General features: G+C 26.6%; 4 protein-coding genes and 1 long non-coding RNA gene across 6 annotated transcripts in view; 1 reads left to right on the top strand and 4 right to left on the bottom strand.

Annotated features, from left to right (window-relative positions):
- Positions 1–12,020, bottom strand: part of LOC135924660 (uncharacterized) — an 18,444-nt gene extending 6,424 nt beyond the window's left edge. The window contains exon 1 of the long non-coding RNA XR_010571353.1: positions 11,860–12,020. This is a non-coding gene — a long non-coding RNA (uncharacterized LOC135924660). The remainder of the gene's footprint in view (positions 1–11,859) is intronic.
- Positions 12,021–29,579: 17,559 nt separating this feature from the next.
- On the bottom strand, positions 29,580–40,075 carry LOC135923459 (collagen alpha-5(IV) chain-like). Its single transcript, XM_065458210.1, has 14 exons — positions 39,700–40,075; positions 39,414–39,588; positions 39,076–39,224; positions 37,564–37,689; positions 37,310–37,435; positions 34,628–34,756; positions 33,346–33,471; positions 33,063–33,188; positions 32,741–32,866; positions 32,416–32,544; positions 32,049–32,256; positions 30,600–30,743; positions 30,439–30,528; positions 29,580–30,244 (listed from the first exon to the last, which is right to left on the bottom strand). Exons 1-14 carry the CDS (start codon positions 39,979–39,981, stop codon positions 29,754–29,756), a joined length of 2,427 nt encoding a protein of 808 aa, XP_065314282.1. The 5' UTR covers positions 39,982–40,075; the 3' UTR covers positions 29,580–29,753.
- Positions 40,076–47,808: 7,733 nt separating this feature from the next.
- Positions 47,809–77,854, bottom strand: LOC135923237 (E3 ubiquitin-protein ligase RNF170-like). Its single transcript, XM_065457882.1, has 7 exons — positions 77,724–77,854; positions 77,608–77,682; positions 68,329–68,564; positions 65,620–65,696; positions 62,869–62,994; positions 50,150–50,446; positions 47,809–48,443 (listed from the first exon to the last, which is right to left on the bottom strand). Exons 1-7 carry the CDS (start codon positions 77,810–77,812, stop codon positions 48,222–48,224), a joined length of 1,122 nt encoding a protein of 373 aa, XP_065313954.1. The 5' UTR covers positions 77,813–77,854; the 3' UTR covers positions 47,809–48,221.
- A 7,364-nt stretch (positions 77,855–85,218) lies between these two features.
- Positions 85,219–93,986, bottom strand: LOC135925158 (malonyl-CoA-acyl carrier protein transacylase, mitochondrial-like). Of its 2 annotated transcripts, XM_065460364.1 has the most exons (5): positions 93,788–93,986; positions 93,561–93,745; positions 93,401–93,521; positions 93,218–93,361; positions 85,219–85,573 (listed from the first exon to the last, which is right to left on the bottom strand). In XM_065460364.1, the coding sequence occupies exons 1-5, from the start codon at positions 93,941–93,943 to the stop codon at positions 85,328–85,330; spliced, it is 852 nt and encodes a 283-aa protein (XP_065316436.1). In that variant the 5' UTR covers positions 93,944–93,986; the 3' UTR covers positions 85,219–85,327. The 2 variants fall into 2 exon arrangements, with proteins under 2 accessions (XP_065316436.1, XP_065316437.1); XM_065460365.1 differs by lacking the exon at positions 93,218–93,361.
- A 40,312-nt stretch (positions 93,987–134,298) lies between these two features.
- The window catches only part of LOC135925157 (GATA zinc finger domain-containing protein 11-like), a 10,151-nt gene continuing 270 nt past the window's right edge, over positions 134,299–144,179 (top strand). The window contains exons 1-4 of the mRNA XM_065460363.1: positions 134,299–135,802; positions 135,885–136,039; positions 136,139–136,264; positions 143,491–144,179. The exon at positions 143,491–144,179 is cut by the window's right edge and continues 270 nt beyond it. Coding sequence (XP_065316435.1) covers positions 134,410–135,802; positions 135,885–136,039; positions 136,139–136,264; positions 143,491–144,123 — 2,307 coding nt within the window. The 5' untranslated portion in view covers positions 134,299–134,409 and the 3' untranslated portion in view covers positions 144,124–144,179. The remainder of the gene's footprint in view (positions 135,803–135,884; positions 136,040–136,138; positions 136,265–143,490) is intronic.

The raw sequence follows: 144,179 nt of genomic DNA on the forward strand, positions 1-144,179 counted from the left end.
ATTTTAATACTTCAATATTTTATACATTAAAAATTAAATTTAAGCTATCAATATATTACTAGGAAACATGTTTTCCTTCCAGTTCCTTTAAAAATTAAATATTCGTTTCTCGTTTTCATAGTTTTTGTCTTTCAAAAACTTGGAAATGTTATGCTCCGGATTAGGGCTGTACCGTATTAAACTTTTAGGAAAAATATCGGATCGGCCGATATTTTTTAAAAATGTAACCGATATCAATTTCATGCATATAATTATTTTTATATATATTATAACAGGTCCAAACCCGCCCGAGTCCATATTACACCGGGTTTGATGGATTGCCAATAAATCAGTCTCTGTTTAGTGTGAGGTCCTAAAATGCCCAACCAGGTTCACAATTTTGGCTAGCCATTTTTAAAAATAAAGCTGTTAAATAACACTTTAAAAAAGCTCAGGATTGCGAGCCTGAATTCGGGTTTAGGAATTTTAAATTCTATAGAGTGAAAATTTTGATAATAGGAATTTAATCGAAACCGATTTTTTATCTTATTTTTTAAATAAATTTACATTTTAGTAATAAATCTTCTAACTCCCATAAAAAGTGTCTTATAAAATAAAAATGTTTAATGTTTTTTACATATTATCGATATAAGAAGTAAACTATGAAAAAACTAATACGAAAATCTATTCCATTGTTTTTATTAGGCTGTGTCTTAAATATCAAAAATTGCATAAAAATTATATCGCGCAATTTGCGCGAATCTAGCGAAAAAAAATAATATAAGCCATTTTTAATGGAAAATTAAAATGTTGGCCTAAATGATTTTTTCGATTTTGTGAAAATTACGTGATTCTTAAAACTTTTACGATTCGTAAAACTTTAATCATTTTATCATTATGCAAATTGAAGGAATAAAAATGGCGAACGAATTTCAATTGATGAAAAATATAAGACCTTATAGACATTTGTGGTTTAATAGTGACCTTAAAAATAGAGATACAGCTGCAAATAAAGTCAAATGGGAAGAGATTAAAATTATTTTATATTTTAGGTTCAGGTGCTGCTATGATGAACAACAAGCATTTAAATTTGTTGAAGGTTTTTACTGGCTAAAAGAAAATGTGGAGGATATATGTAAGCACACTGAAGCAAGTTTCAGTTTGAAACATTCTAAGGATGCTATTAATGTAGAAATATCCCCACATGTATTATAACATGAAATTAGAACTATATAATAATCTATATTTTAGGATTATGAGCCAAACATTCAAGATATGTTTATGTACAAATATCATCACAAGTATTATAACATTAAATTAGAACTATATAATAATCTATATCTTAGGATTATGAGCCAAACATCCAAGATATGTTAAATGTACAAATATCATCACAAGTATTATAACATTAAATTAGAAACTATATAATAATCTATATCTTAGACTTTAGAGCCAAACACACAAGATATGTTAAATGATATAGTCAATCAGAAACAAATTTTTGAATTTAAATGAAATTTTCTCTTCATATTTATAATTTTCTATATTATTTTCATATTTATATATAATTTTGTATATTTTTATAATAAAAATTATTATGTTTAATGAATTTTTATAAAATGTGATTTAAGTCATTTTAGCAGTTTAAATACAAATCAAAACAACACTTTTTATTGCACTTTATATTGAATATTTATAAATATATGCTATAACTGACAAATTTAAACATTCATAATAGTGCGCACAAATTGAGCGTTTCAAACGCAACTAATGCATTCGTTTAAATTGCGCTTTTACTTTTTCCAATTGCACCAATTTTAAAAAACGCAATCTGGTTTGCTTTTTTCTATAAAACAAAAATTTTGATACGATAAAATATCGATATTCTTTCAAAAATGTAAGAAATATGGTATATTTTTAAATATTAATATGATATATTTATATTTTTAGGGCATGGGGACTAAAATATAATATATTGTTAAATATGAATTGATAGACAACATACAGGCGCCCCCCCCCCCCCAAAGCCAAAAAATGCAGATGCCGGATTATATTTTTCAAAAATATTATTGTTAATATTAATTTATATTTGTTAATATTTATTCTTATCTCATATATACATATATATATTTAATTACATTTATTTATCACATTCATCTACTAAGTTATTTTATCAATCAATTTCGATTTCAAGTTTTCCTTGGCGAAATTTACCTATTATTTTCAAATTTTAGTGGCGTAATATTTATCTAAATTTCTAATAAAATAATAATTATCTCTGAAACTCCTAGTCCAACAGGGAGAAAAAAATTGCAAGCTTGTAAAACGAGATCGAGTCTCCGCCACAGTAACAGCTATTTTGGAGTTAGAAGAGCTGATTATTAATGCTATTACTGAAATATCACAATGGCTTGAAAGAAATATTTCCTCAGAAGCAAGAAAATTATTGGATTCAATACTTATTCCAAATTTTTTTTCTCATTAGAATGTATTATTTAATTATACAACTATTTTATGTAATACTTTTCAAAAACATAACATTGACTTGATTAAGAAGATGAGAATAGCGGAGAGCATTTTATTAGAACTCAAGGAAATAGAGCTAGTGTTGTTAAAGAATTTCATATTTTATATGTTATTGTTGAGTCAAAAGCAGAGCTATACGTGTTAAATATTTGTCCCCCTCGACTTGCAGCAAGCAAGCTCATCATCAAAACATTAATATAGGATCAGTAGAAGAGTATTATAAAACAAATGTCCCCTCTCCCAACCTTTTTCATATGGTGATAGAAAAAAAATATAAATATTTGTTATATTTTTATCATGAAGATGTTAAAATATCTTATGATGCCTTATTAGCTGAATAACTATGATTAAAAGATTAACTATGGTTGATACAGTCCCAAAAAATGCTATGGATGCTTTTATTTCAAACACATTTTAGATTATACTCCCAATTATTAAAATGGTTATATATATATTAGCAGCTCTTTAGTAAACTAATGAGAGAACATTCACTTTTTTAAGAAGAATAACAGAGCCTTGCAGAGGTACCATTTGCAGGACCAGGCCCAGATTTTTTTTAAAAATTTTTTCCGGCCCGGGTTTTTTATTAAAAAAATTTTCAGGCCCGACCCGGCTGGCCCAGCCCGAATTTTTTAAAATAAATTATATTTATTTTTGATATTTATAGCTAATAATGGCGATTTCAAATATTTGCTTTTAAAATATACAACTCGGCTCGGATATTTTTTCTTAAAAAATTTTCAGGCCCAGCCCGGGTGTTTTAAAAAAAAAATTACGAGCCTGGCCCGGGTATATTTAAAAAAATTAAAATACGGTCCGGCTCGGGGGCCGGGCCTGCAAGTCTGTGAAAAACATACCTATGAAATACAACATCTGAAAGTAGATTGAATGATTTGGATCTTTTAAATATTCATAGACATTTAACGCCAAGCAAGGATTGATAATTGAAAAATTAGCTCAAAACATACAAAATACAATTATTCCTAAGAAACTTTTTGAGTATTAATTTATATTTACAACATTTAAATTTTTTATACTTTATATATTTTAAAAGCTCAAAAAATTCAAATTTCAATTTTGGGTCATTTAAGTGATTCATATCGTGGGTTATATTCACTTTATATTTTATGATTCACATTTAAATGCCGGTTTATATATATAATTTTTTTAATTCACATTAGTTTAAAATTGTGTATTAGAAAAGTTATTAATCCTAATAAATTTATGCTTAGTATTTTTAATTAAAAATATTATTTCTTTAAAAAATTTATTATCCCCCCCCCCAGACCAAATTCCTGCGTACGCGTCTGACAACATACAAATGGTTGGAGTATATAAATTTATGGAGTCTACAATTGCTGATAGGCTAACCACTAGTAATTTTGATACTAGTAAGAGTATTAAGAATTTTATTTCATCCCCAAGCCAAAAATTGGATGAAAAATTATTGAATCTTATAAATAGAAGCCATCTCCAAATAGGTAAAATTTATAATTGTCTTGAAAAACTTATATTTTATCAAGATTATTTCTACTTTCAATGGAAGAAGGGCTAAATGATTTTAGTATACCTAACCAATACCTTTTTAAATCTGAAGTAATGAAAATCTTCTATTCCATCACAATGAATAATTACATTCAACCAATAGAACAATCAATAGAAAATGGTCAAACTGCTCTTGAAATATTTAATAGCATTAATGAATAAATTATGTGTATATATATATTATTTGTAAATATATATGATTTTATTGTATTTATTTTTATTCCTAAATAAAATTTTATTCGTCCAAATTTGTTATTAGATATCTTTTACTATTTAAAATAAATATTTAGATTGAAAAATTAGATTTATTAAAATATAAATACTTAATTCTAATAAAAATAAAAGTGCTTTGAATAATATAGAAATTATAATATAATTAATAAATAACTCATTAACTTCAGTTTTTTATTAAATTTTTTGTCAAATAAATTCAGGGATTTTAAATTATAAGGTGATCACGATCAGAATAAAGATTTAAAAATTTAAACACAATTCTATTTTATTATATAAATTTATTTATTAAATAACATTCTAAATAATAACAATAATCAATTACCAGGCGCGTACGCAGGAATTTGGTCTGGGGGATGGGGGGATAATAAATTTTTTTAAGAAATATTATTGTTTTTTAAAAATATCAAGCTTAAATTTATTAGGACTAATAACTATTTCTAATACACAATTTTAAATTTATGTGAATTATAAAAAATTATATGTAAAGAATCGCTTAAATGACCCAAAATAGAGAGCCTTTACACAAAAAGTTTCTTAGGAATAATTGCATTTTATATGTTATATATTTACATTGTAAAATCCAATCTTCGTTGTGATTGAGCTAATTTTTCAATTATCTCATCCTTGCTTGTCGTCAAATGCCTATGAATATTCAAAAGATCAAAACCTTTCAATCTACTTTCAGATGTTGTACTTTTTGGTATGTTTTTCAGAGACCTGCAAGTCCGGCCCCAGGGCTGGACAGTATTTTAATTTTTTTAAATATACCAGGGCCGGGCCCGAAATTTTTTTTAAAAAACACCCAAGCCGGGCCTGAAATTTTTTCAAAAAAAGCCGAGTCGGGCCTGAAAATTTTTTTAAAAAAACCCAGGCCGGGCCGTAAAAAATCTTTAAAAAAACCCGGGCCGTGCCCTGCAAATGGTACTTCTGCAGGCCTCTGTTATTCTTCTTAAAAAAGATAATGTTCTCTCATTAGTTAAACCCTTTTAATACATTGGGAATTTAACCTTAAATGTGTTTGAAATAATGCAGAGCATCCATAGCATTTTTTGGGACTATCAACCATTGTTAATCTCATAAACATAGTTATTCAGCTAGTAAGGCATCATAAGATACTTTAACATCTTCATAATAAAAATCTAACAAATATTTTATTTTCTATCACCATCTGAAAAAGGTTGGGAAGGCTTTGTGGAAGTAATATTTGCAGATTAGTAAGTGCTGCATGATGAATTAAAAATTCATTTATTTGGGTCATAAATGTAACTGTATTTAAGATATACTCTTCTACTGATCCTATATTAATGTTTTAACGATGAGCTTGCCTTGCTACAAGTCGAGGGAGACAAATATTAAACACGTATAGCTCTGTTTTTGACTCAACAATAAAATATGAAATTCTTCATCAACATTAGCCCTAATTTCCTTGAATTCTGATTAAATGCTCTCCGCTATTCTCATATTCTTAATCAAGTCAATGTCATGTTTTTGAAAAGTAATACTTAAAATAGTTGTATAATTAAATAATACATTCTAATGAGAAATAAAATTTGGAATAAGCATTGAATCCAATAATTTTCTTGCTTCTGAGGAAATATTTCTTTCAGGCCATTGTGTTATTTCAGTAATAGCAAATAATTGGCTCTTCTAACTCCTTAAAAGCTGATACTGCTTGATGGCAGAGACTCTATCTCGTTGGACAAGGTTGCAATTTCTTTTTCCCTGTTGGACAAGAAGTTTCAGAAATAATAATTATTTTACTAGAAATTTGAAAATGGTAGATAAATATTACGCCACTAAAAATTTGAAAATAATAAGTAAATATTACGCCGGAAAACTTGAAATCGAAATTAATTGATAAAATAACTTAGTAGATAAATGTGATAATAAATGTAATTAAATATATATTTAATATGAGATACGAATAAATATTAACAAATATAAATTAATATAAACAATAATATTTTAGAAAAATATATCCGGCATCTGCATTTTTTGGCTTTTGAGGGGGGGGGATTTGTCCCCCCGCCCCCTACCCGCTGCGTACGCCAATGTCAATTACATATTTGATACAATTCATTATTTTAACAAAGATATATAAAAAAATAATTAAAAATTTTTAAATTTATCTCTTAAAATTCTTGATTCAATTGTTGATGAATTGTTTTCTCTGTCTATGCCAATAAAGAATGGTCTAGTGGTCAGATTTGACATTGTATCTTTTCATATAAAGAAAATATAAGGTACCAAAATGTTTGCGCATCTATTCCTTCATTGCTTATTATTATATTATGTAGCAAATTATCTATTTATGTCTGTTAAGGCCAACAAAACTATTGTGAATCTATGTTTGTAACAAAAAAATTGAGATCTACTATTGAGAGGATATTTTATATAAATATGTTTCCCATCCAAGGCAACAATACAATTGGGGGACCCTGAATAGATCAGGAACTCTTGGGAAATCTAAGTAATTATATATTAAATTATTAGAATATATAAATTTAATGTACTCTTCCCCAATCCTTTCTTGAAGGCTTTAGCATGTAAATATCTTTGACAGCATTCCAAATTGCTCTGCATACTGATTTAACTATGTATGCTACATAATTGTAAAAAGAACATACCAGCTATTAAATATCTTTTATGAAATATAGGATAATTAAGTGTAATAAACTTAGAGAATAATTGTCATATTTGAGATGTTTTTCCTACTTCTTTTATGCTTTGTCAATAAATATAATGCTAACATCTTTTCCTGATCCATACTAATAAACTCCATTTATTTACAAAATTATATATAATTTAAAAACGCCGCCTCAATTTTCAAAGCAAGCGTTACGTTTTTTTTATTAAAAAAAGTAACGTAAACGCTCAATTTGTGCGCACTATAAGATAAGGTAATTAAAAAATAAAAATTTTGGAATAAGGGTTTCATAATTAATTTGTATACAAAATAATATTTTGTAATAAGAAGTCAGCCTTAACAATTTGTATAGTATTAGTAATATTAGTTTCTGAGGATTTATATAAGTGTTTAAAATTGGAACTCATGAACATGATTATCTTTAAATAATATAAAATATAGAATTAGTAAAACATTCACATCAAACATTTTATATATTATAAATTGAAAATAAATGTATGATTCGGGACATGTTTCGTATCTCTCAAAAAGTTTTTCAAAAGTTTTGCAAACTTTTGAGAATTTTTTTTAAAAATTTAGGACACAGCCTTAAGAAAGAACTCATAGCAAATAAAAATCATGCGAACTTAAATTTGATTAATTAACAAAGATATCAATATTTTATCTCGGATCGATCTTCTTGATTATTGGAAGGTTAATTCTCAAATCCAACTTTTGCAAATCTTGCACAAAAGTCTTTCCTGCTACAGGTATTTTATCAAAATTAGTTTTCAGTATAGCTGGTGATATAATTAGTGTTGTCAAACGCCTAGATTTGAGTCGATTTTTAAAAAACGGCATAAATATTTTAGCCGGAAAAATATAGCCAAAGCCGATTTCGCTAATAGATGTCCAAACCTTTGTGCCACCTATAGTCAAATCTTCAGGCTTGCGTGATATTTTTATGGCTAAAATATTGAGTTAGCCGTTCCAATAGGCTCAAATTGAGCTACTTAACAACCTTAGACAGTCCTCATAAGAGATACTTATTATAAAATAAACTTGAGGCGCTTATCTTTATAATGATAAATATCCAATATAATTTAATTACTTTATATTAAATAATTTTATTATTTTATTAATTGTTTAATTTTATATTTTAATAAGATATATAATTTGTTTTACAGAAAATTTTATATGAATATATATACTGTGCTAGTGCTACCATATAAATGTATACTAATTTGTATTAAGGGTAAAATAGATAAGTTAAAATTCTGATCATGAAAAATAATAATATGCAACTATATATATAATTATTCTATAAATAAGACATTATTTACTATTATCTTATAAATAAAAACCTTTCTACAAATTTGAGACATATTTTTCAATTTTAAAGCTTTGAAGCCGTGTCCTAAGTTGGCTTAATACTAGGGATGTACCGATATTTTTTATCGGATCGGATTGGGCAGATATTTCATCCATTTAGAAATATCGGTTTCATAGGCCAATATTATAAAATTTTCCGATCCGATAAAAAATGTCGTTTTTAACAAAAATAAAATGTTATAATTTAAAAAAAAGTTATATCTAAAAAACCATTTTATTTTTATAAATTAAATCGAAATCCATTTTTATGTTTATTTTTTTAATAATAATAAATTAATAAACATTTTGCCATATTGTTATTTTTTTGCGCATTCTGTTTAGTTTATAAAAGTGTACGATAATCTCTTCAGAATCTGCTTTTAGTGAAGCGGGTGATATTGAGAGTCCCCATCGCAGCAGGCTGACCTCTGATAAATTGGAAATTTTGGTATTTCTAAAAAGAAATCTTCGATATATTAATTTTAATATATTTGTTTTTTACTTATTATGTAAATAGATTAATGTTATTACTTATTATATAAATAAGTTATTTATCAATAAAAATATTTTATACACTTTTAGAATTGCAATTGAATTGAATATAAACTATACTATAACTGATCATTATAATATATTTAAAAGACATTATGTTACGGTATAGTTAAATTATAAATGTTATACTAATAAAAAATATGTTAAAAATTAAAACCATTGGTATCTTTACAGTATACAAAATTAGATAATATCGGATCGGTAATCGGCCGATATCAATTTAATATCTGGAATATCGGATCGGCCTCCAAAAAGTGGTAACGGTACACCCAACGTAACACTGAATAGCCAAAAAAGCAAAAGAAATTTTTTTTAAAAAAAGACGAAAAAAACAACCAAAAAAAGGAAAATAAAATCCGAAAAATAATGCCACCACTAGTGCTGTAAAGTAACGTTAAAAAGTAACTTCGTCACCAATGGCGTTACCGTTTTTAAAGAAAATGAATGCCATTTTTTACTTCCTAATAGAGGTAACGAGTAACGGTAACGCGTTTTTTGAGTAACAGTAACGGGAAACTCGTTACTCAAATTTTTCTTAAAAATATTTAAAAAAAGCATATTGTATTATAAAATTACTTTTATTTATTTTTTAAATTTTATAAATAATTTAAGCCGAGTTTTTAATTCATATCAACCACCAAATTCCTTCTTTTTTATTTTAAATATTCAGTTAAAATTGTTAATTTAACTAAAATTGAAATCAATGTATGTAAATTAATATTATAATTTATTTTATAAAGAATATTTTGCTAATTTTACATTTTCTTCAGATGGAAATGAGTAGCCTGCCTTGGTTTTAATATGAAACATTTTTTTTACACCAATGAAAACTAAGGGTACAAAGTTTACATTATGTAAGTGTAAATTGTGTCCCAACTCAAATATTTTAAATCATTTGTGGAATAAACATGATTTAGCCATTTCCAAGGAAAAAATGGGATATTTGATTAAACTGATTATAACAAAATGGAACTCCTTTTATAACTCCGTGAAATTAATATAGTTTTATTAAGGTGAATGGTCACACATTTGACGAATCTTATAATAAATAAATTACGGATTTTATGGCTATATATAATTTTATAGGTTATGGAACCTGTTCCTACGGCTCTTTTGATTTTAGAGGGAGAAGAAATAATGCATTTGGGAAATCTCACTCTCATGATAACTATTTTAATAATAATAAAAATGACTTTAAATAATTTCATTTTGTAAGCCACTATTAATGCAATTCTGAAAGACAAAGATGTGTACAGTTGAAGTTATTGTTCAAAATTTATATTTTGATAATATTTTATTTCAATCGCATATATATTATCAGCAATATTCACTAGATATTTAATCAGATTAACCCTCGTAAAACTAGATGTCAGAGTATCCAGAATTATACAAGTTGGTGAAAATTGTTCTAGGTGTCCCAGCAACTCAAACACATTATATATATTATATTAAACTTAATTACTAGGTTAACGTTGACTGATCATTCTTATCATTAAAATTTATATTGTCGGACCTACATGGAAATTTTAATGATATTTTAAAAGATATTATGATAATTCGCCTAAATAAAATTTTTAAATAGAAATATAATGTTTGTTTATAAATTGTATTGTAGTATTATATTATATATAATATATTTAGTAATATATTATAATGATGAAAATTATTTTTATGTCAATACTAATTAAAATAATTTTAAATGTTTCTGTTATTTTAACTAATTTTAATAAGTCATTATTTTTCTGGTCTCCGAACCCTAACCCAACCGAACCGGGTTCAGAGATTTTTCACTGAACCCAAACCCATTTTTTTAGGAGAGTACACATCCCTGATATTATATACATAGGAAAAAAAATTTTTTTTTGTATATTTATTTTTTAAGTAACGAGTAACCCAACCCGTTAATGAATAGCCAGTAACGCGCGTTTTTTTTCATAAGGTAACAAGTAACGGTAACGCGCTTCTTTTTTGGAGTAGCGTTTACAGCACTACTAAACAAACAAGATAGGGTGTCCTGGTTCATAACTTATTAGCCTATACTAAAAAGCAATTAAGTATCCAAAATGAGCCGACCTAAGACACAGCCAAAAAAGCAAAAGAAAAAATTTTGTAAAAAAAAAAGAAAAAAAACAACCAAAATATAAGAAAAAACAACCAAAAAAACGAGAATAAAATATGAAAAATAGCAATGCCACCAAATACTTAAAATAAACCAAAATAAGGTGTCCTCAAATACTTTTTAGCCTATACTAAAAAGCAATAAAGTATCCAAATTAAGCTGACCTAGGACACGGCCTGAGACTTTTTTTATTGATTAAAACACTTTATAAAAAATTTGTATACAGATTTTTATTATTCCATTATCCTGTATTATATGAAATGCCAAAAGAATCAATGTAAATATCGGTAACGGTGCAGTTTGAAATAAATACCTTATAGGTGAAAAAATTGTGGATCGGTGCATCCCTAGTCCGGATAGTTCTTTAATTCGTGTCCATTATGTATTTTCTCATGTTTTGTCATATAATATTCTTAGTTTAGCCTTTTGTGTGGCATTGATACTATTGGTATATCCGTGAGTTTTTCATTCCTAAATATTCCAAGTTCATGGAATATTTTTATTACAAACAAAATGGTTCCTTGAGCTGAAATAAGTTTAGAAAAGTCGAGTTCAAAATCTGGTAGACAAAAATAATCTTTTTTCGGCTTTGTTCAAAACATTAAAATTTTATTCGAAACCTTTATAGACATTAAATAAAGACTCGTTATGTAAAAACGAAATATCGCGATATCACTCAAGCTACTCCTAATTTATCGCTAAACTATAGCATAGCTGCATAATTTAATATTGTGCACTTTATAATTAGGCATGACTTCAGGCGACATAGCGTTATTTCGTGGTTACTACAAAATAAAAATATGGGCAAAACTGAAAAATTTTGAAAACTTTATTGTTAAATTTCCATAGAAAATAATTATTAATATATAATTAAATTATAACAATTATTATATAAAAATGTAAATACTATTTGAAATAATTTGAGAATTCCTTGAACACTACGCAAATATCGAACGCTCATAATTTGGACAATACGAATTGGATTTTTTTTTATTTAAAACTATTATTTGCTGGACGATGTGATGAGAAAAGATATAAGAAAATCTTTAAATAAATATTTATAACATTTTGCTTTTTTTTTATTACAAAAAATAATTTGTTTTTTTAGTTTGTGCAGGCTTGCTGATATGATTGTGAAAAAGATATTGTTGTTTTGATATTTTTTTTATTGCAAATGAAAAAAAAAATACAAAAATAAAATTAAAAAATAACTATTAAAAACACATTAAAAGTTAAAAATATAATACATAATCATTTTTATAAATAAGGAGAAATATAAAAGTAAATAAAAAAAAATAAATGGAATATGCGTGTTGTTATTAAAATTTTAATATCTCTTTAAATTTAATAATGTTCTATAAAGCAAACAATCAAAATTAATTTATCGTGAAATGAAGTATTGTAGAAGAATTTGTAAATATATTATCATTATGTTGTATAAAAAAATAATGATAATTTAATCTTTTTTATAAAAAAATTCATTGGTAATGAACAAATGGTATGTGAAAAGTTCCGATGGAATCGTGAAACTATTGAATATAGTAAAAAAAAAACGATTATATTTTACTAAAATTTAATCATTTCTTTATTTTAAATAAACAACTGTCGCTATAACTTTCTTATTTAGTTCCTAGTCAAATATTTAATATGGAATAGATCCTAAGTACAATCTTGAGCTTAAATAATAATCATCGGGCTTGGATTTAAATGCTAAATAGAAAAAGATTTCGCATCTTAGCCATACTTTGCCTTTGCCAGCCAATTGTTCATCTGCTAAGAGATTGCTGAATACGACTAGGGAATGATTCCCTCCATTCATTTCCTTCAAGTCTATGATAGTATCCATAGAGGAATAGAATCTAAGGATGAATCGCCCTTAATAGACGTTTGGTTAAAAATTATAGGAGTGAAAAAGAAATTTTTTTGTTAGTTGCTAATCGATCGGTTGGGGATATGAACCCTGAGATCATGAGTTGCTAATTAATCTAGATGACAAAAAGGATGATAGATATGGCTATGAGATTAAGTAAGAAAAAGTTAAACCTACCTGATTTCTTGGTAACTGAATAAGCGAACAATTGAAAAGTGTCAATTTTATGCTTAATATTTTTGCCAGGAATATTTTGAACGTCAAATTTTGGATATGAAATCATTGTTTGTAAAAAAGGGTGATGGAAATATTTGTAAGATTACATATAACAAATAAACGCTGATGTGCCGTTAAGTGGTATAGAATTTTAATAATGAAAAACTTTTGAAAATATCCAAGCACTTTTCTATGCATAGTGGGTAAAAAGTGTAAAATATCTGAAGGAATTTTGCATTTATCCTAATGGAAGGTCAAAGTAAAGCGGTCTGACAAACCGTAATAAGTATGGCCAAGGGGTTTAGCCACCAAAACTTTCACTAAATTTATATAGATGCGCCTTAAAATTTTGGCCATGACTATAATAGTCTTTAATATAGATCTAATATAATCTTATTAAAGTTGGGAACCTGAACTGGTTTGGTAATATTTTTTTTAAAGTACTTCCAGTCCCAAAAAAATGTAAATAATATATAAGAACAATATACAGAGTATATATATAATAATTATGCTCACTTTCTTTTGTTAGAGGCTTGGGTTCCTATATATCTTACTTATTCATGTATCTATAAAAATTTAAAGAGGGATTTCGGCTTTGGTTTATGTTCTAAGATTTATCACTGTTCTGTTAGTTCTGGTTTCTTGTTCAAACTCTGATTCCTATGTATTTACTAATTACAATTTTATGTTTACTCATTAATTCTGTCTCTTCTTTTTTTAAGCTTAAAATAAAATACTGCGTCCAACGAAAATGTTTAAAATTTTATAATACTTAAAATAATATCCTATAAATTTTTTTTTAAAAAAACCATGAGAAAAATTTACATATTTAATTTTGTTTTATTAGCCATAATTACACTAAACAAATTAAACTTGTCCCATAACATTTTGTTTTGCCAAAATCAAGCAGAAAATTAGTCTAACACCACCTTAGCCCACATCCTGATTCCATATTTGTTTTAGTAATACAAATGATTTAAGTACTTAAATTGGAAAAATACAGGAAATTTTTTTTCAATTAAAAGTTTCAGACCAGGTAAAAGTAAATTTAAAAATTGGACTGTCCGGACTTACAGATTCAACAAAAAAGACCAAATTTTTTTTAGGGCTTAACTTAGGCCTCTAAAAATATTCGATATTTCAAATAAGTTGGCAGTTAATATTTAAATATTAAAATGTATTTATCATATTTACAGATTTTTGGCTTGCTCTGTATATTATGTTTGACGGTGACAAAAGCTGAAAGGGACTGGACAGAAGGCTTTCTTCTTATTATGGCGATAATATGTTTAATATTGACTATATTACTTTTATTCGTGTGGCTCTTTGGACTCTACAATACCTTCATTTTACCGTGGAATAAAATAGTTAGAACTTTAATCAAATTATTAGTCAATGGCTAACTAGCTTTAGTTATTTAGTGTAAAGTTTCAAAAAAAATTTTATTTAGGCATGCTCAAAAAACCTTTCTATCAAATATCAAATATATTAGGCTTACTCAAATTATTTATAATTAGTAGAACATGTTGAGTTTTACTATCACCCTCCCTAGCACTGCTACTGCCATTAAAGAATCGATTTAAATTAAATATTATATTAATCATCTTAGCCAAATATAATTAAGCTTTAATTAGTGTTGTTAAACGACTCGTTTTGAGCCGATCTTTAAATACAGCTAACTCAATATCTTAGACAAAAAATATTGCCTAAGCCTCGAGATTTCGTAAATTGATGTCTAGACCTTTGTGCCATTTATGAGCAAATTTTCAGGCTTGCGTAATATTTTCTGGATAAAATATTGGGCTAGCCGTTTTTAAAAATCGGCTCTAATCGAGCCGTTTAACAATTGAATATATAATATGAAAATATAATCTATAAAAGGATAAATTAATAAGACAATTGAAATCAATCTCAATTATAATATAATTAATATTTTATAAGTGAATATTTCTAAATATATTCGATAGAATAGATTATAATGTTTGAACAAACGTAAATAATTATATTCATAATAAACTTTGTTATTTTTTTAAATCATTAAACACAGGAATTAACATGCCATATTTGCGCCGCTATAGGTTATGCCATGGGCTCTACGTTTGTTTTGGTTAATGAATCTAATATAACTGGATACATTTTCGCCTCTGTAATATTTACCTTTAAATTTTGAGTCATTTTAATTTGTATAACCTCTACCAGCAATATTGCTAGTCGAGCTCTTCGAAAAGATTTTTTTTTATAAAGGCGTGCTCAAATTTTTTTTGGTCCATATACATTAAACGTGCTCACATTACATTAGAATAAGAGTTATATTGTAAAGTTAATTGTAAAATAACTTACTTTAACTACATGTTGAAGTTTCTTACAAGTACATTTTTGGGAATAAACATAAGCAAATGCACCTATATCACTACAAAGATATAATGTAGTGTTTATTTGGAGGAAACAATTGAAAGCCATTGTTACTTTTACCTAAACATAATGAGTTAGTTATTTTTATTTTAAACGGTAACTAGTTAGTTAAACAAAACTAATCTAGAACTGATGACCGATCCTCCCTAACAACATGTAAAATTATACAATAATTTATTTATTAAATATGTTTTTTGCATGTTTTCAATATATTAGAAATTTACGTTTTCTTTATCATAATTAGTGATCTACATTGGGCCCAATTTTTCAAGCCTGGCCCGGCCCAAAATTTTTTAGAAAATTTGTCCTGCCCGACCAGATCCCGAACAGAATTTTTTATTATTTGTCCTGAAAAGCCCAACCCGAAATAAAAATAATGTGTCCGCCTGGCCCGAATTTATTTAAATCTAGAAAATTTTAATATTTTTTTGATTGTAATAAAATATTCTACAAATAATATTAGCGCCTAAGAATTTTAAAAATATATCAATTTATTTGACAAAATGTAATGATATCATATATCATATATAAACATTTAAGCCCAACCAGATGGCCAGAAATTTTAAAGAAAAAATATTAGGCACGACCCAGCCCGAACCGAAATTATTTTTTAAAAATAGACGCCAGGCTCGGGCCAGGCTTTGATTTGCAAATCTCTAATCAGAATATTTTTAATGCCTTCAAAAAGTTTTATGATAAAAAGTTGTTTAATTATTAGGTATTTGGATTGATAAACACAAGCATATATGGAATAGGTGCCTATCTCAGTGCGAAATATTAATGAGGCATTTAAATGAAATGGAATGCTTTATACTTGAATTGTTACATTATATGTTTGTGAGATTATAATAAAAATTAATAAATTCTTTTTTTATGCCATATATAATTATTTTAAATTAAAATATAGTGGTAATGTTTTTTCTAATTATTTTTTTTAATATTATTTATTATCCAATACCATGAAGAAGAATATTTTTTTAAAAAAATCCTTGGTATAAATAAAATAATAGATTCCGTAATAAATGAATATTTGCAGTCCTTTTAGGAATTTCTATTTATATGAATTAAAATTAGTTTGAAACCGACTAATCTTATATAAATTTTAAAAGCGAACCTCAACCATGATATTAAAAAATAATTTGACTTTAATTTCGCTTTCTTCTTAAAATAAGTTACAATAACATTGCGAGAAATAGTGCTTATAAGAGATAGAATTTCTACGAGCCAACCTTGTTCGTGGAATTTTCAAACAACAAATTGGAGGAAGATTGTAATTTAAAATCATTCTATTATCTAATCTTCAACTAAAATAAAATCTACTCACTGGCATCTTTAGCTTTTTGAAAGTGAACTATTTAATCGCTTAGAATTAAAATTAAAATGCTCAGGAAAAAAAAATCCCTAAACGCTCAGAATAAATATTGAATGTTCATATTACTTCTTAATGCTCAAATAAAAAAAATCATTTGCCCAGAAAAATTAAAATATAAAACTGAAACGCTCAAGTTAAAAAAATGAATAGTTCAGAGACCTAATAACTTTTCTAAGCATGATTGATTTCAAAAATTTGTACATGATGATATTATTCAAAAATTACTGATTACAGAGACCTATATTCATTGGGTAGGTGAAATTGAGAAAAAATATTAGGAATGATGATAAATCCCATCAAACGAGATTTGTTTTTTATATTTTTTTCAGAAAATATTTAATTCTGTAAATTTATCATTATATATGAAAGAAAATTGCTGTTTTCGTTTATCGCCTGCGGCCTAGTCGGCTATGAGCTTGATCATCCTTCGTTTAAATCTGAATTAGAATCCAGCAAGAACCAGATTTTTTCTGAAGCCAACTAAGTAATGTCGGAGGTGATTTTGCCTTTAAATATTTTTAAATGGTTCATATTACATTTTGATAAAATTTTGTCGTTGTTTAGCAAATGGTTTGACAGAATTTATCACAGGTCAAAAACGAAACATTATATTCCGAAATTATAACTCGTCTTCTTTGAAATACAAGAATTTTTTTACTAAAATAATCTTCAATTCAGATTTATTTAAATTTATCAAAGTGCCAACATTTTTAAAAAAACCAAATCCATTAACCTAAGAAATAATATAAAAAACGATTTGAACAATTTGGAAACTTGCATTTCAAGACAACACAAAATCTTTTTCATATAAAGGCTATAATTACTAATGCTTTAAAATAACGCAAACGCCATAATTCTATAATATATAAAATTAAAACCTTATAAATTTGGTCAATTAAAATATAAAAATAATGGTCCATTTATCAAACTACTCATGGGTAGGTAGTATTATACTTAAATTAATTAAATAAATGCAACTAACTCAAAAATCTATAAATTGGTTATTTAGATATTTTGCATACTAAAATGGAGAAAATAGGAATTCTCTAATACTATATAAAGCAGTTAAAAGATTGTGGATCAGCTTAAATAAGAGTGAAAAAATTAATGCATGCTTCTTATGGATATTAAACAAATATTTTGATCATTTAATAATTATAAATAACGACGCAGGTATGGTAAAATATGTAATGCACCACAGGAAAAGAAAGTAAAAAAATTTTAAATTATTTATTTTATTTTGGTTCAAACTTGGTTTAACATTTATAAAGATTTTTTTTTACTCCTCTAAGAAATTATTATGTCGCGGTTCGGAAACGGTTACGGTTCAGATATTTATAAGGGTTTATCATGGTTTAAAGGTTTGTTACGGTTCACTCCAGGTCACTGATCGAAACATAACATTTACTTAAAAAAAATTCCTGTAGAGGTACCATTTGCACAGCCCAGCCTGGGTTTTATATTTTCAAGCCCAGATTTTATTTTTTCAAGTTCGGCCCAGTCCGGATTTTTTTTTTTAAAATTTTCAGGCCTCAGATTTATTTAAAATATATTTTATTTATTTTTAATTTTTATAGATAATAATGACGATTTAAAATATTTGTTTTTAAAATTTAAAATAAGGTATAACACACAATAGCGAAGTCTACACAAAGCAAATTAAATTTAAACAAGCGAACCACAAAAAATCAAAATAATAATTTAGTATATAATATAATATTTATGCGAGAGATGAATAATCCTAATTATTATTTATTTCTCAGTTTTTCTAGTATAGTTGAGTTCAGTATCCATCATTTAAAAGAAATGAAAGCGCATTTTCGTAATAATATAAAATTATTATGAAAACACAAATAAATTTCAATCATAACCCCCCCCCCCTCCCCTATACGTCATTGACACTATTTAATAATATTATAATAAAGATAAAGCTGAAGAAACTTAAAATATTTTTAGAAAGTTTTTAACAATAATTTATTTTGTACCCATCAGAAAAAATTTATTAAGCTCTAATGACCCTTACATGAAAGTTTATCATTAAAAAACATTAATCACGTCAATATAATAATAAATTTATATAAAATTATATTTTAATCACTCTGTATTTTTGATGGATAGGCGTATCCTGAATCTTCGTAAGGGAGGGAGTGGGGATTTTTGATTGGCTTTTTAAACAAACATTTTATTGAAATGTTTAACCTTCGCGTTTCGAAAGCTTTTAAATCTAATTACATTTTTTAAAAAATAATTTTTGGCCTACACTCAATGACATAATATGTCATTGCTTATACTTTAAAAAAATTCCCAGACAAAGGAAGATAATTTGTCGAATTAATTTTTTTCATAATAAAATAATTGTTTTTTTTAATTAACGATTAAATGGCCCCTGGAAGAGTTTAGGATCAACCTTTTTTAAAAATATTTTATTGTGCAGAAAAATTAATTCAGCAAATCATTATCCTTTTTTTAGGAAATAAATAATAAATTAGCTTAAGACATACGTAGAAAACCACTTTGAGAAAACCTTCTGCCTGGAAATGACCTTATACTTATTCTTATTTTTATAATTGATTTATGTACTCATTTTTTAGGGAAAAGAAGGAGCAGAGGGAATGTCGGGGAAATTTCTTATGAACTTAAATGAAATTTACGAGGAGATTCCCCCCAACCTCCCCCGGTTACACCAATATCCTGGTGCTTAATATTTTATCTTAGGCACATGGTATAATAGCGAAAATGCCACATTTCACATAATTTATCATAATTCCTAAAGTTTTGTTGGTAAAGAGCTACAAATTTTTTAATGGAAAGGAATTAGGTACACATTGTTATATTAGGAGAGACCGGGGTTATATTGTCAATAAAAAATTGAAGTACTATAAAAAATAGATGAAGCAAATTATCCAAAATGCTAAAATTTATTTTTATTCTTTATATATATCTCTTTAATGTGTAAATTAATAAAAAAAATTGTTTAGTATACTAAAAATTTTAAGAAAAAATTTAAGAATTATGAAAAACACCGGGTACCTATTATCTTTTCGAGTTGCGTGTTATAGTACTTTTTTATTTTTGGATATTTTAAATTTGTTTTATATAATGAAAAATAAATTATCAAAAATGAATTCATCAAGTTTATCTATATTATATATAAATCACTAGGAAGAGCTCTTTGCCACTTAAAATTGTCCTAATTTACAAAAAAATAACTTCATATTGTCATTCGGTGCCCTAAAAAACAACTTCTAATTTTCTTATAAATTTATTTAGTTTTGTTTTTTACTCAAAATATTCCCAGCTTTAAAAATGGTTAATACATGCCCCACCAAAATCTGCCCCAGGTCTTCAATATTAATTAAAAATGTTTGGAGATATTAAATTCTCATGAATATTTTAAATATATTTATTCATGCTAAAATTGAGTTTATTTTATCATTTAGAATTGTTATTAAGTCATAGTAACATTGATAAAAAATTTATTAATAAAAATGTAAAAAAATTAAAAAGTTACATTTAAAATGTTAAAATTTGAATTTACATTTAAAATTTCGCATGAGCAATTATGCAAGAAACATTTGTAGACCTACTTAAACACCTTATTAAAATACACATTGGACTTAAATTTCAAATCTCAAAATTTATTAGTTTTTAAATTATTTGAGAAGAAATTACTTGCCCCGGGATAACACTATCCCCGGTCTCCCCTACTTATTTTGTTTTACTTCTTTATTTAATTTTCTTGTAAATAATAATTTTTTTGCCCCGTTCTACTTTTTTGATGTTAGATAATTAAAGTATTATTATTAATATGTATGATCATCTTATTTATCTAAGCATAAAAACAATCTTATAATTCAGACTTATATCGCCTTGAAGGTTAATATAATTGAAAATATTAATAAATATTATTTTTTGATAGAATACATATAAAATGTTCAATTAAAATTATTAATAGGATAAAAATGAAAAAAACTTATGTTATATTTTTGGGAAACCTCATAAGTATATATGTAATAATCATAATAATGAGTACCAGGGCCCTTTAATATGAATTGGGGGGGGATCAATTGTGTAATTCAAATCTCAGGGACTATCTCAAGTGGCATATCCATGTTGTAATTAAATAATGTTATATTTAGTTACTAGGTAGGTATGCTAAGATGCCTAGGGGGTTCTGATGGGTACACTCCTGCAAGGCAAGAAGGGGAAGGAAAACATATGTTCCAACTTTTTCCCGGAAGTGAAATTTTTTTATTTGTACAGTTATAGTGTATTTTAACTTATATCCCAAATTAATGCTTTTCTTTTCGCTTTTTTTATAAATTTAATTATTTCATAAATATTTTTAAAAATTATTTCTTTCTAAATATACTATGCACTAATTTTGAGATAAAGAATCCCATGATAGGAAGTTATTTATTAAATTACCAAATAGTACATCTTTATGTAAAATGGTAAAGTTTAAACTATAATTTAAATAATAATTATTATTTTATAAAATTGTATCTTCGTTCATTAGGATTATAAAATACTCTCATATAATTTTAATAACGAAAATATTTTGATAGCATGGATCAATGTAACTCTTGAAGGCTAATCGAACATTGTTATCAAAAAACAAATTTATGTAGACCCCAATCAAAGCGTTCAAATGTTTTATGTAATGGACAATGAATTGTATATTAGATAGGCGGATATCAAGAGTTGTGCTGTAAAAATATCCAGTGTAATATACAAATACTATAAATGGAATGTTAAAACAAAATATTTGAATACTTTGAGCCAATATCAGTACTTTGACCTGATTTTTAATATGATGACCAATCCTAGTTCGGATGTTATCAGCAATGATTGGTTCGTTAGCCGTTTCTGACAAGTACCTCATGGGTAAACTATTCGTATCTCCTATATCTCCCACAAATATTGGGGAATCTATATGTGGTACAGTATTAACAATGACTTTTGAGGCTAATATAGAGGCAGGATTTAGAGGACTGCTACAATCGCTAATTCTAATTGAGCTGAATGTGGATTTTATTTTACTTTTCAGAATTTGAGTCAATTTTTGATTACGACACAAAAGTATGCAAATATTGCCAAGTATTGATATGCAGACTGGGATTAGGTAGTTTAGTGTTGCAATAATAGGATCGTAGATTTTATTTATCCTGTCCAATTTTTCTATAGCATAAACACTTTCCTGCATTTTCAGGGAGGTTATTGGGATAGAAGGAAGTGCTGGAGGCCATATAGCATATTTGTAGACATTCCCAGCTGAATTATTTGAATTATTGAGCGGAGTAATGGGATAAGAAATTTGATTTTGATGGACTTTCCCCTCATTATGCTCCATGTTCCATATTAGAGAAAAAGGAATGGCCAAACACATATTTGCAAATATTATAGCTACACATATTTTTGTTATCTTTCTGCGCGTGAACGTGAAAGAATAACTATAGGGACTTGAGATAGCATAGAATCGGTCAAAGGCTATAAGCGCCGTTATCCAATTGACTGAAGCGGCACAAAATTCTATACACCAAGGTTGGACTTTACCTATATAAAATAGAAACGATCGATAATGAACAACATTTTTCCCTATTTGATAAAAAGTGAGAGGCCAACATACGAAATGTAATATGGATAAGACATCGGCTGCCATGATGAAATATATGTAAATATAAAAATGAGGCTTTCTATGAAGTCTCAGAGTGCACATGAAATACATGGCATTTCCAAAGAGCCCAGAGAGTATTAATATTGGCATGAAGTATATTTCGAAAATCATTTATAATACTTTATATATTTCTTAAGGTTTTAATTTGATTAAATTAGGAAATATTAATTTTGTAAATTAAATATATGGTAATTAACGAAAATTTATTGGGCTATATGCTAGATTGGTTAATAAATACTTAATTTATTTAATTATGTTGAAATTCAAAATTTTTGATTGATAATTTTTATAAAAAAATATGGGTCTAAAAATCATACTATATATAAATCTAAATTTTTAGAAAATTAAATTTTTCTAAAATAATGATTTGTTAATTAAAATGAAAAAAATTATGTCAATTCAAATAATAATTTTGATATTCTTAAATTAAATTAAAATTGAAAGGAACATATAAAATAATTGTCTTTATGACGCAAATGAATTATATTACAATTTTATTATTTCTTTTATAGATTATTTGATTGAAATTGTATTTTATCTAAACTCCATCTTAAAATTCATTATGAGCCTTGTAATTGTACAATATTATATTATGGATTTGTTATTATGTATCATTAATTATTAATCACTTTGGTTAATTTACTATATAATTTCAATATCCAGCTTAGCTTATACAATTATATCTATACAAGCACTTAACCAGGAATTTTCTACAGGGGGCATTTTTATATTGTAATATATTTTTTCAACATTAAAAATTTATTAGAACCAATCATATTTTAAAAAATGTTAATTTTGAACACGAATAATAAAATAATGGAAAATACAAAAATATTTAAGCGCCAATAAATTGTTAAGAAATAATCAGATTAAAATTTAGAATAAAACATTATATGATGATTTAAAAAGTTAATCAAAATATTGTTCATAAATGAAAATTACATCTGTGCGATTGCGCCAATTTTTCTATAATTAGTTTTATATTAGGGAATTAAATATCAATGTATATTATGTAAAGCTGGTCCGTTCAATCGATTTTAAGATGTCGTACATCTAGGATAGGTTTTTATTCTCTGTAATAATAAAAAGATCCTCTTGTTTGTGCTTGTATACTAATTGGTATTGTGGACAAAATATACAATAAATTTAATATATTTGGAAAAACTCTAAAATATATTTTGAATTATACATTGCTTCCATTTTAAAGGGTCATCTACTAAATAGTTCATACTAAGATTTAAATTTTGAAATTAATATTCCTTCAGATACATTTATATCCTCGGAATTTTTTTTATCTAAAATGTAATTTTTTCAATATCAAGGTTTAATATATCCTCAGAGGGAGCTATAGTCATATTATTTGTAATTTTGATAAAACCATTTGATTAATCATAAATCGTTCATTGATTTGAGTAAAAAATGTATCCAAAATTGGAATAAAAATGGTTCAGTTATTTTAAAGTAGTCCTCAATTGAGTTTACGTTAATATTTGGTGATTTGTTTGTCTAGGTGAAAGTCGAGATTGCGAATCTCAAAATCTAATTTTCCTTTTACCTAATCACATATCGTGAAATTCTTGGTCGATATAATCTCTTAATTTTCTAAGCTGTAATATAACAATATTCACGATTCTCATAACTTCAGCCAAATCCATATAATTTTTTTTGAAAAATGCTGCATAAAATTGTTGTGTATAATTAAATAATTTATTAATATATTCCAATGCAAAAAAAATCGGCAGTTATATTGATTCTAATAATGTATCAACTGCAGATAAAATATCTGGTTCAGGTCATTCTGATATTTCTCCTTGGGCGCTCAAAATAGGCTTTTCTAGATCTAAAGATGCTGAACAGTTGATGTTGAAGGCTTCATTTTGTCGGGCATGCTTTTTGCAGTATCTTTCTTCGGTAACAAGAAGTCTCAAAAATAATTATATTCACCTAATGCTGTCAGTTTGGATATCTGAACTAGAGATCTACTGCAGGGCCTATTTTACAAAAATAATTTCGGGTTCGGACTGGGTCGGGTCTAATATTTTAAAAAAAATTAGAACGGGTGGAGCCTAATATTTAAAAAAAAATTAAGACCGTGCTTAAATTTTTAATATGATATCAATCAGTTTTGTAGAATAAATTAATGTATTTAAAATTCTTATAAGAAACAAGACGCCAATAATTTTTAATTTGTAAAATATATTTTTTCGGGTCGAGCATTCGGGACAAATAAAAAAAATTATTCGGGATAGGGCCGGATCGGATAATATTTTAAAAAAGATTCTGGGGTGGTCCAGGCTTTAAATATTGAAATATTAGGCCAGATGCAGATCATGATCTAAACATTTCATACACTCTAGAAATTTTACTTAATCATAGTTATTGATAGAGATAAATTCAATATAAATTTTTTTTTTGGGCTTATAAAATTTTCTTATATCCATCAACCATTAGTGTTAACGGTTTAAAAAAATGTAAAATGATAAACTTGAAATATTCGTGAGATAAAATACTAATACTAAGGACATATTTAAATTAATTTTATTTAAATAAATTTTAACTATTTTCTAATAGAAATAGAATACTTTGCAATTCACAATTTATAAAAACCTCATATATTTTTCCAAAATACGCCGGGGGTGGGCGTTTCTTACTTTGCCCCCTACCCCCCTCTAGCTACGCTCAGGAATCTATATAACTACAAGTTAGGTTAGATCTTTAATAGCAAAAAAACCATTTACATGATTTATCTTTATAAATACCAGATTTTGATTGAAAATTATTTATGGGCAGTCTCCTGAGCATTTTTTAAAAATTAAGCTGATTGCCCATTTGTCCAAAAATATTTTTAACCCGCCCAATGTTAAAAAATAATCTAATGGCTGGGTTGACTCTTTATTTATTTTAATTTATTTTTTAATTAAACTTATAAAATATGCAATATTATGAAATAAGAAAATCATTTTTAATAAATAGAAGTCTGTTCTGCTAATTTCGCCCGAAAAATATTTAAAATTCACCCATCTATGGTCCACCCATTTTTAATGATATCTTTTAACCCATCCGCCACCCGCCCAGTCTTTAAAACATTTCAGCATGCATGCCCACGCCCGCTTGGAGAATGGAAGGACTGGCTAAAAACCTACTCATTGCAGACCTCTAGTCAAGACTCACGATTTATGTATTTAGTACATTAAGAAACAAAAATTACCTAGGTTCTGTTTAAAGATACAAATTTAATTGTCAATATTTTTTTCTAATGCAAACCCGAGAGTTTTCAAGCCCAAACCGAACCCACCTTTTGTTTTTTATGCCTTGAACTACCGAACGTACTCGATCCTACCCACGAAAGCTCATAATATAAACCCTTTTTGATAAATTTTTTTTTTTAAATATAAAATTCGTCTACATCCGATATGTTTTAAAAAACATTTACATCAAAGATGAAGATGAGTTTAAGGGAAAATCTTATATAAGATTCAAAAAATATTTCCTATTTTTCTATTGAGAGGGGAGGGGTGGTAACAATGGAGAGTAAAATATTCAGTCCCTTTCCATTTTATAATATTTTCCTATTCCTATTTTTTAAATATTTTGATACCGTGTGTTAATAAATTTATACTTTCTAAGATATGTAAATTAGAAATCTGCAAAGCCCAGTTAATCCCGGCCGGAAAAATTTCTAAAAAAAATTAAAACGGGCCGGGCGAGGAAAATTAAAAAAAAATTATAACGGGGTGAACCGGGCAAAAATATATGGTTGGGCAACGATGAAAAATATTTGTAGGCTGAGCGTCACAATTTATACATAAAATATCAGACAAGGTCTCTTAGATCTCTGATTTTTAGTAAAATTGTCAATAGATTTTTGATATATTTATTGAATTTCAACTTAATTATGTATTCTGATTAATTCTATTTAAAAATAAATTACAATGCTTATTTCTTTATTTTGATGCTAAATCTATAGATAATATAGTAAATTAACAAAAAAATTAATGCACAGTATTGTACAGATATAAACACAATTGATTTTACATAGAAATAAAAGTTATAAGAGCCTTAATTGACAATAGGGAAAAAAATATATATATCAAAGAACCTGTAGACCTGGCCCTAAACTCGGTTCCTTTTTAACATACAGGGCCAGGCCTAATATTTTCAATAGCCATTATTATCTATAAAAATTGAAAATAAATAAAATATATTTAAAGATTGTGGATCATAGAGCAATATATCCATTTAGGGTTGTTAAAAAGACTGATTCGTGTCGATTTTTGAAAATACCCGATTAAGATTTTAGCCAAGATAATTTTATGAGAACCTCGGATGTCCAAACATTTCTACCATCTATGAGTAAAATCTACATCATATTTTTGACTAATCTTAATCTGGTAGTTTTTAAAAACTGACCCAAGAAAATATTTCAAGTAAAATATATTCAAATTAATTGCAATTTATTTTTGGTGATATTCAATTCAATTAAAAGCAACAAAGATACACTCAGTATTTAAATACCATTTTTAAGGGAAAAATTTATTTTAGATAAGTATCATTTTATCCCTCCTTTTCTCTATCTCTAATTCAGGCAATTACCTATGTTATCAGCCTAATTGTAAGTGTGGTGATTCAAACTCACTCCTTTTACGACAAATGTGGATATAAGATAATCTGATAAATATGGATTTCGAATTCGCTGAAAAACGATCAGTAAAATGCCGAATAGGCATATTTTAATTTTTTTTTGAAAGGCTTTATGTAGAAAACAAAACACCCTGTCTGGTTTTTTTTAAGAAGAAATCGCGGAAATTTTTCTAAAAAAAGATCCGGGCTGGGCCGGCACGTGAAAATAGTACTAGTGCAGGTTTCTAATATAAATTTAAATTGTAATGGAAATTTAACGGGCAGGAGAACTTTTCGTAAAACTTTAATGGGCTGGCCCGGGTACTTTTGTAAACTTTTTATGGGCCAACCGAGAAAATTTAAAAAAAAACAATAAAGGGACGCCCCCGGAAAAAATTTTCGGGCAGGGCTGGATAGATGTACAAAAATACTTAACGGGCCGAAGCGGACAGGCATAAGCAGATCTCTAATGTGAATTTCCCCCTCTCCCAAATATATTAATCTACTATTAATAAAAATACAATATTTTTCAATATATCAAGTATTGAGGTATAGATCAAATCAAATTTTTTGTAAAATTGACGTAATACTTTTCAAAATATTAGGTATTATTAGATTATTTTTGTTTAAATTTGATGGATACTTATTAAATTTAATTTACTTTAAAAGGCTTATAAATTAAATTGCAAAAATATTTCCAATATTTTCTGGGTCAAAAAAAAGGTATAAACATTATACAATAATAATTTAATATATAAAAGCATAGGCCTAGCCAGGACTTTACTAAGGGAAGGGAGGAAAGCATTATTAGTGGGGTTTTCTCCATAAATCTAAGGTCTTTAGTCAACTTATTTTAGGCCTTTGGTTGTATTATTTTTATTAAATCTAAATTTCATTAAAAAAATAAACACAAACTTTCTATCGAATAACAAAAATATTTTTTATAAAATCTTGAAAGTAATTTAATATACGATTTTGTTAAAATTTTTATATCTATGAACCTTTTAAAACTTTTTAAAAAAATTCTAAGTTTGGACTCAACCTTTTCTATAAAATATAAAATTTTCTAAAATATTATAATTTTTTTTAAGGGGGTAATATTTTATTTAAAAAAAAACAAATTTTTCATTTACAAATTATAATTAAAAATATATATTAATAAACAAATAATATATTAAAAATGAATTAAAAAATATATATGTATAAAAGAGAAATGAGATAAAAAAAATTTTTTTTTTAAAAAGGGTACAAATCACCCTAGAGAAGAGTGAATGCTTAAAAAATTGGACCGGCAGATTTCCAGGGAAATCTGCTGACAAAGGTAAAATCCTTCATTGGGGTCCCCTGAGATCTGCCTCATTTTTTTTCCTATAGTTTTGATGAAATTGAGAGCATCACTTATTAGTTTTTTTAAAATGATTAGGAGAGACTGGGACAGGATAATATGAATATGTTGACTTGTTTTTTGTAAATTATATGACAGTTTTGGCCATTTCAGGCGGATAACTAAGAGGAAGGGGGGGGGTGCAAATTTGTGTTCTCGAAAATATAAATTTAAGCTAATAAAAATTTTCCTCCTACACTAGGAACGTATGCAGCAAGGGGAAGGAGGGGGGGGCAGGGAGACAAATCCCCTCAATCTAAAATTCAGATGCTAACTAAAAAAAATTAAAAATATTATCGCATATATATAATTTGCATTTGTTTGTTACATTACAGCAGAAATAAATACGCTACTAATTTATTCTATGAATAAATATTGATTTCAAATTTTTTTTGAAATTATATTTATCTACCAATTTAAAATTTCCCTCCAAATTATTTGAAACATTTCACTGCAAAAAGAAAGCAATATATTTTAAAAAAATGATAGTGATTTGATTTAGATTATCAGAATAGCCGAAAGCATTACATAGGAACTTAAGGAAATTGCTAAATATAGATGACGAATTTCATAAATTCATGTCATTGTTGAGTCAAAAGCAAAGCTTTGTGCATTTAATATTTATCCACGTCGACTCGCAGTAAGGAAGCCCATTCATTCAATATTGATATAGAGTCATTATAACTTTCAAAAATACTTTATAAGTTTATATACATGCAATAATGTTTAAGAATATTTTTGTGCATTAATGCATGTTTCCAACATTTTAAAATATCATTTATATCTATATATTAAACTTTAAATTAGAAAATTTATATTTACACATTTAATATTTTATCATTAATTTTTATTTCAATATTTCAATTTGTATATTATTAATTGTCAATATTTGATTATCACTATTCCTAATAAATTTCTACTCCTAGAATAATTCTAAATTTTTTAATCCCCCCCCCTCTCCATAGCGAATTTCTACATACGCTCTTGGGATAAATCATAAATTATTATATATATAAATTATAAATGTAAATCATTCCTCAGTATAATGGTTTATTGTAATTTAAATCAATGAAATGAAAAATATAATTTGTAATACGAATTCAACGTATATTTGCGATAATATTAAAAAATATTTTTTTGTTAATATACTATTTGATAATTAATTTTTATATAAGAAAATAAAAAAGCACTTTATGAAAAATTATTAAATTTACTTTTATTGCAAAAAAAAGGATTTATAAATTGAATCTTTAACGACTGCATACGATACAGGGTATCTCCCTCCCATCGTAGTACGTACTACAGGGTAAAATTCCGCACTTTGATTCAACAGGCCATAGACCGCTAGCTCCATGGTAATGTTCCTTTCCATCAATTTCAAAACCTTCCGGTGTTTCGTCCACACAAACATACTCAGCCCGAGCCTTTTCATTATCAATGGACATCAAATAACCTTTATATTCTTCAAACCATCCTTGTGGACAATGTACGTGGGCTGGTAGTATAACGTGAAGACAATGATTCCTCCTCAAGCAAACGGAACAAGCAGCTAAGTGTAAGTTAGCTGCGTTTGAGAGGAAGGGACCGCCCTCAGGGTAAAAATGGAATTGAGCTCCGTATATCTTGGATATAGTGCGACCCACCACTGCATTTGTAAAGTCTTTGCCCTGAATACGATTTGGTAGACAGATGTAGTTAAATCCACCTCCTGTTTGTTTATTGCTACCTCCGGCTACTTTTCCTATACATTTTTATTTATTTATCAATAATGTGTATTTGTGTATACAATCTTTTTGATAGCAAAAAATAATTAAGATTTAATACATTCTAGATTTATAAAAATTATAAAATATTTAAATTTCAAATGTATAGGCAAAAAATTATATGAGATATAAAAATATGGATCAATTTTATAGGTTATATATAAATATTTACCACTGTAAACTATGATGGCTCCCTCTGGACATGCAGTTTGTCCCCATCTAGTAAATACAGTACCACTGCATTCATTAACAGCTTTAGACGCTAAATTTTAATATTTAAGATGATTTCAATACTTTTTTGATTAAATGATTATTAATATATATTTTTTAAACCTTGACATGCTATTTCGATACAAGTTCCAGCTTGTCCAGGTTTACCCGTTTCACCTGGATTCCCAGGTAAACCTCTAGCCCCAGGATCTCCTTCAGGTCCTTGAGGCCCCATCAAACCTTGAGAACCTTCCTGACCAATTGGTCCTAATATTAAAATGTTGTAATGATGATCACACCAATAAAAATTTAATTTTCATATATAATGTATGATACAAAATATGTAATAGAAGTACTATAGAAACGGCTAATATTAATTTAAAAAAAGAAAGGATAAACATAAATAAATAAGTCAATTGTGTTCCTAAGAAGAAATTATAATTTGCTTAATTTTATTTTTTTTTTGATAAAAAAAATTATTTGATTACATTGACAAAATGTCTTATAACCGAAATGTTTTAAAAATTTGATAATAATTGGTGAAAAATTGTCATTAGCTGATATTTTTATTTAAATAGAAATGAAATTATTCAGAATATTGAATTTGTTTTTTTGCTTTCAATCAAAGTTTGAAGGTACAAATTGATATTTGATGGTAATGAATACATACATGTATAATCCCAAATTAAAGATTTTCTTGACTCCAAAGAGATTTTACTGAAACAATACTAGACCGTTCTCAGGAAATAGTTTGTAAGTTTTATGTAATTAGAAATCGAAGCAGCTATTAAGGCTCGATTTATTAAGTGAGCACTGAACACTAGAGGCAGCTAATAACGTATCCTTCCTTTAAGTATATTTACTAGTTACATGTGATACAAGTATTTTGTTATTGAACAATTTCGCAGCCTAACTGTAAGCCAAGGGCAACTCTTTATTGTTCTTATCTGGTAAAAGATGTAGTAGCTATAGCCGTTTATGCTCTCTGATTTTGTCCTTGGTGGGTTAGCAAATATGACCGATTGAAAGTTATCGATCAATTGTCGTATATTTCCTTATGCTATGACTAAAAAATGAAGTTTAGGAAGTGTATAATCTTTTATTAGTAGCGTCATTCGATAATTGGTTAGAAGAGCATATGAATCCTGATACTAATGAATATTTCATTAATCTGGAGGATATGAACAAGGATAATGCAAGATATTGAAGGAGAAAAATTAGATTTCCAGATCCCCCCCCCCCCCAGACACATTTTCTAGGTTTAATATATGTTCTCTTTTTATCCCTATTTCGTCTTGAACATCCCCGAATTAGTTTAAATGTTGTGGGGTATGGCATATTAAAGAATATACTATTATAAATCGATAATTTGTCTTCGATCCATGTAATCCCAGGAAAATCTCGTTAAATATGAATGCATATTACTTTTTTTCAATAATGAATTTATAGGATTTTTTTAAATATAATTGTCCCTTTGTAATTCATACATGATAAATTAATTTAAAAATAGGGCTGTGCTGAAAAATAATTTAGCATCATTATTTATACTCTATATTAATATTTAAAAAAAACCATCAGATCCTGCGTTTCCTGGTCTTCCTTTAGTTCCAGGCGAGCCCCGATCCCCCGGCTCGCCATCCAATCCTAGAGATCCAGGTGAACCATCAATGCCGGGCGGGCCGGGCAATCCTTTTTCACCAGGATCGCCAGTTTCTCCTAAATCCCCAGGACGACCATCTAAACCTGGGTTGCCTGGAAAACCTTGCGGTCCTGGATTACCCTAATAAACATTTTTTTAAAAATAATATTGATTAAATCAATTAAATTAAAATTAGTTCGAATATCATTGCTTGATATTATAGAGTTCATCTTCACTTCTAGTCGAAATTGAAATTGGGCATATTTTTATAAATCAAATAATAGTTTTAAGAGCGCTTACAGGAGGACCTGGTGTAAAATTAGGTTGGCCGTCTTTGCCTGGTGTTCCAGGTATTCCTTCAGTACCATCTTTACCATGACTCCCAGGTGTGCCATCTGCTCCATCTATACCAGGCGGACCTGGAGGACCCTATGAATATTTATTTGTAACAGATATATAAATGAATCTCAAAACAATTATAAATCTAATTTTTTAAGTTCTTTTTATATATATATATATAATAATAATGATTTAAGATGCTTTCGAATTATTGATATGAATCTATTATCAAATAGTATGATTTATTGGCAATCTTAGAAAATTCGGCCTTAATAGTAAAAATTACCTTTGGTCCAGGGTTGCCAGGTCTACCGTCTCTTCCTGCTCTTCCGGGAATTCCGTCAAAACCATCTCTACCGGAGTCTCCTGGTTTCCCGTCTTTCCCATCTCTACCAGGATCACCTGTTCTTCCCTTTACACAAATAAAATTTTATTGTTGTAAAAATTTAATATCATAGGGTTATTCATATTTATATTAAGCTTTTATTCATAAATACTTTTAAATCTAAACAATACCAGTTAAGGAATGAAGAAGTTTATAAATATGAATTAATTCTCAATTCTTATATAGATATTAATTAGTTATGAAACAATTATTCAAATTATACTGGTAAGCCATCTCTTCCAGGGGTTCCGTCTAAACCCGGTTTCCCTGGTAGACCATCTTTTCCTTTTTCTCCGTGGATACCTAAACGTCCATGATCAGAATCATCTCCAGATTCGCCTGAATCTCCCTATAATAAAGAAGGGAACTAAAATCAATTTTAATTACTAGAAAAAATTCCAATTATCATGAAAAGATAGCAACTTCTAATGTAGTATTAATAAATTTTTAATTAAAAATAATAATCTTACGATCATAAAAATATATCTTATTAAAAATTAAATTACTGGATCTCCTAGTTCGCCTGGAAACCCATCTTGACCAGGAATTCCATCCGATCCTGGCCGACCGTCACTTCCAGGTGCCCCTGGTCTACCGTCTTTGCCTTCCAAACCTGTATCTCCAGGTGGCCCCTAAATGTTGTAAATTTATATCATATTTTAGATTAAAATATCTTGAAATTTAAGGTCATTATTAATTAGTTAAATGAATATTATTAATAAGATAATTGTAAATAATATCATTTTTTAAGTTATTAAAACTAAAGATCATTTTAACATTTTCTTAAATAAATGCTAGATTACGTGAAGGATATAATAAAAAAGGTTTATTTATTAGAAGTATTGCTTAAAGATCTGCAATAGACGGGCCTTTAGCCCGCCCTTTTTATGGGCTGGCGTGGGCAGAGTTAAAAGATATTAACACTGGATGGGTGAGCAGGCGGGTTAGAAATTTTTCTTAGAACAATGGACGGGTGAATTTAAAATATTATTGGGCGGAATGAGCAGGATAGACCTCTATTTATTAAAAATCTATTTTATAATATTGCTTAAATAAAAATATATTAAAATAAAATAAATGGGGTGAATTTTAAAAAAATCTATGACCATGCAAGGGAGGGGGGGGGGGAGCGAGCTGGTTAAATTTTTTAAAATAATAGGCGACCGGGCGTTCTGGTTATAACTCTTCAATTGTAGACCTATAGTATTATTACTATTACATATATAAAAACAAGGGTCTCTCAATAAAATATATTTCATATTTAATAGATCTGAATTAAACTGAAATACCAAGAAGAAGGATCAGTAAACGCTCAGAATAAATAATAAAATGCTAAGAAAAAATACAAATTAAAAAAACTTAATTGCTACAAAAAAAATATAATTACTAAAAATATATTATTAGATTGGTATATAAAATCTTGAGAACTAGTACATTAATTGCTAATAAATTAATAGTAAATAAAATGTCTCCATCCTCCACCATGATCCCGTGAGTGATGATTAATAAAGCAACCAAAAACTTAAATTTCACTAAGACTGACTCCTTAAAACTTAAATTCTTCTATTAAAAATGTTAAGTAAGTAATGTAAAGAAAATAAATTAATAAATAAACAGTTGAGTTAAACGCGCTTTAAAAGAAAATTAAACATCAAATGAATTCTTACTGGTTGAGCATTTATTCTGTTAACTTCAAAAAAATTTCGCCTTTCAACATATTTAAATTCTGAGCATTGAATTACAGTTTTTTATCCTTAGCGAAATAATATGTTTAAAAATTAAAATTACAGGTGTAATAGAGTCAAGTCCTGATTTACCATCTTGACCTGGCTCACCTGAAGAGCCATCAATACCCGGCAATCCATCTTCACCAGGAGGTCCCGGAGTTCCATCCCCACCTGGTTCACCTGGTTCTCCCTAAAATAATATAATAAATAGATATAAATTCCTTTGATTGTGATTTGGTATCTAAAAAAACTTTTTTTTTGTAGGGGAGATCATAGCTAGCTGGCGCAAGGGGCTTATCGGTTCAACGGATTTTATTTAAATACCAGACATGTTTCGAAATTCAAATTTAATTATGCAATAGCATTGTATAATATGAATATTTGATGAGATATTTTATACCTCTCAGCTATTAAATTATTTTATGATAAAATGTGTTTTTTAGGTAAAAATCAAAAAGTTTTTACATCACTAGGTCGCATTAAAATATGAAGAGTTTAAAAATAATATATTTGACATTATATGAAATTTAAAACACGCTTTTCGTATTTCAGAAAGTTTCTTAATCATATATCATGTTTAAATATATTTCTAAAATATATTGATTATTTTAGTAACTAGGTGCTAGTAGAATCAGGGCTAGTCGGATCAATCAAATTTTGCATACAATATAATATATTATATTGTATGATATAAAATAAGTTTATAGGCCAATATTATATATATATATATATTTAAATCAATTCTATATGATGACTACAATAGAATTTAGAAAAAAATCAAAAAAATTTATTAAAAATTTTACACATTTTTTATAATTCACATAATGTATTTTGTCATTTTATATGAATAATTTTTATGTACATGGTATATTATATAAATAAAACATTGTCCATGAAAATAATGGAATAATAATATTAATTATCCTATGGGAGACTTAATTAAATATTGAATCTACAAGCCCTAGGTCTGGGGCTTGTTGGTGTAAAAAATTACTTTTACTAGAATCAGGCGCGTACGCAGGAATTTGGTCTGGGGGGAGGGGGGGGGAATAATAAATTTTTTAAAGAAATATTATTGTTATTTAAAAATATCAAGCAAAAATTTATTAGGACTAATAACTATTTCTAATAAACAATTTTAAATTATATGAATTATAAAAAAATTATATAATTTATTTAAAAATATCCGGGCCGGGCCTGAAAAATTTAATTTAAAAAAAGCCGGGACAAGCCTAAAAATTTCTTTAAAAAAAACCCGGGCCGGGCTGAAAAAAAATTTTGAAAAAAAAATCCAGGCCCTGCCTTGCAAATTGTATCTCTGCGGGGCTCTGTTATTCTTCTTAAAAAAGAGAGTGTTCTCTCATTAGTTTACTAATGGGAAGAGTTGCTAATATATATATAATCATTTTAATACATTGGGAATAAAATCTAAAATGTGTTGGAAATTATACAAAGTATCCATAGCATTTTTTGGGACTATATCTTATTTAATCTTTTAAACATAGTTATTCAGCGAATAAGGCATCAAACAAATATTATTTTTTTCCTATCACCATCTGAAAAAGATTGGGAAGGCTTTTGTGGAAGTAATATCTGTAGATTGGCAAGTGCTGCATGATGAATTAAAAACCATTCATTTATTTGGATTATAGTTTTATAATACTTTTCTACTGATCTTATACTAATGTTTTGATGATGAGCTTGCCTTGCTGCAAATCGAGTGAGACAAATATTAAACACATATAGCTCTCCTTTTGACTCAACAATAACATATAAAATTGAAATTCTTCATCAACATTAGCCCTAATTTCCTTGAGTTCTAATGAAATGCTCTCCGCTATTCTCATCTTCTTAATCAAGTCAATGCCATGTTTTTGAAAAGTATTACATAAAATAGTTGTATAATTAAATAATACATTCTAATGAGAAAAAAATTGAAATAAGTATTGAATCCAATAATTTTCTTGCTTCTGAGGAAATATTTCTTTCAGGCCATTGTGATATTTCAGTAATTTAATAATCGGTTCTTCTAACTCCATAAAAGCTGTTACTGCTTTATGGCGGAGACTCCATCTCGTTGGACAAGCTTGCACTTTCTTTCTCTCTGTTGGACAAGGAGTTTCAGAAAAATTATTATTTGACTAGAAATATGAAAATTGTAGATAAATATTACGCCACTAGAAATTTGAAAATAATAGTTAAATATTACGCCAATGAAAACTTGAAATCAAAATTAATTGATAAAATAACTTAATAGATGAATGTGATAAATAAATGTAATATATATTTAATATGAGATAGGAATAAATATTAACAAATATAAATTAATATAAATTAATATAAACATTAATATTTCTGAAAAATATATCCGACATCTGCATTTTTTGGTTTTGGGAGGGGGGGGGGGATTTGTCCCTCTGCCCCCCCCCGCTGCGTACGCCAATGGTTTGGCTATCTTATTCTATTTTATAAATTTAAACATAACAATTATTTTAGGATCTATGATGATTTTGACAAATATTGCACCAACTAACTCTGGTAGTATATAATGTTAAATCGCTCCACTTGAGCCAAAAGGCTACAATATATAGCTGAAAAAATTACGCAAAAAAGGCTTTGCATATCCTTTTAGGGTTATGCCTAGAGGTTTTAATATAAAAAACATCGTTACAGTAATAAAAAACCATTCAGAATATTATTTCTTATAATTTAAAAAAATTCTTTTGTCTTGATAATAACTAACTGGAGTTCCAGGGCTTCCAGAACGTCCGTCTATACCAGGTAATCCATCATTTCCATCTCGCCCATTGGAACCAGCCTCACCTTTTTCTCCATCTTTTCCCGGTGACCCATCTAACCCAGGGGCGCCCTTTATAAATAGAATTTTACGTAAATAAATGAATGTTAACAAAATAGATCTATGCTTAAATATTTAATTAATTTTAGATAAATTTAATTTAATTTAATTTATTTTAAAATAAAAATATTTAATGCTACATCATTCCCGTCAATTCCAGGTTTCCCATCTGAGCCAGGGCTACTATCTCTACCTGGGAATCCAGGCTGCCCATCTCTTCCCGGTCGACCAGGTTGACCGTCAGACCCAGGATTTCCAGAATCTCCCTAGTTTTATTTTTTTCATATTCATAGAAATAAAAAAGTGATATGATAGAAATAAATTGGGTGTGTAATAATGTAATAATAAACTCTATAAAATTTATACCATAGAATTTAAAATAACTTAAAGAATCGTAATAGTTTAAGTCGGTCATTTTATATCAAACATTATTGTTTACCCTTTTTCGCAAAAATTACTTCAAAGATTAAAGATTATTTGACCGCAACCATTTTAACCCCGATCAACTAGATTATCAGTGATAAATAAAAATTTCTGACAATATCCATATCATTTTCCCCATCAATCCAGTTTTCCCATTGTTGCTATTATGCAACATGTACTATTTCAATTTCATGTTAAAAAAATATCTTTCACTACCTAATCTTTTTTAATAAGGTGCTCCCTCTGATTTTTTTTTGCAACTACATTAAGGGAAAAGGAAAAAAATAATTTCATTTCCTCAACAGCATATTAATTGCGGCTTTTAGATAAAGTTTGAATATATTCCAACATCTCTTAGGGTCTTTCTAAACAAGACCGTTATTTTGTTCCGTTTAGTTAGTAAGTTAAACCATAAATCATTTATCTTCCTTATATTATTTTTGTTTTCTTCCCCTAATATATCCCTAATTCAATTTAATAAATGTTAAGTAACCTTCATCTAGCCTTTTTATATTTCGTATGAATTGCTTCTATAATGGGAGAATCCTGTTATACCCTCTATTTCTATATTTTTGTCACTATCTCAAAAATGTTTGGATCTAATTGAAATACCTCATTTAATTGTATTCAACGTATACGTTTCTTGGCTACAAATTTTACCTATATTATTCAAATTGTGGCTATTAGCTTTCGCTTTGTATGATTATCCTACCCTAAAACTTCCTGATTCTGTTAACAGATAAATAATAAAGATATGCAATAAACCTTTGGCTTAACTATGATCTCAGCGAGTTATATATTTTTTAAAATCAACCAGATTCTAATGTAGAAGAGACATCACGCGCGTTAATTTGTAATTCTATTTAATCATAAATTCAATCTTCGTTTACCTCACCAATTCATTTTTATTTCTTATTTTTGTTATACCTTCGGTAGCCAGATTAAGGTACGGCAAATAAGTAGCAAACAGATTAAAATATTCTTATTTATTTTTTAATGGCTCTCTTTGGCTAATATTTGATTAATTTGGCTTAAATTATTCCCTTGATTAGTTTCCCTTTCTTTAAACATTGTGTTTTTTTCTTTCCTTTTTTAAATTATAACAATTTGTGTATATAAATATCTTACTATATATTTATATTTTAAAATAAATTATAACTTTATATTTATATTTTTAATAAAATAAACCAGCACTAATTGGAATGTTAATAACATATAAAATTACTTACTGGATCTCCATCTTTGCCAGGTATTGCATCTATGCCCTGTGGGCCGGGATTTCCATCTCTTCCAGGAGGGCCTTCTCTGCCAGGTGGCCCGGGGTAACCATCTCTTCCAGGTGTTCCCAAACTACCAGGACCTCCTTGTATACAACATTCTAATTTTCAAAAATTTAATATTTTTTTAATTACCAATCGAGAGATAATAATATTTAATGAATGAGATCTTAATTAATGTTTTAAAATAAGTTTCGATATTTTTATTGCTTCGAATATTTAGTATAATTATTTTATAAAGAATAAAGATAACAAATGAAGCTTTTCAAGAGATAAAATCTTATATTAACCTTTCTGTCCCTGAGGTGCATCTGTTTTATATACACCAGGATAAAAACGTTTAGATCTTTTAAGTGTAGAATCCTTATTTTTGGCGTTTATATTATTCAAGAATCCTTGAGTGAGATATCTTTTCTCAATTTCATCATCATGGTCATGGTTTTTTGCCATCAAATCCATGTCGTTCTATTGTATATTATTTTTTATGATATTATTATATTTCAAAATTAATTATCAAATTAAAAATATTTTATAGTTCTATCTATATTCATAATTAATATTATTTTTAATGATAACTTTTAAAAACAGTAATCCGGTATTGAGTTGGTACACTTGACTCTTTTTCGAACGAATTTCGTCTACCAAATTTGCCACCTTTTTCTCGTGATCAATCTCCATTTGATCCAATTTTAGATAAAATATAGGCAAGATGAGGCAAAATCCCAAAGTGCCAGCTAAGATATTTCCCATCAAGAGAGATTTGCAAAAGGATTTAATATCGCTTTTCAATTTTTTCCTCCTTATGTGGCTAGAATTGTCTGAACTATTTGATTCTTGGTAACTATGTGACTTGGACATATTAACATTTTTTGTCAAATTGCTTGAAGCTTTTAATAAAATGAAAGAATCGGGTATTTCTAATAATGAAGGAGATTTCTGTCTTCCATCATTTAAATTTTCTTCTCCCATTTGTAGGAATTGTTTAAAATAAAATTTTGAAAAATAAAATTATGATTATTTATAGAAATTTGATTTTTTAAAATTTATATATTGTTTTATAGAAAATTTTTATTTTTTTTTCTCTTTTCAATAATTAGAGCATATCTTATAAATCTACAAATCCTTTAAATGATAAATTTCACTATTTTATTTTATGTCATTTTTACCATATTAAGGTACTAATTAATATAAAATGATGAAATTAAAATTAATTGTGTCAATAGCAAATTCTTCTTTATAACGCCACAAAAGAATTATTCTCCCTTTTTATTTTTTTGTAATCATTTTCCTATTCACTTTTTTCGCTTGCATTTTCTATAATAATCATATTAATTGGGTTAATCAAAACATCATAAATAAATTTAATATCATACATCATAAAATGCACTAGTGCCGCTGGATGTTTAGTAATAAGTCTAACCAGGACACACACTTAATGCTGCATCCAAAACTTGTTTTAAAATTTTATAACTTCAAGAAAACCTGTTGTTAAAGTAATAAAAATTTCATAAAATTTAAAAAAATATATTTTGGCCATATTTTTTGATTTTCTGTGAAAAAAGCTTATTTCGTGTTAGCGATTAAGTTTTTGAATCAATTTTTTTTAAGCGCTTGTAGTGTTGTATACATAAATCACGATTTATACATTTTTAAAAAACCGTGAAATCAAGATTTTAGGGAAAAAAATTACCAGCCTCAAGATTTCACTTAGAGATGGCAAATCGCTTTCTTTTGACCAAATCTCAGAGTTTTGGTAATTTATTTGGCTAAAATCTTGACTTAGGCGTCGTTTTTATCGGAAGCCCCTCTTTATCGGCTAAATCAAAACTTTATAAAACGAGAAGCGCGGTTTGTAACAATAAGCGCAGACTTAACAAAATATAAAAACTTTTTTAAAATTAAACTGCAATACTCAAATACTTTTTCTATTTAAAAATATACTCGAAAAATGTATTTCAAAACAATGTTATTTTATTATGCAAGCAAGTTTATCATGTCTACAAGACACCAACATATTAATCAATAATATTCATAAAAATATTAATAAATAAAAAAATATATGTAGCCCGTCTTTTCTGGCCAATCGATAAAGTACATTTGTGTTTAAATGACCTTTAGCATCCACAGAAATTAAATGTTAAGGTCCATGCCATTTGTAAAAAATATAAGTACTAGAAAATATATCATGCGGTATAATTTTTATAAATTCTAACAATAAAAATACAGTATTTTAAATATTTAGTTCTCTATAATAATAAGTCCATAGCAATCGGACATAGGACAAAAATATATTAAATTAATGTTCTTCTTCTTTATCATGTTAAATCCCAAACCTAGTTGGGGTCTTTAAAATGTGTTCATCCTTCTATATGGCTCGGCTTTGGAAATGTTCTTGTGGATTTGAGAAATTCAAGTTAGTTGCGGCCTGCCTCCAGTTCATTAACCGATAATTTCAAGATCAAAAACTCGCTGATTCACATTAATTGATTCTGTCAGCATAATCTCCGTCTGTTCTCATTCCGACAATAGCTTGATAAAACCTAAACTCCTTCGGATCATTCGCATTTCAGTTATATACAGCATTTTCTTCTCGGCTGTTTGCAATGCCCATGTTTTATACCCATTTAACAAGACCGGTCTGACGATGGTCTTGTCAAAAAACAACCCTGATATGCTTTTCCATTTCATCCAACCCTTTTTCCTGGAGTTGACCTCGTCATGACAACCTCCATCTTAATGTATTGTAAATCCAAGATAGCTAAACTTTTCAATTTTCGGGTATTGAGCAACTTGCATAGTTCCTTGACACCGATCTGCAACTTTTTTGCCAGATATATTGTGTAAGAAGAGCTGAGGCGGAGGCCATATTTCTCCAACCTAACTGCACAAGTACTTGCCTGCTGTACTGTCATTTCGGTTCTCGTATATCACGATGTTATCTGCATACAACGTAGATCAAGGTGTTTGCTTCTGCACGTTCTCAATTATAGTATCGAGGAAGAGAAAGGGGCTTAACGCTGAGCCTTGATATAGCCCAATTTCTATACGAAAAGACCTTGAATCTACACATTCTTCTAACCCTTGAAACGGAACCCTTGTACATAGCCCTCCGCTTTTGCACATGCACCACCAATATCAGATTTCTGGGTATGACATCTTATACCTTTCCTAGGTCTATGAACCCACATGCAACTCCTTCCTTATCTCCCAATATTATTCCATCAATGTTCGTAGGGTAAAAATTTGATCAGGAACAGCCTTGTCCAATATTATATAAACTAGTAGAAAGCCCGTCAAAAATGACGGGGAATGAGATTTTTATTCATTTTTTACGATAGATGTCATGCCAGGTTCAAGCTCAGAATATTAGGAAGCATCCAAGATCTTATAATTTTAAAAAAGTTTATCAAGCCCAGCTCAACCCTTAATAATTTGTAAAAGATATTCCCAAGTCAGATGCAAGCTAATATTAATTTTGAGGTTCCAAGCCCAGTCCTACCCATTATAATTTTGAAAATTTTTTCCCGCCTCGGAGATAGTTAAATTTTTAATATCATCACATGAACGGGAAATATATGATTTACCTATTAGTCTAATATGGAAAAAAAATATGTAAATTCCGTATTAAGGGAAACTGGGAAGGCCTGGGCAACCACTTATTAGAGAATCATGACAAATAAAATAAAAGTAACCGACTCTTATACTTTTTTGTAATATGATCAATATCTAAAAAATATGTTGTTTATTATATAGGGTTATTGTTGTTTTTCAGATAAATTTAATGTATGTCATGCATTTCTGAAATTATTTGTCAAAGAATTTGATAAGGGATACATATTTTTTTATGTTAAGTAAAAAAAAAAATTCTGTCTATTTAAATTACAAAAATGTCATTAAACACTAATGAAACTTATATGCAAATTATTTATATATTTTTTAAGATATTTTTTTTTATTGACATATAAATTTCAATGACATAGTCATTGATAAATTTAGGATAATTTTTTTAAAAAATAATAAGGATTATTTATTATGTATTTGATAAAATTAAGAGCAAATCCTTGTTGACATTTTAATTTTTGATGGAAAAAGCGACAAAATAAATCTGGGCGGTCGTTTGGAGAGGAAATAATTAATGTATAATTTTATATCATTTAGGGTTGTAGATGAAAGTGATGACGGATTAACAAAGCAGTGTACAAAACACATTACGTCCTGATAAAGATAATATGCCTATGCCTTGGGATACTGGTAAAAGAAGAACGCAAAATGATATTTCTGTCAAAGTCAGCATTAGTATCCCCTTCTAAAATAGAATCTTGAACAACAATGTTAACTCATCCATAAAACGGTCGTAAGTATTGTTTTAAAGGCCACGACAGAACTACTGCATATTTTTCCATTAATAAAGTTGATGAAATTGGCCGTACTGTACATTCAAGTTTGAACATTCCTCTAAATATTCATGAAAGTTTCTCAGAGAATCGGATAAAGTAATATTTATATTAACTCCTAGTAAAGTGAATGATAGTACAGAATTAAATGTATATATTTGTTAAAAAAATAGGCGGAGGCATAAGGACTGTGGTAGTGGTGATAGTATAATTTGGAGAACTGGGTGAAAATAAAATAAACATAGATAAAGACATAAGATAAAAAAAACAAAATAAACCTCCAGATCAGTTCATTTCAAGCGTAGTTCTTTATTATTTTGTCTACCAGTAACTCTAGAACGGGTAAGGTGTTTGTTTAATCGTCATTATTTTCTTTGCTTATCTTTAATAATAGATTCATCATGTTTTGTAGCAATGTGAGGGATTAGGGTTAGCCTAGAGAAATAAAGAAATCAGGCAAAAATATAAATAAACCATTGTTGAAATTAAACAAACATTAAAATAATGTAAAACCGGTAGATGGGTCAATATTAGATGCATATTTCTAGTAGTTGGAGAGCTATCATCAAAAAATTTTTGGGGGACTTATCAAGCCTATTATGATATTCTAAAAGTTAAAAAATAACATGAAGAATGTAATGTTATTAAGATTATGGTTAATTAATTGTAAGGTAATTAAAAAATAAGATTAAAAAAGGAGGGGAAAAAAGAAGGTATAAATTATTATATTATGAAAATAATAAAAATTAAATTAAAGGAATTGATAAGGTTTTGAGAAATAATGGTTAATAGATAATAGAGATAGAAAGAAAAGAATGAGATAATAAAATTAGTGATAAATAAATTCATTAAGGGAAGGGAAAAAATAAAGAAAGAGTTATTTATAAGGATTGGAGATTATAAATAGGTTAGGATAAGAATATTTAAATATACTTGGCTATCTTCTTAATTATTGGTTATGAAAGAAAAATATGAGTATAAAAAATTGTAATGCAAGTACTGACAAATATTGTGAGTATGTTCAAAATAAATATACAAGCTGAGTATCTTGTAGAGATTTCATTAATGTGTAATTGATAATATGAGATGGAAATTGATAAGGTAATCTAAAAAGTAAAGAAAGGATTAAGTGAAATAAAAAGTTTTATTCATATTTACAAAGTTGATGGAATATTGTTTTTATCAATTTAAAGACGATTTTTCAAATCTCTCAATCCATGTTAGGTATGTGTACACCATCAATTCTCGAAATTCCATTCATATGTTTGTATAAAATAAATAAATACGTACCGATGACATGACGTCACGATGACGTAGTGAGGACATCGGAAAATTATAATATAGATAGGTTGAAAAACCCATTGGTCAAACTTAGAATCAGTGATGCAATGATACCAACTTTTTAGACGATACTGGTTCTACCGATGCCAAAAATAATATTAATATATTTATTAAAAAAGTCAATATTTATTTCATTATATATTATAATTTATCCTTATGATATTTATAATTAATTTATGAAATAAAAAAGAAATATTTAAGATGGCCTTCTTTCTTTCTGATTTATCGATTTTAAAAATTTTATATTCTTTTTTTATAAATTCGTAGCTTGTGTATTGGCCATTAATCGTAATCAGGGATGGGGGGGGCTAACCCCCCGGGATATTTTTAATTTTTTTAGTCCTATTTCCAAATTTTGAGGAGGGGCTGAGCCATCCCCCTCCCCCGTCAAAAAATTCCCATATTTTTACAAAAGTGTTAAATTTGATTCCCTCTTCTTCTTATTATGTATATTATAAATTAAAATTTTTATATATTCAAAAAATTTAATAAATACATTTACATAAGGCATAAAAAAATTAACAAAATAATCCAAAATTCCATATTCATAGCCTATGTTCCTTCATATCTAGAACCGCGAGATACCTTATATATTAATAATTTAATACCTGATGGCATACTTTAATTCCCTGTGATATTGGAATTTTATGTGTATTGATATTTTTGTCCCCAATAATAATTAAGCTCCATTGACGAGAAAAGAAAATTAATATTCACATCTATCCAAAAATCAAAGTATTCATACCAATAATCATGGTATCAACAAATTGTTCCTTCGGAAAACAGGCTAAATTTCTTATCAAATAAACAACTATTTCAAGAGCCATTTTGATCAAACAAAAGAACAGCTTTGAAATGTTACCTTGTAATTTTAAAGAATCCTGGCGGTCACCAGATCAGGGTAACTCTTTTTAATTTCCTTTTTTTTAAAATAATTTTTAATGTGCATTTTAAATTATTTTGAAAAAATTTTCGGCTCAGCCCAAGTTTTATATTTCCAGCCCCGGCCAGGATTTTTTTAAAAATATATTATATTTATTTAAAATTTTTATAACTAATAATGGCGATTTAAATATTTGGTATTAAAATATATGGCCAGGCCTTGGTATTTTCTTCAGTGTCCTTTTGCCAATTAACCATTTTTTTATAAACCGATATATAAAAAAATATATCATTAAGAACATGTTGACAATAATATAATTAGCGTTTACATGACAGAAAATTTATTGGAGGCAAACACCCTGCATAATTCATTCCACAAAAATTTTTTATTAGGCGATGATATTTACCCACCTATTATGCTTTAACAACCCCCTGATAATAATTTTAAAATATCTTATAAGCCACCATTTATAACCTCACAACAATCTAATTAAACCCTTTCAGGCCGCCTCATAATTATTTAAACTAGGAATAACAAATAATCATTAGTTGGCGATAATCAACTAGTTATTACCAGGGATCCAAACCGAAACGAATATCGGTTTGGTTCGGGTTAGGATAAAAATAACGGTTCAAGGTTCAGGTTCGGTTCGTAAAAAAATAAAATATCGGTTCGGTTCGTACCTCTAAAAACCGGTTTGAACACTTTTGTATTCAAACCTACATATCGAATTATGTATAGGGAAAATATTTTTTTATTTTATCATAAATTTAAAAAACACATGTATAAAACCTTCATTTTTATTAATTGCACATTATAAAATAAAATTTAATTTATAAATATATATATCAATGATTAATTTTAATATGAACAATATTCTACTTTTTTTTACTTAATTTTTTTTTAATAAGCCGCACAATTAATATATTTTCAAAATTCGTCTAACTCAAATTACATCTATAGTATAAATTCAATTGTTGAAACAACTTTCTTGGGTAGCCGGCACTGCCAATATGATATCAGATTTGATGTGTCATTTATAATAATATTTTGGATTTAATTTTTCTTTAAGCATTATAATTTATAAGCTTAAAATATTTTAAAAATGTTGTAAAATGACAATATACTAAAGTTTATAAAAATTATGACCGACACTTATCAATCAAATGTGATTGATGATAATCTTTAAAATTATTCGAATATAATTGAGATCTAATAATAACTTACATATTATTTTATAAGCATTAAATCATGAGACTCGAACAGGTTCAGAGGCGTTTTAGCGGTTCGGTACAGGTCGGCTGGGATTTTTTTAGCGGTTTAGGTTCGGTTCGTTAAAAAATACCGGTTTTTAGCGGTTTAACGGTTTGGTTATCCCTGGTTATTACTAACTGTATTCTAAATATTAGCCATTTCAAACTAAACTAAAATATTATATGTGAATGAATGAGAAATAAATATTTGTTAATAAATAAAAAATTTATCATTTATTTTTATCATTAATCTACAAATAGTGCTACATTTACTTTTCCCTAAATCCCTCAAAAAAATTGGAGGCGAATCGTTCCTATTCCCCCCCTCCTCTCATGTCGCTGTATTAATAAAAAAATGTACAGATGTCGCTTGATTCAAAATTTTTATTTTTATTGAAATATATACCATTATAAATAATCCAAAACTAGTAGGAATAAATAGATCAACTTCTTATAATTTCTTTAGAAAGCATAATGCAGTCCCGTCTAATAGATAGCTTAGAAAGGGTAAAATGACTAATAAATTTTAATAAAATTACTTTAGAAATTCTTTCCGATATATTCAAAAATAATCAAGAGAAATTAAATGCGCGATTTGACGAAAAGCAAATAAAAAGTTCTAATGAAAAATTCCTTAACCGTGTTGATATTTTATCCCACTGCCAAGTGTTAAAAGGACTTTCATTTTATTATTTTGATCGTGGCAGATAGAAGAAAGAGTTTAAGAGTAAATAATTTTTCAAATTTAATGTTCAAATATAGTGGACCTTCGATATTGGAATGGATTCTTTTAAAAATATGCTAATTTTATGAAAAAGAAAGGATGATGACGATGAGAAATATTTCTGATATCATAATTTGATTGAAAATCAAACTAAATATTGTTTTGCATTATTTTAAATTTGAATGTATAAAAATAATCAACAATATTTTTGAATATTATATTTGTGCGTATTTTGAAATTTAATCGATCATTTTAATTTTAAAAAAACCTAATCTTTTTTGTAAGCATATAATTCTAAATAAAACTCATAAATTAAAATTATTATAATTTCCAATTGTGTTCGAAAGGAAATTATGAATGTAAACGAATATAAATATTTTTTTATTATGTAGCGTCACAAATTAATACATAATTTTTCACAGCTTTGGGGAAAAATATTAAGAATGAATGTTGAGAATCTTTCGGTTCCCTTCACCATAGCTCAAATTCAAATCACAACAAATTTAGGTAGTATCATCGTATCCGTATCGATCGTTAGCGCTGGCTATATGACTGCCCACGTGACCCCAAAACCATCTTAGGAGATCGTTTCCATTTTCATCCGATCCACTCGGCTCAGCGGACGATTCAAACAGATACCTATTGAAAGGGTCAGGGTTAAGTCGATCCAAGTTATCACCGCCATGGAAATTATTGATGAGCGAGAGACTGTCTTGGTCAAAATTCTGAACGTGTTTGTATTTTATTTTAACGAAGTTATATTTAAATTTTATATAGTATGTGAATTTGTTAAATCGATATCAACATATTCCAAGCAGAGAAAACCAAACGTCCACCCTATCTTTTATTCTTAAAGACGCTATATCGGGAAAGGATTAGCCCTGAAGACACTCAATCAGAATGGAACGCATCCAGGGCTGTCTTCGATATAATAATTTTAATTAGAATATAATATTTTTCTTATTGACAATACTTTATTTTATATTCATTATAAAATAAAACATAATACTTTATAAGAACTCGCTAAATATGGGGGAGATTTTTAAATATTCGTTATGAAATATCCTCTATTTTTAAGCTATATATATTTTTAAGTAAATTGAAATATAAATTCCATAACATTTAACAATATTATTTTAAAAATTATTGAGAACAAATAAAAAATATTCAATTTTAGCGATTTTTGTATTGACGATTTCGAATCTACAAGAATATGAAATGAAACTCAGGTAAAATTATAAAACGAGAAAGGTGATGACTAATTTTAGGGTATACAAAAAGTGGGTGTGAATCTCCAGAAAACTTGTTTTAAAATATATCATATATTAGACATTAATAGTTAAAAATATTACATTTTATGTTTAAATAGGAATTTTTATTTAACCTTTGTAAGATGTTTAAGTTCTAGGGTTCCGATAAGGAAACAATTATAGAGAATGAAAAAATTATAAAAAAAATAGATTCCCTTTTTTATCAGGGATCCAAACCGTTATTTGTAACGGTTCAGTTTGGTTACGGTTCATGATGTAAAAAATTATAGTGGTTACGTTTTGGTTACGGTTCTTAAGAAGAAATTTATAAAGGTTCGGTTCGGTTCAGCTAATTATAAAGGTTTATAAAGGTTCATTACGGCTAGAAATTTTTTTTTTATTGAAGCAACACCATCTTATAATTTATTTTTATTATAAGCATCTATGAATTATATATAAAAAATTATATAAGATTCAAAATAACTCATTTTTAAATATATTATTTGAACGTATAAGTAAGTAATATATTTTCTAATATAAATGGATTCCATTTTGTTCGTTGTGAAGACAACACAAATTTTAGCCCCTAAATAGCCCTTTCTACAGAAATTTGTGTTGCGGGAACCGCCAGTACTATAAGAGCAAGTTTATAAAATTCTGGATATTCAAATTATTTTCATTTTTAAAATATAAAAACTGAACCGGTTTGACCGTTTTTTATAAAGGTTCTTTTTACTCCTTCAAAAAATAATTATATCGGTTCGGTTACGGTTCAGATATTTATAACGGCTTATAATGGTTTAACGGTTCGTTACGGTTCACTCCGGGTCCCTGTTTTTTATTTATATAATTAAATAATCAAGAAATATTATTTTAAAAATTAAATAATCAAGATAAATTATTTTAAAAAATAACTTGGGCAAAAATGGGTTAATAGAAACAATATATTAATTAGTATGAACAAAAAAATTTTTTATTTTAAATTATATATTTCAAATTTTAAATAAATAATATTATATTAAGAATATATTTCATATAAAGAATAACATTCTGATGTTAATTCAATGCTATAGAAATTTAATAAATTAAAAATACAATTTGATATTTATGGCATGAATTAAATCGGAAGGAATATAAATTATTGTATATTATGAAGTTAGTTTTAGTTAAATAAAACTAACATTTTCAGTAGGGGATTCTGAATTATCCTGCGAGTTTTGTCTAGCCGTCAGGGTTTGTCGATAGGCTACAGTAGCATAAACCGCGACGAGAAGTAAGACAACGGCGTCATCAAGAAATCCCAAAATTCCGAAAACAGCCTCGGGCAGTGCGTCAAAAGGCGAAAGGAGATATAGAGCGGCTCCCAAGAAACAAAGAACCATGCGGGCACGAAACACGAAAGCCAAACCCGATACCGAAAAGAATTCGCCTATAGCGTGACGTAAGAGGACAGGTAAATCACGGATGTAGTCCATAATCTTATTGTAAAAAATGAGTGTTAAAATGTTGCAAATATTTAGTAGAGGGTATTATGGATGAAGTTTCAATAAAACATTTATAAAGTTCATATTATTGGCTAAGGCCATACCAGAGTATTCTAATATTTGGTGCTCGTAGTGTTGTTAAATGGCTAAGCCAAGTAGACTTAGCTACGACTCGAGCCTAGTTTCTACTAGATAAAACGACTCCGACTGAGCCGCATTAGTCGGCTAGCTTAGTATGCTCACTTAGTGAGCTTAGAACATCCGCTGTTGTCTTTGCCACTGGATTCGCCAAATAATCCTCAATCTCTTCTAAAGCAGGATTTATACACAATATAGGCATCTCTATATACAAATAATTAGAATTAATTTCTATATTTACCTTCTCAACATATACAATATATTAACCGAGATCAAATTAGATTCGGTATCCTCGAATTCATATTCCTGAGAAGAAGATGATTGATAACTACTAAATAAATTTTTCACCCTTTCATAATATCCCACTGTATTAATAAAACTAGGCAGAAATATCTTATTGACCCTTGGATTAAGAAAACTACCTACGTAGTTTTCAAATTTTGTCATATGCGACATATAAATAGCGCATTTCTCAAGCATCTTCTTCGAGTCCATTTTAATAGCCTCAATTTAATGATAGGCAGCCTGCCTATCTAACGTTCTATAAATTTTGTCTATATATAGAATTGCCATCCCAATTGTAGGGGATTTTTCTGAACATATTCACACGTAATTTTATAAAAAGGGTATAGAAATAATTCTAGTTGCTTTAAAAACGCAATCATCAATATTTAAAGAAAAATTTTCTTTCCCAAATCCTTGACAACCTGGATATGTTATATAAAATAAAATATTATTATAATACTTTATTAATACTAGGTAACATTATTACTATTCCATCTTGTTACCACATCCATTGGAATTCGGGCACCGCTAATATTTATATACTCTTGCATGTATTTCGGATTTTATGTAATTTTTTAACAAATTTTTCCACCATAATAGCTCTTTAGAAAAGGAATCTAGCCCTTCCTTTACTATAATATTTATAATGTGCGCAAGGTATCTATGATTATTAATACCTTTTTTATATTTTAACTGAAAATTTTCATTTATTAATTCTAAGGCGACTAATATATTAGAGCCATTGTCATGGGTGATGGCTAAAAAATTTTTTTCTATTTTAAAATTTTTAATTGATGATATAATTAGTTCATAAATATCTTCACCTTTGTGAGGGTAAGGAAACTCTAAAATATTTAGCAAAAAATTTTTCAATACCCAGAATCATCAATAAAATGCACGGTTATTGCACAATATGATATCGAATTTTGTGTCCATATATATCTGTTGTTAGAGAAACTAAGCCCTTGACATTTTTTTAAGATTTTTATTATGCCATCTTTGGCGCTTAAGAATATATTCGATTCGCAGTTTGTCGACAAACTAGCTTTATATTTCTGTTAGCGTATTTGAACATATCTTTAAAAGTTTCACTCTCCAAAATATTAAAGTATAAATTATTCCTTATGAGGCATCTCAAGACTAATTTATTCATATATAGATTTTCGGTATCAGATAATTTCTGGCTCCGAACAATGAAGACATCAATACATTTGATGGACAATGCTCCCGGATGTATAGACATATGCCTTCGTAAATTTGCTAAAAATATTTGTATAAGTACTTGAAGATAAATATAAAATTTGAATAGGGAGTAAAACATATTGAAAGTTTCGAAATATTAAAGATAAAGATGGTAGAAAAACCTATTCTAATTTAATGAGGCATTAGATATTATTAGACCTGTGCCCCGCCGTGAATTTTATTTATGCAGGAACAGCCGCCGATTTCATTCCAGCTCTAATTATTTATGTTTTTTAAATTTCTATTTAATGTAAAAAATAAATATGATATCTAATGAATGTTTTGATGTGCAGCTTAGATTTAATCCCATTTGATTCTATAAAGAATAAAGGAATAACTGATTTTCTAAAGTATTAAAATTAAAATGATTATTAAAAAATAAATTGTCTAAGATATCTAAGATAATTGATTCCTCGTCAGATTAGAAAATACATAAATGAATATTGGAGTGAGACAGGAAATAATTTAAAAAATGAATTAAACTTTATTAACAATGTGTTAGAAAAGAGCGCCCAAATAAATTATAATTCATTAAAATTTAAATAAATATCGTGCCATCACCGCCGACAATTTAGTAGGGTGGCAATGAAATAATTATAAAATACCTCCGCCGTCGATTGAGACATCGGCGAACAGGTCTAGATATTATATTAGCAGTAGATTCATCTAATGAAGGTTTAGATGATGTGGAGAAACCATTTAAATTAAAATTATTTATTTTAATCAGAGTCGCTAAGTAGAGGGCTATCTTTTTGGTAGTGATGGGTAGTAGCACGATAGATGCAGACAAAGATGCCCTAGTTAGAACCATAAAAACTACTTTGAAATAAAGGATACCAATATAAGTGAAAATGCCATTTTTATGTATTATATATTATGCATTTACATTATAAGCAAAAAATAAAGCAAATTTATTTCTAAATTTTTTTTTATAAAAAGTAACCTAAAAAGTAGCAACAGCTATTTTTAAAAAATAGTAGCTAATAGCAGCCCTACATTTTTTTGATGGGTAGCGATCGCGCGCTACTTTTAAAAATAGGGTTTAACAACTCAGATTTTAATTTGGTACTTTTATTGAATTAATATAATATAAAATATAGGTAAAAATTATGAATGATTATTTTTAAAAAAATATACTTGTCGCCGTACTAACACGATACATTTTTTGGCATAAAGAACATTTCCTATGTCTTTTTTTTTGGAGTATGGAAGAAATAATTCTTATTATTAAAATTATCAGAAATGTTCATCGAATCTTCCCTATGCATTTCCAACATTGAACTACCACTAAATAACTCAGTATGAGTCTATATAAAATAACGGCGGGGCACATGTCTAATAATATCTAATGCCTCATTAAATCAGAATAGGGTTTTCTACCATCTTTATCTTTAATATTTAGAAACTTTCAATATGTTTTACTCCCCATTCAAATTTTATATTTATCTTCAAGTACTTATACAAATATTTTTAGCAAATTTACGAAGGCATATATCTATACATCCGGGAGAATTGTCCATCAAATGCATTGATGTCCCTGATTCATTGTTCGGAGCCAGAAATTATCTGATACCGAAAATCTATATATGAATAAATTAGTCTTGAGATGCCTCATAAGGAATAATTTATACTTTAATATTTTGGAGAGTGAAACTTTTAAAGATATGTTCAAATACGCTAACAGAAATATAAAGCTAGTTTGTCGACAAACTGCGAATCGAATATATTCTTAAGCGCCAAAGATGGCATAACAAAAATCTTAAAAAAATGTCAAGGGCTTAGTTTCTCTAACAACAGATATATATGGATACAAAATTCGATATCATATGAATTCTGGGTATTGAAAAATTTTTTGCTAGATATTCTAGAGTTTCCCTACCCTCACAAAGGTGAAGATATTTGTGAGGTAATTATAGAATCAATTGAAAACTTTAAAATAGAAAAATTTTTTTTAGCCATCACACATGACAATGGCTCCAATATAATAGTCGCCCTAGATTTAATAAATAATAATTTTCAATCAAAATATAAAAAGGGCATTAATAGTCATAGATGCCTTGCGCATGTTATAAACATTATTGTGAAGGAAGGGATAGATTTCTTTTGGAAAGAGCTAGGTATGGTAGAAAAATTTGTAAAAAAATTACATAAAAGTCCGAAATGGATGCAAGAATTTATAAAAATTAGTGGTATACACGAATTCCAATGGATGTGGTAACTAGATGGAATAGCAAATTCATAATGTTATCTAGTATTAATAAAGTATTATAATAATATTTAATGTTCGATAATATTTTATTTTATATAGCACATCCAGGCTATCAAGGATTTGAGGAAGAAAATTTTTGGAGAAGAAAATTTTAATTTAACTATTGATGATTGTGAATTTTTGAAGCATCTCGAAATATTTTTATATCCATTTTATAAAATTACATGCAAAATATGTACAGAAAAGTCCCTACAATTGGAATGGCCATTCTATATATAGATAAAATTTATAGAACGTTAGATAAAATTAAAAAAAATATTATGGTTTTCTTAGTACATCTTCAATAAAATTTTATTTAAACATGTTAGCAATGCTTATTTTAGCCCATTTACGTCATATTAATTCGAAAAACTTTAAAAACAACGATTATGACAACACTTATCTATGGTACATCTTCACTAAAATTTTATTTAAACATGTTAGCAATGCTTATTTTAGCCCATTTACGTCAAAAAAATTCGAAAAACTTTAAAAACAACGATTATGACAATTGTCACTTATCTATGGTACATCTTCACTAAAATTTTATTTAAACATGTTAGCAATGCTTATTTTAGCCCAATTACGTCATAAAAATTCGAAAAACTTTAAAAACAACGATTATGACAATTGTCACTTATCTATGGTACATCTTCACTAAAATTTTACTTAAACATGTTAGCAATGCTTATTTTAGCCCATTTACGTCATATTAATTCGAAAAACTTTAAAAACAACGATTATGACAATTGTCACTTATCTATGGTACATTTTCACTAAAATTTTATTAAAACATGTTAGCAATGCTTATTTTAGCCCATTTACGTCAAAAAAATTCGAAAAACTTTAAAAACAACGATTATGACAATTGTCACTTATCTGTGGTACATTTTCACTAAAATTTTATTTAAACATGTTAGCAATACTTATTTTAACCCATAAACAACATATTCTTATTATAATTTTGTTCACATTAATCATTTTCCCAAAATTTAGCAATATACCAGATTTTATAAAAAAACAAAAAAATTGAGCAGACCCAACGAGTCGAATACACGAGCCGACTAAGTGAGCCGACCAATGCGGCTCATTTAGTTGACTCGAGTCAAAGTCGTTTTATCGACTAGAAACTAGGCTCGAGTCGTAGCTAAGTCGACTAGGCTTAGCCGTTTAACAACACTATGTCCTGGGGCGATATGTAAGCACACAGCCCATACAGATATTATTTTATTGACGCTATATTGTAAAATTTATATTCAAACTATTATAATTTTGGGCTTATTAATAGAAATTTCTAAGGCTATAATTTGTAGATATATCCTTTCATTGTTGTGGATCTACTATCGTTATTATTTGAAATTAACGATTTTATCAGCTTATTTTATTTTTTTATTCCTATCATTGCTACCAATCAATCATATATTTCAAAACTTAAACATTTTTTACAACAATGAATTTATGATTTCTCTGAAAATTATGCAACAATCCAAGACGCTGCTCAAGGATTCCACTGGAATAATAATGAAGCCACTATCCATCCTATGAAAGCATATAATAATAATAATTGGCAATATAGAAAACCTTAATTATATGGTAATATCAGTCACTTCAACATAATGTTATTGAAGTACATTTATACCAGACTAAAATGATAAAATTTTTGACCAATCATTTCAGCAAAAAGCTAAAAAAAATATATTACTGCGACGGATCAGCTGCGCAATATAAAAACAGGAAATTTTTATAAATCTGTGTTATCATAAATCAGATTTTGGTGTAGCAGCTGAATCGCATTTTACAGCTACAAGGAAAAGGTCCATGTGACGGGCTTGGCGGAACATTAAAAAGATTAGCAGCACGTTCAAGCCTTCAGTGCATCAGTTCTGGACACATTTTAAAGCCAGTTCATTTTTACCAATTTGCAAAACAAAACATGTCATCAGTAAATTTTACATATATAACCAACGAACAATACAATTTACAAGAGATTAAACTACGAGAAAGATTCTCCAGGGACTCGGGAAATACATGCCGTATTTCCTTTGAGTTTAAGTAAACTTAAATCAAAAATATATTCATATGCAGAGGACTTTCAAATTAACAATATCTCAAATGGCGATCATTTGTCTTTTGCCGATATTAAAGGATTCGTAACATATGTTTATGACGATTTTTGGTGGTTAGCCACAGTACTAAAAAAGAATGAAATTACTGAGGAGATATATACATTTCCTTTTTAATCCCCATAGACCATCACTTCTTTTACCCCACAATTGCGGAAAAGATATGGTTACACATTAATTAAATAATAACAATAGTAGATCCTATTACAGTGACAAGACATATCTACAAATTATCGTCAAGAAATTCTAATAATAAGCACAAAATGGGATAAGATTAAAACAAGTGGTATTTATTTTTATATTGTTTGTGTATAAAATTTTCAAATATGTTTATTTTACAATATAGTGTCCTCAGGGTTGGGCAAATTTTCAGAAAATTGTATTCGGATACAGATACTTTATAAAATTTTGTATTTACGATACTTGTAATAGTCAAAATCAAAATGTATAAAGCTTTATTTTCTTATCTATAATATAAATTTATAAAAAATATTTAAAATAAATTGTAGAAAATAACAAATTTATTATAAAAGATAATGCGATATTCCATTTAATAATTATATAATTAGTAAATAATAATAAATCAGCATCATTTTTTAATATTATTAATTTTTCAAATGATTTATCGTTCAATCTTTGACGATTTGGTCTATTAACCATATTAGCAAAGTTAAATAATCTTTCAACGGGGGCTGAGGAGGGTAATATTGTGTTATATTTAATAAATATTTCTTTTATATATTTATAACTATATAACATATTTATACTCCGCCTGTCATCTTTCATATAATTTAGGACCTCTATTTCAATATCATTTATTGAATTATTAGAATTGGATGTGGTACTTTTAAGGCAAAAGTAATCATCATCTTAACCAATTGAAGATTTTGTTGAAGTTTTAATTTCAATATCATTTTTAAAAACAATTAAAACTTCATGTAATAACAAATCCTGAAGGTATTTTTTTTCTTTTTCACCATCAATCCAACGATTTTTAAAATAGGGATGAGAAATAGTTGCCAAAAATGCACTTTTAAAATTGTTATCAAAATCATATATATTTTTAAATCTTTTATTTAAATAATTTTCTATGGCAATAGCTAATGGTTTGCAAAATTGTAGATTGGTTTGAATTAAATTTGTAATTTTTTTTAAGGACATTTAAAATTGGAGCTGATTCTCCATAATAGCAGTTGATTTCACTCTGTATTTTGTCAATCGCTATAGCCAATGGGGCCATTATATTGCAATATTCTTCTAAATATTGAATTTCAATATCTCTTAATTTAGGAAATTCTAATTTTTGACATAATTTAGGAAGTTCGCCTTTAAATTTTAATAAACTATGAAGACTATCATACAAACTATTTTATCTAATATGCAACAAGGTGTAACTAATTGTTTTCCTAAAACTGCTTTGATAAGTTCTGCAGTTTTAGGCCTATTATTTGCATTCCATAACTTAGTACATTTAGCTATTGCAGGATGATGAATTTTAAAAATGCTAGGAGAATCCTTAAGAGCTCTCTAGACATCTGTTGTGGCAATTAGATTTATCGTATGGCACAAACAACGAATGTGTTTAGGCAATGTTATTGAGGTTTCTTTAGACCCTTAAATAAACAAATAAATTTACAATATCATAATAAATTTTAAAGAAGTATTAAATAATACTTTCAATGATTTCGAATTGTATACATTCATCATCATTGATGTCAAAGTCATTCTCTACAGCTTCCATAGAATATCCAAACTCCTTGAAAGCTTTCTTAAAGTTAGAGCCGTTATCTGTAACAGTTGCTATAACTTTTTCGTCAATACCAAAGTCACGATGAATTTCTTTATTCTGATCATCTTGAAGTACTTCAAAAAATTTGCCATTAAGTATGCTTAGTTTAAATTTATTGTTATAATTTTCGGTTTAATAATCATCTGAAGACGAAGATAAACATATTTTCTATTTTCTTCTTCCGTAATTTTAAAATAGACAGATATAAAACGATTCAAATATGGTAGTTCTAATTGTTAGCAAATTGCTATTTGACGACCAACGTCATATATCAAAAATAATCTTAAAATATCTAAATTTTGATTAAATTTTTCTTTTAAATCTTAAAACAATATCATTTTAAATTTTAATACTATTTAAATTAACCAATATAAATTTTTTTTAAAAGTATCTGTATCTTTTTGAATACAAAGTTGGTTAAGATACAAATAATTTTAAATAATATGTATCTTAGATACTAGATACTTTCCAAAATTTTAAAAAAGATACAACTTGTATCTTAGATACAAATATCCGCGATACTGCCCAACCCTGAGTGTCCTAATAAAATCATATCTGTATGGGCTGCCTGCTCACATATCGCCCCAGGATATCATTCTTGATTATATTCAATTGATTTTTTAATTTTAGTCACAACACTATTCATATTTTTATTAAAAATTATATATTATAAAAAAAATTAATATAACGCCATCTATATTGGATTTTTTTATTTATAAAAATTCAAATAAAATTGAAAAAACAAAAATGGTTATCGAGATTTTTTATTAAATCGTTTAATATAAAGGTAATAAACATTTTTAGTAAATATCAACACCCAAAAAAAATCCCTTCCTAATAATGTTAATTTTTTATTTTTACCGGAAATAAGAAAACACTTGAAATTTTTTAATTTTTTTTTTATATTTTCCAACGTAAAATTTTAAGGGCTATAAAATGATATATACTTTGTAACTCTATCTCAAGTATTTTTTAAAATAACAAGATTTAATGAAATCACGCACTTCGTGATTTTCAACTTTGAAGGCGTATATCTTTGGATCTGGTTAATATAGCAACTCTAAAATTTTAATTTTATTAACATTTACAACATAAATAACTAACATGCCAAGTTTCATTCATTTTTGAGATGGTCGGCCGAATCGCTGATCAATTTGTCATGGAATTACCCATATATTTATTCATTGAATTTCAATATTAAACCAATATAATATCAAATTTGTAATGGATAGTTAAAATCAAGACTACTTCTTTTTAAATATTGACTCCCAAGCACTAAATAATGGCAACCCTAAGCCAATATTTGTTTCTTAAGATTGGATCAATTTTTAAAGATATTTTTTCTAATTTGATATTAGATATGGACCCTCCTTCTTAATAATATTAAGCTAAATATTTATGGGTGCTTCAGATGTTTCGATTTTAATATCGAATATTTCATTTTTTGAATAATATTAGCGAACATCAATTTCTGATTATTCGAATAAATTATTCGTATCGAATGGTAATCATTATTCAATTGGTTAGTATAAATATTAATTTGAACGAATAATTTTACTTTTTCAAAATTTCATCTTAGATTTAATGTAGTTGTTTATTTTAAAGATATAAATTATAATTGATTAAGATGTATATATTTTATAAAAATATGTTATTTATAAAAATATGTTATAAAATAAATTTCATCCAACTATAACATATTAATTGCACATATATTAAGTTTATGCATAACATTTAAAGCCAGTTTTTAAGACATGTATAATAAGATAACGCTTTTCGTAGGATTTTATCCGTCATCATATAGCAAGTGGAGTGATGATTATTATTTAAAAAATTTGATAAATTTTACATACAATTACTTAAATATAATTTTAATTCAATTTTATTTTTAATAGGATTACTTATATGTAAAATTTATAAAATTTTGTAATAATCATCACCTTGCTCTTAAATATTTAAACATAATTTATATTAGAGATCTGCAAAGTTAGGCAAGGCCTGTAACCGCCCCGAGTCCGTCGGGCATAATTCTATTTAAAATAATCGGGATCGGGCTGGGCCTAATATTTTTAAAAAAAATTCGGGCCGGGTCGGACCTTGAATATATCTAAATTTATCAATTTTATATTGAATTTTTTATGTAAAATAAAAATTTTTGATTTAATTTATTGAAACTAAACGCTATATAACATATGTCTTTTATAATTTCTAGATTTAAATAAATTCGGGACTGGCCGGTAAATTTTTTTAAAATAAATTTCGGGTTCGGGCCGGGGCGGCTAAACTCTTTAAAAAAATTTCGGGTTCGGGCCGTGCCGTCAAAACTTTTTTAAAAAAATTTCGGGCCGGGCCGGGCTTGAAAAATAGGCCCGATGCAGATAACTAATTTATATAATCTTAATTTAAATAATGAGCAATTAGATTGTTAAAAAATTGTGATAAATTTTACATAGAATTACTAATATATAAATTTCAATTCAATTTATATCTTTATTATGAGCAATTAATAAAAAATTGATAAATTTTACATACAATACAATTACTTAAAGAATACTATAAAATTATAAATTACCTTCACAATAAAAAATTCAATATGAAAAGTAAAAAATTAAAAAAGGAGGTTAATATAACACGTGATTAAATAAGATAATAGGATAGGACCAAAAATATGAAGCAAAATTATATCTACTTTGCACTTAAAATATGGAAAAAAAATAATAATCACAATTTCGGAAATTTTAAAAATAAGATATTAAGCTATAAACTAAAAATTTTATAAAAATAAACAAAAAATATCCGAATAATATTAGTGAATATTAAAATGGAATTATTAGACAAAGAATAATAACGATAATAACAAACAAATCATTAGATAAGTTAAATATTAATATAAAATATCGAGTATCAAATATTAGTCACTACTTCCGAGCCCTAAATCATGAGTTTTATTAGGGAAACTCCGCTTATATGAAATTGATTAGATAGTAAATTAGTCTAGGAAAATAAACATTGATAGGGGTTTGAATCCAATGATAAGACAAAATGTCCAGAGAATTAAATATAATATATTTTTCATGTTTTGGGACATTTATTTATATTTCCCTAAAAAAAATTGAGATAGGCCTGGGTTGTAATTATCTACTTTAAGGCCTAGACTGGGCCATATATTTTAAAATCAGCTTTCGAGTATGGGGACCTACCCAAGCAGACCTTGGTAAGTATAGATCTCTGGTATATATATAATATACTTATTCATATCATGAGTCCACAGGCCCAGCCCGACCAGGACCATGGTAACATCATCAATGAAATATGGGCTCTGCCCATCGACTGAAAACTATTAATGTTTTATTTCCTTTTATTCTTCCATTTTTCTAATTGATTATCACAATTATAAATTGAAATATAAAGAATAAGAAAAGTTTTCAAAAAAATGAGTAGTTGTGAAATAATTACTATTCATATCCATATATTTTGAAATAAATAGAATAAATATATATAAACATCATTAAATTAGCAAAGTTATTAATAAATATTTAAATTTAACGCATATTAAATAGAGAATATAATATTTTAAAATTCGGACTGCAGGCCAGATAAAATATTTGTCATCAGGCCGAGAGGGGGCTTGGGCCAACAAAATCGATTCTGTAGGTCTTTAAAAAATTTAATCCTGGTCCATATTGAGCTTTAGAAAATCTTTATAATTCAAAGAGACTTTAACGGGTAACTCGAACCTAAGATAACGTAAATCATAACCACTTAGCCAATTCAGCCATCTACAAATGATTATTTACGGTAGGATTTAGTAAATCTAAACTTTGCGCTTTTTTTTTAAATTTGAAAGGACTGATTTTACGGTAGTATTCTAGCATATAGCCGTGCTGTGAATTTTTAAACTACTATTAATTTATATGAATTTTTTTATTATATTAAATTTCCTATAAATGTAAAAAAATATATAAATTTTGGCGAAGTTGTCCGAAAATCATAGTGTATGTATTTTATACATTCCTTTAAAATCAAGTCTTTCGAAATTAAAAAAGGCATGATATGAATAATTTAAATCTAAAAATAAATCCGAGTCAATAAAATATAGCCATAGATTTGCTAAAATACCAATATGATAATCTTCAATTTCTAAAATATAGATAGGTCTATCATTGAAGCAAGGGGAAGAGGGAAATCCCCCTTGATAATTTTTTTGAATAAAAATGGATATTACTCTACCCCTACCATTTCTCATCCACAAATGAATAAAATAAATTATCATAATAACGCTAATAATTTTTTAAAATAATGATTAGAAATTTAAAATTTTCCAGGAAAAGGTAATTAAAAACAAACTATATAATGTAAAATAAATATTAAATAAAGATAAATGTAACCCGAAAAATGTTGGAACAAAATGAATCAAGGGGCAGGGGAATGAGGGCGAAGTCCCCTTAGGCGTCGCCTATGATTTGTTTATTTTTGTGTTAGTAGACCGTCAATTTAAATATTATAGATGAATAAATTATAAAATTTTGAGAAATTTATGAATAAATCAGTTGTTATAATCAAAATTGGTTAATTAATATAATAAAAATACCGATCGTGGGCTATCTGAGAAGCGTCTATTATATTTATTAATTTCAGCAGTAACTTTTTCTTTTTCGACATTGCTTACATCTGTTTCGTCATTTATTGTGGGAAAACATGGAATTATAAGTGTAATCTGTCATTTAAAAAGTAATTGGTATAAAAATAGTAATAATCAGAAGGTCGTAGGAAGTATCTTGAGCTGGAACTATTTTTTCAAGAACGGCTCTTTCCTGTATATTTTTTTAAAAAATCCGACCAATCAGATCCGAATTTTTTTCTTATAAGATCAGCGTCCTCCAAATCCGTATTTAGAAATAGGTTCAAATCCGATCTGAAAACAGAAATGAAAATATTGGGTTTAGGTAAAGGTATGATTAAAGAAAGGAAATTAAAGTGATAGAAGAAAGCATAAATTTTTACCGTTTTCCTATAAAAAATTTTTTATAAAGGTATTAGGATAACAATAAATTTAAAATTTTGTCGAAGTTTGAATCCGGCTTGAATCCTATAAATTTTGTCCAAATGTAGATTTTGGTTAGATCGTACAGATCTTTGTGCTCTAATAAGTTTTTTAATTTATAATGCAATTTATTATGATCTAATAATAGACTAAAAATTTTAACGAATCAATTATATTGAAAATGGATCGAATCAGATCGGGCGGATATTTTTTTTAAAACCCGATTTAATATTTTTATTGTTTTTTGTTATTTTATATCAAAAATTTAAATTATTTGTAAGTTTAAAAAAATCGAATTATTTTAAAAGATAAAAATAGCTAAAAATTTGGTTTTTATTATATATTATTTGCAACAAGAAACGGGTTTAAATATATTAACGAGTATAGTTAGGTAATTACTAGATTTTTGGCCGTTTAAGCCTTTTATTAGCCGGCTAAAAAATTAGCTAACCCGAGATTTTAGCCGAATAGCCTCGGGATTTTTCTTTAAAATATAGCAGCTCAATTTTGAAAAAAAATACAAGTATAAATTTAAAAGCCTTAATGTTAAAGGACTTTCTCCGGTTGCGCCTGTAGATTGAGCCGATATTTAGCCATTACCCAACTATACTAAAGGGTCACATTCAGTTAGCGTTGCTAAGCTATTCGATTTACTCAATAAGCAAAATAAAATTAGCCAAGTGTGGAGATTTTGCTCAGATGAAAGTTGTATATCTATTGGCAAAATTTCGAGGCTTAGGCAATATTATTTTGGCTCTTAATTTAGCTGTTATAAAAAATCGACAAAATAGAGCCATTTAGCACCACTACATTCAGCTAAACATTACCCCTATTTTAAATAAGATGATTAACTTTTGGAGAATTAAATAAACAAGATAAACGTAATCATTCGTTAAAATCAGTTGGTTTTTTTATTAGTAAATAGTGATTTTTTTTATGTTATTGGTTTAAAGATAAATGCTAAATAGAAATCAATATAAATATCGGATTGGTTTTTAGCAATATGGGAAAGATCGGATCGAATCGGTGAAAAATTTGTGGATAGCATAGCCTATATTTTAATGTAAATCTAATGGACTTACATTTTTTGCAAATAAAAACTATATGTAATGATATATCAGCAATACATTTAATTTTTTGCCGATATCATGGGACCATATTATTTAACCACCATAAAAGTTAGCTGAATAACCTTATGATTTATTTACAAAATATTTAAATATTTTTTAGTTTACTAAACAATTAACAAAATAGTTTTAGAAAGCTGTCCCTTCGCCTACTTCCCTATTCTATGAAATTATTTTTATTATATTTTCCACTCTGAGGCCATTCTAAAAAAAGAGAACTTAACCACAATTCGAAAAGAAGACAAAATCTCAAATTCAAAATTAATTTGATCCTAATTTAATATAGTATTTATTTGTATAAAAGTAGATGAATTTAAATAAAACATGGTAACATTTTATATTAGTAAATTTTTAATATGGCACCAAGTATCAGGTAGTATCGATATCGGCAAAAAAAAGTGTTATAGCTTGTATCTTTCATAATAAAAATGATCAAAATTAAAAAGATAATTATTAGGGATGTACCGATAATTTTCATCGAATCGGGCCGATATAAAATTTTCCGATACAATAAAATGGCGTCATAATTTTAAAAAAATATATTTCAAATTTCATATTTGTTTATTACTTATTTTGTAAATAGATCAATTTGTATTAATAAGTGATTTATCAAAAAAAAATTTACATACCTTTTTAGATTCATGAATATAAACTAAACTGACCATTATAATATATTTTAATGACTTATGTTATGGTAGTTAAATTATAGATGTAATATTATTAGAAATGGTATATGAGATGAGTAGATGGTAGTGATGAAAATCACTCCATTTGAACCGAAACCGTTTTTAAAAATCAGTAAAATATAAGTTTCAGAAAAAATAATGCCTAAGTTTCGAGATTTCGCTAATAGATGTTCAAACCTTTGTGTCATCTATGAGCAAAATCTTCAGCTCGCTTAATATTTTCATGAATCTATTGATCTATTTACATAATAAGTAATATTTGAAAATTAAAACGATTAGTATGTTTACAAAATACCAAATCAGATGATATCGGATCGATAATCGACGATATCAATTTAATATCGGATCGACCTCCAAAAAATGGTATCGGTACACCCCTAGTTATTATTTTCTGATAGTTTTAAAAAAATTTTTATTTATATTAGATGGGAAATTTGAATTTCCCAACCTACGGAATGAGGAAATTTAAATTTGATATTAATTACTGTTTGTCTGCATACTGGACATGACATAGCTGATAAACCCCATCGACCATGTAGCCAGTAAAGCGTCAAACATTTTCCTGCATTAGATTATATAAATGATTTTGTTTAATTCATAAATTTATAATAACAATTAGGCCTTGGAAAGAATATTCAATTCGTTTTTAGAATACGATTACAAATAATGATGTATATACATATTTTAAAAAAATTCTAATAACTTCATATATTCCCTTTTTATCAACAAATGAAATTTTATAGTGTAAAATTATAAATTTTCGTAATATTGTCCAACGTAGGTAATTGTAAAAAGGCCAAATTTTTATTATTGAATCGAAACATATACTTTTAGAAACTGTTTTACATTAAACATAATACTTAAATTAACAAAAAGTAAAATACTAAACCATCATAAAAATCTTTTTAATAGAATTTCTTATTTTAACCAATGAAACAACTCCGACAATATTATTTTGAGCGGGAGCCTATTGTATTAATTTTTATATAGATAAAAATATTTATTAACAGGATTATTATTAAATGATTCATTATGTTCGCATATAATAAATAAAGTACTAGCCTTGTAAATAAATACACTGAGTAAAATAACTTACTACACCTGAAATTAAGTAGTCTATACAAAAAACTTACAGAAACGAATAACATAAGTATTTGATGTTAAAATATTGGAATATTAAATTGTTTGATTAGATTTAAATGATAAAAATCTATATATAGAACAAATTTATATTAATTATAATTAGGCCTGTGAGCCGCCTCGCCAATATGCCGCTGCAGGTAATTTTTGACCACGCCGACACCGCCGCTAAAAATGTGTCGGCGCTCAATACACCGCCGCTAAAGTAAAAATTTAGCGGTATGATACATATTTTTATTATTAAATAATAATTATGGTATTTATGAATTATAATCAGTAGATGGAATAAAAGAAGTCAATATATATAAAATATCATTAAAAAAGTGAGAGATTTGCCTTAAGATTCAAAATTAGCGGATTGTGAAGATGTAATCGATATCGAAAATAGGAAATGCTTTGAATAGATATCATTTACATCAGATATTTTAGATTTGGATGATAATGATCCATTTTGTAAAGATCGTTTTGGAGTTGATGATGTATATGAGAAAAAACATAGAACCTTAAAATTAAATGTACCTACACGTTAGCATAGTATTTTAATAATGCTAGAAAGTGTGAATGTCAATAATAAAATTCCTATAAATATTCTATTAAATAGAATGGAGAAACCGGATATCATATTATTTAACTCCAATTAGGACTTAGAACATGAACTTTTAAATTTTCTTAGAACCTTCAAAATAACTGTTGAATTTTTATCTGCCCAAAAAGGATATCTTATAAATTTATCCTTATTATTTTGTAGTGAAATTAAAAGTCATTTAATCTTAAAGGATTATGATAGTCCTCCCATGGCATCTCATAAAATATATTTAATAATTTGATCAAAGATTTCCAATAACCGATTTTCAAATAGTATTTTAATACATAAATTACCCTTTGTTTTATTTTTTACTTAGGTGTCAGGACTCAAGAGAACTTTAGAATTCTCGTTTTCAATCTATAAACATAGTGAATAAATATTTAAAGGAAAAAAATATTTATGCAATTTTTATGTCAACACGCCACCTCTCTTTTGCCTTACGTGCACAACCGATGTGAAACCGGAGAAGTTAACTTCAGAATTCGATTATCTTAAGAAATTTTTGGAAGGGAATTATGTCAGGTCCTAAAGGAAGGGAATGCCAAAAAAATAATTATTAGCTACCAAAAATTCATCAATTTATCATAAGAATGTAACAACAAAACTATTTAACTAGTCTAGAAAAAGAGTGTTATTCATTATTTTTGCCTTATTATTTATAGATAAAAGATGCCTTAGATCTATAGGGAAGATAAGAACATTGGATCTTCCTAAACTTTCTATATTCACTAGAAAAGTCCTCTATGTTCCAGCTACGAGCACACATGCGTGTATTTTCCATAGCTGGGCTCACTCTGAACTCTAAAAAAGATCATCATTATCTATAAATCTAAATAAAATAATATTTATATATGATAATTATAACTATAATTTAATTCGAAATTTGCATAATAAAGCATATATTTTATTTTAAAAGCGTTTCCAATAAATCAATAATTTTTTAATTAAAAAATTTAGGTTAGAAAAATAATTGACTCCGTCGCTAGCCGATAGTTTTAAAAATTGAAACACCAACGCCGAAAAGGATGTCGTCACACAGGTCTAATTATAATTATTAGAGATATTAAAAATTTTTTGGCTTAAACCCGCCACTGTCCAGTAGCAAAACTAGGTTTAGCTCGATGATTTTCAAAAAAAGCTTATAAGGAAGAAATTTCAACACTTATTATATTCATTATTTTAATGGTAGCACCAAATTTAAATATTCAGCAAATACTTTCATAATTTAATTTATTCTATTTAATACAAAATATGATAAATGAATATTATGTCTCATCTTCTGAATTTTTTTAATATCTTTCTTATTTTTTAGGTTCATTCCATAATTAAAATATTCAATCAGGTAAATAAAAAAAGGAAGAATAGGAAGGAAATTTAACATCAATATTTTACAGGCCTATATTTTATTGATGAATTTACCATTTGCCTTGCAGCATTCTATTAATTATATCTCATATCAAATAATTACCACAAAACATATGACCACAATTTGTCTCAACAGGGAAGTTAGAATTGCCTAAACATATAGGGCATTGAGAGTCACTATAATATCTTCTAAAATTTGGAGGTCTTAGGATTCTATCATCAAGTGGTGTTCCATCATCATTAAGAATATTATTTTGATTGAGATGATCATTTGATTCTAATGGTAATATTTCATTATGTTCGTGATCAAGATTTGGTTGTATCACTTCTTGATTTAAACTAGAAAAAAAAATACAATTTATAAATTTGAAAAACATATACCTTTAATATAGGCTGAAATTATAGTTAACCACAAAGCGTGAAAGCGTGTCGCTTACAAAATACATAATGTTAAATCAATATTTTAACATTATGTATTTTGCGGGCATAAAAATTGTATGATTTAAATAATGAGGACCAGGCTTAAGAATTTTTGAAAAATTTGGGGGCTGCGTTGTTAATCTCGTCATTCATTTATCAGCTGTTTTTAACAATATTTATAATTTATTAATCTTATAGCAATCTTGTAAAATTCAATTTCGTATATGTTGAATCAGATCTAATGGTATTCTTTCAGATCAAGACTTCTTTATGGCTTACCCAACACCTTTCAAAAATAATCATAATCTAATGGCATTTCAAGGCATTCGACCTGTGAGTTATCAGCTGACTAAATAATTTTATTTTTTTAACATGTGCTCAGTGCTCATTTTTTCAAAAACTACGTAAAAATCCTTTAACCTTACCTAATAAAATTGTAATTTCTTCAATTAATCATGATAAAGAAATTTTTTTAAACAGATTTTTAGAATGGGAAATGGCTCCAATCACAAAACACCTTTTCAAAGGTTGCAGCAATCACACAATTAATAACTAAATTTCCCAGAGAACAATTATTTTAATGATATCAAACTATGGGATTTTCTAACATTTCCTTTTAAATGTCTTGTCCAAAATATATGACTTTTTGACCACATAAAACATAACTTAAGTAATTTTGAATCCCTCCTTTCTTTTTAAGACACAAAATAATGTTGATCTCCAGCGACATTGCAGCAAGATATCGAAAAAAATCGATAAAAGTAACCTAAGAGGATACTGATGGCAAATTAACACCTGTCAATGAGCAAACATTGAGGCTCATTTATAAATGTTACCCTCCTGCCTCTTACACTTCATTACCATGAATGCCTTCAGCCAACCTATAATTTCTCTAATGACAAAATCATTAAGGCCACCAATTGCTTTAACATTCTCAGCTGCTGGCTTCGACAGTTTTAGACCTTTTCATTTGCAATTTCTCCTGAAATCTAATGCACACCTTAAATATACATTCAACATCTTTAAAAAATTTCTGAACGTATTAAGAGATTTGCCTATACAAATAGCTAATCTAATTGCCCAAAAAAACCTGGTGGAGGAATCAGTCCCATAGCCATAGGCTCTATTATCTTTAAACAGACAAAATAATTATACTTCGTATCAAAATAGAAAGATTTGGGATAAAAGGAAGATATGAAATAGCATCACATGCGATATAAATTTACCCATAAAATCCTTCTCCCAATAGTATTCAATTATTGTCAAATTGGACTTTATAAATGCATTTAATAGCTTGTGTCGTGATCATTTTTTAAAATGTTTTTATCAAATGTTCCCCGATTACTCTAAATTTTTAGATACGTGTTATGGCCTTACAACACCTGTTCTATTCAGCACAAATATTATAGACTCCGTCCTATTTTGCCTTGGCATTAAGGACCTTAACCATGATCTTAAATCTAAATTGCATTTAAATATTTGGTATTAACGATGGAACAATTTGTGGTTCTCTTCCTAAAGTAATCGAAGTTTTAAATTTTTTTGAAGCCAATGCTAAAATCATAGACTTATCCTAAACAAAACGAAGACAGAAATTTATTTTTTAGCTCTATCTAGTTACAAAACAGTTAAACTCAATAATTTAACACTTATGGGCTCGCCTTCATCAAACGTCCCTCCATTTGAAGAATATCCAGTCAAATTATTTGATAATATATTAAATATGGACCTAATCCTAAATACCCTCCCATCACATTATAGCCTCTATTTAATTCGCAAATGCTTATATGGTCCAAATATTACATCTCTTTTGTGTATCTTCTTTTTTTTTACTTAAAGAATTTATCGAACGTTTGGAGTCCTTGTTTAAAACCTTTTTGGGAAAATTTTTCAATCTTAATTTAACTCAAAGGTAAAATGGTTGGAGTCAACCTATTATCCCTTCATACCCATTCAGTATCTTTCCTTTCTTTAAACAGCTCGATCTCCCTTAATAATAGATTACTAAATCTGGCCATTGCAATATGGCAAAGTAATTTTTTAAGATGCAGATTTTTCCGATATGATAAATCATAAAAATATCTTTTTACATTTAATTTCAAAATACTACTACATTTATCTATACCCTCCTCCCTTTGAAGACATCCAAGTCTTTCAAAATAATTATAAATTAGCCGGTCATGTTTGGTTGAAAGCTTTGCCTAGTAAAAACATATGGAAACTCAAAACTAATGAACAACTAAGATTTATTCTAGGTCATAGATTCGGCTACAACAGTCGCATACTTGCCTAAATATATTTACGGCTAATGCTAAGGGAAAACATGGGTTAAATAGTATTAAAAGCTAGGGTGGTAAACAACGTTATTCATCAATAAATAAGCTTCTCAGTCAATTCCTAAAAAAGCTCAAATTTATTTTAGAACCTAGCAACCATTCATCAAATGAAGGTCTCAAAACTATCCCATGGAGTATGGGTAAATCTCTCATCTGGGACATGTTACCTTCCCCACAAAAATAAATTGTAACCTATTGATTCAAGCCGAAACAAATAAGATAAACAAATGCAAATTATTGAATAACCTTATTTTTACTCCAATTGCCCCTTTTACCAGTGTACATTTTGCCTAACACCTTTCTTTCTTCAAAAACTTTGGCCCATAAAATATGGATCCACACATGAGGCCAAAGAAATATTTTCTTAAAAAAAAATACAAATTGAAATATTTAAATATAATTACTGCACTTTTTAAGGACTCAATTATGTTTTTCATAAAAATGTGTACCCCCAATCCCCTTAATATAATTTTGTATTTTATATTGTTTTTTTTATATAATATATATTTATAATTTTAAATTGTTAATAAGTACATTTGAAATATCTGAATAAAGATGCTAAAAAAAAATCTGAGACAAGCTGATTTAAAAAAAAGTAATTTGAATTATATCAATTAATCAGTTAAACATTTACTGCTCATATCTTTAATTTACCCTTAAAAAAATTAGCAAAATATAACCTAAATTATTTAAATTTACAAAATTTAACTAAAAAATTCCCTAAACAAAAAATGAAATACCATTATAAATTTCCAGACACAATTGAACAAATTAATAAAACACCGATATTCTTGCATATTGGGAGGGAAGAAAGTTAAATTAATCAAAACTCTACTATTAACAACAATAGCCATGTCTATCCCAGCAACACAAGTTTTGGTCGAAAGAACATTAGAATCGAAATATATTCCATCACTAATGAGATCAAGATTGGATAGATATTATATTTAAATTTTTTATTTAATTCTATTTCTACATATATGTTATAGGAACTATCTAGGATCATCATGGGCTCTTTGAGAATTAAATTTTTTAAAGGATAAGTACAATACGAGATCATCACGTTTTGACAGATATTTTAATTATATATTATTTAATACAAATTGAATTTTTATTTTTACCCCTCTCCAGACCAAGTCCAGCCCATTAAGACCAAAAGTAAATACTATTATTTCAGTCAAAAAAAAATATTTTAATTAGTCTATTTGATACCCATATCAATATTTTATGTTGATAAAAATATTCCTGAGTTGACAACCAGTTGAGTAGATTTTTTGATTAGCTATCGATTGATACCAATATTGGAAATATTTATTTTCACAAAACGTAAAACATGATACTGCATTATCATTCCTTAAATAAAACCCCAAATTTTTTAGGAATCCCTTTAAAATCTGTGATGATCCTGGACAGTTCTGATCCCTTTAAAAATTATTACGATATATATATATATATATCTTTTATGACAACTAAAAATAATAATACTTTACAAGGTTGATAACATTATTGAGATATTTGAAATCAGTCATACCTCATTTTTAATTAAATTGAATACATATATTTAACAAAATAATACATCCCTCTCATTCTAAAATAGGTTAAATTATTTATTTTTTTTATACGTTTTGAATAGCAAATTTCTTTTATTGAAGTAGAAGGATTTTCGGTTTCTACTACAGGTAGATTTGGAGGAGCAACTTCTGTTTAAAGGAATTGTGGTTTCTGAAGTGTCTTTACTATTGAGGTTAGGGTAGTAATATTTTATCATTAAGATTAGAGTCTATTTATAGTATGCATTCTTTCTTTTGATACTCTTTCTCTTTCCTGGATATTTAAACTTGGAATAGTCAAATCTGTATTTCAAATGGTTTATATGTCTTAGACATAAGGCTAAATTTGTTCCAGCTAAAAATGTAATTGGTCCTGTTCTTTTAATGATACCCAATCATTTTCTAAATATTTAGCAAATATTTTCTCTTTACATCTATAAAAAAACCTGGTAATTGAGGTATTCCAGGAGTGGATAAATGAGTTTTAGTAGTTGTCGTGAACCTACTGGTTGAAATTAAATAATTGAAAACGAAGATTGTATTGTTATTTGTTGAGCATTTGATGTGGCGATTAGGACAGCTTTCTCTCATTCATCAATTCCTTTTATAATTAATTCCAAAACTAATTTCTCTCATTATTATATTTTTTAAATCTATGATATTCAGTTATATCACCTATCACTTGTGATAATTTATAAAAAATAAATCTGTCCTAATATGTGGTTTATTTTCTTATAATAATAACTTTTTAAAAGTTTGATCAACTCATACAATATAACGTTTTTGGTGAGCTAAAGATAAATAGTCAGGAGCAGTGGTCACGACCCGATCCATATGGACCGGATAATGGTCCCCAAATAAATAGCCAGTCCAGATCGTGATCCTAAATAAAATGACCGATCTAGCCAGCCTTTTATTTTATTTTGTTAAATCAATTTTCATTTTTTCCTTTTAATTCTTGTTTATCATTTTATTAAATATAAAAGCATTCTATGTTAACAATATCAAGTCAAATCTAAATAATATATTAATTTAAAAGTAAAACATATTTTTGACAAACTTTTCGTTTTCTAGTATATAGCAAAATATAAATGAAGTAAAAAGAAAATAATCACAAAACATAAGGTTTTCTAGAAAAGTAATATAAAATAAAATATACACAAAAAATATATGAAGTGAATAGTTAAGCAAACTTCAATATTAATAAAAGGTCGGTCAAGACTGAAGAATAATCAAAACTGGTTTTGATGTGGTCCTCAAAAAATACTAATCTAGTCCTATCTGAAGACTAATATGGGTGATTCCATGGCAAATCGACTAGCGGATGACCATTTCAAAAATAAATGAAACTTATGTTAGTTATTTATGTTGTAAATGTTAATAAAATCAAAATTTTAGAGAGTTAGATCAACCAGATCCAAAGACATACGCCCTCAAAGTCGAAAATCACACAATATATGATTTCATTAAATCTTGTTTTTTTTAAAAAATACTTAAGATAGAGTAACAAATTATATATCATGGAAAATATTAAAAAATTCCAAGTGTTGTCTTTCCAGTTAAAATATAAAAATTAACAATGTTAAGAAAGGATTTTTTTGGGTGTTGATATTCTCTATATGGGTTTATTACCTATATATTAAACTATTTAATAAAAAATCTCGATAGCCATTTGTGTTTTATTTAATTTTGTTTAAATTTTTATTTTTTATAAATATAAAAATATAATATAGATGGCACTATATTAAAAATCATTATATTAATAAAAATATGTATTATATTGGTATTAAAATAAAAAAATCCATTAAATATAACCAATATGATATCCTGTGGGACAATGTTCAAGCAAACATCCCATACAGATATGATTATTATTAGGATGATATATTGTAAAATAAATATATTTTAAAATTTTATATACAAACTATTATAAAAAATATCTCTTATCTTTTTTGTATTCTATTTTGCGTTTATTAATAGAATTTATATCTGGATGGGTTGCCTGCCTATATATATTGTCCCAGGACATCATATTGGTTATAATAATTTCAATATAATACATTGGGTTGCTTATTACATATCACACCAGGACATCATATTGTATTGGTTATTCAATGGAATATTTTTATTTTAATACCAATATTGTTTTAACATTATCTATATTATTATATTTATATTTATAAAAATAATAACAATTTGTTTAATAAAATTAAAAAACAAAAATGGCTATCAAAATTTTTATTAAATAGTTTAACCCTTCAATACTCCGGTGAAAAAAATCACGTTTATACTTGGGTGGGGTTTAATAGACCCCAATTTCAAATGCATATATCTCCAGTTATATTCATTATTAAGATTTAATATTTGGATATACGATAGAACTAACCTTAAACCTGATAAAATAATTATTTATTTTTATTTCTTAAGTTTAAAAAAAAGATGATGAGGAGTAATATAATTTGTCCCAAAATTTTCTAAAAAAAGCCAACTTTTTTTAAATTTAAAATATCAAATTAAAAAATTAACTTATATATCATATAATCATGATAATTCATAACATGGATCTTTATTCTTCAATATAAAAAAAAATTACACTGATTCATTCAAACATAAAAAAAATACAGAACATTGAAATATGTTAATTTTGACATGTAAAACATTTATTACATAAAGCATTCATGTGTTCTAAACATAAATTTATTTTACATATTTGACAAAAATATTTTGTTTTTTTATCCCTTTTTCTAGGACAAACACTACACCTTCCTATTGAAGGCTTAATATTTATATTTGGTTCCTTGCCTAATATATTATAAATAGAATCTTTCAGGGGTCGTGGCAATCTAATACATTCTTTTCTTAATTCTAAATGTGGAGTAATAAATTCCATAGCTAATTTTTTTATGAAATTATTTCTACTAATTGATATTTTTGTATTTGCTGTGTATATTTAGAAGTGTATAAAAAATTGTTAAAGGCCAACGATAAGATTTTCTTGATATTAAAAAATTTGCAATCATTAGGTCAACCATATCGACCCTCCCCCCTTTAGTCATATTATAAAATGATATGATTTCAGGTTTGAAAAGGTTATTATCATCAACATTTTTATTATGATGCAATGTTGAAAGCATTATCACATTTTTCCTTTTTTGGGGGATATATGATAATAATGTGATGTCTTTGTGAAATCCAAATATACTATTATAAATTTCCTTTCCCTTTGTCATTATAAAATCATTAGGAATTTGTGGTTTATTTTGCCTTGATGTGTCCACTATTGTTAATTTGTGTGTATGCAATAAACTTAATGCAGTATCATAACTTGTAAACCAATTATCCATGGTTAAATTGCGACTTGAACCAGATATTGGAAGAATTAATCTATTTACCACATCTGCTGGTTTATTACTTATTTTATAAGGCCCCTCTTGTTGATTTCCAGTATATATTTCTAAATTAAGTGTATAGTAAGTTTTGAGATCCACCAAGGAATATAATTTTATGCCATATTTTGATGGCTTATTGGGCATGTATTGCCTAAATGGGCATTTACCATGAAATGCTGGAAATCTGCAAAAATCATTGTAATATTTTATAATAATTTGAAAAATGAGTCAATCAGCTGTTGAAAGAATAAAAAAATAACTCCACCAGAAAAAATGTTTATGTTTTCCTTTTCATATATCTCATTCAAAATAAAAGATATTTAAATTTTGTTTAGATAAATTTTATAATTTAGTAGTATATATTTATAATTATAAATATTTAAAAAATTTTTTTTTTAAAGTTACAAATTTACTCTGGTGGGGTCTCACACACCCCAATCAGTCACAAAATGCTTATATCTTAAAAACTACTCAACCTATATGCATGAAATTTGGAATATTGATTCTAAGATATATTTGATGAAGCTACTGAAAAATCCAGATAATAATATTTAACTGTTTTTATGCAATATCATTTCTAGCATTGGGGTTTCATATACCCCACCGGAGTATTGAAGGGTTAATATAAAGTTAATAAATATTTTTAGAGAATATCAACACCTAAGAAAAATCCCTGCTTAACAATGTTAATTTTGTATTCTTACGGGAAATAAGAAAACACTTGAAATTTTTTTAATTTATTTTTCAATGTTTTCCAATGTAAAATTTTAATGGCTATAAAATGATATGTAATTTGTTACTCTCTCTTGAGTATTTTTTAAAAAAAATAAAATTTAATGAAATCACGCATTGTGTGATTTTCAACTTTGAAGATGTATAGATTTGGATTTGGTTGAGCTAGCACTCTAAAATTTTGATTTTAATAAAATATATACCATAGATAATTATCTAGCCAAGTTTAGTTTTAGAGGTAGTCATTCAAAAATCTTGTTTTTTTTGGTTGATTTGATGTGGAATGACCCATATAGATTATTGACCTCTATTTTATTTCAATGTTTGATAATAGAAAAGTTTTTGATCTTCAATTTTATTAAAAGTAAAAAAATACCTTATCTAGGAATTATAGATGCTAATATCCATTTTATCATTATTTTCCCAGTTAAAATAAAATTATGCCATGCTCTTTTTCAATATATACACATAGATTTTTGATCACAACTAATAATACTAATACTTTGAAATACATTAATAAGATAACCTTATTTGTAATTAAACTGTATATTATATATACCATACAATATAATCATTATATAAGTTATAATCACTATTTTATATAAAAATATAAATATAGGGTTAACTTTAAACTGTTTCGTTTGGCTCACACCCTTTTATTTATCAGTAATTTTAAAATTACCCTACTCAATATGAATGGTCGAAGATAATTTCTCATGGAATTATTTTTAATATATTTTGATGAATCATCTTACATGATTTATATGGGTATCTAGCATAAAAAAATATATTTACTGTATAGGTGTATGATTTTACACCATTTCTGCAGTTACTTATATAAGCCTCTATTCTTAATAGTAACAACTATAATTTGTCATATATTCTGATTAAATTTTTATGATAAAAACTCCGTTATTTTTAAATCTTAATATAAAAAAGAGTAAAATTAAATTACTTTGACAATTTCACATATTGTCTTATTCGATTTATATTGTTTATATTTAACGGGTGAACATCAATGTTGTTTCTTCTAAATTATAAATAAATTAGAGCATTTATATATAATAAAACCTTTTATATATTAGGTAGAATAAAACTGGAATTAGGAATAGTAACAAGAAAATACCAAATAGAACTTCATTCCCAATCCCTTCGATCATTACTCGAATAAAACTAAAATATTAGAATTTAGTCAGACTGAGACATTAAAATAAAGTTTTGACAGATATAAATAATCGGTATATACACTAATCTTTATACAAAAAGAATTTGGATATTATTTATATGATAATAGATACTTAAATTATTTTTGTCATTTGAATTTCATATTAAATTTTCCAGCAAAGAAAAAGAACTTAATATAGTAAATATAACTAGTCCTAGTTTATATTTTATTAAAAAGTATTAAATTCTAGAATGAAAAAACAATAATTGTATGTATATATATATTATTTAAAAAAATAATAACCCAACTTAAGGAATCTGTAATTCAAGTGAATTAATCAATTGGATGAAATATAATTAGATTTAAGCAAGTAGGAATAAATTAGGATTAATAGAATTTTACTCGAGTCTGTGGCTGAGATGTCAAATAATTATTTAATTTGCCCTGAGAACTTATTGACATAAAATTTTTCAATTTTTTTAAATATATATATGTTACAATTACATATATGTCATTGATATGTTAGCGGGATTGCATTATTTTTTCAAATTTAAATCATTTTTGAGTGAATTTATTTTAATTAAAAAATTGGATTTTACAGCAAATGTATTCAATCATGTTTGGAATACCAAACCTTTGAATTTCAAACGATTTTGTCATGAACCTTTGAACTTATAATTTATATTCTTTTTCCTATATATTTTTTATATAAATTATGATTGAAAGGTTTCTGGCAAAATTGTCCACAATTCATTAGATAAGTATTGTAAGCATGTTGGATTCCATTTTAGGAATCAGATTTTTAAATTTAAGAAAACCCGCTTAAAAAATGATTTAAAGAAAAATAACACATTGACGGGTGATAATATATGCACACAAAAACATTTTGCTATTATCAAAATATAATCTTTTCACATTTATAGAAATTTATGTTTTTTGATATTTTGAATCCTTAACTCACAATCTAGGGCGTCGCCCTAGCCTAGCTTTCGGCCGGGGAAAGTGTAGCATGGGAATCACAAATGGCACGGAATAAGAGATATCCATAAATCACAAATAGTAGTGCGTAACAAATAGCAATGAATCACAAAATATGCGATATCAAAGTTTTATAAAAAATTAAAATACAATATAGGTATGGGGTAGAGTAGGTAAATTTAAAAAAGAATTTATGTATCGCCATAATATAAATTAGTGTATTATCAATGGCTTATTAATTGAGCAAGAACAATGATAAATAAAAATTATAGATATATTTACTAATAGAATTCAAAATAATAAGTATATTGCGAATAAAGACGAATATTGTTCAGGGAAACAATTCATTAGAATAAAATATTATTCAGAGAGATCAATTAGCAAACTTAAAAAATAAATAGGATCCATGTGAATAGATATAGAATAATATTAAAATTATATAAATATCATACTATGTATTGTTTTCTTGGAATATTACTAAATCCTATTTTAATAAGAAATTAGAAAACCCGGCTTCGTCTTTTTATTGAGTTATACATAAAAATTACCAGGAATAAAAAAGAAAGGAGTACTGTTAAAAAAGGTAGGATCCTTAAGAATAGATATATAATTTTAATTAAATAAAATATTTTAATTTATAAAATAAATGCAAAAGAAAAATTTAAAAAATATTAATGCATTAAACCTGCAGAGTCAATATTAGGTTCAACTCTCAAGAAATAATCAGCAGTAGCTAAAATAGATGAAATCGAAAATGTAAGAAAGTACATTCATTTTAAGTATATAAATATATATATATATATAACTTTATTTTGCATTGTCGGTAGATTTTATTGGGTTTCACGATATCTGGAACGTTTATTTTGTTAATTTCCTGCCATCCTTTTCTATTATTAATGACAGATAAATCAGCATCTATACAATCATCATTAAGAGAGGTTAAGACAGGGCTTGTTATTTTAAATAAAAGCAAGAAAAATTTACAGAATAATAATGAACTGAACCTCCAGAGCAGTCACCATTAGATGTGTCTTTCTAATTGATATCTAAAATACATGCATATAATTTGCTTCAATATAGTATAATTTACTTCAAATCTGCAAACTATAATTAATTCATGTGTGATTTATATTGTATTTTAATTTTTTATAAAACTTTGATATCTTATGCTTTGCGATTCATCAATATTTGTTACTCACCACTATTTGTGATTCATGGCTATATCTGATTCAGTGCCATTTATGATTCCCATGCTACACCTTCCAAGGCCGAAGCCTGGGTTAGGACTTCGCCCTTGTTTATTTTTATTTCTGATATCTATAATACATATAGATAATTTGCTTCACTATAATATACTTATCAGCACACCATAGGCGTAGGCGGGGAGGGGGGCAAGGGGAAATCCCACCACCTTTAAAAATTTATTACTTTTTGTGAATATCATTTTAAGCTAATGAAAAATATCCTCCTTAGTCCTCTCTCCACTCCCTGTACCCAAAAAATGTACCCATATATCTTAAACAATAATTTGAAAGAAAGAATGTAGAAGTTAATATTTTTTTAAACTAAAACTATTCATCATAATTCATATTTTATGGAAAAAATTATTTATATATAAAAAAAATGAAACCATAAATGTTTTTTAAGAAATGAAATATAATTAAAAGATAAAAGTTAATGAATAATAGATCCATAAAATTACTAATAATAAATCCATAAAATTACAAATAATATAATATATTAAATATAATTTTTTATAAAGTGAGTAACTTTAATTTATTTATTTTAATAAAAGTAAAATATAATTAAAAAACTAAAATTATAAATTATATTAAAAAAATTAATGCACAATACAAACAGTGGAATATTATATGTCGTAGATTTACAGTATATCAAATTTTATCAATTATCGCATGACAATCAAATAATTATTTACTAATAGTGATACGTGATATATAGCGCATCGCCCTCTAACGTTGAATACACAACAGAGCTACGCTAGGTTTTCCTCATTTCCATCTAATTGGAACAATTTAATTTGGGTATAAAAGTAAAAATATGAGGAGCCCTCCACACGTTTGTGGGCAAGTCGCACGTACTTGTAGGCACAACATTTCGAAAAATGTTGCTTAAACCTCTATAGGCTTTAATTTAAAAGGAGTGGGACAAAGAAAAAGCCTATACCCGAGAACTACAGTATAATTTAATTACTTTAAAGGTGGGTGATGGCTGATTTTAATCTTAATTTCTTTAGTGTAAGTTATAATTGCTATCAATATTGAGATATAATGTTCATAAAATCTGTAAATAAATATGATTAAAATAAAATAATATTTACCGTTCTATCACTGCATTTGATCAACATTCAAGCTACTGCATTTCAGAATTTAGCTTTTGTAACTGAAATTAATAAAAAGATTTGCTTTTATTCCACAATACTGTTCATAAATTTTTTAGAAACAGATGTTGAAGAATGGATATATAAATATGAGAAATTAAAATATCAGCTGATCTTCCCCCATAGATTTTTAAAAAATGTATGAGATTGCTAAAATTTTAAAAGGAAAAACTGATGTTTAATGTTTAAAATGATTAGAATGAAGACTCATTTTATTAAATTTTTTAATTTAAAATAAATAGATGGCGTTAAATAATTGAATGCAAATTGTGTATTTATTATTAAAAACATTGATTAGTAAAATTTATTAAATTATTAACTGTGATATATTTTATAACTGTCAAATATATCTGTAAAAGTGGAATTTACCTAATATTTTAAAATCAATTCTATATAATTAGGGAATTATATGTCTACTTCTTATAAAGAAATTTCTTATATTAGGAATAGATTATTACCATGCTTTTGTCTTAATGTGTATATAAGTATGTTATTATATTTTAGATTAATAAAAATATATTTCATATTTTTCCAGGCTCATTTTTCTATTAAAATTAACCTCTTATCTTATGAAAATATTTTATAACTATATATATAAGAAACCCGGCCAAATGCCAGGCAAAAGCGGTCCGAAGGCCCGCCCAAAATGGGATCTGGGGACTAATCTTCCCTTAGGAAAATCCTGCTACGCCTATGCTGCACTATTATTAAAATTCACGTGTGACCCATTAGCTCTAATTTTGCATGAATATTATATTTTACTTCAAATTTGCACAATATTGTAATTAAAATTATCCCATTAGAATTGAATTTACTTGAATACTGTTGAGTTCAATTTAGGATAGAATAATTTGAGGAAAATATTTATTTTTTGATATCTAAAATACATATATATAATTTGTTTTAATATAATATAATTTACTTCAAATCTGTACACTATAATTAAAATTTGATTTGACCCATTAGAATTGAATTTACTTGAATACTGTTGAGTTGAATTTAGAATAGAATGATTTGAAGAAAATTTATTTTTATTTTTTGATATCTGAAATACATATGTATAATATCCTTCAATATAATATAATTTACTTCAAATCTGCATACTGTTATTAAAGTTTCATGTGTGACCCATAGTTCTAATTTTAAGTGAATATTATATTTTATTTCCAACCTGCACAATATTGTAATTAATATTATGACCCATTCGAATTGAAATTACTTAAAGAAAATATTTATTTTTATTTAAAATTGATTAATATATAATAAAAAAATACGTAACGATGACATTACGTCACGAATGGCATAGAGAGGACATCGGAAAATTATAATATAGATAACAGAAAACTTATAAAAGAAATTTGCTAATGTTCTTTTGTAACGTTACTCCGTCGATCGACAAATGTTTCTTCGGCGCACATTTCAGTGTATGTGATATAATGGCAATACACTTGAAATTTTTTTAATGTTTCAATTATAATTTTTTTTTAGAACCATCATCATTTATTTATTAAACTTGCAAATAAAAATAAACTTTTATATTAAAAAGAAAAAATAATTTTTTTAACTGATATAAGCAATGAATATATATATAGAACTTATTTCAATAATGAAGCCCCTCTTGAATTTTCTGGTTCAGAGTTAGTTTCTGTAAAGAAAAATTTACTATCAGAGTTTTTCTTTCTAATAGCAGAAACATTTAATATAGATCAAAAATAAGTAGTTAAAATTTTAATTTTGTTTGTCCCAAAAATAAATTATGGCCGGGCAAATTTTACTAGAACCAGAATTCTTAAAAACTTCTATTAATATAAAAAAATCATTAGCATATTTTAAAATACACTATTTAAATGATTTTATTTATTAACTTTTCCTGATGGAGTAATAAATAATGACAGATCTAACCTTTTAACTAGAACCAGAGTTCTTAGAGAATTTATTTCTAATATCAAAAACTATTAACCCGGCTTAAAAATAGTAGTTAAATTTTATATTTTTTTAATGTGGAAGATAATGGTGAGACTTCTTACAATAAAATTGCCAGAAACACTAGACACAAAACAAAATATTAGTTACCTCGTGGAGCAAAATTTTATGGCAGGGTTAACTTCTACCATATTCAGTTGTTATTATAACTCCTTTATAATTGTGAATCATTTCACTCTATTTTAAAAGTACTTAAATTTTCCCCGAGAAAAAAAAATAATAGGGGGTGGAGTGGGAAGGGAAGTTTTTTTTACTAATCAGAGTTCTTATCTTATATAGGGTTTTTCATTCAAAAAAAGAAAGCTATCAATCATAGGCCCGATCAAAAAAGGAAAAGTGTCAAATAAGTAATCTTTTTTGTATTTTTAAAAAAATTTATTTCTCCTATCACTCTTCTTTACTTCTCTATTTATATATCAAATAATTCTTTTTCATTTTTTTCATCCTATATAACAATTCTTTTTCCTTTTTTTCATCCTAGATAACAATTCTTTTTCCTTTTTTTCATCCTAGATAACAATTCTTTTTCCTTTTTTACATCCTAGATAACAATTTTTTGACCTTTTGATTTTTTTCTCCTTACACTTTTATTTCTCTTGGGCAATCATTTTTTTTAATTAATATCTTACTACAATTGCTGAATCAAATTATGGTTTGTTTTTAATGTACCTTTTTTATATTAAATAAATTTGAACTATAATACCAAACGATATATAAATTTATAAAATAATATATATTCTTATTTTTGAAATTTTAATATAATTGTTATGTGAGATGAAAAAAATGATAGAGAAAAAAAATAATTTTAAGACAAAAAAGAATGATAAAAAATAAAAGAAAATCGAGAAGACAACGAAAATTAAGGATTAAAAGTGACTTAAAGATATTAGCAATTAGAAATAAAATAAGGAAAAATATAAAAATTTAACAAAAATTGACAAGAGTTTTAAAATATTTAAAATTATAAAAAAATTTCTTTTGATTGACACTTTTACTTTCCTATTTTAATCGGACTTTTTCATAAGCTTTTGATTCTTTTCCTTTTTTGATCGGACCTTTCTTTTTATGATTGATATTTTTCCTTTTTTGATCACAACTTTTACTTTTTTAGATGGGAAACCCTGTGTCTTTAACTTGTCTGAAAACAGAAAACTTATTCGCATTTTATAATTTGCTTTATCCTCATGGAGTTAAATATAATGGCTTTTTTAATAAAAAAAAATATTTTAACATAACTCAAAAAAAATTTCTTTTGGAGTAAACATTTGAGTCTACTAAAAAATTGATTAGTTGGCTGAAAACTTGATTAGGGTCGACTCAAAATTTGTCTCAAGTCGACTTAAATTTTTTGTGTTGGTTTAAGTTTAAATCATTTTTTATAATTTCCGCACTTGAGCCGCTAAAAGTCGGCTTTTCATCAACACTATATTGGATGTTGAATTAATGGTTAAGCAAAACTATAATCTAACTTGCCAACAATTTTATATATATACAGCCATTTTCCAAAATTAACACAGCTAAATATAATTATTATTACAATTGCTAACAAATATTTTTAATGTGGAGTATTGTACTAAATTGTGTAAGTAATATTTAAGCTATATTTTAGATATTATATATATTTAAACTATAATTTATCAAAAAATGAATAAACTTTTGGCAACATGGCATGATTATATTTATACAATATTCTCTACCATTAAATACAATTTTTTACAATAAATTCCAACATAACGTAGTTTGATTTTGTTGGTCATTCAAAATTTTTGACCTGGACCAGACTTGGATAGAACCCGACTGAAAGCTATGCAAAAGTAAGCCAAAAACGTAAAAGGGGAGGATGGTGATAGCTCCCATATGCACATAATAAATATTATTGAGGAATGGAGCATTTGTAATTAGGGACAAACAGGCTTACCTGTGAATTTGGATATGTCATATACCAAGTTTAATTAAAAATTTAAATTAGCATTATGGAAGTCAGATAGATTAACTCTTACTCACTAAATGTTAAATTATTGTGCCCAAATTAAATAATAATATAATTTAAAATTCTAATAGTTTATGCAATTATATAAATACAAAAATATTTATAATTTTTTTATAAATCCACTATTTAACAATCCATAATATTCATAATGAATAAGGCGCCTACACTCTGCGATAATTTTCGAAAGCTTTTCGATTATTTAATTTCAAAATAGGGCCCAACAAGTCTCCAGGCCCGCATTCATATGTAATGGGAAAATTCGTATTCTGTGGCCTTTCATACATAACATGAAGCGTTTGTTCCCATTTGACAGGCTTAACAAGTTGTTGACATAATAATTTTTTTATCTGGTCAGCACTTTTATAACGATGGCCGGTTACGTTTGAATATACGGGGATAAGAGGAATCTTGAAGATAATATTTTAAAAAAATTATTCAATTTTTTTTTGTAAATATATATTTCCTATTTAAATATATTTACACCAGAGAGCACCGATACCAATTATCATTACTAATGTTATTAGTGACCAATACTTTTTATTTTTTATATCATCAGGTTAGTTGAAAAACTTTTAGATGTAATCTATCAATAAAAAAAATTTCTTGCAAAATATTTTCAATTTTTGTAATTGTGGTATACCTAGACCTGTGCGCCGACGAAATATCGGCCGCCGGCGCAATTTTTATAAAATCTAAAACGGCCAGCGGCGCGCCGATTTTTAGCTGCCGTCAATAAAATCGGCGTAAATCGGCGCATATATAAATTTTTATAAGATAAATTTTTTTAATTGCTTATTAAAATTTAAAAAAAACAAATATATACACTATTCTACAGATATCTCGGCATATTTTTTAATATTCATTTAATAGAAAACTTATTATATCCAAAATCGATTTCGTAATTTAATTATCATGTATAAAAATTATTTTATTTACATTTTTGGGACATAATGATGATCTCCTTGAATTTAACGTCAATCCAGCGGTAGAGAAAACTCTTTCACTAGGTGTGCTAGTCGCCGGAATGCAAAGAATTTTTTTGGCGAGCCTGGAAAGATTGGGAAGTTCACTCATCTTTTCTCTCCAAAAATTAGGAACGTCCATATTTTGTGAATGTCGTTTTCCAAGAAAACTGTGGCATTCTTGTTCTAAGTCACCTAACTTGGAATCATAATTTATATTTGTTGAATGTTTATTTGCCAATTTTGTCAAATAACTTGAATATTCATCTTCATCCTCATTAGCTATATTTACTACCTGATTATCATCATTCTCTATAAGTTTAAGATGTTTTATTATAAATTCTGAAGCTGAGCAATTTTGCTCTATTAAATACTTTGACTCAATTGTCAATTTTTAAAATCTTGGATCTAACTAGATATCTTTAAATGAAAAATAAAAGAATATACTTATATAATATTACTTGCAGATTACAAACCGGAAATCGTAACGCAAGTTTTTTTAGCATATTTTCCTTAAGTGAAATAATTTCAGAACTATCACTATCATTTACTATTAAATGTGTTTCAATTTCATTTCTAAAAAGTAACGCCAAGTTTAAAGTAGGCCCTTTTAGTACTGGAAGATATTCGACAGTTTCTTTAAATTTTGAAAGAAATGCTAATAGTTCTTCTACCAGATCAGATTCATAATTTGATAATTTGAGAAAGTGCTTCCCAATTCTTTTCAAAACATTATTAATTAAATTCTTATTAAATCCAGATATGCTTTCTAGTATAATTAATATACTATGCCAACGTGTTGAGATATTTAATTTTAAGGTTTTCATATGCGTGGAATTATTGTTACTATTAACATTGGAATTGCCAATATGAAACCGGGTATGGATCAATGCTGTCAAGATCTAACATGTCTGATGTTAAATCTATTGTACTTAAACATTTTCTTTAATATTCCTAGAATTCAAATTCAACCTCTGCAGTTTTATATCTTAGAGCAGTAATAATTTCTCTAATTCTTTTGCAAAAAAATTCCAGACTATGGATTTATTATTATCCAGAGTTAGGATACTAAAATTATTTAAATTATAAAAATAGATGCATCCATTTTAAAAATATGTAAAATTATGGTAACTTTTGGAATTTTAGATTTTTGATTGATTGAATTCTATAATGACGTCAATATAATTAAGATTTTAAAATAGTAGAAAATAAAAATTCATCAAAATCCTGATTGATATTGAAAAATTATGATGTTGACCAATTATTAAAATAAAAAAGTAGATAGAAATTTCTGCGCCGGCGTGATTTTTTTGGCCGGCCGGCGCACAGGTCTAGGTATACCATTCGTTTTTTTTGGGCCATTTTATTTTATATTTAATAAATAAAATTTACCCTCTAATATTTTTCTGTTTATTAGACCTGAAATTTAATATTTTTCAAATGTTTTTATTACTTTTTAGTTCTCTTCTTGAAAAATGGCTTATCATATTTCAGTCTGGGTGGTGTCTTTCTAAAAAAAAGGGAAAAATTTTTAATTCATAATTGTCATATTATTATTATTTATTTTTAAAATTATTTTGTTTAATATTTATCAAATTTATAAATAGTCGCCTGATTTTATAATCACGTGTAAAACTCGCGATCTCCAAAAGTATAAAAGGGACTAGATTTTATAATTATGTTGACTTTTAGTTTTTAAAATATATTTAATCAATAAAATTTGAAGTTGAAAATTTATTAATTTTAGTTTTAAAGTTGTGTTGGGTAAATTGAGTGAGTTATAAAATGGCGTTGTCCTACTGATAAAGTTATTATAGTATATAATTTTCACAATAACGATTAGAGTTTTTTTATAGTATATAATTTTCACAATAACGATTAGAGTTTTTTTATAGTGTATAATTATCATAATAATTTTTATTTTATTTCATTATGGTGTCATTGCTACATTTAGTTTTAATTTTTTAAACAAAAATAAGTTTTTATTGAAAAAAATGAAAATGAATTAATATAAATATAATATGGTTAGGAATCGTGTTGTTAACTGCCTCAATTTGAGCCGATTTTTAAAAAAGGCTGATTCAATATTTTATTCAAAATTCTGCAAGCCTGAAGATTTCATTCATAGGTGGCATAAAGATTTGAACATCTATTAGCAAAATGTCAAAGCTTAGGCAATATTTTGTTGGCTAAAATATTGAGTTAGCTGTTTTTAATAATCAGCTAATTGAGCCATTTAACAACCCTAGTTAAAAATGTTTTTTCAGTGATTTTTTATATATAAGTATTAGTGCCAGGTATCGGGGAAAAAATGGAATCACAATGCGTAACTAATCCAGCTGCATCATCCTGGATATCACATTTTATCAATGTTTCCATTAAAGTGTTCTCTTTTAACTATCAATTTACATCTAATTTACTTATCTTTTTACAATTAGCCTAGTCTGGGCTACAATCATGAGGGAGTAGGATGTGATGGGATAATTGTATTTGAATCTTATAGGAGTAGGGGGTATTATGATTAGAGATCTGCAAAAGTAAAACCGGCCCGTATTTTTTTAAACAGAAATCGGGTTCGGGCTTGGCAGGGCATAATATATTTTTTTTAAATTTGAGCCGGGTCGGGTTGGGCTTTGGAATTATATTTTAATATATCGAAATTTATCAATTTTATGTTTAATTTTTAATGTAAAATAAAAATATTTGATTTTATATAGATACATAAAAATTAATTTCTATATTTAAATAAATTTGGGCAGGGCCGGTAAATTTTTTTAAAAAAATTTCGGGTTCGGGCCGGGACGGCAAAACTTTTTAAGAAATATTTCGGGTTATGGTCAGGCCGACAAAAATTTAAAAAAATTTTTTGGGCCGGGCTTGAAAAGCAGATCACTAATTTTGATATCGGATATTGGTTATCGCCACTTTCGGGGGTTATATTATTTTTTTTTATGATATTTTTTTATGTATTAATATATCAATTTTTTATTTAAGATATTTTTCTACAAATTTTTATAAGATATTTTAAAAAAGTTTTTTATACAAATTTTTATGATATTTTAAAAATGTTTTTTCTACAAAATTTTGTATTAGGGGGTAAAATATAGGAATTCTTAATTCCGCAGCTTTTATATATATTTTATTTAATTTTGTGTTAGGGGTAAAATAGACACCACCTTTGAAGTTGATTTTTTTAACCGTAGTGAAGGGTTAAATCGAAATATAGTATTAAAATTTATACACGAAATATAGTATTAAATAAGGCAATTTTATTCATTAAATTAAAATATATTATTGAAATTAATACAGTCATTTATAAAATGAATAAAAATATCAAAACGCAATCGATATTTTCTAAAATATCTATATTCTAGTAGATATTCATGAATGTTATCCCTATCCTTTTATAGTTAGCTTTTAGATCCCGCCAAAGCCTTTCGACTTCTTGGGTGCTGATTGATCTGTCATATGGATCAATAAAATTTTGCGAATGATTGATCCGATAGTGGAAATAATTGGTTTGTTCGAACCTATTATATCCAAGATAAATAGATTTAAATTTATTACCACTTTTGATTTATAGAAAAAATATTTACATACCCTAACCACGAGACAGTCATCATCGTCGAATCTGTATTACATTATCTTTAACCACAAGCAGTGTAATAACTTGATCCCTTGTTGTTGTAGCAGTTAGAAATATTTCATATGTCTCCCGACATATGCCACCAATAAATTCTCCTACCCCCCCCCCCCCCCATATATAATCGCTGCAGAATTAAGAATTCCTATATTTTACTCCTAATACAAAATTTGTAGAAAAAACTTTAAAATATCTTAAATAAAAATTTGTAGAAAAAACTTTTTAAAATATCTTAAATAAAAATTTGTAGAAAAAACTATTTTAAAATATCTTAAATAAAAATTAAATTTCTAGGCAAAATTCTCCGGTCCCACGTCAATTCGGCGCGGCGTCAATTCAGCGCGGAGACAACTCGGCGCAACGTCAATTCAGCGCAACGTCAATTCGGCGCGGCGTCAATTCGGCGCGTATCTAATACAGTTGCAATTTATTATAAATTTATTAGTATAAAAAAAAGGATGATTAAATAGAAATGATTTTGAATGTTGGTCATATTAATTATTTCTTCGTATTTTTTTTTACAAAAATCTCAATTTTATTTACTAAATGTGTAATATCAATAAAAAAAAATTAACAACCAATATTTATACCGATTTCCTTGCTGGACCAATTTACAACATTATAAGGTAGGGGATACTGGGGTTAGTCGGACCGATTTTTATAAAATTGGCTATAGCTCCTGGTTTTTTAGATAATATAAAAAAAATATATGATTAGATACTTAAAACTATACTCTATAAAGGTTCCTTATAAAAAATTTTAAGAATATAATCATTTTTTTTTGAATTTTACTTTTTGTAAAAGAACAATTTTGTCCAACAAGCCCCAATAGCGGGTAAATTAAGGCAAGTTATATATAAAAATTGAAACTTAATTTTGGTTAATTTAATAAACATTTTGTATTTTTTTCATTATTAACTGCCATAATTGACGTGTATGGTTTAGCAAGCCCTGCGAACTCTAAATTTCTGGATATAATAAATACTCATAAAACTTTCCCAAATTATAAAAACTTCATCAATATTTTATTTCTTAAATAAAATTTTTAATAATTATTTCAAAAGATTTTTTGTCTATAGACGTAAACTAGTAAAAACTATATTATGATAAAATTTTAACCTTCTGGTGTATTTAATTTTAAGATGAGATTAAGTGGTTTGCCAAGCCCCGGTCCCTAACCCCAGTCTCCCCTATTTTGATTAGTAGCCAATATTATATAAGCGAGATTTTGGGCTAATTGTAAGAAAAGTTTGGACTTCTATCTCTAATCTTACATGTTATTATGGCTAAAATCTTAATCAACCCAAATCGGACGTTTAACAACACTAATGTTGATCCAATAAAATTCAAATTAAGACTGATTCATTTTTTAGATTTATTAAAAATCCTTAAAATAATTCTATTAATCATTTTAAATATATATTATGTTTAACTAATTTTTTCTATTATAAAATAATCAAAAACGAATTAACACACAAAAGCAATTTCATGGCTGTTTATGATTGGTATTTAGGATTTATGCTAAGAAATCATAATATCTCCTTTATGTCCAAAATGTTTATTAAATTAACCTAAATTAAGTTTCAATTTTTATATATAATTTGCTTCAATTTATAAGTATTATGATATTTTTAACAATAAAACAATAAAATTATTCTATACGTATCATTATTATTAATAAATAAAAATGCATTTCAATTTATTATGGCTAAAAAAACCAATGATTTAGGAAGCCCCTTGAATTTGCCTCACCCCGCTATTGGGGCTTTTTGGATATTATTTTTACTTTTTCAAAAAGTAAAATTTAAAAAAAATGATTATATTCTTAAAATTTTTATAAGGTACCTTTATAGAGTATAGTTTTAGGAGGTATCTAATCATATATTATTTTTTATATTATCTAAAAAAATCAGGAACTAAATTTTGTAAAAATCGGTCCAACTAACCCCAGTCTCCCCTACCTTATAATGTGGTAAATTGGTCCAGCAAGGAAATCGGTATAAATATTGGTTGTTAATTTTTTTTTATTGATATTACATATTTAGTAAATAAAATTGAGATTTTTGTAAAAAAAAATACGAAGAAATAATTAATATGACCAACATTCAAAATCATTTCTATTTAATTATCCTTTTTTTATACTAATAAATTTATAATAAATTGCAACTGTATTAGATACGCGCCGAATTGACGTTGCGCCGAATTGTCGCCGCGCCGAGTTGTAGCCGCGCTGATTTGACGTTGCGCCGAGTTGTCGCCGCGCCGAGTTTTCTGCGCCGAATTGTCGTGCGCCAAATTTTCCGAGCCGAATTGACGTGATACCAAATTCTCCTACCCCCTCCCTCCAATTCCTATATTTTACCCCTAATACAAAATTTTGTACAAAAGGCTTTTTAAAATAAAAATTTGTAGAAAAACTTTTTTAAAACATCTTAAATAAAAAATTGATATATTAGATTTCAAAAAAAAATAACAAAAAAAATTATCATAAAAAAAATATAATAAGATACCCCCCCCCCCCCCCCGAAGGTGGCGATAACCCAAAAATTAAATATTGGAATCTTTATCAGAATTAGAGGTCTACAAAATATCCAATTGTGGTTATATTGTATTTTAAAGATGGGTTTAAAAATTTTTTAGGTTGGATGGGGTTTGCCTATTTAAAATTTAATCAGTGAAATCAATAAATCATGGTTTGATTGTATATTTCTTTAGAAAATTATAAATTATTTCTTATAAACTAAAAAATAAATAATTTTTGGTTAATTTTTTTTATATATTTCGATACTTAGATTGGGTTGGGATTTGGGAAATATTCAATGAATTTTATTTTGGGGTTAGGTTATGGTTAAATTTTTTTAGGTTAGGGGGTTAGAAAAATGCCTTTTTCTATGGGTTGAGCTACTAGTCTCTTGTATGTCACTGGTTAGAATACATAATCAGTTGAAAATCTTTAAAAAAAAGCATTTCTGAATTTTAGTTAAAAAATTTGCAAAATAAAAAATATTAGGAATTGTACAAAGGTCATTGTTATGTGTTTAATGAATACAATTTTGAATGGTTTGGTATTATTAAAATGCAAGTGATGTTGAGATAAAATGGTAACTTTAATATTTAAGGGGAAATTTTTTGGGAGTTTTTTTGGTCTAGAGTAGTGTTGTTAAACAGCTCATTTTGAGTCGATTTTTTAAAACAGCTAACTCAATATTTTAACCAGAAAAATATTACCTAAACCTCGAGATTTCCATAATATATGCCTAGACCTTTGTTACTTCCATGAGAAAAATCTTCAGACTTGCGTAATATTTTTCTGGATAAAATATTGAATTAGCTGCTTTTAAAAATCGACTCAAAACGAGGCGAACAATACTACTCTAGAGCCCTGGGCCAAGGTTTAAAGATAATATATGTTAAATATTAAAATAAAATTATTTAAGCATTATCACCTGAATATCAACTTGATTCAAAGCTACAGATAATATAGGCAAAATAGGACTCAGGATTTTAGAATTTAATGCAAAATTAATTGGTAATTTTTTACATTTAATTATGTCATAATTTTTGTGATTTATTTCAATGTATCTCAATGCCTATGGAAAGCTATTTTAGTATCAAAATATTATAATTACTTCATTATGACCTGATAAAATTTTACATTGCGGAAACAAATAATTTGCTATGGTACAAATAGGGTTTTCAATGCCCTTTCCTAAGCAATGTTCTTTAGATTCAATAATTGCCTGATTTAAACTATTATTTGCTTTTAATCATTAATCTAGTAGGATTTACTTAGATTTAGCACTTAACATTACTGTTAACATTCCACTTAATACTTTACTTGATAATTTTTCAATTTCTTCAGCTCTAATTTTGATCAGCTGTAAAGCATATTCAAAATTTAAGGCCCCACTAAAAACTAATGAGGCATATTCACCTAAATTAAGTCCAGTAGTTGCCACACAGTTATTTATAACCTATATATTTGGGATTAATATTAATTTTAGTTTATATAATACTTCAGAATTTTCAGCATTTAATATTTCAATTTCAGCTAAGGATATTAAAAACAAGGCACAGTGTAAATTCACTAAATTATCTGTATCTGATTGGTAATAATGTAAGCAAAAATTTTTAATATCAAAATTTAAAATCTCATTTGCTTGCTCAAACATGTTTTTAACATTTTGGATATCAAAATATTTATAAGAAATTTTAAGTTTTTGCTTTGCATAATCAGGAAACAAAATAATTGACGTTTGAATAGGGTCCACATTTGGTCTGAAAGCAAAAGAAGATTGATCACGATTTTTAGCTCTATTAATATATAAATCTTTAATATTTTTTTTATCTTCAATAATATCATCGTGTAAAATGTCTGGCACACTATTATTTAATAGATTGCTTAAATCGAAATTCTGCTTGGCACAAAATTTACGAAGAGGAAAAGCATTTAATAAGTTTATAACTTTATTTAAATTCATTAAAAATAGAATAAATATACTGAATCTTTCGAAAACCACATAATTGTAGTCCGGTCAAGTAATATTTGATTGATGTCAATTATCAAATGACTGTAAATTATTTATTCTGTAGAGTAAAATAAAATATGAATAAGTAAAGTAAAAACAGGCCTGATATTATAACTAGTTTAAATAACATGAAATGTACCTAAAAGTAATTATTCGTTATTCGATATTCATTGATTCGATTAGTATTTTATGAAAATATAAAAATATGTTACCCATCGAATAATATTTTTATTCGATCTAATTTTTCAAAATTATTTATAGTATTTTATATTGGAAATTATTAATATTCAAAATTATTCGTAAATATTAAAAAAAATAAATATATATTTGAAATTATTTTAAAATATTTAATATTATTCGCAAATAGTTATAAATACTTGAATTCGTATGGATTTGATACTTTCTTATAAAACCTTTTGTCTTTTACTATTTCAACATCTATAAATCCCTTTTTTAAATTTTAATAAACAATTCTTCATTTTTGAATATATTTTTAAAGAATTTATTTTAGAATCGAATCAAATTAAATCGAATCAAATTAAATCGAATCAAATTAAATCGAATCAAATTAAATCGAATCAAATTAAATCGAATCAAATTAAATCGAATATTTAATGAATCAGTTAAATCGAATAATCATTTTATTATTAATAAGAAATTTTTCTATCAAATGCAAATAAAATTGTTCTATTCGAACGAATACAAATTATACAATTACGATTCGAAAATGTGAATCCTTACTGTAAAACATATATATAATGTGGACTTCATGTAATTCTTTATTACAATCAAATAAACCATTTGTATAAAAAATATTAATCATATAACAACATCATAATAATACAATCAGAAACATCCAATATAAACCTCATCCAGGCGCGTACGCAGGAATTTGGTCTGGGGGGGGGATAATAAATTTTTTTAAGAAATAATATTTTTAATTAAAAATACTAAGCATAAATTTATTAGGATTAATAACTTTTCTAATACACAATTTTAAACTAATGTGAATTAAAAAAGTTATATATATAAACCGGCATTTAAATGTGAATCATAAAATATAAAGTGAATATAACCCACGATATGAATCACTTAAATGACCCAAAATTGAAATTTGAATTTTTTGAGCTTTTAAAATATATAAAGTATAAAAAATTTAAATGTTGTAAATTAATACACAAAAAGTTTCTTATGAATAATTGTATTTTGTAAGTTTTGAGCTAATTTTTCAATTATCAATCCTTGCTAGGCGTTAAATGTCTATGAATATTCAAAAGATCCAAATCATTCAATCTACTTTCAGATGTTGTATTTCATAGTATGTTTTTCACAGACTTGCAGGCCCGGCCCCCGAATTTTAATTTTTTTAAATATACCCGGGGCGGGCTCGTAATTTTTTTTTAAAAAAACACCCGGGCTGGGCCTGAAAATTTTTTAAGAAAAAATATCCGAGCCGAGTTGTATATTTTAAAACCAAATATTTGAAATCGCCATTATTAGCTATAAATATCAAAAATAAATATAATTTATTTTAAAAAATTTGGGCTGGGCTAGCCGGGCCGGGCCTGAAAATTTTTTTAAAAAAAACCCGGGCCGGAAAAAATTTTTAAAAAAAATCTGGGCCTGGTCCTGCAAATGGTACCTCTGCAAGGCTCTGTTATTCTTCTTAAAAAAGTGAATGTTCTCTCATTAGTTTACTAAAGAGCTGCTAATATATATATAACCATTTTAATAATTGGGAGTATAATCTAAAATGTGTTTGAAATAAAAAGCATCCATAGCATTTTTTGGGACTGTATCAACCATAGTTAATCTTTTAATCATAGTTATTCAGCTAATAAGGCATCATAAGATATTTTAACATCTTCATGATAAAAATATAACAAATATTTATATTTTTTTTCTATCACCATATGAAAAAGGTTGGGAGAGGGGACATTTGTTTTATAATACTCTTCTACTGATCCTATATTAATGTTTTGATGATGAGCTTGCTTGCTGCAAGTCGAGGGGGACAAATATTTAACACGTATAGCTCTGCTTTTGACTCAACAACAACATATAAAATATGAAATTCTTCAACAACACTAGCTCTATTTCCTTGAGTTCTAATAAAATGCTCTCCGCTATTCTCATCTTCTTAATCAAGTCAATGTTATGTTTTTGAAAAGTATTACATAAAATAGTTGTATAATTAAATAATACATTCTAATGAGAAAAAAAATTTGGAATAAGTATTGAATCCAATAATTTTCTTGCTTCTGAGGAAATATTTCTTTCAAACCATCATGTAATTTCAGTAATAGCATTAATAATCAGCTCTTCTAACTCCAAAATAGCTGTTACTGTGGCGGAGACTCGATCTCGTTGGACAAGCTTGCAATTTTTTTCTCCCTGTTGGACAAGGAGTTTCAGAGATAATTATTATTTTATTAGAAATTTAGATAAATATTACGCCACCAAAATTTGAAAATAATAGGTAAATTACGCCAAGGAAAACTTGAAATCGAAATTGATTGATAAAATAACTTAGTAGATGAATGTGATAAATAAATGTAATTAAATATATATATATGTATATATGAGATAAGAATAAATATTAACAAATATAAATTAATATTAACAATAATATTTTTGAAAAATATAATCCGGCATCTGCATTTTTTGGCTTTGGGGGGGGGGATTTGTCCCCCTGTCCCCCCCCCCCGCTGCGTACGCGCCTGACCTCATCCCTTTCCATGATCCCCGGCAATCATTCCCGAACTTTCCTCTATCTCCAAAACCATATGATGTGGATTCATTATTCTTGTCTGTCAATCCCTGGGTTCGGTAGCATATCACTGTACTTATGAATAATGCAAATATTGAATTTATTGCTATTTTTATATGCATAGCATTTTACCAAAAGGAAGCTCTGCTACAAATCAAATTATATAATTTTTTTTGTGAATTTAGCGCAACCAAATAGAGGGGGGGGGGGTTCTATTATAAACCTGCTATATTTTATAAATATTATTTTAAGTAGGCCACTAGATCCTTTTTAATCTAAAACAGAATACATCTTTAAAAAAAATATTTTAATAATACATTGCAATTGAATTTAAATTGAAAGCCATTATTTTTTGGTATTATTAAAAGCTGAATTAATTAAAATTAAATTCATATATATAGAATCATGATAATTTTTTATTGTTTATACATATTCTTCATTGCTGATCGCTTTTATTCGTAATATAAATAATTTTTTTTCTAAAAAAATATATTTAAATTTTGGCAAAAGCAATTTAATTATATGGTAGTGCAGAAAATTGCTTAGACTCTGCAGATAATCTATTCCTTACATTTAGCTCTTTGGTTGGATAAATATATATTCTTTCTATGTTGTCATTATAAACTGATATTGAAAAAAAGGAAGTATTTTTCCTATAATGAGCAATTCACTGTGTTGGCAGGAATTCGAATATCATTGAGATAACCCATTTATGCTGAAGGGAAATATTTTTATATTAAATGTTAAATAATTGAAAGTTAATTTGAATGATGAGATTTGGATATTCGAAAGTCTTTTCTAACAATAAATTTGGGAAGGTTTATTAAATTAAAATTTACATATTAAAATAAGTTAGTTTCTTATATTTTGTCTATATTATTATGCATATGCAGTAAATTATATGAAAATCTAATGAGGTATAAAAGATTTGGAATTTTTTGATTATAAATCCCTATTCATATTTTTATCTTTCAAATTGTTAGATTTTTCATGATTATATTTTATTCGTATTAATCTTTTTTTTATATAGCTTCTATTAACTAGTAATTTATTTCTAACTTAATTCTCAATAAATAAAAAAAATTGTTCAGATATAGTCTCATTTTAGCATATTTAACCAAATTGAGGCTGGTAAAACCCAGATTCACCTAGATGCATAGGATATGAATTTCTATTTTAATCTAAAATTCTAGAAAAAAATTAGAGATGTGAACCGTTCGACGAATACAGGGTCTACCGGATCAATTCAGAGTTAAAAATTAAAAAAAGAGTTCCTTTATTTCAATTACATATAATATTTGCCTAAGCTGACAATTTATTTATTAAAAATTCAGCTTGAAGCCTTATTGAATATAAATCTGCTAGTAACACGCCATTTTGGTTCTATATATATAAAAATCTATATATAAGCTCTGAATTTTTAAAAATGTTAATGTAAATTATTTATAGAGGAAAACAAAATGGCATGCCACCAGAGGGTTTGTATAGTAATACATCTAAATAAATGAATTGCCAGTCTAGGTAGTACATGCCATTCGCTTATTTTTCACTTCATTTTCTTATTTTTTTCTGGCAGACCTTTTGCAGACCGAATCCATTCAGAAAAAAAATATTGAGCAAAAACGTAATTATTACTGCCATTAATAAGTCGGCCCCACAATAAAGTAAGCCTTGAAAGTGTGAGGCAAAAATTAGTTTTTAAGCCATTAATAACATATATAGTATTTTGTAATTATATTGAATTCACACCAGAGTTATTAAAGTATATACTTAAATATGGTATCAATATCTCTATCTATATATCTTTACAAAAGGTGTGTATATATATATATATATCTATATATCTTTATAAAAAATATATATATGTATCTATGTACCAGTGACGAGGCGTCAAGTTTATTATTAGGGAAGCAATCAAAAAATTTTTTTATTTTATTTATTAGTCAAACCATAAAAAATTAAGATTTATAAATAAGCGGAATTCGCCTTTGTTTTTGAGTAAAATGATCAAGTGCTGAATTATAAAAGTTATTATTAGATTTTAAATTTTTCAATAATTTCTTTTCAATAGAAATCAAAGCTAGATTCGATAATCGATTTTGACTCATTCTGTTTCTACAATAAGATTTGATTATTTTTATAGATGAAAACCCCCGTTCTGCACTTGCTGTTGTTGCAGCCAAAGTTAAAATGAATTTGCATAATTTAAAAACACGGAATGCGAGCTGCTGAACTCCAAGAAAACATATAGAATTGATTAAAATTTTCAATATTTCTCTATTTGATTTAACTTTCGAATTATGCTGTTCGATTGATATTTTGCGCATCGAATCTATCATATTTTCAATAGGAATTTCTCCAAATGTTTTGAATTGAATCATCGACTGCAAATGAGCTGTCGATTCTTCATGTCGTTTAACTGCCTTTGAAAAATTATTCATATCCGAAAATCCTCTATCATTCCAAACATATTTTTCCTTTGGGAATAATAAGCATGACCAACAATATAGAGAATTAGAAAATTCACATCCAGTGAGCCATTCATATTTATCGATAGAAAAATTACGAAGGCAAGATTTTATTTCTTTTTTTAAATTTTTTAAAATTGGCTTTGGTCTTCCTTTTTCAATAATTAAGTTTTTGGTATCAAAATTTCTTGAGCTAAATGATAATATTAATAAATTTTCAATAATACAATTACAATTATTGAACATTAATTTAAAAAAAAAAATTTTTTTTTTAAAAAGTAAGAAAAATAATTTAATATAAAAAAGTAAGAAAAAAAATTTAATATAAAAAATTTATTTTTCTTTTATAAAAGAATAAGCAATTTTTTATTTGCTTCCCCAATGCTTATTTTTTAATCGTAAAATTAAACAATATCATAACATGATTTTCTATTTATTTATTGAAAAAATAAGCATATTAGATTTGCTTCCCTCGTATATTTTTTTTAACGTAATAAAAAAATTACACCAAAAAAATATCGTATGAATCATGATTTGTTGGTATATTTATTATAGGAAAATAAGCAATATTAAATTTCAGGGGCGTACGCAGGAATTTGGTCTGGGGGGGGGGGGGGGGTAATAAAAATTTTTAAGAAATATTATTGTTTTTTAAAAATATCAAGCATAAATTTATTAGGACTAATAACTATTTCTAATACACAATTTTAAATTAATGTGAATTATAAAAAAATTATATGTAAAGAATCACTTAAATGACCAAAAATAGATTTGAATTTTTTGAGCTTTAAAATTTATATAAAGTATAAAAAATTTAAATGTTAGAAATATAAATTAATACACAAAAAGCTTAGGGAATAATTGTATTTTGTATGTTATATTATTTACAATGTAAAATCCAATCTTCGTTGGGATTGAGCTAATTTTTCAATTATCTCATCCTTGCTTGTTGTCAAATGCATATGAATATTCAAAAGATCCAAACCTTTCAATCTACTTTCAAAAGTTGTACTTCTTGGTATGTTTTTCAGAGACCTGCAGGCCCGGCCCCTGGGCCGTACCGTATGGCCGGGCCCGAAATTTTTTAAAAAAAACACCAGGGCTGAGCCTGAATTTTTTTAAAAAAAGGATTGTATATTTTAAAACAGCCTATATTTGAAATCGTTATTATTAGCTATAAAAATCAAAAATAAATAAAATTTATTTTAAAAAAATCCGGGTCGGGCCTGAAAATTTTATTTTAAAAAAACCGGGCCAGGCCTGAAAATTGAGCTTAGCCGTAAAAATCTTTAAAAAAATCCGGGTCGTGCCCTCAAATGGTACCTCTGCAGGGCTCTGTTATTCTTCTTAAAAAAGAGAGTGTTCTCTCATTAGTTAATTATTGGGAAGAGTTGCTAATATATATATAAACTCTTTTAATACATTGGGAATATAATCTAAAATGTGTTTGAAATAATGCAGAGCATCCATAGCATTTTTTGGGACTGTATCAACCATAGTTAATCTTATAAACATAGTTATTCAGCTAATAAGGCATCATAAGATACTTTAACATCTTCATGATAAAAATCCAACAAATATTTTTTTTTCTATCACCATCTGAAAAAGGTTGGGAAGGCTTTTATGGAAATAATATTTGCAGATTGGTAAGTGCTGCATAATGAATTAAAAACTATTCATTTATTTGGTTTATAAATTTGTATCTAAGATATACTCTTCTACTGATCCTATATTAATGTTTTAACTATGAGCTTGCCTTGCTGCAAGTCGAGTGAGACAAATATTAAACACGTATAGCTCTGCTTTTGACTTAACAATAACATATAAAATATGAAATTCTTCATAAACATTAGCCCTAATTTCCTTGAATTCTAATAAAATGCTCTCCGTATTCTCATCTTCTTAATCAAGTCATCATGTTTTTGAAAAGTAATACATAAAATAATTGTACATTCTAATGAGAAAAAAATTTGGAATAAGCATTGAATCCATTAATTTTCCTGCTTCTAAGGAAAAATTTCTTTCAGGCCATTGTGATATGTCAGTAATAGCAAATAATAGGCTCTTCTAACTCCATAATAGCTGTTACTGCTTGATGGCGGAGACTCTATCTCGTAGGACAAGGTTGCAATTTCTTTCTCCCTGTTGGACAATTTCAGAATAATTATTATTTGACTATAAATTTATATATGGTAGATAAATATTACGCCACTAAAAATTTGAAAATAATAAGATAATATTATGCTGGAAAACTTGAAATCGAAATTAATTGATAAACTTAGTGATGAATGTGATAATAGATGTAATTAAATATATATTTAATATGAGATAGGAATAAATATTAACAAATATAAATTAATATAGAACAGTGTAAATTTAATTCAAAACATTTCCATATTTATTAATTTATTTATAATGTAAATAGTTGTTAAAAACATATTTATATATTCTTATCAATTTTTACAAGTTAAAATTTTTATTTACAAACGAATTAAAAAATATGGATTTGTTTTAAATTAAACTGGACAACACTCTAAACAAAAATATTTTTGAAAAATATATCCGGCATCTGCATTTTTTGGCTTTTTGGGGGGGGGGGAATTTGTCCCCCTGCCCTCCCCCGCTGCGTACGCCAATTAAATTTGCTTCCATCATTTTTTAACATAGTAAATATAATAGTAAATTTTTTTACGTAGTAAAAATAATAGTAAATTTTTGAACGTAGTAAAAATAATAGTAAATTTTTGAACGCAGTAAAAATTATAGTAAATTTTTTAACGTAAATTTTTTATCGTAGTAAAATATTATAAATCTTTTTAACGTTATAAAAAATATATTAATTATTTTAAGGAAGTAATTTTGTTTTTTTTGCATAGTAAAAAGATTATACTAAGTTTATCTAAGAACTTTGTAAAAAAATTTTCAAGGGAAGCAATGCTTCCCTTGCTTCTATGGACGCTTCGTCCCTGATATGTACATTTTTAGTCTATATAATTCTGTTCTAAGGTTTTTATTTTAGGTGAGGAATCGGCTAAATTTTGATGAGAGCCAAAGTTTAGTCAAGCCAACAAAAATATCTATTGCTTAATAGGTTATAAAGCACGAATACCAATAGCCGCGATCAATTTAAATGACTACAACTAATAGTTATAGTCAATTTTTAATAGTTCTGGCTATTTTTTAAAATCATTGTCTTTAAGTCCATATTCCTAATGCCTATCAGGGAAACATTAAACAAAAGAAAATTAAAAATGTCTAACATGAATATATTTATATTTTATACAAAATTAAAATAAATGTATAGACGACTAGGGACACGGCTATCTGATTTTTCAAAAAAAACTATTAACCAAAATCATTTAAAATTGAGTTTGGATATTAGTCGATCTGGTTATTTAAACTGACTATGGATATTAGTCGATCTGGTTATTTACACTGACTATGGGTATTAGTCATACTTCTTTTTTACGACTACAGCGATTAGACTACAGCGATTAGCCATAGTTTTTTTTTAAATGCGGTGCTGACATTTTTTGTATGAAATTTGTTAAATATCATATCGAGTTTATATCTTTAATTAAAAGAAAGAAAACAAATATTTTACACATGACATTGTAATTATCACTTTTCAAAAAGATAACATAGATTTTACATAAGTCATTAATATTGATCCAAAATATAAAGATAAAAAGAAGTAATGCCCAAAATCAGAAAATTTATTTGAATTTCCTTGGCCAATTTATAAAGTATAAATTAAAATAATAACTCATAATAAAATCAACATATCTATTGCAATAAAATTCTAACGCGTCTTCCAAAGAAGATTAATATATCACTAGGATGACTTCATTATTTAAGATATTTAAAAAATACACTTAAAAGTATATACATCATATTCTTATTATAATGTAATATTTAATTAATCTCAAAAAAATTAATTATTTTTATAAAGATATAAAACCAGAAATCTAGATCAAATAGGAAAAAATTCGACGCTATACGGCTTCAATAGCAAAACCCACAAATTTCTCTATTCAAAAAATCTAGAAAAACTCAAACTTGTTTAGATGAATTAATAATGTTTTGTTATTGACGGCACGGAGTTGAGCCATTTTCATTAGTTGAACCACAAATAAAATGTTATTTGCTGATAAACATTTCTTGATATAATTTTGCAATGATGGAAAGACGGGAAGAAATAACCAAACTTTTAAGCTGACAGATGGGAGATCAGTAGAAATCCGTCAACAAATTATGAAGACATATCTTGCCCAACGACAGAGCTTGGATATTGAAGGATTTTCTCAGGTTCGGATTTCGGTCGACCTGTAAGAGTTAGTCCTATCTGATTTGTTTATCAAAATTATTCATATTCTGACTTTATTCATAATTCTATTTAATATCTTCATTATTAATATATATATATATACAAATTAAATAAAATTTTGTACTCGGTTTTGCAACTTTATTTGACAATTGGTAATAGCCTATTTATGGGAGTTAAATATATTTTTAATTAAGGTGGCAATATGTTTAAACTCAAATCCAAAGCAGACCGGAAAAAATTATTTTGCAGGCCTCTAGACACACTTCACATATTGTGGTAAAAAATTATAGCAAAATATAGTGAGAATAATTCTATCTATATCAATAATTTTAAGAGTGTATAGGTTAATCTGGGCTAGATACCTCTTTCGTCCATATATAGGTAGGGGAGACCGGGGTAAAGCGATTGACGGGGTAACAATGTTAACGCGAATAACTTTTTAACCATTGAGTATAAAGACCTTAAATTTGGTGTGAAGATGTATTTTTATATCTAATTTCTTACCTATGTTCACCTTTTAAAAAACTTACCTGGTTTTATATATTTTGTCAAAAAACTGTTTTTTACCCAAAAAATATAAAAATCATTCTCTAGTATATTTTGCTTTTAGTAAAATTTACATATCCTCAGGATTAAAATTTGGCACACATGTTCCTTAATGTATTAGCTGTAAAATAAAATTTATCTGACATCTTTAGCTATATTAGAAGTCACGCAATAACGATATTTATAATATATGTCACCTAGGGGTAAAGCTGTTATGGGTAAAACGGTTAAAATATAAAATTATTCACATTAATTTTTCATTAATTCATTTATTATAATTTTTATTGTATCAATCAAGTAATGAGAAATTATAAAAGAAAAACCATATACAGAGATGTAAATATAATAAATGAAGCCATAAAATATAAAATAACAAATATTACTTCATTAAATTTGTCTGCTAAAAAATTTAACATACCTTATACAACGTTGAGAAGGAGATGTAAAATTGGTATTAAAAGTTCAGATCATCATAAACAAATATTTACAAATGAAGAAGAATCTAGATTGTGTGACTACATATTAGAAGCAAGTAGGTCATTTATGGGATTAACGCCTAAACAAGTAATTAAATTATATTGTTTGTATTATATTGTATTTCATAATTTTAATAACTCAATTTAAATATCAATATTAATTTGGTAACTTTAATAAAAATGCTCAATTGAAATTATATTGTATTTCATAATTTTAATAATGCTCAATCTAAATATCAATATTAATTTGGTAACTTTAATAAAAATGCTCAATTGAAATTATATTGTATTTCATAATTTTAATAATGCTCAATCTAAAAATCATGTGGGGCAACAATTTCAGATTTATGATATTCCAGGAGTGTTAAAAAATGAAATACCAAGGGCAGTGACATCAAATAATATATTAAATGGATTCTTAGCATGTGGCATATTTCCTTTAAACCCAAATATATTTACAGAACAAGATTATATCTGCTGTAATAATTCAAATGCTAACTCAAATATTGAATTTGAAAATAATGATGAAAATATAAGAGTGACTCAAAATCTTACAGTGACTCAAAATAATGATAGTGATTTATCTATATTATTGAACGAAAATGTTCCAGATGATATTGATGAACCTTATCATGATATCTTACCATCATGCTCAAAAAATTATAATAAAGTATTCAATCCTTCATCTATAATACCTATTCCAAAATTATTCAATATTTCATCGGATAAAATATCTAAAAAAAAGAATTCAGAAATATTAACATCTACACCTTATAAAAAAAAATTATTAATTCAGAGAAAAAAAAGATATCAAAAAATAATTGTTTATGTGTTATTTGTAATAAAAACTATAAAAATAGTCGCGAGGGCGATGAATGGCTAAAATGTACAATGTGCCTTGAATGGGCACATTCTAAATGTGCTAATTATGATAATTATTTTACATGTCCTTATTGTATCGATTAGTTTTTAAATAAAAATCATAAATAAATCTTAAATTTGTAATATTTGTTAAATAAAACAATAAATATGTGTCAAATATTATTTTAACCACTTTACCCTAGTGCTTATCCATTTTACCCTGTACCCAGGGTAAAATGGCGAAAATGAGTAGTTTTACATAACTAATCATAGCTCCTAAAATATTATAGGTAGAGGGCTACACTTTTTTTTATCTTGTAGAAAAGAGATGGGGCTACACATTGATCTATAATTTGTTGTGTTTGACTCTTGTTTAAAATTTTTATGGTAAATATGCAAAATGCCTATCGTTTTACCCCGGTCTCCCCTATCGATAGATGCATTTAAAAAGTATCTTTCAACGATTCTGATTCCCACTATTATTTAAAATCCTATTTTTGTTTAAAAAAGAAGAAATTTCTTAAGGTTGCTCAATTTAATTCCTTTCGTTCAAATTAGCAAAATAATTCCTCAAGTCAACTTAAAAACGAATATAACATAATAATTAATCTTTTTTTAAAATATTTTACAATAAAGTTGTTAATTTTCGAAAAAAATAATTAAGCATTTAATCCACATGTTATTTGTTGGAAATCATACAACTAAACTACTACTAGAGATGATAAAGGCTTAGTTCAAATAAGTTAATAATATTTTAAAAATTTATAGGCATCAAAACAAGACTAATATTTTTTATAATATATATATATACTATTTAGTGTATATACTAAAAAAATGGGATCGAGTGAATCGATCTTGCATGGATCATTAATTTTATAATCCTTATAAAATTCTTAATTTAAACGTTTTTGTTAAATATTATATTATATAAAAAAAAATTGAATTTTATACCCTATTAAATAAAATTAAGATTAATTTTTTATATAAATTGTAATCACTAATGTCATTATCAAAGAATATTATAACAATTTTTATTTTGAAGAGTATATAATACCCATTTTAAATAACTGTATTTTTTTAAAAAAATTAAAAATAAAATTATACTGTCTGCATAAAGAAGTGAGGAACCGGGAATCCATTCTCCCTACAAGTTTTCCGTAAATATCCTTTTTAGCTAATAAAAATTTTCCCCTGCACTCTTCCCTCCCAATTCCAAAAAATGAATACAATTATGTTATTATAGGTAATAATTCAAAAAAAGGTATGAGGTAAATTAATAATTTTTTAAAATGCTGACTATTATTAAAATTGTTTAGAAAAAGAGGAAATGTTGTTCACTAATTAAAAAATTTCCTAGAAAATTTAAATTCTTATTTAACAATATTACAACATTTACAAATGGACCAATCTTACATAAAAAATTTAAACATATTTAGATTTAACTATGATTTTTTATTTTGGAATTGTAATGTTTTAGTACACTTTAATATTTTAAAATATTATATTGTATCAAGCTGTGAAGTGAATAAAAAGTGCCACATTTTTTTTAAAAAGGCCTTCCTATCTCCCCCACTCATAGTTTTGAAAAAATATAACATGCAACTCATTAAATTTGGAAGGGGATAGATAATTATGATGACGTTGTTGTTATTTTTTTCTTTGAATTTCTTTTTTTAGCTCGCCTCCCCAGCCATGGTTCTTTTAATAAATCACCCATTTACATAATTGTTAACCGGCCAACCGCCCAATGTTTAAAATTTTTTATTGGTTGATTTGGTTCTTTGATAATTTTATGCAATATTATAAAATAAAAAAATGCCCTTTAATAATTAGTAGACGGTTCTTCTATATTCGCCCGAAAATATCTTAAATTCATTAACCCGCACCCCCCCCCCCCACACAATGTCTATTATCTTAGCCTGCTCATTACAGACCTCTAATTCAGTTTGTCTTCAGGTGGTGATCCGAATTCATGATCATGACATTCGTCTAAAAAATTCTTCTAAATGATGGAACAAACAATTTCAAAAGGAACAAAATTTAAAATACCATTAATAAATAATTTTAAAATCATAGCAAAAATATCTTAAAAATTTGAGGTACAATAATCCTTTTGCATTCACTTCTAAATAGGTATCTGAAGCTGCCCTTTCAATTTTAGTATCCACCCTTATCTTTTCTTCCCTATTTAACTTTTTTTGTTTCATATAATTTTATTTAGATATTATGTTTCTTTTTATAAAAAATATAATATAAATATTATAATATTTATATCTATATATTTTCTCGAATAAAAAATGATTAGATTATAATGTAAAAATGTGAAGACGTTCAGGAATTTTTTTTTATGTGAGTGTTTTTTTAGAAATTTTGTCATGAGGGATTTACAATTTGAAATGATGAATTGATAATGGGAAGACAAAATGACATGAAAATTTAAACTTTATCATTATAAATTTTATATTTTTCAATATAATACAAAAAATTGCCATTTTATATATCATTTTTATTAAACTTTATGTCATAATTTTGGCTCATTATTGATTAATTCCTTCTTTCTTTTTATTTTTTAACAAATTATTTTTAGTAATAAAACAACAATCACAAGTTCATAATAATATGAATTTGATAAAAATGTAAAATTTCAACCAAATTTTATATCAAAACCATATTTGAAAAGTGTTTTAAAACGTTCCATTTTTATTAAACACCAATAATCTTTTACATAATCTTATATTTTGTTAATATAATTTTTTTAAATTTTCTATCAAGAGGTCTTCTTGGTGAAATTAGTAGGGGAAAAGCATGCTCATTCAGTCCACCTAAATACACTAATAGTAGAGTGGGCAGGTCCTTTAAAAAAAGAATATAGATAATGATTATTTATAAAATTCTTATATACAGATTAAATTTCAAAATTAATACTTTGGACATTTAATTCAAGATTGTCCTAAGGAAGGGAGCACTATTAGGTAAATTTTTTCCTCATAAGTCTACTTATTGTAGACATTTGCCTATATTAGAATTTTATAAAAATATTTTTGGTTTTCATTTTTTTATTTGTCAAAATTTTTTTTTTCTAAAAATTTTGATCTATATTCGTCATTCTAAAAAGTTATTAATTTTTTCAAATTTTTTCTTATAATGATATATTATATACATTTTTGGAGAGGTGGGAAGTGGGGAATGTCACGGGGGAATTTTTTTTAGCTTAAAATGATATTTACGAGAACAGAGAAAGTTGCGATTTCCCCTTGGTTAAGCCCCTTAATACAAATATTAACATCGTTTTAATTCATATTATCGTGATAAATATTTCATTGAATTAAAATATAATTCCAGTGGTGGATGTAATACCAAAACGTAGAATTAATTAAATATGGACAAGGAACCATTATAGTGATGACTACAATAGATTATTTATAAGTTATTACCGGTGCTGTTAAAGTAATAGTTGCCACTACATTTCTGCAAAAAATGTAAATAGTTATATTTTTGAAATGTAACGACATTGTTTATTTTTTTAAATATCTTTAGTTATATATTTCATTCATCCTTTTGATGATTTCTTAAATTTAAATTTTCTATATTTAATTTAATGTCTCACTTCTTTTTTTCAGAACGTTTGTTTAGTCTAGGTAGGCTTGTATATGGAAAAAAAACTATCCTACCTTTTAGACACTAATTTTGAAAATAGTTTTAAATTCAGAGTTTGTTATGACTAATTTTTGAAAAGTAAATGATATATTGTGCAATAAATTTTAAAAATAAAATGTTCAGTTAATTTTTTTGACGCAATAAAAAATATTATATATTGTGTTATTATTTTTTCGGTACAAAATAAAGATTACTATATGATATATTTTTTCAGTTCAATTATTTTTTTTATAAATTGAATTTTTATTTAAATTTATTTGATTAAAATTTGTACATGGCAAAATTTTATATAATAAAAAGATTATATTAAAAATGATGTGTTATATAAATAATTTATAATTTTTTTGCAATATAACTTGTTATTTTTGAAATAAATTGTTAATTAATGATTTTAAAAATAATTTAACTGTCATTAGTTATCTTATTAATAATATAACTTATATTGTAACTCGTTACTTTTCAAAAGTAACTTTTAATAACACTAGTTTATTAGTAACTTACATTTTCTTTATAATTTTCTCCGCGTTTTAAAAAAAAGCAAGAGTAAATCTCTACCTCGGACAAATTGATCAGTACCTTTCATCCCCTGACGTTTTTCACCCAAGGAAATATTGCCTCTAATAAAATGTTTTTCAAAAAGATAATCTAAAGTTCGAAAATATTTAAGAAGAGGTCTTTAACATCGGTGTGATTTTATTAATGTATATATAATAATATACATTAACATTAATATATATAATTTACCACAAGGTCTTATTTATGTTTCAAAAACAATGGTGTCCATTTTTTATTTTATAAAACAAATTAACTCATATTGAGTAGATTTAGATTACAGGAAATGGTTGGTTATTTCATGAATTTTTTTGTAAATTTTTTATTTCTTTCAAAAAACAAATTGTTATAATAGACAATTTAAATTAAGGATTCATTGTTTAAAAATATTTAAATTAGTTTTTTTACAAATAATATGCATCATGGATTATGATTTAGATATGTAATTATAAAAAAAAATTTATAATTTAAAACCACATGTATATCAAAAATATTATATAAATCTTTTTAATTTTTTTTTTAGAAAACTGATTCAAATTCAAACATTTATGTTTTTAATCATTTGTAAACGTATATATATATATATATCTATATAATATATATAATGATACATTTTAAAGTTATTTCAGGATATTTAGTTAATAAAATTAAATAATTGTTATAATAAAATTGGTAACTACTAAAAATGATTAATTTTAATTACCCTCTGAAAATTTTAAACTATTATAACTGTTAATTTTTTAATGAAGATTAGAGATTTTTGCATTTATTAAAACATATGCTTTTTGTTTTATATAAACTTTAATTTTTTTATAATAACTTGTTTCCATTATATAATAATTTAAAATTTATGTTTAACAATATCTAAACACTATACCAGCATTTAATTGCCTTCAAATACAAAAAAATCTATTCCCATTAATAAAACTGAGGAAACGTAAAAATGATATTACTATATTTTTTTATTAATGATATTCTAACTATGATATTAAATTAGTAATAATTACTAACAAACATCATAAGTTTTTTACGAAAAATAATAATTTTGCGCATAACCTAAAGAGGAAATTTATCTATGTCTCTAAGAAATACATTTGGATTTCAATCAGTAACGCATCACTACTTCTTTTATAAATCTCAAAATGTTATACTTTAGTAAAAAAAATAGTTTAGGCATGTTGAGTAGTGCAACAAGTATTATTATCCTCAGCTACAACACTTATATTATTAGCCTATATATTCATTGATTTGATTATATATAGTATATTAATGGTCATGTTGGTTCTAAATCTAAATTAAATTAAAGGTCTTTAAGGACCAGTTTTTTAGCCCGCCCAATTATCCCCGTCAATTCTACGGGTGGGCGTGGGCTGGATTTCTAAAAGATTAAACATTGGACAGGTAAATGGGGGTCAAAAAATATTTTTAAGACAATGGGAAGGTGAATTCTAAATATTTTTAGGGCCTAATAGACAGAACCTTTTATTTATCAAAAAAAAATTATTTAAAAATTTTGCATATTTTATAAATTTAATTAAAATACATTAAAATTATATAAATAAAGAGTCAAAACAATCATTAAAATAATTGCCAAACATTAGGCGGGCAGCGTCTCTGTAGCTTCATCTATTTAAAATTATTTATATACAAGTATTATAGATTCTAACAAGGGGTGGGGGGGGGCTGAATACGTGAATCATAATTTTCATGATACTTTAGTTATTGTAATTCACCCCTCTTACAAATCAAATCGTGGATACATTATTTCTCCCAAAATATTAGTTATTTTGTGATAATAGCATATTTTAAAAAATAGTTTAAAAAATTTTTACAGTTTTTTACACTGTTATTTTGTAGTTTAGAAATTATAGAATATAATTAGTATTAAAAAGTTTTTTTTTTATCTTAGACGATATATTTTTGTCCTCACACAGGATGATAGGAAAAATTAATTAATTTTTGATTTTTGATATATATATTTTTCCAACTCCAAAATCCTATTCATACCCTCCCCAAGTAAGTAAACAAAAAAGGTATTTAAACTAAATTGGTGAACTTAAAATCCTTTTAATCTCCAATCATCAAAATTATCTCACCTAGAAAACCAAAACTCATGGACAAACTTATTAGAAGACCATGGATAAATTCAATGCCATAATGATGTTGACAGGAAAAGTTAGTGTAAATGAGGGTTTACTTAGTTCTATATTTTTTTATTTTGACACCTTTGGTTTTAAATAATAGTTAACAGGTATGGTGGAGTTGATTTTAAAAAAACCCGATCAGTTTTCATACATATTTTTTTAGAAATGTATATATTTCCTACACTTTTATTTTTAAAAAATTTATTTATCTTCGTTTATAAAAATTCACTTTTAAAAATTGAGGCAATTTCTCCTATCCCCTCTGCTCATGTAGACCTTGAAGTAGGGGGTGAAAAATTAAATAATTTTCTCAAAAGTGGAGGTAGAATATTACACGCTTTTGATTTTAAGATAAAATTTATTAAAATATTCAGGCTGCCATCACCATCAAATATCGCGGATATTACTTCGTTTAATAGTGAGGTGGGCATCCATAAAAAATGGTAGAAAATATACAGTATGTCTAAAAATAAGGGTCTTATGACTTTAGTATATTAGATATCTTAAGTAAAAATAAAAGGCTAATGAAGTAAATACCCAATAAGTAAACTTATTAGTAAAAATAAACGATATTTAAAGGAAGAAACATAATCCAGCCTATGTAACGTCGACAAGTCGCAAACAAGAGATTTGTAGAATCAGCTATAAGATAACTTATTTTTATTCCACAATGCACATAAATATAGAATCGTCATAAAAAAATAAGAATTTATGATATTAATTTTAAAAATATAATATAATATTTTTAGAAAAGGCTCGATTTGAGTCGATATAATTAACTCAATATTTTATCCAGAAAATTAACAGCAATCCTGAAGATTTTGCTACATAGGTGGCACATCGGTTTGGACATCTATTAGTAAATCTCAAGTAACTAACTTATATTTTTTTATTACCTAAGAAAAATATATTTTATTATTTATATATATATATATTATTATTTTTAAACTTTTCTATATAATCTAAGCCTAGTCTTTAATTCAGATGAAAAACTAATTTGGGTTAGCGTTAAACGGTGCCAAGTTAACATAGAAGAAATTTACTAAAACAACAGCCACATTTATTTAAAATGTAATAAGAGTGAGACCCATTTTTAATGTATTAACAGATGGAATAAAAATATCGTTTCCAATCTATTATAATATACCCCGAGGCACTTAGTCACCAAGTAAGCTTCAGTAAAAACCCCAATTCTACTGGATTTGAACACAGATCTATCCAGTAAGTGATATATGCATTCACTGAATGGGCCTCAGGCGCTTTTAAAATCTACGATTCTTTAATATTTATAATAGTATGTGTTAATGGCAATTCAAAAAATGTTAAATGCGGATTTGCTAGACAGTACCTTTGTCACAATCTAACTTAAGTACTAAAGTTATTCATTTTTAATTTATTAATTATATTTTTGTTGAATTGTATACACACAGTGAAAGCTGTGAAGAGCATTAAACAGGTTGTGGAGAAAAAAAATTAATATAATTTGTTCAAATTGGTATTTTTTAAGTAACATGTTACTTTCTTGAGAAACGTGTAGGCGTTATTTTTTTTAAGATAATGAAAAACGTAAAGCGTTAATTTTGTGAAGTAACGTTTACATCACTATATATAGAATTCATTTCAATCTGTAAAAATATATAATGAAGGGTGCTTGCGGTAAATGTTACCTCAAAAATATATTTCCGAAATAAAATGTTGTTACCTTACTCATTACTTTCGGAAAAAGAAACACTTTATATTACTTTAACATTTATCAAAAACTATTTGAAAACAATACCGTTTGAAATTTCATACAATCAAAATTTATCTCCTAATAAATTCTCTCAGGAAGAGCTCAGAAAGGTAATCCTTGTATTCCAAAAAGATGCAGCCTGATTTTAAAGGTATATGACCCATATATATTTGTAAAATTATATATTTATGACCAAATACATCTGCTTACATGTTTCACTTTACTGTGCAACAAAATTGTATTTGGTGATACTCCAGCATTTATTTGTCCGATATTATTTGGGGCCAAACTAATTTCCCCCCTTAAACTCAATAAAGACATTAGACCAATCACCATGGGAACAGTCTTTCGAAGACTCCTTGCCAAAATCATCTCGACCGCTGGCAGGTGTTACTTCATTTCATCTACCTATGCTGCTAGGTGTTATTATAAAAGGTAGTTGCGAGGTAGTGAACTCATGCTGCTAGATATCTTTAAAATAATTCCTAGTATCAAATCTAATTAAAATAGGCTAGCGATGCCTATAATATGCTCCATAGGAAACATTTAAACACCAATTCATTAGAAGTTCCAAACTATGCTAATTACTTAATCAGTTTTTTTTATCTATATCCTTCTATTCAACAATTTGGGACCAAATTATCTCATCTGATGAAGGCATTCAGTAAGGGGGCCCTCTAGACTCTCTTTTATTTTGTCTAGATCCTAATTGTATTATTGAAAAAATTTAAATTAAACTGCAAGCTTAATCTCCATGTGGTACCTTGATGACGGAATAATTAGCGCATATCACCTGAAAAGATTGTAAAAGCCTGCAGCATATTAAATGATGAAGGGATCAATTGGTTGAGTCTAAACACAAACCAAACTTTATTCTCTCCTGTACAATCGAACTTAGAAAATAAGTATAATTTAAAAATATCATAGTAGAACTTTCCCACTTCGGGTCTCCTATCTAAGCTTCCCACTCCCAATGGGGGAATTAGAATTCGATTTTTAATCGTATTATCGATTTCTGTATTTATCCCATCTAGGATTGATAGTATTACTTTCCTTGTCGCTCATTCCTCTTCTCCAAATCACTGACTTGATGAAGTTTTTCTTTATGGCGCAACAAAACTCAGTCTGACACTTACTTCTATTCCCACTTCAACCAAGCAGAAAGACTGAGATGCGCCCATGATTAGAGGTACCATTGATTATCCTTTAAATCTAAAATCTGTCGATCATTCATCTTTTGCGGCTTTGATTCATGGTTCAGGACATGTTTCTTTAGAGTCGTTCCCATTTAAGGACATGGGCTTAGAATTCTTTATCAGGAATTTAGCTCTCCTTTGACTATTTTTTTAAACGTTAATTCAATCATATCACATAGATGTATTAGATGAACAGACCGATTCGGACAGACATTGCGTTTAATGCATAGTGAGTAGCCAAAGCCGCCACACTCTATTTAAATCTCTTTAAAGTGTTAAATTTAGCTGTGTTACTTTCCACGACGGAAGTCACCAGATTATTTTCTGGCAATAGATGACCAGATAAAGTCACTAGATTACTTTGGAAAGGACAAGATAATAGTTTGAGATTTTTCCTCCATCAAACTTAAACAAAGATTTAGTAGCTATAGAAAAATAAATGTGACAAATATATGGACATGTCAGATTAATATCACTTCGTTACGATCATCATGACCATTCTCACAAATTTTGATACTCCAAGACATAATAAAGAAACTGGGCAGGTAAATTTTGGGCAAATCAGAAAACCGAAAGAAGGGTTTTACTTTCATCATAGACTTGTAAATATGACTAAATGGATTGAAGCTAAAAATATATTAAATATGCATCAATTATTGATACAGATTTCACATCTAATTCATAAATTACACTTTAGATGTGACATCATAGTTTCTATTTTATTTATAATTCAGTTACTTAATGGTTGTGAAATTGATTAAAGAATTAATAGGTAAGACCCTAAATATTATCGCAAACCCCATATTTTAATATTCTCTGTTCAGGCATGGTGTGATGCCAATTTTAGACCTTATCTTACCATTTATTTTTTCCCCATAACCGTCTACAAACAGATTAGGTAATAAAATGTACTAATTAAGTACGTACTACTTAATAGTTTAATATATGTATTGATCTGCATCGGACCTAATTTTCAAGCCGGCCCGAATTTTTTTTCAAAATGTTTTGTCCGGCCCGAACCCGAAATTTTTTTAAAAAAATATACCAGCTCGACTCGGCCCGAATTTATTTAAATATAGAAATTAATTTTTATAATTACTTAAAATAAACTATGTTATATGGCGTCTAGTTTCTATAAATAAAATTAAATATTTTTATTTAATATAAAAAATTCAACATAAAAGTGATAAAATTAGATATAGCCCAAATTTTTAAAAAAATATTAGGCCGGACCCAGCCCGAACCCGATTTTTTTTAAAAAATAGGCCCGGCCTGGCCCGAAGCCCGTTCAGATCAGACCGTGTTTGGACCGGGTACGGGCAGGGCCTATTTTTGCAGATCTCTAGTATATGTTACATAATTAGTATTTCCAATATTTAGCTTACTTCATCCTTACAAGTGACGTATTAGTCTTCATTTTATTTTATTTTTAGTGATTGAGGAGTTAATTAGTATCAGTCAGTCAAGCACTAAGTATTAACGCAAACGAGATATATATACATATTTAAAAAATTTTCCATTTTAGTTTAGCATGATACCAATTTTGGAAATTTTCCATATTTTGCTATTAACATTTATTTATTTTTATATTGTCTACCGAACGCGAAACGGCTGAAAATGGTCTGCAATTAAACTCGAAACATATGCAGAATAAATCCATTTTTGTCATTAGTTTTAACCAGGGACATGAAACGAATGCTTATCCGTTCCTGTTCTGTTCCTTTTCGATTAGTTCACTTTTAAGATTCGAAACATTCCTTAAGGCGTTCTTGGGGAAAAGTCTAATTTTAGTTCTATTTTAAATCAAATTTTATTCATTGATCTTTATAATAAGATCAATTATTATATCTAAGCATCCATTAAAGACATTTTCTAAAGATTATCATATATCAGTAATAATAGTTAAACGAAGCTTTGCCCCCCCCCCCCATTCTTTGATCGGCATGTTTAATACAAAATTACAAATTTAATTTTCAAATGAGCATGGGCTTGTTGAGGATTTTCTTATGGGGGGGGGGGCACTATCAGGCAGGTTTTTTCGCCATAAATTTTATTGAAAGTCTTAAGGCCCCTTATTGTAGGACTTTGATTTATACTTTCTATAAAATTTATGGGTTTTCACTTATTTATTTATTTATAAAAATCCTTTTTCCTAAAAGTTTTGAATTATAGTTTTGTCTTTATTTTATGGCGATAGGAGGTAATGTAGGGAGAAATTTTCTATTACAAATTTATTGGGGAAGGGGGGCCCTTGGTTACCGGATAAGGGTTAAATATTGTTTTAACCTTTCACCAAATTAAAATTTGACACTAAAACTAAATGCTCGAATTTTTTCTTAACTATGAAAGATTTATTTTTTTATATTTACCTAATTGTCTTATGTAAATATTTGCAAAATTGTCGAACTTCGCAACAATAAATCAAAAATAACAAAATTATATACAATTTAAAAAAGAGAGAAACTTATACAAACTAGTTAAAGAAATATGCATAATCATATTTTTTTATATAAAACTCATACTCAGAGACTCGATTATTGATTTTACTTTTCACAAATGCTCGCTAAGCTAAGGTTAGCTCATTAATAAATTATAATAGTATTATTATACACTGACTAACATGCTAACTTATTTGATTATCATTCATAATTATTAATTCAATGTTTTATAAAGAAAATTGTTTATTTAAATAATCATATTAGTTATTTAATATCATTAGCTTTTATTGGTAAAATATGTTAATTACATATAATGTTAGTCAAACATATTTTACAACTTAAAAGTTTTTGATTATGATGAAATGAAATTTATATTATGAATATTTAATTTTACCCACCTTCCAAATATCCGATATCTGATTAGTGCTAAACATAGCAGCTTATAAATCAATATACCATATTATATACAAATATGGTAATCAAACTAAAATATACAAGACAGAAAGAGTTCAGAACAAAGAGACACTCGTACAGAAATACCACATTTTTAACAATATGTGTTCTAAAATGCAAAGTGATTTTTAATTATTGTTGATAAGTAAGTTTAATTATACTTTTGAAATAAATAAATTGGAAGTCTTTTACTTGATGTATTTTATTTTGAGTTGGGCAAAGAGCAGGGACCCGGAGCGAACCAAACTATTATATCGGAATGAATAATTTTTAAAACCTTATTATCCGAACCTTTATGCCAAATCGCTAAAAGAAACGAACCTAACCTTTATAATTTTTTTGAACCGATTTCAAACCACTTTGTTTTGTATATATAAATTATTACTTAGACCATAAAATTTGATAACTTACATTTTACTTTTCCCTGGAGAGTTTCTATTAATTTTAAAATGGAAATTTTTTTTTTAAATTAAATATTTTTATAAAAAATAAATATAAAACCTAAAAAACCTTTATATTTTTTTAAGGCTATAACCTAGTCATAACCCTTATAATTTTAGATAACTTAACCATAAACGAACTAAAATCCTTATAGTTTTTTGCTCCTGAACCCTAACCGAACCGGATCCTTAATTCAAAACAGTTCGAGTTCCTGGTACTGGTATAAAGGTTAGGTTTATTATGAGAATCAGGGTTGCCAGGTAAAAATTATTCAATTATGGTAGATTTTTGTTAAAAAGGTTTTGGGGCCCTTTGTTTCCAAACCCCTTTTCTCCCGGCCTCTGACCGGGCTAGAAAGGAAACTAATTTATATGCTAAAAACATACATATTGCGGATTTTATTTTCAAACATTTTTAAAAAAATAGACGAGATTTTTAATGTGATTATTCTATCTTTAAAATATATAAATTACTAATATGGTATGGTCACTAATTATAAAAAATCCAGTTACAATAGGCGTATCCAGATTTTCTTATAGGGGGCACTATTAGGCGATATTTTCCGAAAATTTTATTCTTTAGATCTACTTATTATAAACTTTAGTTAAATTATAATTTTATATAAATAATATGGGTTTTCATTTATTCCATTAAAATGCTTTTTTTTAAATTTTGGAATTAAAAAAGTTATTAACTTTAATTAAATATTTTTTCAAATTCTTCTTAATAGTGATATATTAAATATATATTTGGGGGACAGTGGGGTATGGAGGGAGAAATTTTTTATTAGCTTACAATAATATGAGAACAGGTAAATTTGCGATAAATCTATCCAATATAAAGAGGGAATTGAATTTCCTGATTTCGAAATTTCTTTGTTGATAAACTAATCCATTTGACTGGATTTTTAAAAATTGCTCAATTAAGATTTTCAATATAATATTAGTAAGCCTCCAATTAGGAAATAGAAGTTCCAAACCTTTCTGACATCTATGAAAATAATCTCAAGTAATGGGCATGATACATGTTTTTGTATATAAAAATTTTCAAAAGCATAATTTTTGAAAAACTTTTAAAATGTTTAAGATTTTGTGGAATTTCTCTTATAGATTTCGACTTTTTAAAAAATTGTGCCATTCTAATCGTTTGTAACTTCATTGATACAAATTTTTATTCTATGTACACTTCACTGACATTTTATAATGAATGAAAGTGAATATTTTTCAAAGAAGTGTTAAACGTCATTCGGATAACATATGTGATATTGTTAGGGATGTTTTATTTCTTTTAAATTTATGTGAGCAAAAAATATTCAACAATGATTTAAGAATAATTGATTTAATTGTGGATACTACTAGGACGAGTGACAGTAGTGTAGTGCTTATTGTTTAAAAAATATATTACAATGGAAAACCATTTGGCTTTTTTCTCATGTTCTCTCTCATATAAAAATCTTTGCAGATTTCATCTAATTAATAACAATAAAAGAAATAATTTTTTATAATGTCCCTTTAAAATGTAAATGTAAAGTTTGACATATGATTATAATTTATATATACAATATTTTGTATATTATTGTAAAGCTTATTTTACAATAAACACAATGATTAAAAAATATTCAAGAAAAATGCATAGTTAAAATTAAGCTATGAGATAATGTTAAATACTCTAGGTTCATTATCCATCTGGATTTATTTTTGGTATATTTTCTAGCCATGTAACAAAAAAAAATTAATATGAAGAGCATGCTCATTATTTAGTTTTACATAACTAATTATATCTCTAAAATAAAAATAGACCTGATCCGTTATCTTAAAAGGTTCCTGTTCGGTTAGAAACAATTGGAAGTAAAGTTTGAGAATGAAATTTGATGAGGAGAAGGGGGGAGGGGTTGGCATGGCTAGACTGAGAAAGATAAATCAAGGAAAATAATTCCATAAAATTTTTCCAAATAATTTTATTTAATTATCGAAAATAACTCTTCTTCGCCCCCCCCCTAAAAAAAATTTGATAGTTCTTTTCGGGTAATTGTTTTCTATCTTATTACGAAATACACGCAAAAATGTGAACTAATTATATTGAAAAATATGCAATGCTCATTGTAACAAAGTATTAAAAATATTTAAAATGAAATAGAACTTATAAGGCTAAAAATATACCAGAGCATGTGAGCGGTAATGGTAAAAGATAGCAAGCCAAAATCGAGCGTTTAGGAATCTATTATAAAAACTCAGATATTTCGAAGTTTATTAAAGAATTTATTGTCTGCTTACTAGTTATATTAATTCCGAATATCGATATTTTATGGTTGAATATATAATATATTTTTCGAAATGTTTTTTTTCTCTGTTCTTAGCATAAGTAATATGTGTCCCAAATCCAAAAGTCCACAATATCTAATTATAAAATTTGATATTTGTAAATTTTAAGGTATATTTTAGTCAATCATGTAAATAAGATATGTAAATATAAATATTAAATTAGAATTATTTTATCATGAAAGTTTTACTTTTAATGATTATCTAAATTTAAATATAAACAAGCAGTAAAAAATCAAAGTTGCATTCTTTATTAAATCAACCAAAATAACTCGAATTTCGACCTAATCTCCTTCAATTTTTTAAAAATATTTTATGATGATGATAGAGTAATACGCACTAACTATTAAAAATATAAAATTATTTATAATTCGGCTTACTTCTGAGATATGGTCCTTTAAAAACAAAATTCATTTAATTTTAAATATATTTTTTTTATAGCTAAAACCATTTTTTAAATTTTACTATATTGCTCTATAGATCCCTTAAATATGATATGATACTAGTGAAAATCAATAATTTTTTTTATAAATTGACACTAAACTGCTTTATATTTGTGAAAAATCCTGTACTAGGACTAGCAGTGATTAAAGAGTTATCCAATTTAAAAATTGGTAGCATTGCTAAATATATAGTCATTTTTTCAAAATTAGGTTAAAAATAACTTAAAGATTTATTTTATGTGATATAAATTTTTTTGCTTATTTTAAAGAAACCTAGAGTGTATGAAAGTATTTTAACAAGTTTGCATCCTAAGACTTAAAAACTACATATTAGCCAACGGGTCTGGCTACCATGCGTATTTTGTATCTGTCACCAAGTTTTAAACTCATTATAAAATTTTAATCAATCAACAGCAATCTATGCTAACACTCCATATCCTTCTATAGAGGAGTATAAATATTGTATTAACTACGCCTTTGCAATCTAGCTCAGCCTTGCTGTTATTTAATGAAATGCAAAATTTGCCATGGCACTTTTGAAGAGAGGCTTTATTAATTGTTTAATATAAATGCTATACCCTCATTTTTTATTAGTGGATCAACTTTAGCCTGTTGGTGAACGTACCCAGAGTACTGCAACTTTGTGATAAACAATTTTTTTAGCTAATAGTATTTCAAATAGCCAATACTTTGAGAATTCAGAATATACTTTATTTATTTAGATTAGTTTGATATTATTAAATTTAATGAATGAACGAACAAGCCCAACCTTACCTTGCCCAACTTTTTTAACCAAATATTCAAGCTCTTTATATAAAAAATAGTTCATCAATTACAATAAAAACATTTTTCAAAAATCTGATAATAGCTCAAATTTTTTAAATATAAAAGAGGTATAAAATGAACAGTTAATGACCAAAAATAGTGTGAATGTGAAAATTAAAAAATATAAGATTTCTTAAAAATTAATATTTTATTTTGGGAACATTTTGATTTCGGCACATAGACAACTTATAATTTTCAATGTTCCTTGGTTTTGCCGTTTTCTGCTTTTTAACCTTTTATATTTAGTTAATCCTGAGAACTTTATAAGAAGTTTATATTATAAACACCAGGAATTTCATACCTTAAAATTAGATGAGCCTATAATTGGTCTGACAAACTAACTATATTCATTTATATAGAATTGAAAATATAAAAAATCTATTCTTTTTTCTTATTATATTTGTTTGACATAATTTGATATAAATATTAAAATATATTATAAAAATTTCTTAAACTTTTTTAACAATATATTGAAATATTGTCCAAATGGCGTCTTCTATATTTTAAAATTAGAACTAGAAGTCATCTTATATTTATTTTATACCTTTATATATGTTTTTTATTGTCATAAAAATATTTTTTAAAAGAAATATATTGTTTGAATTATTCGACTTTTAGTAATACGTGAAAGTGCAACTGTTAAATAAATTTTTTTTTTTAAATAATAAAATAAAAAAATCAAATTCAATTCGGGGTATGTAATGTAGAATCTAATGTACTATATTTATTGAAAAAAAAAAGTTTAAATCACAATAAACTTGACTTTGGAAATGGAAATCACTGACTTATTTTTATTTATAATATACAATGTTATTTTATTTAAATTTAGGCCCGAACGAACTATTGAGGGAGGGAATTTTGAGGTCCAAAGATTCAGACTTTCAAAATAATTATGTGACTCAAAACAGAATTTGCAGAGGAGTAGTCAGAATTTTTCTGGGACGGGAGGGGAGGGCGCTATTAGGTTGGCATTTTCCTTATAAATTTTATTGGAGGTCTTTAAGCTAACATATTTCAGGCCTATGTTATATTTTTTAAAGAATAATTTTAGTTTTTCATCTTTTATTTACGAACGTTTTTTTTCTAAAAATTTTGAATTATGAAAAAATTATTAGCTTTTTCTTATTTTTTTTCTTCAAATTATTGTTAATAGTGATATATTATATACATCTTTGAAGGTGATTGAGGGGAATATACCAAGGGAAACTTTTTATTGGCTTAAATGACATTTACGAGAACAAGCACCTGAAGAGGAGAAAAATTGCACCCCCCCCCCTCACCCGGCTACGCCTATGAGAATTTGTCAAAAATAATAAAAAAAATTAGTTTTATGCAATTTATATATTAGTTTATGTAATTTACGTGTAATTGAAAAATGAACGAAATATTATAATAGCTAGGTCATTTTTATTACACCTAAATTTAATATATTAAATTCTCAATTAACATTCTAAAATTGACAAGTTCTCAAATAGTTTTAAGAGTTAGTCTATAAGTAATTTTCGCCTAATTATAAATAGTCTATATACATGTTATCGGCAATGTGCGTAATCAGACATTATGTATTGTCTAATTATTTCAGGCAATCTGTATGATTTTACTGAATAAATTAAAAATATATCCAATGTGTGTGACAAAATTGTCTGAAATTTATAAGATAGGTAATCATACTGGAATCTATTTTTGGCAAAATCAAATCTTTAAATTTAAAAACATGCTTAACAAAATATTTTGCTATTTTCCAACTTTAATTCATTTATTCGGAGCATTTTTTTTATTGAAAATTGTGATTTCTCCGAAATTGTATTCAAGCATGTATAAAATATATAAAAAATTAAAATACACCCGACTTGTGTACCAGGGCCAGGCTTGCTGGTCTCTGGTATATATGTAGTGTTATTTATACTATATTTCCCAAATAATATCATAGCAACGTTTAGAGTATATAATGTAATTAAAAACTCAATATAATTTAGAATTTCTATTTGGAGGTGGGAGGGGTGTAAGTGGGAACCATAATTCCCTATAAATCAGAACTTAAGACTTCTTTCTTTCATATTTTTATCACTTTCATTTTCCAAGCTATTGGATTACTTAATTTTTCTAAGCATATTGTCGTCCACATGTTAGAGAATTAAATAAAATACCACAAAATGATACAACTTATCACTTGAATAAGCAACCTCATTTTTATCGCTCTGATTATAATCATACAAGGAAAAGCCCGTCGCGGTATAAGGGAAAACAGAATAGGTCCAAAGTTGGACTCGGACTTGTCCATGTAAAGCTCTATTATCAACTATATATATTAAGTATGTATAAGGAAGAAGTCTCGAAAAATAACCGCCTCCCTTTGGCTTCTTCATTTCCACCCAAACACGTAGCCAAGGGAGGGATGATATGTCGACGTTTTCCTCCTTTAAAATTTGTAAATATTTTAAATCCCCACTTCTCACTTTTCGAAAAATGAATGTATAATATAATATGTCTATTAAAGGCATATTTTTAAAAAAAATAAGTATAATTTTAAAATAATAACTGATTAATTTTTTTAAATGATAATAAAAAGAAGTGTAATATCATTTTTCTAAATGTAATCCTGACCAAAGACCTCAATAAACTAGCATAAAACCATAAAATAGTTTCTCCCTTTCTCATAATTCTGGCTACGCTTATGAGTTTCTCTGCTAAAGGTTAAAACTAATTTTAGGGTCATACTATGAAAGTTCCACTTCCACTGCATACATACTTTTCATTTGAATTTAAATAAGTGCAATACAAATTCTTTTTATTTATTTTAGTGTTATTTAATACAAATCATCAAATCAGGCTTTCTTTCACGTTTTATTCGTTGAATTAAATCAAATTTTTTGAAAGTGATTTACAACATTGAAAATGTAAATTATTTACATCTTTTATGCAAAACCACCATAAAGTGATTACTCCAAAGTGATTAATAGTTTGGTCAACATAGAGAGATGGTGTTTAATATATAGAGTATTTTGGTAAGCATTTTGTAGTAAGGATTTTTGCCGGGAGAGAGTGAACTAAAGTGGCCAACATAAAAATAGTCAGCATAATGAGATGGTTACATTAATTTAATACAAAACTCATAACAAAAAAAATTAAAATATAGTATATACATTTGCAAAAACGTAATTTAAATAAATTGTCCATAAAAAATATATACTTACTTATATACTTTGACTTTATTATTAATTATAAACGTTTTTAAATATTCATGAATACATAAATTATTATTTTAATTTAAATAAAACTTTGCATTTCTTTTGTAGTTTTTCTTTAGTATAATATTTACTCATTTTTAGCGACACTCATAAAAATCAACCATAAAACAATAAAAAAATATTAAAAAGAAAGATATGTAAAAATATTTTATATACATAATTATAATCTGTATTCTGTTAATAATATAAATATAAATATATATTTATAAGTTTAAATAATAAAAATTATTTTAAAAGAAACTTTTTAGTAGCGTCGTCGAAGAAGGAAAGGGGCATGCTCAGTATGACTAAATCTAGTGTAAAATAAGAGTATTTTATAATGAGAGACGTCTAAAAAAATATCTTCATCCCGCCAAAATGATAATAGCTAGCAAAGGTGCCACTTAAACTTTGGTCTCCTCTATTTTTGTATATAATTTGATAATGCAATAGATTTAAAATATAATTGTATATTCCATACAATCTATCCCCTTTTTGAGATATGAGATAGACACATTTTAAAATAAGTTAACTTCGCATAAAAATATGAGACCTTATGCTTGGATGAAGAATCCAAAAAAAAGGAGACTCTTGTTTAGTCTGCGAATTGTGAATTCGATTCTTCCAGCGATATTCTTTTATTTAATAAATTTATGTTCAGCTTTAGCCACACTATGCAAAAATAATAAATCTCATTTGAATCATATACTACTATAATTGCTCATTAATTCAATTATCGCGCAAAGAGTATTAGCCTAATGTAATATATATGGTAGGATCATCCCGATACGAACCAGGTTTCATTATAAATCTACATGCTAAATATTTTCATTTAACCATTAATTTGATTTCCATTTAGCGAGTTTGCTACTCCCATTTTACCTTGACAAAATGTTCTTTTAAAATGCTTTCCAGCTCGTAGAACTACCGGTCTATATAACTGTGAAGTTTAAAAGGAAATTATCTATATAAGTGTTGTCGAAAAGTAGCAATGCTTTATTAAGGATACCAGGACTTGATTATATCAGCATATAGGGCAGACCGAGCAATGGATGTTGTTAGAGTTTATAAAATTTAGAAATATTGTAAAATGATAGACTTATATCTCAAAAGATAGTCTGCTAACACTACATAAATATGATAAATTACAATTTTATATATTAATAATTTTGTAAGCATAAATAAAATGGCGCACAAATAAAATGCACATATGTTCCAGTGTAGGTTGAAACAGAAGCCGGGGAATATTGGAGCATTTAAAATAAGGAATGTTAACATACAAGAATAATAAATTTACTCTATATAAATATTACATAGTTAAATGAAAATAAGGTAAAATTTATTGTTAATAATTATAAATATAATCATGTTTTTCTGAAGTTTACCATAATTAGCAGCTTCTACAACATTCGTAGGCTTCTTTTTCTATACAATATCGTGACATGGTGAATGTGAGCGAAAATGCAAAAAACAGGAAGATATCATCAGATGTAAATGTTTTTTCATTAAATATTACCATGTTCTATCATGAATGATACAAAACTATTATGAGCTAGACAAGGATTTAATTTATCTTAGTTTGATCATGAAAGTATGAATGGAGAAATTTTTTATTTTTCCCGGTCCTTTCTCAACACAAATTGATTTGCTTCAAAATACAATATCCGGTCTGGATCTAATTAATACTTTTTAAACCTAGATATTTTTATATAAGATAAAGTGTTCAAACGTTTCCAATGTATCACTTCATTCCGGTCTCTTGGGAAAGTTGGGTAGGGGGGGGGGTATAAGGGGAAAATTTTATTTTAAAATGATATTTACAAAACACGTAAATTTCCAAAGAGGGGTAAAAATTCCCTTTGCCAACCACCTCTACCCTGGCTACGCCTATGTTGCAAAATATGTCCCATATTTAAACCATTGTGCCCTTGTAAATCTATTAACGATTAAAAATCTAAAAATGGGCGATTTGCTTTTGCAAGATAATATGCAGTATTAAATATTATCTTGGTTTGTTTATCGACGTGATTAACCATTTTTAATGCAATCTCTGTCAAATACTTTTTTGTTTGGTTAGATAGCCTTCAGCAGCTTTGTGTGCATCTGATTTGGCATGTTTTCAAATTTTAAGTACACATCGTAGTTTATGTGTTCTGTCTTGAATGGCTATTATAATTCTATAATTGCACCATTGTGGGAAAGCAGGGATACAGCTAGTAAACGGCTAGTCAAAACGGATACAAGGATATTCTCCTATTTCTATTGGATATACTTTTTAAGAACCAATTAAAATAGGGAAGGGTCCATTTTTGAATTACAATGTATACAATTACATTAATATAGTACCATTTTGTTTATAAAATATTTTATATTTATTTTATGATAAAAAATATTATTAATATGCTAAAATGCCATTATAAAAAAATTCTAATTACAGAATTTTTTTTAAAATGCGTGCCCCCCCCACACTGCATCCTTGTTTAGTATACATATACTTTAATAATAATATCACCCGATAGCAATGCCAAATACGGTTCATTATTAACTCAAATATTCAAAATATTATAGGTTTTAAAGGAAAATAATTAATGTTCAATATCCATACTCAAATATAATATATTTTAAGCTTATATACACAAATTTGACCCCGTTATTGCGATGTCAATGGAATCATGTAGCTCAAAATCTTCTAAACACGGTGGTATTGCATAACCATTTTTTCAAGATTTAAATTAATTTTAAAAAAATTTTAAATATCTAAGTTAAACCATATTATATCAAATATAGGTAATGAATGATGCTAATATAAATCTAAAAAAAACCAGTAAAAATAATATAAGAAAAACAAACAACCAATAATTTTGACACATACGAAATAGACTCACTTCAATTATAAAACAGATAATACTGTAAAATAGATTAATTGTCTTTTAAAAATTTTAACAATCTTTCTAATTTGAAATTAGTATATTATAATATAATATATCTTAAATAAAGTGAGACATCTAAAAGTGATGAACTCTTTTCAGCCTCTCTTTTCCAAAATTATATATTGACACTCCTGTATTGACCAGGCTTTTGAATGGTCACTTTTTCGAAGCTTGGTGATAGTTTTTTTTTGTACAGTATAAAGCTACAGCTGCTGGTGGCATGGAGAGAAAGAAAAATTAAATCATATATATTTTTTTACGATATTCAAATAATGTCTGTGATATACATACATTTATATACATTGTAAAATATACTTTTGATTTTTTTATGCATTGACATCTTACTTATCGTTTAGGCATTTAAAATCAAGATAAGATAAAAAATATTATTGAACCCATTTTTGGATCCATGACTCTACTTTTACTATTTTAAAAAGAATTTCAATTTAAACTGATGAAATTATTATTTACTAGTGATACGCTAGGTTTAATTTCGAGAAGGGGTAAGAGTAATATTTGTAAAAATAAATAAATAGGGGCCACGCCAATATATTAATATATTTTTATTTAATTATAAAGAGAAAATTATATAAATGAAAATTATTATTAACTAGTGCTACGCTAGGTTTAATTTCGAGAAGGGGTAAGAAAAAATAAATAAATAGGGGCCACGCCAATACATTAATATATTTTTATTTAATTATAAAGAGAAAATTATATAAATGAACGCATATTAACAAAAATTGTAAAAATAAACACTTCAAATCTTTTCGCTAATTGTAGTATATATATATTATACATAATATATGATAGAATATAAATATTCAAAATAAAAGTTAGCGCAGCTCGGTTCCACCCTACGCCTTGGAAAAAGAGTTTTTGGTCTCGCCGGACGACAAATTGTTCAAAATATTTTTACTGGCTAGGCCGGCCTAAGTTTTTTCAAATTTTTTTAAAGTTGTTTATTAAGCAAATTTATGTCGATTTCCTACATGAAAAATTATCTTACAAAATAAATTTTACGGACCGAGCCGAATAATAATAATTATGGGCCGAGCCAAAATATCTGATGGAATATTTCTATGGAATGGTTCGGGGTGGGCAGGCTGACCTCTAAATCAAATGGTAGTAAATTTGTGATCAGACAAATTGTCCAGATATCTAGATGAATACATCAAGCATTTAAGTTTGTCTATTTCCTATAAGATTATAAAATGGGAATGTCAAAAATAGAGAAGTTGCAAATTTTAATAATAACAAAGTTTTGACTAAATCATATTTAATATTTCAATAAATTTTTCTGGTGCTAATATGATTGTATTTTTGACTAATCCTACGCATTGCGGAGAAAATCAGAACTTATTATAGATTTATATGTAGCCCAATCAATCACCTAAAAATAAAAAGTGCAGCTCTTTACCTATAATATTCTAGGAGCTATGATTAATTATGTCAAGTGTACTCTTTTCGCCATTTTACCCCATACCCGAGGTAAAATGGCTATGCACCAGGGTAAAGTGGTTATAATAAATCAGAACTCAACTTTATTGTTTATTGAATAAAATATGAACAATTTTGACATCTATTTATTACTTTTAATTATAAATTAATCAATATAGTAGTATGTAAATAAATTATAACACATTTATTTTAGGCACATCTTATATTTCAAATATTCTTCAACTTTGAGACTTTTTTTAAATTTTTATTCCATATAACATCCACACTATTTATCTATTTTCCTTTTTGCTCAAAAATATCTTTTAATATGGTGTAGACGTTAATATTTAAAAATGATTTTTTGTAGTTAATCAGTCGGTTCCCATTCCAAATCACTAAAACAAAAACCGTTAAAAATTGGGAATCTCTGGGAATTAAATTGGGAACAATGATAATATTTCCTCTATTTTTAGTAATTTTTTTAAAAACTCTATTTTAAATAAAGTGTTTACTTCCCTAGCATCTATTTATATTAATATCAAATTTGCATTGAAAATTTTCTAGGATATATAAGCGAGATCCCAAATTTTTTGCCATTTTAGTTTTAGCGATTTAGAACCTATCCCAACTATTGTACATATTGTATAAATCGTCATTGCGTGACTTCTAGTTAAGATACAAACTTCCGGTAAATTTTATTTTAAAGCTAAGACTTCAAGAAATATCTATACAAAATTTTAAATTATGAGCATAAATATATTTTGCATACTAGAAAGGAATTTTAATAATTTTTGGGTAGTAAATGGGTTTTTGGCAAAATATTAAAAACCAGGAAGATTTTCGAAAAGATGAAGATTGGTATGCCTGTGGAATCTCTGCCCATTTTATTCAACATTTATAAAAAACCAAATTATACATTTGGAATGATAATTCTATAGATTAAAGAATCATGGTCATCTACCCTCAGACTCGGGTTTAAGTATAAGCCAATAAAGGCCCGATATAGTTAGCCTAAAAATTGGTGGTAAGGGTTAAATAACGCCGTTGGTATAGTTTTAAAATTTTGGTCAAAGCTTGAAATAAATTTTTTTTTAAAAAAAAAAAAAGTCCGGGTCTTGCTTTAAAATTTTTATATCAGCAGGTCATATAGCCAGTACTGATCTAAATTCCAGAATGGATGATAACTCATCTATATAACCAATTTAAATAGATAACCTTCACCTTCCACCCATAGCGGCAGTGACGTAAGCAGGATTTATCCAAATTAGAATATAAATTAGGTAATGGATTAAATTAGGCAATGTAAGCAAAATATAAATAAATGATTAGTGACTAAATTAGGTAATTTAAAACATAATAGATATTTTTTTAAAATTACAATTCACTTCTAAATATATGAAAATGTCAAAAAAACAAAATCTGCAATATTTTGTTGGGAAGGGGGGAGGGGGGGGGGGTCAAAAATTTTTCGAGAACCGGGCCCCCAAACAAATGGTTTTACTAACAAGAATTTTATATCTATAAAATTTCCAAATTTGTAAATAAAATCTAAACATTATATTCAACTAATTGTTCTAATCATTCAGGATTTTAGATTCAAAATATAATCATTAATTCAGAAATCGTTTCTTATTAGTATTCAAATATTTTAAAAAATAAAATTACAAAAAATTAATTTTTTATTTATTTACTTATAATACTTTTTAATCGTAGTATTTTAAAGTTGGCAATATGCCTCAGGCCCAGGTCCTAATACAGTGTTGAGCAGATTTGATGATTCTTATCAATTTTTGCAAATTAAATAATTTTATTTGAACTGTCATCTGTATTCTGTCAAGTTATCATTTTTAAAATAAAATATCTAAAATGTTTTATATACATATTACGATGTATAATCCTTAATGATCAACATTTTTGTAGCAAAATAGGAAAAAATTGGTTATTTCATTTGGAATTGGATATAAGTAAAATAATCTGTATTTTCTCCTCTTAGGAATTTAACCTTATTTATATACATAGCATTTATGAAGTTTTCACTACTTATTTTCATGGCTTAATTCAATGGCATAACACTTGTGCCTCAGGCGCGTAGCCAGGAATTTTTTACAGGGGAAGTAAATTTAAAAAAAAATTAAAATGATTTTTATAGGAACATGGAAAATTTATTAAAAAAACTAATCGTCATGTAAAATTTATTATAACCAATCATATTTTAAAAAGTGACAATTTAAAACTCAACTAAAAAATATTGGAAAATACAAATATTTAAAGCGAATATAAAATTGTTAAGCAAAGCTTAGTATAACTATATAAATCGGTATGTAAGTAAACTATCGTAAAATATAGAATTAAGCAATGATGATTTTAAAAGTTATTCAAAATATCGGTTATAAATGAAAATGTAAACTTTGCGATTGTGTTAATTTTTTATTCTGTTGGGTATTAAATCTCGATGTATATTAAGTTAATCTATTCAATTGATTTTTTGAGATCGTACTGATGAGATTTCTTTGTAATGAAGAAAAGTTCTTTTCATATGTGCTTGTATTAATTGATACAATGCTTCCATTAGATTTTTTGGAAGATTATCTACTAAAATAAATTTTATACCAAGATTTAAATTCTGAAGATAATTGACCTTCAGATTCACTTATATCCTTTGAATAAAATTAGCTAAATATTTAACTTTTTCAATATCAAGATTTAATATCCTCAGAAGAATTTTGTTATAATATTAGTAAATTGGATAGAGGTATTTGATGAATCAGAAATCGTTAGTTTATTTAAGACAAAAATTTATCCAAAAGAAAAGTGAAATAAAAACGGTTATTTAAGTAGTCCTCCATTGTCCATATTGGAAAGATTTGTTTGTCTAAGTGCAAGTCGAGGCTTACAAATTTCAAAATCGTATAATTTCGCTTTCGCATTATCAATCACATAAATCTCGTGATATTCCTGGTCGATATTATCTCTTAATTTTCCCATTATAAAATATATTAGCGATTCTCATAAACCTAACCAAATTCATATCATTTTTTGTAAAATATTGCATAAAATGGTTTCATAATTAAATAATTTATTAATACATTCAAATGAAAAGAAAATTTGCTATAGTATTATAGCTAATGCATATTAGCTTCCAATAAAATATATGGTTAAGATCATTATGATATTTATCCAAGGGCACTCAATATAAGCTCTTCTAGATCCAAAAATTCTGTTAAAGTTTTATGTCGAAGTCTCGAGTCGGGCCTTCTTTTTGCAGTTTCTTTCTTTGAAGCACAACACAAGAAGAAGTCTTAGAAATAATTTTATTAAACAAATTCAGTCTCTTTGGATATCTGAATTTTTCAAACACTCTGGAAATTTCGCCTATTCATAGTTATTAGAAGATAAAATATTTTGATGATAAAATTTTCTTATATTCATCAGTGTTTAAGGTTTAGGAAATAGTAAGAAAATATACTATTTTTGTGGGATAGAATGTTAATACACGAGGAAGAAATCTTTAAATTAAAACTTTCTGCTAAAATTAAAATAGAATACATTTGAAATAGAATACTTCGCAATTCTTAAAAACCTTAATTAATTTTTCAAAAATGTTTGCTACGGGGGGGGGGGAAGGTGGATTCCCCCCTTCTCCCTTCCCACTGACTATGCGCCTGTTACACTTAGAGGCTTTTCTGCGTCTATAGGCTTTTCTGCCAAAAACTCGTAAGTTACTATGGAATTGAGAACCGATTTATTTATCAACTTAATAACAACTTTATTAAAAAAATGGGTCTTGGGGGAAAGGGGGGGGGGATTTAATGATCGGATCATGGAAATTGGATCTGACCTTTAAAAAATGTAAAATAAAATTAAAATTCTAAATGATTCCATTCCAGATATTATATTACCTCATAAAATTATATAAAAAGGGAAGAAAAAAAATTATAACCAAATGTATATATTGATCCGTTTCTATATATTTAGCAAGAATCAAAAAAAAAAATTTGATTTCAAATTTTTATACGCTTCATTAGATAATAATTTTGTAATTCATCAAAATAAATTTGAATTTAATGATCTTATAAAAAAATTATATAAAATATTTTGTATTCATTTTTGCCATTTTTGTAATTTATGGAAAGCTAAAAGTTTACTATAATTTGTTTTTTTGCTAATTATAAGACTTCTCTCTTTTTTTTCAACAAAAAAGGATTATTTATTAAATATGATTTTTAAAATAATTTTTTTCATATGTTTTTATTTTTAATTTATTTTTTAAAAAAAATATTATGTAAAATTTTGAAAATTGGTTTGTAAAATATTTATTTTTGAAGATACACCGATTTTATATATATAGATAAGAAGAACAAGATAGAGGAGAACTCTTTAAAAAAAATCAAGTATATAATATTTTATAAATATAATAAAATAACATAGAGTTGAGGAGAGACATTTAAATTAAATAAATAATATTATCGTAACTGTCAGTTGTATTGTCGTTTAAGTGATGAATGACTTTAACAACAGTTATATTTTAAAAAATAGAATTTTCCAATTTTTAAAATATCATTCATATTTTATTTACTTTCTTCAAGATTTATAAAAAAAAAATTTTTATATTTTTGTAACATTTTTAAAGATTATTTTTTAATTTTTACTATATTATTAAAATGATTGTTTTTAATATTTAAAAAAAAATCTTTTTAGTTTAATTAAAAATTAAATATTAATTAAAAATAGAGATTCGATCATGAAAATGTCAAAATAAACACTATGGAGAAACATCTTCCTTAACACTTCTTGTCACTATAAAGAGCAATTATCAACAGCCTAATTTCATCACTTTCTCCAAAAATTCAACTCGTATAGAAAATATGTTAGAACCCAGATCTCACAATAATTTTAACTACAATTACAACTTCACTTATAATTATAATACAAACGTGTGGTGTGGACCTAATCCATCTCCATCTTCCCTTTATTATAACAATCCTAGTTATCCAGTCAATAATAGTGTTCTAGGCAAAGTGTGTGACCAATACGCTTCTTTTAATGGCGGACTCGGTGGCGAATTGCATACCAATCATCCCGGAATGCATCCAGCTGCGAATAACAATAATGACGTCAATAACCCCTACAGTTATAACCATTTTAACCATCATGCGCATTATGGATACCCTCTGAATTATCACCTAGCACCGCCATCCGGTTATGAAGCAAATATTAACCCAACATTAGATTATGGAAATCCACTACTTACGACAGATAAGATTCCTATTAATAACGATTTTTTTCGTCTCAGTGAATATGCAAGCAATTTCGATAATTCGGGTGTTACTAATAGTATCAACAATAATGTCGACCACTTGAAATCCAGTTTCTCGGCCCAAAATTCTCAAAACGATTTCAAGATAGGTCTTAAACAAGGTAAGAGCGAAAATATATTCTCATTTAACAATATAAGTTGCGATCAACGCAAATGCATGATGGAATGCGATGAGACACTAGCTAGAACCACGATATCGTTTCCTCCCACTCCACCCAAAGATCCCTTTTTACCATTTATACAAGTCACATCTTCACGCCTAGATTCGCTTTACAGTTCTCTATCAACCATGCCATCTTGCAAAAATAATATCGATATAGAATCTTCCTTCGTTAATAAATTGAATCTCGAAATCAACGGAATCGATGAAGAAGGCTGCATTGGAAAAATCTCGCCATCTAAATACCAGTCTAAAAGCAAAAAACTACTTAAAAAGTTTAATAAAATGAAAATGAGTAGTAGTACTAAATTAAAAAATATGAAACATACTGTTGACATAACTGATTACAGTGAAAATAATGGTCTCGCAATAAACAAAGAATCCCCACCTTATACCACACAGATCAAGAAGGAAAATCATATTGATATTGAAATATCTCAAATTAACCAAAAAAGTCAAACCGAACGCAAAGAAAACATGAGTACCGTCCAGACACAACCTCATTATTCACCCTTGTCTTATATGCATAACGATGTAGTCACTCTCTACAATAAAAATTACACTCACTACGAAAACAATTCGCTATCGCCTAAGTTTGAAAATTTTAATATTTTTAATTCGTCCCCGCATCAAGAAATGTGTGTGTCCAATGCCAATAAAAATTTTATATCTTCTTCCACCACATTTTTTGATCGTTTACATTTATCCAATTCGCAAAATCCCTCTACATTTGCCTTAAAAAGTTTCATAAGACCAAGGACTAAGAGTAGATCAAGTTCAGGTGATTTTGCAACATATTTATAAATTTTGAATGAAATAAATATAATATACTCGATGTACTTTATATTGTTAAATTTTTCTAGAAGGAAGAGAATGCGTCAATTGTGGGGCCACATCAACTCCTTTATGGCGTAGAGATGGTACCGGTCATTATCTATGTAACGCGTGCGGCTTATATCATAAAATGAACGGATCTAGTAGACCTCTAATCAAACCCAAGAGAAGGATGTTAAAAATGGTATATATATTCTACACATTTTGAAATTTTATCCTAAAGCTGAATGAAGAATATATTAAATATTTTAATATATTTTTTTACATACATCCATTTTAAAAGACGACATCAAGACGAATAGGAACGAGCTGCGCTAATTGTCAAACTGGCACAACAACTCTTTGGAGACGGAATAATAATGGCGATCCAGTTTGTAATGCTTGTGGACTCTATTTCAAACTTCATTCGGTAAAAAAAATTTCAAACTTTTGTTAATATATTATAATTATAAGACCAGTATGTTAAAATTTAAAGTCGAATTTTAAATGAAGAATAACTGGTAACCCGCTTCATCATAGTCGTAAAATTTCTAAATATATTTAAGTGAAGCTCAGTAGGTTTTATAATTTGGGAGTGCTAAAGGAATTAATGCCATCTTTTTTTAGACGCCTTCAATTAAAAAGTTTTACTCAAATATAAAATATCTACAGGCGTGTTCAAATTAAATTTAGGCTTGTTGAACACGCTTTTGCTCATTCCTAGCGACACCACTGTACTATACACTATATTTTATTAATCATTTTGGTTTTTTATACATATTCATATCATATTCATTTCATTTAAAAAAAATCCCCAAAGAATTAAAAAGGCAAAAATTTTCTCATAGTATATAATATTTTCTGTTTATAAAAAAACATTATATTAAATTTGCTTATTATATACATTTATTAAAGAACTATGAGTATTTTTAATACACCATTGGAACCTTCATACCCATACTCTATGGTCTCTTAAATTATATATGAATATTGGCTAATATTAAAATGTATTTTTTTTTAAAAAACAGAGTCTCATTTTCACCACAGGTTTCGGTTTATAATTTCGATAATTCCTATATAGAATATAGGTCTTCATTTCAAAAAAAAAAACAACTGCAAGATATGTACCTTATCTTATATATTTTTTTTTACTACTGGCTAAAAAATGTTTTTGCATTTTCGAAATAATTTTGTAACATTAGTTTTAAACTTTTTCAATTAGTTTAAAAAAATATAAACTTTTTCAATATTTTTTTTTACCACATTTTATTTTTTAGGAAAGTTTCTAGTTTTTGTAAACTGGTTGTCAAAATATCTAGAAAATACAAAACATCTTTTATTGACGAAATACTCCATAGTAAGAAACTATGTGTCTTAAATAATATATAATGTCATCAAAATAATATTAACCTTTTTAATTAAAATAATTATTTATTTTTCTTCTGAAATACCAAGGGGGAGGGGGATTATTAGCTATACCTTCCCACTTGACGCCCGTTTTACATTATTAACATAGTTTCGAAATTTTAATAATTAACCTTTTTTAATTTGAATTAAATTTTGATCACTTTATGTTTATTGTTATAAAATTACTCAAATTCCAGTTTTAAAAAAATTGGATCATTATGAAGAAAAAATAGGCTTAACTAAATATATTTTATTATTTTTGCCATACTTAACTCCTTTTTTAATTCTTTCACCACCCCTTATGGCGTCATGGAACTCCAAGCATGTTAAAATTAATATTAACTATTTTATCATTTCAAATTGTCATTATTTTAAATTTATCTAAGAATAAATATCCAAAAACATATATTAATTTTAGTTTTAAGTTTTTTAAAAATAAAATATTTAAAGTGTTTATACTTTTGAAAAGTAACTAGTTATAGTAACAGTTAAATCCACAAAAGGGTAATTAGTTATATTTACTAGTTGCTTTTTTTGGAAGTAGCTACTTACTAGAAAAATTATATTTCAAAAGTAACTAGTTACATTGAAATTGCAAGTTAGCTTTTAAATTAATCATATAGCTCATTTTATTTATTATATATTTTTTGTTTTACAGAATAATTTTGTGATTTACAAATTTTAGTCAAAGGAATTTAAATGGAAATACAATTAAATAAAAAAATAACAATATTTATTTGTACCGCAAAAATATATAAATAACTCAATATAATATTTAATTTCATAAATTTGGGATTACTAAATTAAACTATTTTCATTATTAGTGCTTAAAAGACGTGATATTAAGAATAAGCTTCCTCTAGAAAGGTTATACAGAGGCATGTAAGTGAGACATATTTAATAAACAGTAATTTTGAACAAATTTTTAAAAGTAAATAATTACTTTTTTGGTTATATTCCAAAAAATTATCTAGTTATAGATACTAGTTACAATTTTCCAAAGGTGAATATAATAGGAACATTTTGCCATAATATAGTGATTGATAACTATTTATGAGAGATTTTCGGTCAAACTACATAAGGAGTTCGGGGTTGGATATATTTTTTTTTAAATGATAATTTTTATATATTTTATTTTACATTAAAATTGTTTATTTTTTCAGCCAAATTTTTTAGATATTTTTAAAAATATGAAAGAATATGTTAATATTCTATCTATAGTATCTTCGCTTGATTTTCATCCAGTTAATCTGAATTAGATACTATATGAAAGAATATGTTAATATTCTATCTATAGTATCTTCGCTTGATTTTCATCCAGTTAATCTGAATTAGATACTATATGAAAGTATAAGCAATGCTAATATTTCAAGTTCTGAAAATTTTTTTGATAAATTATGATAATAGAAGTTATATAATTTTTTATTTAAACCTTAAAGAAACATTAATTTGACCCGACTGAACTGAGATTGGTTGGTCAGACATTCAGAACTATTTTGAAAAAAAATTCATTTATTTTCCCTTTTAAATCTTCCTTTCCAGGCAAATTTAACAAATGCTGATTTAAATAATCTACTTAAAAAGGGTAAAGTAATTTTTTTTTAAATCTTAGATACCAAATTTTTGAGAAATCGATACGCGCGATTTTAAATTTTCAACCGGCTACCCATTTATAGAGTATAATATAATTATACCAAATAAATTTTATATATACTATATAATATAAAATGTACACATCATAATAAATATAATGATATTTCTTGAATTGGCAAACTTATTATACATATTCTTATTTTATGAGGTATAATTTATTTCTAATATATATTTTTAAATTATAATTTTATTTTTACCGAAAAGACGCCTAAACTATTTATTCTTAAAATAAAAATCAAAAATACAATTAAATAATCAAATTTTTCTTTCAAAAGGTGTTTGTAGACGTTCTTCTTGTGGTATGAAGTCAATTTGTTTTTTTTTTCTTTCATGACTTTGCCCATTGTTTTTTTACAATCATTATAGTATATAGATAGATTTTTCTGATACATAGTATAAAAATATACCTGTCGTCGAATCAAGTCCCCCTTTTTTTGAATTAAAAGGTATTTTAAAAAAGTATCAGAAGAATCAAATTTCAAACTAAAATATAAATTTAATTTATTTTAAAAAAAATTCTTTATCTAGTTGATTTTTATCGCAATTTTATTATTTATGTAATTTTTTTTAAATCGTCATTTTTTTTTGAATAAATTTTAAATTAAATGATTTCGGGAAAAAATCTTTTTTATGATGGTCAATTATATAATTAAAAAATAAAATCTTTTGATTAAAAATTAATTAGTGATTTGGGGGCACCTATTAGAAATAAATAAAAATTGATTGCAATTTTGTGATAAAAAGATATTGGTGAATGATAAAAATCAGATTTATAATAACCTATTAATATATATCAAAGCAATATTGTGTAATTGTATAATAATAAATGGTCTATATAATTAGATTATAATAATATGGTGTGTTGTGTTGTTGAAATCTTTAAAAGTAGTGCACTACCGGTACTAGGTAAAAAAGGTAGCCAGCTACTACTAGCTTTTCATAGCGCGCTAGTAGCTTGAATCACTCGCTATTTTTATACTACATAAACTACTATTTTACTCCATATAGCCTACCCCGAAATGTTTTCGTGCCTAAAAATTGAAAAACAATCGTGCCGAATTCAGTAAACTTTTATGGAAAAATAGCAGCTATGCTACCGAGAATAGAGCATCATTAGAATAGTGAAGCGGCAAATCTTCCTATAGAGAATTTGCTAATTTTTTAAAATTTAAATTAATAAACATTGTTACTCCTCCCACCCCCACCCATCCTCTACCAAATAGATAGTTAATATAAACAATAATTTTTTAAAATAATTATACTAGAATTGGGAAAAATTATTTAAAGTTGTAAAAATAACACATTCCCGGAAAAAACACATTGACGCTAACAATCATAATTCTATAGGTAAAAAATAATTAAAATAAAAAAAAAACCAAACTAACTAATCAAATTTAAACATGAGTGCTCGTATGCTAACATCTTATGTGGGTGAATAAATTTTTAAAACTATGCCCTAGGCTCCTGGGTTAACTCCCATCTTCCTTACCCTAATATATACCATGTCGCGCATAAAATGTAGCTAAGTTCACATAGGGATTCGTAAATTTTATTGATTTGAAGAGAGGAGGGTTTGTGGGGGGATAATTTTATTAGCCCATAATAATTTCATCCAGAGATGTAATTCACTCATTTTCACTACCTCAATTGCGAATTATGCAATCTAGGCTATGCCTATGATGTATAGTTTATATAATTCAGTCTATAATTCAATAGCATCAATAATCATTTTCACTGAGGAGTATCAATAGCGTCAATATGAAACATTGAAGTAAGTTTTCTCAATACTTTGGAGAACCAACCACCTGAAGGATTTTGAATTTTTATTATATGAATTTTTTTTGTAAAACTTTTTTTGCTCATTTTAGTTAGAAATTCCTTTTATTGATCATTTTTAGATTTACATTATATATTTTTGATAATTTTTAAACAGTTAACCCCAAGTGGGAAAACTTTGGAAACATCACTAGGATTACTTAACTTTTAGGGGGCTTGATACCCCGATTTTAAAGTACTAATCAGGACGTTAATTTTGAAAAACTATATAAAATTACAAGGAACTGAAATCCAGGTGCTAAATGGAAAAACATTATTGGAAATTCGAATGTCATTATAAAAGCGGGTTACTCTGTATTACATTGTATATATAATATAACTCCATTAATTATAAAAAAACATTTGATAATAAATAAAAGTTTCAGAATTAAAATAGAGATAAATAACATGGTATTGAGCAAATATCAAAGTCTAACACATATCATCAATTTATATTCACAATTTATAAAATAAATATTTACCTAAAGTATTTTATTTAAATATATAAAACCAACAATGCTGGGGGTTTTTTAACGTATTATACACCCTAACAAATAAAACTTTAATTAAATTGTATTACAATAAATTTGAAATAGATACAACAGCAGTTGTTTGCTAGATATTGCAACAATTAAAAAGAATAAAAATGTTTGTTTAACTTTTTGTCATGATGGAACAGACTAATAGGCTACCACAAATATTTGAATTCTTTCAAAATTATAAAAAATATATATTCTTATTTTTTTTACATTATACATATTTAAATTTATATTATATAGTTCAATAAATATATGAATTACAATCTTTTTTTAAAACTAAATATTATAAATTTTTTTTTATCTTTTAAAATATCTTTCGAATCGAACGACAATAAAAGATTTTTTTTTCCGTGTCTAATATAACTAAAAACGTTATTTTAAATAAAAAAAATTTTAAACAATTGTGATTGAATAAAATAATAAAAATATTCACAAAATCGGATATACGAAAAGATTTATAGGACTATATGTTACATTTATAAATTAAAATTGTGTTAAATTTTTTTATGCCTAATTTATATATTATATAAATTAAAAAAATTGAAGGGAGATGGAGGGGGGGGGGAGAATATATGTCTAAGAATTATAATTAAAACGAATATGATCTTGACGTGACAATTTTGTTAAAAAATAAAGTGTAAAAGCGATTTCTTTAATTAAATTAATAATAAAATTTATAAATTTGATTACACTTTTATATAGTATACAAAAAAAATGAATATGTTTTAGTAAGTATAACTTATAAATAACTAAAAGTGAACCAAAAAAAGGAATTATGATGCTCTATTTTTTTTTTTTAAATTTGATGAGAAACATTTTTTCAAGATATGCTACAAAGTATGGAGTAAAAATTATAGAATTTTTTTAAAAAAAATAAACATGGCTAAATTCTAAATTGGGCAATTCATAAAATATTAAGAGAAATGAAATGTCAATCGATACGATTACATATGAGTATCAAGGTTTTCACTAGTATGTAAAAATTATTTGTGCGTTTTTCTGTATAAATTTTATTGGCGAGCTTAGGCCCATTTGCTAGCTTTTGTCGGATTAAATTTTTATTTAAAAAATGGTAATGAAAATTTGGAATTATATTATTTGTTTTACCTAATATAGACTAAAAGGGGAAATTTAAAAATCTTCTTATCCCCAGGGAACTCTAAGTGAAAACTCCTGACTAATAAAATATGAAACAGAATAAGTATAGTGATATATCCAAATGTCTGATAGTATACCTCTAGAATTGTTTTCAAGGGCTTTTTGGTCCATTATAAAGCTTTAGTACCCCTTCACAGTTTAGATTGTAAAAAAATTGTGTTTACCCTTCCGTTGATATTTTACTCGACTTCACCATCACTCTACATAAAATATTTAACTTATTCAATTCGTATGTAGGTATATTATACAATACATGAAATATAATTTTCAATATGATATTTTTAAATTGTATAAGCTACTTATATATGTAGTGTATATATTAAATTCGGGTCATATAGATTTAATTGTTTTAATTAATTTTTTGTCTCTTTTATATTTCTATTGTAAATTTAAATGGTATTTTTTTTATATTCATAATCAAATACAGATGGTAATTCTACTAAAAAAAATTTTTATAAAGGGCAAGCATAGTAAAAAAAAGAAGGAGGGTAATGACCATTGAATTTGAATTATAAAATATTGTATCAAACCAATATACCAATATGCAGAGTTTGAAAAAAATATTTTGAGCAAAAATCTTTTAGGATTTTTTTTTGAAGAAGAGAGATTTTTTATCAAATTTGCCTAAAATATACCATTTTAAAAAAAATCTTATAATTTTCATGGATAAAAAAATTTTATAAGGAAAGATATGGGAAAATTATTCAACTCAACTAAATTATAATTGAATTATATCAATCATGAATTCGGGATTTTTTTTAATGTTACATACTATCTTAAGTGAGTTGTGATGATATTCAGAGGTTATATATACTCCCATGTCACGGAAGAGCCCAAGCAAATTTTTCCAAATACACGGGTCATGCCTCAAATTAAGTAAAGTTTGTATTAAGTCTTCGATGATATTTATATCATTGGCATAGCTGGAGAGTAGAGAAAGGGTGTTTAAGACAAATTGAAAATGCCTAAAATCTTTTTGATTTCATAATTACAAAAACAAAAGTAAATATAATTTAAATATTTTTTATTGAACCCTAATTTATTTAGCACTATATATAATTGTTTATATTTCATATGCATTAAGATAAATCGGCCTTTAACCATGAAGAAAGATGGTATACAGACCAGAAATCGTAAAACATCGGGTGGTATAGGCAAACCATACCAAAACGACACATCATTACACGAATCCTTCAATAAAGACCCTTCTAACGTTAACAATGAAAGTTTTATAGATCAACAACACGAACCGACTATGCTCAACAAAAATTTTATGTCGGGCGTGGATACTTATTCCGAAATCGATTTTAACAATAAGGAAGAAGATTCAGGGCCTAATATGTATGACGAAGAAGATGCTATTTTATGGAACAGAGATTCAACTACCTATACCAATAAAAATACCGATTGCTCGCGGGTTTCGTGTTACGAAAGGAAAAATGATTTATTATTACACAGTAGTGAAGTCTACTCTGAAGAAGGAATCGGGAATGCTAAATCTTTGATAATGGTGCCGACAAAACTTATCGATGATAAAAGGGAAAACAATCACAAAAGTCATATTACCCAAAATAATGTAAAGATCGAAAATTATGATTTATCCAACGATCTTAGACAATCAAAAGCGATTTACGAATGGGCAGCTTCCTCCAATAATGACAATAATCCTCTTTGCACACTTTCATCTTTAACCGATTGTTATTTCCAAAACTCATGAAATTTTTTTAAAAATTTATCAGAACGACAAAAGGCAGAATTATAATACTTGCCGTT

The sequence above is a fragment of the Gordionus sp. m RMFG-2023 genome, chromosome 2 (assembly GCF_954871325.1).
Source record: "Gordionus sp. m RMFG-2023 chromosome 2, tfGorSpeb1-WG-v2, whole genome shotgun sequence".
NCBI classification, from domain to species: domain Eukaryota; kingdom Metazoa; phylum Nematomorpha; class Gordioida; order Chordodea; family Parachordodidae; genus Gordionus; species Gordionus sp. m RMFG-2023.

Bases quoted from the DNA above. Each gene is read 5' to 3' on its own strand.
- LOC135923459 (XM_065458210.1), bottom strand. From the start codon at position 39,981: ATGTCCAAGTCACATAGTTACCAAGAATCAAATAGTTCAGACAATTCT. The intron at 34,757-37,309 runs GTTAGTTATTAT...ATATTATTTTAG, and splicing joins CTGGAAGCCCTGGAACTCCA to GGAGAACCAGGTGAACCAGG. The intron at 33,189-33,345 runs GTAATTTAATTT...TCTTTATTATAG, and splicing joins CAGGCGAACTAGGAGATCCA to GGAGATTCAGGCGAATCTGG.
- LOC135925158 (XM_065460364.1), bottom strand. From the start codon at position 93,943: ATGTTTGAGCAAGCAAATGAGATTTTAAATTTTGATATTAAAAATTTT. The intron at 93,746-93,787 runs GTATTATATAAA...CCAAATATATAG, and splicing joins TAAATGCTGAAAATTCTGAA to GTTATAAATAACTGTGTGGC. The intron at 93,362-93,400 runs GTAATTATAATA...AGCTTTCCATAG, and splicing joins TTTTATCAGGTCATAATGAA to GCATTGAGATACATTGAAAT.
- LOC135923237 (XM_065457882.1), bottom strand. From the start codon at position 77,812: ATGATCGAAGGGATTGGGAATGAAGTTCTATTTGGTATTTTCTTGTTA. The intron at 62,995-65,619 runs GTAATTAATATC...TTTAAATGACAG, and splicing joins GTCCAGTATGCAGACAAACA to ATTACACTTATAATTCCATG. The intron at 48,444-50,149 runs GTTAGTTTTATT...AAACACGTTCAG, and splicing joins CAGAATCCCCTACTGAAAAT to AATTTTGACCAAGACAGTCT.